The sequence below is a fragment of the Taurulus bubalis genome, assembly GCF_910589615.1.
Source record: "Taurulus bubalis genome assembly, chromosome: 10".
In the NCBI taxonomy this organism is placed as follows: domain Eukaryota; kingdom Metazoa; phylum Chordata; class Actinopteri; order Perciformes; family Cottidae; genus Taurulus; species Taurulus bubalis.
In genome coordinates, this window is record NC_136598.1 from 2537310 (window position 1) to 2681488 (window position 144179).

The 144179-nt window shown below is 42.8% G+C and overlaps 5 protein-coding genes across 5 annotated transcripts in view; all 5 read right to left on the reverse strand.

Moving 5' to 3' along the window:
* Window positions 1–21108: 21108 nt before the first annotated feature.
* On the reverse strand, window positions 21109–30226 carry LOC306742439 (aldehyde dehydrogenase, dimeric NADP-preferring-like). Its single transcript, XM_079224825.1, has 10 exons — window positions 30101–30226; window positions 27259–27439; window positions 26944–27175; window positions 25716–25801; window positions 25243–25451; window positions 24630–24747; window positions 24397–24538; window positions 24153–24319; window positions 23958–24057; window positions 21109–21946 (listed from the first exon to the last, which is right to left on the reverse strand). Exons 2-10 carry the CDS (start codon window positions 27412–27414, stop codon window positions 21633–21635), a joined length of 1524 nt encoding a protein of 507 aa, XP_079080951.1. The 5' UTR covers window positions 27415–27439; window positions 30101–30226; the 3' UTR covers window positions 21109–21632.
* A 5052-nt stretch (window positions 30227–35278) lies between these two features.
* LOC306742438 (aldehyde dehydrogenase family 3 member A2-like) lies at window positions 35279–43214 on the reverse strand. Its single transcript, XM_079224824.1, has 10 exons — window positions 43169–43214; window positions 42466–42632; window positions 41498–41729; window positions 40611–40696; window positions 40312–40520; window positions 40029–40146; window positions 37929–38070; window positions 36706–36872; window positions 36471–36570; window positions 35279–36358 (listed from the first exon to the last, which is right to left on the reverse strand). The coding sequence occupies exons 2-10, from the start codon at window positions 42625–42627 to the stop codon at window positions 36030–36032; spliced, it is 1545 nt and encodes a 514-aa protein (XP_079080950.1). The 5' UTR covers window positions 42628–42632; window positions 43169–43214; the 3' UTR covers window positions 35279–36029.
* A 1752-nt stretch (window positions 43215–44966) lies between these two features.
* On the reverse strand, window positions 44967–80276 carry ulk2 (unc-51 like autophagy activating kinase 2; the record flags this gene model as incomplete). The annotated part of the gene is made up of 27 exons (XM_079225484.1): window positions 44967–47587; window positions 49430–49565; window positions 49738–49895; window positions 50114–50232; window positions 50366–50544; window positions 50699–50940; window positions 51051–51179; window positions 51396–51505; window positions 52111–52289; window positions 52380–52645; window positions 53062–53142; window positions 53239–53384; window positions 56265–56414; window positions 60032–60089; window positions 60701–60869; window positions 61658–61746; window positions 61848–61898; window positions 61996–62078; window positions 62644–62702; window positions 62791–62892; window positions 63587–63660; window positions 63747–63920; window positions 67154–67190; window positions 68955–68987; window positions 75072–75113; window positions 75324–75416; window positions 80187–80276. 27 exons carry the CDS (start codon window positions 80274–80276, stop codon window positions 47523–47525), a joined length of 3114 nt encoding a protein of 1037 aa, XP_079081610.1. The 3' UTR covers window positions 44967–47522.
* Window positions 80277–82781: 2505 nt separating this feature from the next.
* tmem97 (transmembrane protein 97) lies at window positions 82782–84886 on the reverse strand. The gene is made up of 3 exons (XM_079224643.1): window positions 84725–84886; window positions 84464–84608; window positions 82782–83245 (listed from the first exon to the last, which is right to left on the reverse strand). The coding sequence occupies exons 1-3, from the start codon at window positions 84836–84838 to the stop codon at window positions 82974–82976; spliced, it is 531 nt and encodes a 176-aa protein (XP_079080769.1). The 5' UTR covers window positions 84839–84886; the 3' UTR covers window positions 82782–82973.
* A 20026-nt stretch (window positions 84887–104912) lies between these two features.
* Window positions 104913–144179, reverse strand: part of usp32 (ubiquitin specific peptidase 32) — a 46187-nt gene continuing 6920 nt past the window's right edge. The window contains exons 2-34 of the mRNA XM_079224748.1: window positions 135219–135346; window positions 130861–130966; window positions 128256–128374; window positions 127676–127835; window positions 123732–123863; window positions 123464–123571; window positions 123008–123123; window positions 121955–122017; window positions 121613–121696; window positions 121456–121517; window positions 121259–121361; window positions 119852–120038; window positions 119267–119445; window positions 117811–117951; window positions 117116–117281; window positions 115692–115846; window positions 115086–115167; window positions 114911–114985; window positions 114386–114524; window positions 114190–114295; window positions 113829–114002; window positions 112914–113088; window positions 112673–112824; window positions 112324–112435; window positions 112033–112232; window positions 111682–111866; window positions 111146–111232; window positions 110827–110947; window positions 107397–107588; window positions 107076–107301; window positions 106416–106861; window positions 106232–106324; window positions 104913–105530 (exon numbers count right to left, since the gene is read on the reverse strand). Of these exons, the coding sequence (XP_079080874.1) occupies window positions 105357–105530; window positions 106232–106324; window positions 106416–106861; window positions 107076–107301; window positions 107397–107588; window positions 110827–110947; window positions 111146–111232; window positions 111682–111866; window positions 112033–112232; window positions 112324–112435; window positions 112673–112824; window positions 112914–113088; window positions 113829–114002; window positions 114190–114295; window positions 114386–114524; window positions 114911–114985; window positions 115086–115167; window positions 115692–115846; window positions 117116–117281; window positions 117811–117951; window positions 119267–119445; window positions 119852–120038; window positions 121259–121361; window positions 121456–121517; window positions 121613–121696; window positions 121955–122017; window positions 123008–123123; window positions 123464–123571; window positions 123732–123863; window positions 127676–127835; window positions 128256–128374; window positions 130861–130966; window positions 135219–135346 (4748 nt within the window). The 3' untranslated portion in view covers window positions 104913–105356. The remainder of the gene's footprint in view (window positions 105531–106231; window positions 106325–106415; window positions 106862–107075; window positions 107302–107396; window positions 107589–110826; window positions 110948–111145; window positions 111233–111681; window positions 111867–112032; window positions 112233–112323; window positions 112436–112672; window positions 112825–112913; window positions 113089–113828; window positions 114003–114189; window positions 114296–114385; window positions 114525–114910; window positions 114986–115085; window positions 115168–115691; window positions 115847–117115; window positions 117282–117810; window positions 117952–119266; window positions 119446–119851; window positions 120039–121258; window positions 121362–121455; window positions 121518–121612; window positions 121697–121954; window positions 122018–123007; window positions 123124–123463; window positions 123572–123731; window positions 123864–127675; window positions 127836–128255; window positions 128375–130860; window positions 130967–135218; window positions 135347–144179) is intronic.

Below are 144179 nucleotides of genomic sequence, written 5' to 3' on the forward strand. Positions count from 1 at the left end.
AAAGACTTAGTAGTCTTTCGTTGGAGTCAAGACTCCGAGGATAAAGACTTGGAGTCTTTCGTTGGAGTCAAGACTCCGAGGATAAAGACTTAGGAGTCTTTTGTTGGAGTCAAGACTCCGAGGATAAAGACTTAGGAGTCTTTCGTTGGAGTCTTCGGGGCGGCTGAGTATAAATACTGCCCTGTAAAAATGTGTTTTCCATCCATACCTGTGTTCATATCTACTAGTAGATACTATAGGCCTCGGACTCGTTCGCACATGCATCAAAATCCCTCCTCTTTTATTTACAGAGGTGTCAAAAGTATTCACATTCATTACTCAAGTAGAAGTATAGATACTAGGGTTTAAAAATACTTCTGTAAAAGTTGAAGTATCAACTCAAGCTTTTTACTTAAGTAAAAGTGTAAAAGTACTGGTTTAAAAACTACTTAAAAGTATAAAAGTAAAAGTAATGTAAGGGGATTTTTTTTCTTCCATTAAGGACAAACTCTTAAGCCACGTCTCAGGGGCCTTTAGTGCACTACCCTACCTCCCCAAAACAATCATTTTTATAAAGGCCATAATGACTATAATGTTTTAAAATGTTATGTTGAAAAATGTGGGATGCACTAGGCTACCCGTTTCAGCTGCATATATGCCCATTTAAAATGATCACATTTTATTACAATGCAAATACATTAAAGTACCATATATGTACTGAGCATTAACATGCGTTTCATGGAGCGGAAGACATGATAACTAGTTGCCTATAAGTATTGTAATAGTGCAAAATAGGCGGCGGCGGCAACTCTGACACAAACACTTAAAGCTGTGGTTCTCAAACTTTTTCTGTAAATAACATAATTGTGTGACTCTTCTGTGCTTTTATCAATAACAGAATAAAGAAAATTGCAATCACTTACAAGTAAATCAGATTGCCCCATCAGACAATATTTTATGTAAGTTGTATCTGTGCAAAAAATAACTCATATTTAGTTACTGCTAAATAGCTCATTGTGGAAAACAAAAAGCTTTTAATTTTTTTTGCCAAACAAAACAGATCATCAGGTTGTATCAGTATTAGTGGCTGCAGTGAGCTGCTTTCCTCGACACATATGTTATAAACGAGGTTGTAGATTTGATACGGCCTCTCTCAATTCATGCTCAATATTGAGCTTAGATCTGTTATATTGTATTTTGAGAAACGCAACAGCAGGAAAAGACGAGCTCACGGAGCTCACAGAGTCGCGTCAAATCGCGCATGCGCAAGCGTAACCTGTGAACGGCGTACCGTAACCATTTACCCGAAAGTACAGGCATTTGTCCATGTATTTATTAATGACTTAGTTTTATATCCGTGTACTTTATACTTGTGTAATATGTGAAGCCAGCAGCTCATTGTTGGTAGAAGACATGAGCACTTTGGCTGGTTTCACCTGGAGCAGGAGAGCTGCTCCAGGTTCAGAGAGCTGCTCCGGGTTCAGAGAGCTGCTCCGGGTTCAGAGAGCTGCTGCGGTGCGAGGAGAACTCCGGTGCTCATCACAGGAGAGCTGCTGTTGCATCTTCACCATGGAAGCGTTTAAAACGCAGATATAGCGGTCTACTTTTCACGCGACATATTTTGCCACGCTCTCTGTCCGCTGGTGTGTGTGCTCAGTGCTCACCTGTGTGCGCGCGCACGTATCTGTGCACAACGGGGCGGAGAGGTTTTTTGTGTGTTTTTGAACGATGACAAGCCGGAGTGAAAACAAACCAAAATGAAATAGTAACGAGGCTATTTTTAAAATGTAGGGAGTAGAAAGTACAGATATTTGCGTGAAAATGTAAGGAGTAGAAGTAAAAAGTTGTCTGAAAAATAAATACTCCAGTAAAGTATAGATACCCAAAATGTCTACTTAAGTAAAGTAACAAAGTATTTGTACTTCGTTACTTGACACCTCTGCGTTTGAGCTAACCCAATAAACTGACTGGAAGCGTATTTGAAAATGTGTAATACTTGATTTATACTTTCTTTTGTAAACTAGAGAATTTTTGCTTCAAAATTGCTTGATCCCTGTTTTTGTTTTAAATATTTAGAAATGTAAAAGATTGATAATTTAAGCGTAGAGTATATTTATATAAAATAAAAATATTAGATGTGGGTTTCATTTTTCTGAAACACAAATTCATTTGATTTTTTCTGTTTAAGATGTCATCAAGAATGTCCAGTACGTGATGTGGAAATGTAAGTTTTGTGCATTCTCCTCTAATGGTCCTGAAGAATAATCCAGCGTTATAAACAGCATCATGGACATCATCGGTGGTGTTTAGGCTTTGTCTGTGCTCAAGTTAGCATCATACCTTTGGTATTGCATTCATCTCTCTTGTCTGTTGTTGTAGGATACAAACCAGAACCGAAGAACAGCTGCCCTGCTTGGTCTCCATGCTACTATCTTTCAGAGACATAATCGGGATGTGTGATCATGTAAGACACTGTATTTACACATTTATCTCTACTGAATGGCGTGAGCTTAGCTTTTTCCCTCGCTTTCTTACCAAAGGACCCCTGAGCTGACCCAAGTGCCGGCCTGAACTTTAATCCTCGTAACCAACATTAACCTCTCAAATCATTCAAACCTCCCTTACAGATAAACAAACAGATGCCAGGCGAACAAACAAAACAATTAACAATCAATCAAAATAATAAACAAATGAGAACATGGGGGGGGGTCAATGTACAGTTCTTGTTATCAGAGCAATGTTAATGTGGGCCCCACACGACAATGTGATACGTTTTGTGTTCAATAGCTTTATTACCCAACCCACACATTTTCATAGAGATTTTGTATAATTGCAAAATACCTTTTCAATGGAGTCTGTAGAGGCTCAAACCTTAAACTATTTAAATATTGGAGCCACTAGGGGGGTGAACGGCAGAACAAGCTCTGACGCGTGTTCTGCCACAAACAATTCCATTGTCCATTCCAGCACTGTCTCTTTTCCATACATTTAATCCGTGACACCATGGCATAAAGTCATCATCATCATACATTAGTCACACCACAAGCTTCCACAAGACAGGATACAACACTTGATCTTGGCTGAAAGGCACGAGAAGCTGTCTCGACCATGGTCGAAAACTATTTCGCTTCCCATCCACACACACCTGTTCCCATCACCTGGCACTCACCTATGTGCTCTTTTTACTAAATGTGCCATCCTGTGTCCAAATAAAGGAACTACATGTCCCCACTACCACCCAGTGATTCCCTCAAACAATAACCTTTTTTTGTTTTGGGGATTTTGAACGAGGACTCTCTAAACATTAAACTAGTACTATTTTGGAGATGTCAGTTAAGATGTGAATGTCTTTCTATGTCTTCAGGTTCATGGAAAAACCCTGGATGAATGCAGGCTTCATGTTGATGGCACACTCTACTGCCTTGACCTGGAGTAACCCGTAGTATAAACGACACCTTTGAGTTCCTTCATGAACATTAAACCGGACCGGTGCTCAGCAAGAATCCATGGGCTCAGATAAATGGTAAATGTACTGTACTTGTGTTTCCCTCTTCTAGTCTTCCGACCACTCAGCTGGGGATCGAACCGCCGATCCTCTGATTGAAGGACGTTCCTGTTACCGCTGATCCACAGTCACCCAAGATTATAATAATATAATAATAGATATAGCCAGTAAATCTCAAACACATCTCAAAGTCAAGCTTGGTTGAGAAATGTAAAAGGGAAAACCGTAGACAAACTCTTCTAACGTGTAGATTGGTTGTTTTAACACGTAAACCTTTTGTGAGGCTGTTAGAATTATGTTTAAGAAATGTTATAAAAATTAAAGCTTTATTATATGGTTTTATGAAGTTCTCAGTATCCCACATTTTGCCTCTGCACAGCCACACGACCTCATCTCATCTGTCTCTAATTCTATTATTCACCTTTTTTTTAAGTATCCAATTCAGTCATGCGTCTCCATTTTTTGGAGCGTTTACAATGTTCTTGTTCATATTGAAAATGTATGAACCTTTGTATCCATCTCTAATTTGTCAGAGTACAACCACACCTCCTGTCTGTCAGATTGCCTCCACTTGTATGTGTGAACAATGTTTAGGGAAACTGTGCACAGATTTCAGTTTAAATCATTTGAGTCTCTTGTCCTTCATGTGAAAAGGTCATGTTTTTTTAATATATATTTTATATTTGGGTGTGTTGAGATGTACTTGTAGCGAATGTTTCAGTCTGTGTATATTTTCTTCAAATAAATCTTATATCTTTTGAACAGAAGTAAGAATTATTGGTAATTTATTTTTTATAAAACAAGCACACTTTCAATTATCAGTCAAAAAAACGTTTATATGCAAGTTGAAACAAATTTGGAATGCAAGTCCTCTTAACTTGAAATGGCAAGTTGTATACACATGGTAAAGTTATTTTAACTTGTAACTGTGTTACATAAAAGCTCAAATGTGCGTTTGTTTGACTAGCTAAGGAAAGTTTTCTTAAACTGATAATTTAAAAATGTATCTTCGCATCTTGGCCCTTTGACCACTTCTGTACCATTCAATGCAGGATTTAAGTGTGACAAATCAATCAGCGAGGTAGGTCAATTATATGGGTGTTTAATAAGAATAAACCAACTGCCCCTCCCCCACTGATCCCACAGACAAGGGCGCCACTTTTTTTTCTCCGATTACCGTAATATACTGCAAACCACTGAAAAGCTCCACTTCTTAGCGGTCAGAATCCTTTTTAATTATGTCGTAAAGCGTTAACTTTAGAAGAATTACGGTTATATGAATCACTTTCTGTCGCCGGAGACAGGGTTTGTACTACAACAGTTTTAGAGTTGTAAAATGAACTGACAGCGAGTATTTTTCCTCATTTTCCCTTTGGCTCCAATAATCTGTTTTACCAGATACTCATACTCTCATGTGGTCTGCATTTGTGTACTAAACATTGTCCTCCCGTGACAGGTTCACACAAACACTCTCCATCCATCTGATTCTGGCCCGGCCCGTCTGTCAAATTTTTTAATTCAATGTGGCCCCTGAGCCAAAAAGTTGGCCCACCCCTGTGATACACCCTCTGCTGTATTGCATTTGAATGCAGTGTTTCCCCTACCGTTATAATAGGGGGGCGGGCCGATATCAGAAGTCATTTAAGGGCCTCTTTCCTATAGAACAGGTCTACACCTTGTTCTGTTATTAAACAAACTAAACGGCCGTATGTTATTGATCGTATTTACAGGACAGCTTGTCGTTTATGTCTCTCCATGGTCGTGTCTACTTCTCTGCTTTGCGTCACGCACGGCCGAGTTCCGCCCCGATGCGCTGCACACAGCAGAGAGAGAGAGGCGACAAATGTGTCGCATGCTTTTCACAATGGGATTTGCTGCTTTAAGCTATCACTAGTTTAAGCTATCAGCGCGATCACACCAGACTCGACTTTTAAAAGTGCAGTCGCTTCAAAAACGCCTGTGGAGCGGGCCTGCGTGCGCAACCGCAATGACAGAAGGCTCGTTCGTTAGAGCTGCGCCTCGCCTGGGATCCAGACGAGAGCAGGCGGCGATCAAGTCGGATCAAGTCGGAAAGTTTTAGGCTGCCTTCAAAGTATACACAGGAAGTCACAGAAAAAATGACTTCCTGTTAGTTCCAATCTTTTGTCTACTTGTAGTTTACAGAGTTCAGCTAATTGTTTTCCACAATAAGATATTTACTAGTAACTCAATACTAGTTATTTTTGTATTCACTTTATCTTCATTTTTCGAACACGGTGATAGCACTTTTCTTTTCTTTTTGTCTGAGCGATCTGGTTTACTTGAAAGGGATTGCAATGCTCTTTATTCTATTGTTTATAAAAGCACAGATGGAGTCACTAGTACTGAGGTATTACTTTGTTGTACTGTGAGGTACCACTATGTAGTATGTCCGTCTGTCTGTCCATGTAAATTAATGTTTTCGGCCTTCATCATATTTCGATGTTCCGATGTATTTCAACATTTATCTGCATGTGTGACAAGAGCAGGCTGTCTGGTTGTCTATATCATATGAAATGTCATCCTGTTCGACCCTAACCTACTTTAACATTTTCATAAATAATTTTGCCCATTGATCCTGCTTTTCCTGTACTTGCTTATTGACTTTACAGGCTGAATAGATTGAGACAACCTTGCCAAGTGAGAATTAGAGAGGGAAAATATTTTTAAAAGGACTGACATAGACAGAAAAATATATTTTCTCTCTGAGTGTGTGTGTTGTGTGTGTGTGTGTGTGTGTGTGTGTGTGTGTGTGTGTGTGTGTGTGTGTGTGTGTGTGTGTGTGTGTGTGTGTGTGTCTCTTTGCCGACACATCTTGTTGCGTGCTTCTTTATCTCTCGCCAATTATTCAACTCTCCAACATAGCTATGGCTGTAGAAGGCCACAAGTTGATTGTGCAAGACGGGCAACTCAAACTCTTAATTTCAATCTCTTAATTTCTTTGGATATGTGAGGACATGAGAATACAGATGAATCCGGTGAGAAATTGCAGGGCGTACATTAAGCTTATATTTAACTTAGAGTCCACTTTATACTTTTCCTTGGGGCATGCAAAATGACTTTGATGGATCCAGTTTTTTATTCCACCCACTCTTCCCTGCTCTCTGACTTGTGAGGTCCTGAAGTGTCACTTCCATCCTAATGTTAATTTGAAGACTGATTCTTTAACCCTAGAACACTAACGACGAGTGATTTTCACCTGAGCGATTGTGGTTTTGTCATTTTCATTGTGTTGCTTTTGTCTGAGTCTGAGTCTCTGTGTAGCTTCATGCCGCTCACTGACGTTATTGAAGGTGGGCGTGTCTCCCTCGTTTTTTCAACAGGCACGTGTTCGGGTGATTTTCACCCGACGTTAGTCATTCGGGTGTTAGGGTGAAAACATTCCGGATTTGTTTTAACATTGAAGGGAGACTTTTCCTTCACAGGACAGAGCTCACATGTCCCAGGAACGACCTGACCGAAGAACAAGTTCATAGCTCCTCTATTTATATTTTTAATCATGTTTTATTGAGCCTTTTTTTAGGGTCCCCATGATACCTGTTTTTCATTTTATGAGAATAAAAAATAAAAAGAGTACTTCAACTTGCCTTGTATTTTTGTATTTTAATATATTTTGATGAGAAGTATATTTTATCAGGTACATTATATCGGGTGAAATATACCCGACGTTAGTGATGGTGTTGCTATTTGTAACGTTATTGTTCTAAGGTTAAGATTGGCATGGGTGCTGATATGCTTTGAAAGTCTATTTGCATTAGATCATGAGGGTATGTGAAACTGTGAGCCCTCTCCTCGTCAAAAGCTGTTAGTCCCCTTTTTAGGTGGTATAAATATATATTATTTAGAAACGTATTTAGAAAAGCGCTATATAAAATTGAAGTATTATAACTTACAGATGTTTTTGCATTCACTTTGAATATTGTACATTGTTAGTTAATAGATACAGTGGTGTATAAAGTACCCAAAAGCCATACTTGAATAAAAGTAAAGCCTTACTTACTTACCTTACTTGAAAATGACTCCAGTAAAAGCGAGTCACCTATTATAATACTACTTGAGTAAAAGTCTTAAAGTATCTAATATTTACTGTACTTAAGTATCAAAAGTAATGTTCTGATATTAAAGTATTGAAAGTAAAAGTAGAAGTAAATCTGTTTATAAAAAAGCAAAGGGTCAGAATTTTGAGAATTATGAAGTTTATTCCTTTAAGTGCTGTGGCCACCATTACCAAGGACACAGAGTTGTGTTGAACACAACTGGGTTGGCTGTGATCCATCCAGGAGCAACAATGTTCAACATAATATATTGTATATTGTCATCATAATTCTCAAAAAAGTAATATTACATGAAGGAGTTGTAACAGTGTGTTTATAAGTACTCAGATAGCAAACTGACTCCGTTCCGGATCCGCCCAGGAGGTATCATAGGCTCCAGAACGGATCCGCAAAACGGGTCCGGATCGGAGGCTAGATGCACAGCGGGACGGATCCGGAACGGATGCACGTCGAAGATCCGGACCAGATCAGGAACGGCTACGGGTCAAAGATCCAGACCAGATCCGGCACAGATCCGGCCCGTACCGGAACGGCTACGGATCGAAGATCCGGACAAGATCCGGCACAGATCCGGCCATATTCAATTTGGACCCGTTCATAAAGCTGCTCATTTGGCCCGGATCCTCCATTACTCAAAATAACTACAGAAAAATCTTGTGTACAGTTATCAACTAATAATGATTGAGACAACTAGTACTTGAAAGGTTTCATGATTTATGTACAGATATTACCCTTATAGAACAATTTGTACCTTTTAATATAACTATCCTAATAGAACTTAATAGAACCCAGTGGACATGGTTACATGGTTAACAGCAATCGCTATTGGAGAACCAACAATTCTCTGTGTAACTGGTTGAAGATTATTATTCCATTCACAACAGAGAAAAAAAACAAGATTGGCGTCTGCAACTCGAAGACCAGCAAGAATTAGCGGAAAATAATATGGGGTTTAGTTTATACTTCACACGATTAATTTTCAGCCCAAAATGTGCATATCTTTCATTCTGAAAATATTCAACCTGACTGCACATACACAATAGGTTTGTTCAGTGGGGGGGATATTTCTGACTCGTACTTTTACTTTCAATAGTTACATTTTAAGAAAAATACTTTTCATACTTAAGCACAATAAATATCAGATACGTTAAGACTTTTACTCAAGTAGTATTATAATAGGTGACTTTCACTTTTACTGGAGTCATTTTCCAGTAAGGTATTTAACTGCCATAAATATTATTTATGTCATTATTTAATAGGCTTGTTTACTTATTATTTGTACACCTTGTTTCTTGTATATTGATTTAGTTTTCTATTTACATGTGATAGGAACCATTTTTACGTCCTATGTTTGTGCTGGGACCATTTAGTTGTGACAAGCTCCTGAAGAAAGACACGTGCAGCGGTAGAGGTTTTCCTCCGCTAAAAGTTAAAAGTTAAAGTGACAAAGTGTTCATTTCAAGTATTATTGTTTTCCAAGTGGGCCCATTTCCCGCTCGGTTGTGTGCAGTCAGCGAGGTATGTTCGTTATGTTAATGTTCGACGCGCATATTTACGTGCAAACTGTTTATCGTATAATGTGAACGCCAACTTGTTTTGTATGTTAAAATGTCTTTAAACAGTTCGACGGTGGATTGATGGCGGTGATGTTGACAGAGGCGAGTTGAAGAATAAATAATCCATCAGTACCATAAGAACCACAAGGCGTTGTGTATTTCTTGGGGGGAGTGATAAGGTATCTTTACTTTTACTCAAGTATGGCTTTTGGGTACTTATACACCACTGCTGGTTAGCCAAATTAGGCCATTCAGGTGCAAGTGTGTGTCTTGTAGCCTTACGAGCATAGAGCAGAGTGAATCAGTGTGCTGTTTCCTCCAGCGCTGTCGCTGCAGGCTGAAATAGGCAGTGGCTCCTCCCTCTGACTCGTTAGCTGGATCGCTTTGCACACGTGTAGATCTCAAAGCTGCACAGGCCTTACTAATTAGGAGACGCCAAAGTATATGTAACTATTATTATAGTTACTCTTATTGAGAAATATAATGGAGTAGAAGTACAAAGTACCACAAAATGAAAAAACATCTCAATATGTTCACAGCAGTTAACATATTGACAGGCCTTACTCCTAATTAGTAAGGCTTGTGCAGCTTTGAGATCTACACGTGTGCAAAGCGATCCAGCTAACGAGTCAGAGGGAGGAGCCACTGCCTATTTCAGCCTGCAGTGACCGCGCTGGATGAAACAGCGTCGACCGTTCTGTGTTTGCAACAATGAGGTCCAGCCAGCTTCTCGTGTTGGGGTTTGTGCTTGCGTGTGTCAGCTTCAGTGCTGCTAGATTCCTCAGAATGAGAGCACCAAACTACATGGGAGTTGATGTCGAGCCAGCAGCAGCGCCTGAGAGAGCGCCCTCCAGGAAGTCTACTCAACAAGCTGCCATGTTCCGGGCTAGGCAGCTCCAGCCGGTGGTGGACTCTCTGTCCTGGAGGTTTCCAGAAGATCCAGTGGATTCGGTGACGGTGAGCCCTGTTGACTTTGAACTGCGGCGACCAGAGACTGACAACCGCGTTGCTGTGAGGTGTGGGGAAAGCAGGATCCAGGTGGAAGTGAGCCAGGACTTGCTGGGCCTTGGCAAGCTGATAAACCCAGAGGACATCACACTTGGTGGCTGTTCCCCCACTGAGATCGACGACTGGGCTCATGTGCTGGTCTTTGAATATGAGCTGCACAACTGTGGCAGCAAACGAGTGGTGAGGTTTAGTTCATTTAATGCTTTGGTGTTGTACTTTCAGTCAAATGTTAATTGGTAATTCTCTCTCTCCCTTAGATGACCGAGGATAACTTAATTTATGCCTTTGCGCTGATCTACGACCCCAAAGTGTCCGGCAGGAGTCACATCACGAGGAGCCAGAGTGCCGTCATTGGAGTGGAGTGTCACTACGTGAGATGATGGACGGCTGCATCAGCCTGCACGACCCGCTTGAGTTTACTGTGTAGACATTAACTTTGTGTCAATGCAAACCACAATAAACGTGTTAATGTCTCAGCACACTGGTTTACTCTGCTCTATGCTCGTAAGTCTACAAGACACAAACTCATCTGAATGGCCTAACTTGGTCACGGACTCTGATGCTCTGAACCACAAAGAGACACAACATGACTATGAAGAGACACAAAGCGGCTACGAAGCCACTCAAAATGACTACAAATTAATGCAAGTTATGCGGCTGTAGCGTGTGGGCAGCGGTCGTCCTGAAACCACAAGGTAGCCGGTTCGATCTCTGGTCCCCCCCCCCCCAGTTGCTTCACGAGGCTGCCCACTGCTCCTTAATTACTGAGGATGGGTTAAAGAAGAGAATAAATGTCCCCACCTTGGGCCTAATTATGATTTTAAGTAGTGTATGCTTGTACACATAGTACTTTATGCTTTGTATGAGTGTACTAAGTGGATAACCATCTTTACTGTCCATACGCAATTTACTCTACACTAATTTGCATATTCCGGAACACTGACATCACAATGGTACTCCATCAAAACCACAGCTTTAAACACTTGGGGGCAGTTCACTCAGACTCCAGCCTTTGAGGAAAAGACACAGAAGTTGTTAGGTCTTCAGTTATCATGGGTAATATATATATTTGGAAAGCTCTCAATCTGTGGAGGACGTTGTCTCTGAAGCAGAAAAGGGAAAAGCAGCAGATGATTAAAACCCACAGGAGAAACGTAAGCGACTGGACTCCATCCCCTGTGACTGAGTTGCCGTCCATTTCAGGGGACCCTGGTAAGCTTTATTCCAGGGGTATTCAACTAATGTTCAAGGTCCAGTTTGAGAAAATGTCCTCATGCAAAGGTCCGGAACATCACAATGTCTAACTTTCACTATGATTTAGTCCCATATGTATTTAAGTAGCCTAGCAGTTCTTTCAATGTCTGTATGAAGTCAATAACTAACTGTCAAATCAAATAAAGAAATATCTCAATAGTTATTAGCAGTTTTCAAATTTAACTGGATGAATTATAAATACTCTAAATAAAAAATAAACATTCTTCTCTCACTTCAATCACAATAAGGACTGGATTTAAAAATGAAAAGAAAAAAAACATTACTGAAAGGTTTTGAAAAATGTTTATCTTAAAATAAAGTACTAATTTTACAATAATAAATGTAACTTAATTGTCTTTGCCCTGTAGCTTTAAAGTCAGTTAATTCAGGCGTCTAGTGATGTCGACCAAAAAAGCCAGGACACTATATTGTTCTCTTATAAAATGTGTGTGAGGGACTATATCTGTTATTCAAACCATTTGTTTCAGCTCTATTCTCCCTGTTGACATTATTATGGGACAGTGAATGAATGTTAGGATTCTGATCATATTGGCTCTTCGATTCTGTTCCTTCATTTGGGATGTGAGTCGATATGTTTGCTCAAAAGAGTTGTGCTTTGTCTCGTAGCAAAGCTTCACATTGCGGTTTTAATAATCGTCTGAACAATTAAGTACATGTATTTAACTGCTGTTAACATATTGAGATGTTTTTTATTTGGTGTTACTTTGTACTTCTACTCCATTACATTTCTCAATAAGAGTAACTATAATAATAGTTACATATACGTTGGTGTCTCCTAATTAGTAAGGTGATTAGTTGTCAAACGATAAAGTTGTATTATTATTTGTTATGTCACGTCTCTTCCCTTGTGACCATACATTGGCGTCTCCTTATTAGTAAGGCCTGTGCAGCTTTGAGATCTACACGTGTGCAAAGCGATCCAGCTAACGAGTCAGAGGGAGGAGCCACTGCCTATTTCAGCCTGCAGTGACCGTGCTGGAGGAAACAGCGTCGACCGTTCTGTGTTTGCAACAATGCGGTCCAGCCAGCTTCTCGTGTTGGGGTTTGTGCTTGCGTGTGTCAGCTTCAGTGCTGCTAGATTCCTCAGAATGAGAGCACCAAACTACATGGGAGTTGATGTCGAGCCAGCAGCAGCGCCTGAGAGAGCGCCCTCCAGGAAGTCTACTCAACAAGCTGCCATGTTCCGGGCTAGGCAGCTCCAGCCGGTGGTGGACTCTCTGTCCTGGAGGTTTCCAGAAGATCCAGTGGATTCGGTGACGGTGAGCCCTGTTGACTTTGAACTGCGGCGACCAGAGACTGACAACCGCGTTGCTGTGAGGTGTGGGGAAAGCAGGATCCAGGTGGAAGTGAGCCAGGACTTGCTGGGCCTTGGCAAGCTGATAAACCCAGAGGACATCACACTTGGTGGCTGTTCCCCCACTGAGATCGACGACTGGGCTCATGTGCTGGTCTTTGAATATGAGCTGCACAACTGTGGCAGCAAACGAGTGGTGAGGTTTAGTTCATTTAATGCTTTGGTGTTGTACTTTCAGTCAAATGTTAATTGGTAATTCTCTCTCTCCCTTAGATGACCGAGGATAACTTAATTTATGCCTTTGCGCTGATCTACGACCCCAAAGTGTCCGGCAGGAGTCACATCACGAGGAGCCAGAGTGCCGTCATTGGAGTGGAGTGCCACTACGTGAGATGATGGACGGCTGCATCAGCCTGCACGACCCGCTTGAGTTTACTGTGTAGACATTAACTTTGTGTCAATGCAAACCACAATAAACGTGTTAATGTCTCAGCACACTGGTTTACTCTTTTCTATGCCCGAAATCCAACGAGACACAAACCCACGACTGAATGTCTTAATTGGTCACAGACTCTGAAGCTCCACCGAAGATGGGCTCTGAAGGGAAAATATTTAAAAAGAAACCTTCAATCTGGTGTACTGATGGCAAAAGGGAGAGGCTGTGCTCTTGTAAACTGTCAAACACACAAAGCACGGTTAATTTAGAACATCTAATGAAGTCACTCGGTTCATCCCAAATCTCTTGTCGTCTCCTCAAACAGGAAGTTCTTAGCCGCCATATTGACGGCCGTCTCAAAGCTCTTCTTTCTGCTCTCGGATCTGAGGAGCCATGAGCTTTGACTCACGAGAGCATGCTTCCAGGAAGTGTCTTAATGCTAGACACGCCCCCTTATTGTTGGACAGTGGTCTGCTTGACTGGTCACCTGTTAGCGTTTGATCATCAAACCCTTACTGATTCATGAGATGACTGTGGTAACAGGCAGGACAAATCTTTACTGATCGGAGCTTTTAAGTCTCCACTAAAAGAGCTGCAAATATGAAAAGTCTAACAATACATTGATTTCCGGTCGACGTCATGAACTGGTGTCTCTAAATAATTTAATGTCCAGACTCGGTCAACAATCTGACTCCACTGCAGTTATGTCATTTATTTAGGCCTCTAGGAGCTACAGCTGTACGATGGAAGAGCCCTTTAGAGCTGAATCAGGGTGCTGAGATGGCAGCTGCTTCCTTTTGCTGGTTGTAAGTGAAGTTGACAGTTTAGAGCATCTTTAAGGAACAGGGAGCGCCGTAAGGGTAATAATGGATCACTAGCCTAAAGGACTTAAAAGGCCTTGAGTGCATTTTGCCCAGTAATCTGGGAAAAATGGGACCAGCACATATTTGCCATGTGTTAAAACTGTCATTTGGGATGCTGTGGTTTATATAGACTGTATAAAACACAAAATGCTCCATCTTCACCTCTTATGGTCAGTGTAGTTCAGTACTTAGAGGATATTTCTTTAGATTTTTCTTTTAACTTGATAGAAAAGTCACTCATTTCAACATGTGGAACGTAAAGTCACCATATTTTTCTCCTTTAGTTCTCTGCTGCTATCTAGTAACCACACACTGTATGCTTCTCTGAACCTGTGTTGTATTAGTCTCGTCATCCTCGCTCTGCTTCCTTGTGTTTCTTCCACCAATCAGCTGTCATCCCGCCTCCTGTGTCTTGTTGTCTGATTAGTTTCCTGTGTGTTTGTAGTCCTGTCCTCTGTCTGTTGTCTTCCTGTTTTCCTTGTGCACATGGCTGACTTACCTGGTTCTGTTTTGGCGCTTAGATTTTGTGTTACTACAATTGTACTCACCTGTCAAGTTAGTTTTGTTTTGGAAATTTCATTATTGAAATCACTGTTTATCATTTTTCATTTCATTTTTCTTTTTTTTTTTTTATTTGAACAGGGACCGTACACATCAATCAACCCAGGGGTAAATGTGTCAGTCTTTGCTGAGGCTACATTTCAACCGTAGTCCCTGTGGCCAGATATGACAAGCCATCACTAAAGGAAAGAAATGGTTATAACAAAAACATCATAAAAAGCAATAAACATACAGGTTACAATCAAACATATAAATAGGCCTCATCATAAAATCATGAAAATATCATAAAGATCAATAAACATACACACATTTTGTACACACAATCATTGAGGAGGGAGTCACGATTCATGTTCACACACCTGATTGCTAATAAGCCTAATCATCCTTTTGCTCCCCGTGTCAATCTACATTTGTGGTCTAAGTATAATGTGTGTGTACTTCTGTCTGTCCACAGCTGATCTCTCATTGTTTGTGATTGGTCATTTGCTGCAAACCCCACCCCTTTATTCTCCCCAAGTAATCCAATCATAGGGTGTAGTGCGCTGAACGCAGCTCTAAGGCTGGCCCCCAACCAATCCCCTAACAGGCATCTGTTGGCATGGCCTTGGTCCTTCATGGTCTCTGTGGTGTCTTTGTGTGTTACAGGTTTGCATTTAATGTGATCAGTTAGCAGGTCAACATTCATGAAATGCAGCCCCCTTTAATAACTCTGAACTTTTAGAAGCCATCTTTGTCGTGCTGTCTGAGTGACAGCATATGTTAGTACCGGTTTTCTCTGTGCTCTCTCTCTCTCTCTCGTCCCCCAGTCTCCATTCAGGTGCCCCCTTGTTCCTGCCGACCAGCTGCAGCTTGCGAGTGATTAGTGCCACGGTGGACACCAGTGTGTGAGGGCCAGACAGACGGTCCCCGTGGGCCAGATAGCAGTGTGTTGTGTTCTCTACTCAAGCAGTGTGTGCTCGTGTTGTCGGTTGCCTGACCCTTTAGTGTTGACTATTGTGTTGAGTTGAACTATCAGTTAGTGTCACTTTCTTTTGTCAAGAGGTTTTCAGTTGTTGCTTTTGTCAGCATTTAGTTTATCATTGATTCTTATCTTTTTGGTATTGGTTAGTTTTTGAGGCAGAGTGCTATTGTTCGGGTGAGATCCCTACACCTCCTGCATGCATGTAACACTGGGATAAGAGTGCAGGCTGCACCATTGCTGTGTTGAACCTGAGGTGAGGACCTGGTAGCACTGTGTAGTCTGCCTCCCACCATTTAGTTTATGTTGGACAGAACATTTTAGAGTAGTTTTTAGTAAAGCCTTTTTAGCTTAACATGTAATGAATGGTAAAATGGACCTGTACTTGTAAAACACTCAACGGGCTTTAAGTTAACACTACATTTAATTTTATAATTATTATTTTAAATCCCTTATTTGTTCCAGTATTTTCCATTTGTCCATTGATGTGTTCCTCCACCGCAGCTCTCACCCCTCAAATGTATAAATTAGTTGATTCCATAAATCAAATCTAACAATCACGATCAGTGAGGCTTCATTAACCCTCTGGGGGCGGGGCCCGCGGCGATGCGGGCAGGCAGGCGTTTAAGTTTTTAATAAAATTATATCATCACAATAATACGTCACAGAGGTTTCAAATCTGGCGGATATGGTTTCCACTTCCGCGTCTGAGCATCTAAACATGGACGTGTCTTACGACGTGTGCAAAGCTTCAGTGTGAGTCAGAAGATGCCAAGCAAAGAGTCCTGAGCAAAGCTATATTGGAGGGGACTGGCGGCGCAGCTCCAGTGCCTGAAGGATTCGCGAACAAGGAGCTAGCCGGAGCTAACGGGCCAGATAGCTGGCTACAGCGTTTCTGTGAGACTGAACGGTGAGTAATCAACTGTTGTCTCTATCACCGTTAACTTTATTTCAGTGAACTCATACTGACTTGTATTAATGTATTTTACAGAGTGGATTCAGAGCTGCGAGGGTCCAGAGGACAACATGCAGCAGCCTCCAGTCCGTCTGCCTGCCAACACATAGCACCATAGCAGGCCTCAAAGTCAGCCACAGCTCATCATCCACACCATATAGTAATAAATCTGGTTTTTGACATTTATCTACATGTGTCTACCATTTTATTCATATCTTCCACTGCTTTTGTGAACCTAAGACCTTTGGTAAACCAATTTCCATCACCAAAACCGATATACCACATGAGTAAAGTTATGTTTTCACAACAAATATGAAACATTTCAAGATTCAATTTTTCAGCTTTAGTCATATTTTCTCTTTACACTTGTGCCTTGGGACAATGGTGCCTCATTATATAGATAGCTGAGATTCTTCTGTAATTTTTGTATGTATGTATCATGCAAGTGACTTTAAAAAGGGAAATTTAAAAATTATGTAAAATCAAGAAAATGACCCCAGACCCTGAGAGTGTGAACCTGTATGTTGTTGACATTTCTTTCCTACTATAACTTACTATAACTGTTCAGTTTTCTTTTTAGGGAGACGGCTGATTCATACATTTTCATGCCAAAGCTGTACTATTGTAATGTCCTGTATGTCTCTTTGTAAGCTAAAATCTTAGGCTAGTGAGAGTCTCAAATATTGTTCCTATCATGTTTTAGTGATTGATGGAAGAATGTATATATATGGGCTGTTCTATTTCATCCTTACTGACCGCCAGAGGCAGTGTTTCACACTGGATATGTTCAATATCGCGCTTGCGCAGTTCGAGTATTTCTAACAACAAAGTCACGTGTGACTTCGGGTGACTCCCAGCCGGGTATAGCTTCCGGCGTTATCCCGAGATCGTTTCTTTTTCATCTTCTCGCTGCGCAGGCTAACTAGTGTGTTAGCATCAGCTTTGGCTGAACTTGTGTAGAAGAAACCTCGTCGCTTGTAGCCTTGTGACCTCCGGTTGGAGCTGCGGGTCTCTCGTCCTCCAAAGGCTGCGACAGCTAGAACCTCCTAGGAGGAGACGGTGCGCTTCTACGTCCGGACCATCGAGCCGCTAACTAAGTGGAGCGCTGACGGAAGCGCGCCACTCGGTGTGGCTACATCGCCACTGTCGCGGCCAGCTTTCCGTGAGCAGCGTCCCGTTCAGGCTGACTGAGGGGATGCTGACGAGAGCGACGTCAGGTAAACATTTTGGCTGCTATAAGTAGCGTAGTGTTGCCACTCAGGCTAACTGAGACCACGCGTCCCACCAATTAGCCTGGTGGGACGCTACCGAGGTTACATCGATGACGGTATTGACCGCGTGTACATCAACGTCGGTAAACATCGCGGCTGTTAGAGTACGCTGATGATAGTACTAATAGCGATGACAGTACTGACAGTGTGTAGCTGCTGATACACCAATAATCACAGCTATTAGACTAGCCATAGCTACTAGACTAACCATAGCTACTAGACTAGCCATAGCTATGGTACTAGTGAGGAGAGTTTCCTAGAAGTGCTCCCCTCTCACTAGACAGACCGTGTCTGACCTGTTTCCACAGGACTGGTCTCCACAGCAGTACAGTGCTCTCACTGAAGCTACTGCTAGGGCAACAAGAATCACAGCTACTATACTAGCACAGCTACTATAGTCACAGCTATAGTAGGGAGGAGAGTTTCCTTGCTCCCCTCTCACTGGACAGACTGTGTCTGACCCGTTTCCAAAGGACTGGTCTCCACAGTAGCTCAGTGCTCCAGCTGTAGCTTACTGCTAGGACATTAGTGATCACAGTTACTGTACTGGTGGGGCGAGTGCCCTCGCTCCCCCCCACTAGACAGACTGTGCCCTTTCGCAACAGGACCGGCCTCCACAGTAGCACAGTGCTCCTGCTGTAGCTGACTGCTAGGACACCAGGAACCACAGTGACTGTACTGGTAAGGAGGGTGCCCTCGCTCCCTCCCACTAGACAGACTGTGCCTGGCCTGTTGCCACATGACCGGTTCCCCACTAGCTCAGTGCTCTCGCTGCAGCTTACTGGTTGAACACCAATAATCACAGCTGCTGGACTAGTGAAGAGAGTGCTCTCGCTCGTGTCTAGTGGGGAGACACTGTGCCTTTCCTGTTCCACAATAGCACAGTGCTCCCGCTGAAGCTTACAGGTAGGACACCAGGAATCACAGCTACCGCACTAGCGAAGAGAGCCGTACTAGCGAAGAGAGTGCTGTAGAAAAAGATAGAAGCGTTCCCTTCACACTAGACCGACTGTGTCTGACCTGCTTCCACAGGACTTGTTTCCACAGTAGCAGAGTGTTCTTGCTTGGCTTACTGCTAGGATATCAGTAATTACTGCTACTATACTAGGGAGGAGAGTGTCCTCACTCCCTCTCTCTTACTGTTCCCTCAGACTCGTGCTTAGGTTTAACCTTGCTGGCTGTGGGACCTGTGCGGCTCCTCTCCAACCTGAAGACGGCCATGACCCTTGGCCTCGAGCCCGAGGGAGGGTCTCTCGCCTTCCACCCTAGTGCGGAGAGGACTGAGGCATCGGACCCATCCGTGGCTGAGCCGGTCCCAGAGGAGGACATTAGGTTACTGGCAGTGTCCGCCAATTTATTTACAGTACAGTGGCGAGCAGCCCTCCCATGCTCCCGGGCCTGGTTCCCGTTCCTTGGGCTATACCCCTTCGGCGGGGGGCAGTCGACGACTCCAGGGGGTCTGTCATCCGCAGGGCACTGGCAATGCCTACTTCAGGCACATTCCCGCCCCTGTCACCTTTTCTGTCCCTCCCTCTGAGGGAGTTTCCTGTATGCGGGGGAGACACCAGAGGTGCTCTCTCCCGTCTTACGGCAGATGGCCGAACCCAGGCGTCCATAGGGGACGCGGCAAAATGGGGCCTTGAGGCCAACCATTGAGCCGACTATTGCGTCTCGCATAGTTGAGGCCGGCTGTCAGGTACCCTTGGGGTCACAGATGACCTGCTTTCCAGGCTTACAATACAGCAGAAGGGGCTCCATGTCGGCTCCCCAAGAGCTACCTCGCTGAGAGGCAGAGCCGCTCCCAAACGCAACTCTTCCAGCGCGTGCCCCCCAGACAACCTCCAAACCAGGGGACTTCCTTTCGGACTCTCCCTCTACCCACAAGTATTCACAGAGGGTGTCACTGCTGCTCAAGGTGAACACAGGGAAGAGCTCTCTGAGCCCTTCTCAGAGCATAACCTTAATTTGTGTAGCTCTGGATACAGCCACTGTGAGGGCCCGTCCGTTGTCTCAGTGTGTGGACGACACCTCCGCACCCTTCCCCTTTTCCAAGTGGACAGGCGGTTGCCCTACATCCTCTTTCTTTGCCTATTGGGCAAATCGACAAACGGCCTTAGCTGTCGTTCCTTTGGGCTTGCTGTCGCTGCGCCCCTTTGCAGAAGTGGCTGAACAGCCTCGGCCTGTGCCACAGGCATAGGTCAGTAGAGGCATCAAAACATTTGCCTTATCGCTCTATCCCTGTGGAGGGAGAGAGCATACCTGTCAAGGAGTATCCCCATTGGCGTGGTTCCATCTCGTTGGGAAGTGGTCACAACAGACGCCTGCCCTTTGGGGCAGTGTGGCAGAACAGGACAGCTCGTGGGAAGGGGTCCACTCAGGACCTCATTGAGCAGGTCAATGTCACCTAGCTCTCAAAAAATGTCCTGCCATACTTGAGAGGAAAACATGTACTTCGGTCGGACAACACCTCGACCGTGTTCCACTGGTTCACCTTAAGGGAGAGGACCAGTCCTCTGGGTCAAGATGCCCTGGCTCACATGTGGCCAGAGGGCCTTCTTTATGCTTTCCCCCCATTTCCTCTGATCTGCCAAAGCTCCTCAGTGTTATTCAACGAGCCAATCCTGGTAGAATAGCACCCTACCCCGGATGTCAGAGCACGGCCGTTCGCTCTGTATGCACAGGCCCCGGTCTCCACTATCCAGTGGGACAGGCGCTGTTTAGAAAGGGCACAGCCCTTCTTAGGTCCATCCTAAGACAACAAAACTGGCCCGACTGCCGTATGCATGTGGTGGCCTTGACCTAGGTTCCGAGGACCTGCATCGGTCACTCGGAATCTCGTGATTTCGCGAGAAGATTCCGCAGAACCGATCTCGGGATGACGCCGGAAGCTATACCCGGTTGGGAGTCACCCGAGGTCACACGTGACTTTGTTGTTATAAATACTCGAACTGCGCAAGCGTGATATTGAAACACTGCCTCTGGCGGTCATCCAGGATTCATAGAACCGTAGTTACCTTCGTAACTTTCGTTTTCTCCATTGGCTCTAGGAGTGCCTCGTATCAGAATCTGATGATTTGATTGGTGGACAGTTGTGTCCGTCTGCATGCTGGAAGGCTGAAACGTGCTGAAAGGACATCCTGCCTGAGGAGCAAGAACCAGCAGTCTGCAGTCTGTGCTGAAGACTTGTTCCAGCTATAAAGAGACTCAAGTTGAAAATGAAAATAAATGTTCAGACTGGCAAAGATGATAGAAAGACCTCTACAGCTACAAAGGGCAGATTATTCGGTGTCGACCATGTTCGACGATATCGGAGACGAAATATGATCCAAACGTTAAACAAACAACACATTTTATTAATGAACAATAATCAACACCAGACACTGTTTCTACCGGTCACATGTAAGCCTCTTAATTCATACGTTGGTCACCGTTATTCATGTATTCATTTATTTGCTGTTTAGTATTTTGGTGTGAAACCGATGGATCAAATACTTCCTTTACAAATAACTTGATCATTTGATTTATGTGTGTATGAAATAAGTCACTGTACACCATGCCAATAACTCTGTAGCAACCCTGAGATTGAGACATAGGTAATAAATATAAAATTCTGAAATGTTCAGTTTTTCCAAAATTGGGTGGCGTCCTAAATTTCATCTGTTAAATTCAGTTGCTAATACTAAATCAGCAATCACACCCTTTCGCCTTTTCTCACAAATTCATGGGTTTATGATTCATAATTGAGTTATCATTATACGGTTGAGTTAATAATTACATCTGCTACCAGCACTAACATTACAAATATCTGAATACAAAAGAGGATCCAAAGTGGGTCCAGAGCTGTTTACGTGGACCTTGTATTGTTCTTCTTTGGGTAGATCTTACAAAGTTTCAGTTTCTAGTTATAAAAGCCTCTCCAGTACCAGCAGGTACAGTTGAGGCCGGACGCTATGAGCAGGATGACGAGCAGCGTGATGAACAGGCCCAAGCCGATGATGGTGGCAGTGACCGCCCAGATGAACGTCCTTTTGGACATGTCGATCATGGGGGACCTCAGGGCCATCTGCACCCTGCGCGCGCGCCGGCGGTCCTGAGGAGGGTAGCGGGCCAAGTTGACGTTCTCCATCCGCAGAGAGCGGACCAGGCATGCCCTGTGGTGGCTCAGCTGGTCAAAGGTGTGTTTACCATGGTAGCGGCCCATACCACTCTCACCTGAGGCGGGTCACAGACAAGTCTGCAGTCATGACTTTTGAATTTACAACTAAACTATACATTCTACTATATGGAGTCTGCTATTCAGCATTCATAAGTCCTGTAATGTGGTGTTGGTACACTCATATCCACCGGCCCAACCAGTGGGAAGACAGCAAGGGGAGAAGAAAGGCTAATGACTTCAAAGACTCACTCTGGACACAGTTCTTTACTTTCAAGTGTGGATTTGTGACCCAACACCAGAGTTTCATTTGGAGTCTAAAGCAGGCCAAGTTTCCTCGTGCAGCAGATCTCATCAATGCTTTGGTATAAGGACAGGTGTTTTTTCCTTCATAACACATGGTGTTGCCAGATGTACTGTGAGACCTGAAACCTGGCCCTGCACTACTTGTGCATCAGATTCAAAAAATAGCCTTAAAGCTGCTTATTTTCATTTGGCCAATGGGTCAAATGACTGTGGACCCTGAAAGGTGACCCACAGATAATGATCACCAACACTGTAGTTCCCCTGAACCTAACTGACCTCTGTCTGTTTTTTATTATGTCTGTCTGTGGTGTAGATTTGCATATGTATATGGTTTCTGCACATGTCCCGACAAATATTTTGGGAGAACAGAATTGCCCGCTACCCATATTTGAGCAAACTTCTCATATAAAGTTTGCATTATCTTCTATCGCACACGATAGAACGGCAGAACCACTGCTTCAGACCTCAGTTATTATTTCCTAAAAAAACCAGCTATCTATGTCTATAAGACAGCTATCTGTGGGAGTGAGGCACCACGACATCTATGGTCTCTGCAGCGATGTTACACACAAACATGATGTGAAAAGTAAAATCATACTTTGTGATATTTGCACAGTATTATGAGATATTATCTAACTATTGCACATTAGCACAAATAAATAACATTGCTGGTTTTAATGTTCATGATCTATGGCCTGTACGTTGGTAAAGACACACAGTCGTGAGATTTCTGCCTTATCAAGGGTTTTCTGTTTGCAACAGTTTTACAGGGCAGGTCGATTTTTTTCTCAAAATATGTAAATTTCATCATTGAGGTCAATAGGTGCCACGTGCACAAGAGAAAGAAATGTTAAAGTGTTGACTCAGCAGATATAAGTTGACCTACAGGAGAATAAATATTTGAAAGCAACACAGAATGCTTGAGAGCCATGTTCCATTGTATTTTAAATTGTCAGCTGGTACCTGACTGTTTTCCTTTACATAAAAACAAACATCTCCTGAAAATTCACCAGAATGCTGGAAATGATGTGTTTGACGCTGACAACTAAATGTGTGAGTCCTGCGGTGTGTCCGGCCAACAGAACTACTCGCTTACAGACTTAAACACCTAGCAGAAATGTTAAACAGTGTTCCATTAATGCCACGTTGTTGAGAACTGGAGCTTAGCGGTAGTTCAGGAAGGAAGACCCTACACTACGGGTCGTTCATATATCGCAGTCTATTTCAATACGGTAGCAGCTGATCAGGGGGGGGGGGGCGTCCTCTTGTAAGCAACCAACCGAAGGCATCACGGTGTCTCTTAGCCAATCAGATCGTTGCTGTCAAACTTTAAAGGTGTGCTCTACTCTGTGCTGTCAGTTGTCATTTCAGCGTGGAAATGAAGGCGACCCTCCTCCACCCCAGTCACCTCCAGGCAGCAGGCAGTCAACTCCTCACTCATCACTGAAAGACAGCAACTCCCTTCTTCACCACCACCACCAGTGTCCGGACTACAGGGGGGATTCGGCCGGGTCTGAACTCAGCGTCCCTGCCCCTTGTTTATCCTGGTTCAGGATAAAGGAGTCCGATCGCCAAAGACTTTGCACTATTCATTGTTGCACTATTCATTGTGATTCCAACGAAATAAAATTATTGTGAATTCGGAACAAGTCTCTCCTGATTGAACTGGTCTCATCAGCATACGAGTCCTGGTGTAAAGGTGGATGACATACATGTCCACCTCACTAAGCACACAGACAACAATGCGCTCCAAGGCAGTCTTACCGACTCCACCAAATGGGAGAGAGCTGAGTGTGTAGTGCATCATGACATCATTGACCGTCACTCCTCCACTTGAGGTCTCCTCAATCATCCTTTTCGTGGCCTTCCAGAGACAGCAGGAGAAGAAAGAAGAGACATAAGTGACACTAAACGTTACAACCTGCTTTAAATCTCCTCCCTCCTGCGGTTTGCTCTCACCTTCTTATCGGAGCAGAAGATGTAGAGGGCCAGAGGTTTCTCTCTCTCGTTGACGAAGCGGATGGCGTCGTCCATGTCGCTCACGGTCACTATCGGCAGCAAGGGCCCGAAGATTTCCTCCTGCATCATCCTGGAGTGAGGGGGCACGTCCTTCAGCACTGTCGGGGCTGCATGCACATAAACAGTGCTCATTAAACAGAAATGTTGACTCTGAAATATTCCTCTCCTCGCTCCATCTTCGTACCGATGTAGCGCTGTGAGGCATCGCTCTGTCCTCCCACCACGGGGGTGTAGCCCTCCATCAGACCCATGACTCTGATGAAATGGCGCTGGTTGATGATGCGGCCGTAGTCGGGTGAGCATTTGGGATCGGCGCCATAAAATTCCTGCGACGAAATTTAAAAAGGCTTTTATTGAAAAACTGTGCCGTTTCATGTCGATTTCAATGCTCGCGCATACGGTTTAAAAGGACGGTACCAGGAGAGTTAGCCGGATGCATTCCACCACTCGGCCCTGGATGCAGGGTTCACACAGGATGAAGTCCGGAGCGATGCACGTCTGACCGCAGTTGACAAACTTTCCCCAAGTTATACGACTGCACACAAATGGGGATGGAATAACACATTGGCAATGCTATCAAGCACTCTTTGTTACAGCGCATAGGTCTGTCAGCGTTGCTGCTCGCTGCTTTCATGAGGAAACAATTGGGTTTTCCAGTTGGTTCTTTTTTTTTTATTGTGGCCTACTTTTCGTTCAAGATTCTCAAGATGAGTTTTGAGGACAATTGACAACCAAAATCAATATATTTCCAATCAATCATTCACCTCAGTATTTCATACACACACACTTTACCATTATCACTTCAGTTTAGTGCTAATGGGCTCCATGTTCAGACCCCAGATGCACTGTGTTCAGTGCTAGTGAACATAGACTTCAGCAGGACTGCAGACATACGGCTGTAGCAGTAAAGCAGCCGCCTCTGAGGTCAAAGTCATCAGGTCATCAAGTACACATCGCAGTATTCTCAGCATAACACGTGAGGCAGAATTACCCCGAAGATACCCCTTAGAGCTAACGTGTCGTTTGTTACCGGCAGGCGATTCTAATGTCGCAGTCCTTGTCGATGTAGCAGGGGCTCTTCCCTCCCAGCTCCAGGGTCACCGGGGTGAGGTGGCGAGCCGCAGCCGCCATCACCAGTTTACCCACGGTGCTGCTTCCTGTGTAGAAGACGTGGTCAAACCTGAGCCGGAGCAGCTCCTGTGTCTCCAACGCTCCACCCGTTATGACCGGGTACAGATCCTGGGAATGAACAGAAAAGTTAGATTTTTCACCTTTTTTTTTAAATCATGAAATATGCAAACATGTAAAAGTGGTAACTAAGGAAAATATAAAGCCTTTTTGGAAACAGTCAACTTTATGTTAGCTTTTGTAGAATGATGGAGGGAGTCCTCTCATACAGAGGCCACTTGGCCAAAGTCAAACATATATGTGATGCAATGTACTGTGTTGGTACAAGGCTTTTGACGACATGATTCCATCAACAATAGCAGCCGGTGTTCAGACCTTGTCCAGATAGCGAGGCAGCAGAGCCCGGAGGAGGAGGGACGAGTGCTCGCTGAGCTCTGACGGCTTCACTACAGCGGCGTTGCCTGGAGAGAGAACACGGGCTGCTGTGAGTGGAATGAGGTCACTGAGTGACGAGACAGCAGGAGACTGAGAGCCGGCAGACTGACGTTCAATTCTTCTCAAACGAGTACTGCAAAATACAAGTTTGACCAACAAGAACTTAAAGACATTAACTTGTGTTTAATTTTATTTAATTGTATGTATTATCTATCTATTATCTGCCCCTTCACTCCCCTCTTCTTTCCCTGTGGGTTTCGAGAGTTACGGTGGCTTTCGGGTAATGGAAGAACGCAAAAGTCTCTCTGGAGCGCTTGGTTTGTCCCTTCTGGGCTACTGTAGCAGCACAGCGGTGCAACGTGACTTTGTGAGGAGCGCCCACTCCATATGTAGATATGAAGGGCACATTCTAAGATCACAAAAAACAAAACCATTCTTAGATTGAGGTGATTGTACAACAATGAAAACATCATTATGAATATTATATTCTATGTATGCCATCAAATAACCCTAAATCTTACAAACTGCATACACACTACTACTACACTACACATACTTTACATTTTTGCACTTTCTCTATTGTTTAATTTTTTATACTCTGCGCTGTACATATCTTTCATCCCTGTTATTTCATTTTTGTGTCTGTAAGCAGCTACTTCGACAACAAATTTCCCCTTGGGGATGAATAAAGTATATATCCATCCATCCATTTTTTAAACACGGGTATATGTAAAACATTATTTTCCCCAAAAAGAATGAAAATGGCTAAAATGCCAAACTATTTTTATCTATGCACATACCTGTTAATACACATTAAGAATGACTTAAATTGCTCAATATAATGCGAAACATGTATAATATTTTTCCAATAAAATAGAAATGGAATTAGAACGTTCTTATACTATAGAAAACATAACAAAAGACTGAACTTGAATTGTAATAGAGGCCAAATGTATAATAAATGTTTCCCTTTATACTTAAAGGCGGTTACTGTTCTTACTTGTTGTTATGATGCAGAAGGAAGTGATGAAGCAGATGAGTTTCCTTTTATCTTTCTTAAAGGAATCATCATTTGTATTTACTTATTTTTCATCAAAAAAAGATTTTCAGGAGACTACGTTTGGCTTCTAAAGAAGCATGCGGGGCCGGAGACAGACCGGTTCCTTACCAGCAGCGATAGCTCCAACCAGCGGCTGGAGGGTGATAGCCCACGGGTAGTTCCAGGCCCCGATGATGAGCACCACCCCCAGTGGCTCCGGCTGCACATAGACCTCATCAGATATGGTGAGGAGGTTCCTCTCGACCGGCCGAGGAGCCGCCCACACTGCCAGCTTCTCCAAAGCCAGCTTGATCTCATTCTCAATGCCAATCAGCTCCAGGAGCGGCGTGTCGTACTGGCTCTGCAGGAGATCCAGCAGGCTCATCACATTATTACTGGGGCATTAAGTGATCACATGCAGCGGTGTGCCGGGTCTCCACTCACCCTGTTGATGTCCTGTTTGAGAGCGCTGGAGATCTCGGCCTCCTTCTCAGTGATCATCCTCTGCAGGGCGTGAAGCTGCTGCAGCCGGAACTCCAGAGGCCGAGTCCTGCCGCTCAGGAAGGCCTCCTTGGCCCGCTGAACCGCCTGCCTCTCCATCGATAGCTTGAGGACAATGAACCCTCTGAAAGGGCAGACACAGGCGTGTCCGTTTGGAATATACTCTTCATGAGCTGTCAAAACGTCCTCATATGACATCTAGTTTCTGCACAATCCAGCAGGGCCCTTTTGGGGCCCTGAGCAAACACTTGACTGCCTCCCTCCTCACCATACATGTATATCTAAACTACAGAAACCTAAAACTCAGGAATTAGTTTGTGTTTTTGCACATCTCAAAGTCAATGCTTGGTTATAAATGGGTTTTTGGTCGATGCCTAAAATATGGTCTGTGGGTAAGACAAGCTCAAGAGGCTTTGCCGCTTTGTTCTGACTGATTGATTATCTTACTGGACAAAATGTGCAAGTATCATGAATGTTTGTATGCCACAGAGATTATGTTCTGTAATAGTCCACACATATTTTTGTTGAGGGAGCCACAGCAATGTGAACCTCCCACAAAAATAATTAATCTCACCTACAAAGGAACACTAATGAGCACTTAACAGTCGTATTGAATCTCGTCATGAGTGAAGCCGAAAGGTAACACAAGTTTCACAGTACACAACAAACCAGCCTTTACTCAGTTAAACCAGGTAAACTCTAAACTCTCGGTCTCCACACGTTTGCCTTAAAGCAAGTTGTAAATGCAGTCAAGTTTTTTTGGGATATCTGTACTCTACTTTACTATTTATATTTCTGTTTACTTTTACTTTACTACATTTTGCAAAGAAAACTGGTACTTTTACTCCGATACATTTCCCCTGAAACCTTCGTTACTCGCTACAAAATCAAATCTATCTTTAGAAGAAAGAAAAAAACACATCCGGGACTGTGGTGGAACACAGACTCTACCAAGCAGGTTTGAGAATCACAATATTCTGCATTTTCCCTCTACATCCTCTAGCCCAGCGCTCACAAACCTTTATGCGTCACGGACCGGTTACGTGAAGACAATATGTTCACGGACCGGGTCCGACCTCGGAGAGACGGGAGACAACGACACCTGACGTGTGTTTGTTATGTCCAGTCTACTGACTCTACTCCTAACTAAACCTTTAGTCCAGTCTGCTGACTCTACTCCTAACTAAACCTTTAGTCCAGTCGACTGACTCTACTCCTAACTAAACCTTTAGTCCAGTCGACTGACTCTACTCCTAACTAAACCTTTAGTCCAGTCTACTGACTCTACTCCTAACTAAACCTTTAGTCCAGTCTACTGACTCTACTCCTAACTAAACCTTTAGTCCAGTCTACTGACTCTACTCCTAACTAAACCTTTAGTCCAGTCTACTGACTCTACTCCTAACTAAACCGTTATGTCCAGTCTACTGACTCTACTCCTAAGTAAACCTTTAGTTCAGTCTACTGACTCTACTCCTAACTAAACCTTTAGTCCAGTCTACTGACTCTACTCCAAACTAAACATTTAGTCCAGTCTACTGACTCTACTCCTAACTAAACCTTTAATCCAGTCTACTGACTCTACTCCTAACTAAACCTTTAGTCCAGTCGACTGACTCTACTCCTAACTAAACCTTTAATCCAGTCTACTGACTCTACTCCTAACTAAACCTTTAGTCCAGTCTACTGACTCTACTCCTAACTAAACCTTTAGTTCAGTCTACTGACTCTACTCCTAACTAAACATTTAGTTCACTCTACTCCTAACTAAACCGTTATGTCCAGTCTACTCCTTCATTTATAACCCGCTGCACAAAGACAGTATGTTGAAATGGATGCAGGTTTTCGTGCCTTTTTGGTGATCTCAGGATACTCTGCCTTGGTTTTAATCCAGAACACCGGCAGAGTTGAAACAGACTTTTAAGTTTCATTTTCAGGGTAACGTCACGTAACATCTCAAGAGGTTCCGTCTGAGGTTACCACAGACGGATGTATCCGGTCATTTTTCACAATAAAACATCTTTCCAGCCTTGATTTTTTTGATTTTATTTTAATTTTTCATTCATTCTTTCTGTGCGGCCCGGTACCAAGGAACCCACGGGCCGGTACCGGGCGGAATGAGCATACTTATAACCACACTGTTACAACTCCTTCATAGTGTCCTATTGCTTTTTGGAGAATTATGATGATAAGTTCATAGTAGATGCAAGAGTATACTTAGGTACAATATATTACAGTTGAACATAATATATGTGGATGGATCACAGCCAACCCAGTTATGTTCAACCCAACTCCTGGTCCTTGGTCATGGTGGCCACAGCACTTAAAAGAATAAACTTCATAATTCTCAAAATTCTGACTCTTTGCTTTTTTATTAACAGCATGTACTTGTACTTTTACTTTCAATACTTAAGTACATTTTATATCAGAGAAATACTTTTGATACATAAAATATCAGATACTTTAAGACTTTTACTCAAGTAGTATTTTAATAGGTGACTTTTACTTTTACTGGAGTCATTTTCCAGTAAGGTATCTTTACTTTTACTCAAGTACGGCTGTGCATTAGAAGGCAGAACATTACAAACCTCCTGCAGGTCCGTGTTGATGGGCAACTATTTACAGGAAGCATGTTTGACATCATCGCGCATAAATGCAACAGAGCTTTTATGAATGAATGTTATTATTGAAGCACATGAAGTTATATCTGCGATGTAAACGCGGTTATATGGAACATCAACATGGAGATCGGGATCAGGTGAGAGAGAAGGAAGCGCAGACTCACCAGCAGCTCAGGTCAAACACACACGCGGCGGATCCTCAGCAGAACATGGGTTCGATGCTCCGTCTCTGACTGGCGTCGACCAGTCCGGCTGCTCTGGGATCAGTTTACCGGGAAGCTCGCTCACTGGAACCAGCAGCTTCACTCAGAGCAGCTCGAGCACTGAGCGAGACCTCAGATAACACTCTCTCTCTCTCTCTCTCTCTCTCTCTCACACACACACACACACACACACACACACACACACACACACACACACACACCTTTACAGCCTCTGGTGAGGCTAATTTTTTACCCGGAGAGCCACCGCGGAGGTCAATGTATCTTAATAACAGCATATAAGCCACGTCATAAATTACAATAACCTTGGGAGTGTGCTAATAATACGCCGCTGTTAAGATGTATCAAGCTTATAAATCAGTGTAGTGTGAAGTGAAGAGACTACAGCAGGACAATGATTTATAAATGTGTGTATGCTTCATAGCAGAAACTTAAAAAACAGAAGTGGCATCATTCAAAGCAGACATGTTACACAGTTTTATTACAAGTGATGGGACTTTTCATAACTTCAGAACCTAAAAGAAAATATCTCCAATCACCAAATTCAATACCAATATTGCAGATTACACTACTATAAACATGCTGTAAAACCATATTGAACTCTGGCAGCAGCTGAAGACGTAACACACTTGAAATGCAATAACACCATACATTTAAAAGACAGACATCAGTCTACAGAATGCATGAATGGGAAATGATCTGGACCAGTCAGTCACGGGCGGGCTGTGTGTGTTCTGTGGGCCAGGAGTCGGGGGTCTGTCCCAGGATCACAGCGGCCACCACGCTCTGCTCCTCAGCCTCATTGTAGGAATCTCTGCAGAAACACGACGCACATACAAGCGTTAAGACACACATCCAATACAGAGATAACAGACGGCTCAACTGCTCTCAGACGCACAACCAGTGTGGATGTGGACGAGGTGGTGGGGTGGACCACAACAAAAGGGGCCATTTAACAGAGGACAGTGGAGCATGCTGGGTAATTAAAGGGAGGGTAGATGGGGGGCATTATGTGGTTAGATTTCTTGGACAACACCACACATTGTGTGCCAGGGACAAAGCCATTGTTGTGAGACGGTCCAGTCCTGGAGGATTGTGGGTCTGTGGGGGAGGTACTCATATCTGGTTTTCTTATTTTAAAAGGTCATCACACAAATACACCACTGTTAAATAAATAAATGAACACACATCTCTCTTCAAAATATGTTTGTGTTTCAATTGTTCCACAAACTGTAACTGTTGCATAAAATACCACGATGTCCTGCTGTTAAGGTGAATATGATGTCATTAATACTGAATAGTCTCATGTTTGGAACAATGGGACAATAAAGTAGATGAATGATTAACTAAGAATTAGCACTTGCAGGATAACTACATCTTGTTCTGTAAATCATTTGTGACACGTTCAATGGTACACGGACATGTCATCATTCACCCGTTCACCACGCAATGTGCCACCTGCACATCCGGACTAGACCCATCCACACCCACGGCATCACATTGTAATCATGGTGGGTTAAGAGCCTTGCCCAAGGACACGTCGACATGCACCGCCGATCCTCCGATTGGAAGAGCTCTGAGCCGCCGCACATCTCGTGGTTGTTGGGCAACACGATGCTCAAGAGGCATGGAAGGAGAACGCCGCCCAAACGAAGACCAGTCCAGTCCATCAGAACCCAAGAGATGACAGTGTCATGCTTTATATTGGTCCCAATACCCTCTTTCATTATATATTAAAGTATACTTTCATGGTAACTCTGGGTATTATGTTTTTATTGGAGGGTCTATGTACACCTTCATTTTTTTTGGGTTAATCTTTCCAATTAAAAACTTTTTCTGATGATATTCTGATGTCATATACCATGTATTTGGGGTACTATTATACCCACACTGCTCCACATGTCTACGGTGTGCCACATTTAACTCAACTGAACTTTAAACTAGGTATACATTATTTAAATATACAACTGTAAACACAACTATGTCATTAACAATACACAATAGATTAGTTGTTGATTACCACTTACTGTAATAGTTTCAAGACATTGTGACCCCTCCCCCCAGAGCTCCACTCCCACCACGTCAGCTTTGGGTACAAAATCATCACCGCTTGGCCTTCACAACTCTAATGGACAGTCCATAACTCCTGGTTCTGGCTGTTCATAGTCAGAGGAAAGAAGTGCTGCAACAGGCCACTTCATGCAACATGTTGCAGATAACGCTGACCATCATATGGAAATGATTCATGTGGATTGTTCCATAGCACGGGAAATATGATCAAAATCAAACAAGCTTCACGAATCAAAGGACTCAGTAAGGCATTAACATTGTTTAACATGTCCAGAAGTCCGGGCCTTAAGGTTTCAACCTGAGGGATGATGTGCATCACGGTCATCATGGTTCTCTGGAGAACATGTTACGCCCCAAGGTCAAAAACTGATCGACTTGACTAGAACCCCAATGTGCAATATCCATAGCCTTCGAGTTAAACAATATGTGTGAAGATGAGTTACTCTCTCAATACCAGAAAAACCAGAGAAGAGATTCTCAAACTTGTGATGTCATCAAGTATAAAGTCTGGAGCTGTTCCATAGACAATGATTGGGAGACTTTGTTAGTTTTCTTTAAATACCGAAGCATGTATTCTATTGTCGTGTTCTCAGCACTTTGGAAGCGTTGGACATGTTTCCAGATGTTTTTGGACTGACTTAGACCCGAGCAATAACTGAAATAATAGGTCTACGGTCTAGGAATCATTTTGTACACAGGGCAACATCAGAAATGTGTTCTGGCATAAGGGCCAAAACGGACATGTTCATTTTACGTGTGCGGTATCAGAAAACATACATGAAGCATTTATTTCTGCATATAACATGTCAGACATGACTCAAAGTTTCAAACTTAAAGAAAAAGTTTCTGAATTCAGTCATGCTTTATTTAAAGCTCCTTGTAATAAGTGTTTGTATTAAGGTTATAAGGTCCTTAAAAGATGTGTATTAGCATTATGTAAAAATACTACACAAATGTTAGTGATTGCTTCAAAACACATTTATTGTTATAAGACGTTTATAAACACTTATAAGGAACTTGTTGACTGTTTAGACTGCTTAAGAACATTCATAAAACCTGTGTAATTGCATCCCAAACATATTTATTGAGTTTACCTATTAGGTCCTTTTTAAAACTTTGCTACTTATTTTGTTAAGATGAATACATACTTAATCATCCATTTATTAACAGTTAACTATGCACGTATTAAGAGTCAATTATACTATGGCAAATGGATCTTGGTAATTCCTTTATTATGACATTTTTTAACATTTAACTTTGCAGCTACCGGATCTAAAGTGAGAACAATCTCTAGTTAAGGTTAATAACTCCTTTATTATGCACTAATTACCAACCTTTCAAATACCTCCGTGCTTGCAGAGGAAATAAATAAGTGGAAGGACTCATTTACATGTTGGTATTGTCCGGCATCAGCCGTCATTATGAGCCACCATTCTGAATTTCCAAAGAAGAAAAAAAAGATACTAAGACACTGGTTTTGGGGGTTTTGGGGGTTCCTCCCTCCCCCCAACAAGGTTTTTAATTTAAACCTATGGAATTTCACATTATTTTGGACCATTAGAATAACTACAGGCCAAGACAACGTTTAACAAACTAAACTTGCTATGCTTAAATACAATTATTTATTTACCCGAAACCCTTTGCCCTTCCGGGGTCAAACACCTGACAAACATCGGGGATCTAGTTTCCTATACGCCTGAACCCAGGACATCAGCACAGCGCCCCCCAGTGTACACACAGCATAGCACATGTATTCCCACCACCACATTGGCTCTTAAACAGTTTATGAGGCCCTGCGCAACAACTTATAATTATGAATCACCCAGACAATCTGATAGATAGAGAGATAGAGAGAGGACCGGCTGCTAGTGCACAAGAAGAAGTCAATTACATCTTCAGGCTTTCAGATAGTATTTCCTGAGGTGTACTAGTCAACAAATGGGCTTTCTGAGACACAAGTTAAGTGCAGACGTTCAGTCAGGAGGACTCTTCACGCTCTCATCCGTTCACATTCTCGCTCCGTCTCACTTTCCTGCTTCTACAATCAGCTGGCCATGAGCGGTTACTCTTTAAAGTTTAACCCATCAGAATGTGCAACAATCTCTCTGGGCCAATCCTGTTGTTGCTGTAAAACCTTACAGCTGCTGCTTTCTGTGTCGGTGTCATTTCAGTGCAAAATCAAAGCGCCTCTCCGCAGTGAGCAGGCAGGGTGAGCAAACCCCCCCGTGGTGACCCAAATCGAGGGTCAGAGAACCACCTGGGGCCGGTCAGGAAGACTCACTCTCAATCAAATCAGGGGTCATTTCTGGTGGAGCTATGCAGATCTATAAGAGGGGATCTGCATCTCCTTTTGTTGAGTTTTGTCATCTTCATAAAACACATCTGCTTCAGGGGAGAAATATTCAAAAGTGGATACCTCCTGAAATATCCTGCATTTAGCATCAATCTTTCTATATTTGCCATCTGAGCTACGTGTTGGGACAGCACACTGACATTTCATAAAACAATTTTTCAAAATAAAAGCACGTTATTTATGTTGTTCCTAGTTGATCTCTATAGTAAATAGAGTATAAAAGTATAAAATCAGCAGACTCACAAGTACGACTTAATGTAATGGGTGCATGCATTCATATAGCAGCAAAAATATTTGCTGTGTGGGGTGAATATGTAATGGAATAATGTCTTCCTGAGCATGAAGTCACTCTGTGTGTTGTATTACAAGCATTACAATATTATACAGAATTTATTCTAACATAACTCTACACACTAGTCCTTTCTTTAAATGACTCAGTAACTGTGGAAATACACAACAATGCAGATCATGCCTCTAGCATGAGAACAGTTTAAAGGATATGGTTTAAGGATTCTGTATTTTTCTGTGTGCCATCAAATGAAAACACTAAAAACCCAACAATGAAGTGGTGTTACTAATAGTGTGTGTATCCAAAGCCTGATCTTATTCCTCTGCACCATAGAGCTCCACTGACTAAAATTGATTAAAAATAGGAGGAGAAAGCTTTAAAAAGGACTGACAAACACACTTCTGGTTGCGTCTTTATTTTTTAATAGGCACTTGGATGGCGTTGCCCTTGAAGGTGACGGTAGTCGTACCAGCAGAAACATTAGCAGCCATTGGATATTTTGATGAAAAGTTGTAAACAAAGCTTATGTCGGTGTCAGTGGTCTCTCTTTGGTTCATTACTAACCCAGAGTGAGAGAGACTTTGTTTCTTTGGGCTTTTTGTGCAAAAAACATTACATGAGACTTTAGGAAAGGATTTTAAAGTCAAGCAATCTGACACTTAATATTAGTGGGAATGATACTTAATCTCATTTGTTTTCATACTCATACAACATCTTCTAAATTGTGTTATAGCATTTTATGTATTCGTCATAAAAATATATCATGGTGATGCTTTATTCTACAGACCACAGTTTCCTAGAAAGAAACAGAGTTGGAGGTGTACATTCATAGGAAGGTTCCTGCAATTTAGTAATAATTATAGGAAAAATGGAGACTGTGTTCAACGTATCATTCAATTAATTAATTAACTCTAGATTACGCTCTCAATTGATATGAGACTCGTTTAGCCATTTTGCAGCAAGAAAAGGAAATGAGTCTCCAGGCAAGCATTGTGTGGAATAATGAAAGAATAATGACTCAGTGTTTACGTGGGTAAAATGCACTGGTCGTTCTGATGGAAAACAGATTATAAACGGAACGAAACTCACTTAAATGTCTCAGAACTTCAATCCCCCTGTAATTACTACCAAATTGTTCTTTACAGGAAACTTCCTAGAAACTACAGGCGTGTACAGTAAAAAACTGCCGATATCAAAGCAAAACATTTTACTGCTCTCGTGACCGAATTGGGGTATTTTACCTCCTTTACCTGCACCGCAAAGGCGGCCACGCCGGCCAACGCGGCCAGCAGTGCCATGCGCCGCAGCCTGCACACGTTGACCTGCTTGAGCAACAAGAAGCGCGCCCAGCCCAGCTTCTTGGCCGTGTGCGGGGGGTAGCGCATGCTGTTGACTCCCTCCATCTTCAGCTGCTTGATCAGACAGCTGCGCAGGTGGCTGAGCTGGTCAAAGCTGTGCCGACCGTGGTAACAACCCATGCCGCTGTTCCCTGGATGAAAAAAAAATGGAAGAAGTCAGATAGAAATGTGCGTCAGCTTTGTTCTTCCATAGAAAACCGGAGGCGAAACAGCTGCAAGTTGGTTTAACGGTTAGACACTCACCAACTCCTCCAAAGGGCAGCGCGCTAACGGTGTAGTGCACCAGACAGTCATTGGCCAGCAGCGCTCCACTGGACGTCTCTGCTACCACCCTCTTGATCAGCTGTTTATCGGATACAAACAGACCATCAAACAGAGCACTGTGGGTACTACCGTATCCATACCATAGCGTTTTAAATTCACAGACAGGAAATACGATCAAATGTTCACTTGAATAAAGGGAACGTGATGCATTTACCTTGTTGTCATGGGAGAAGATGTAGATAACCAGAGGTTTTTCTCTCTCATTAATAAACTGGATGGCCTCGTCTACACCGCTAACGGTGATGATGGGCAGCAGTGGCCCGAAGATCTCCTCCTTCATCACTTTGGATTCCCCCGTCACGTCCTTCAACACAGTGGGAGCTGCAAGAGTGAGGATACGGCTTCATAGGCAGTGGTTCAACAAATAAAAAGGATAATGCATCCCAACCACGTTTCAACTACCAAAACAGACGAGACAAAAACCAGAACCCAAAACAGACGAGATCAAATGTCTCTACCTCACATGCAATCATCCAGTTGTAAAACAAAGAATAACTCTGAAATATCTTCTGATATTGTGCAGAAATAGGCTTGTTGTTTGGACAAGTGCCTCATAGTTTAATCACACAGGTTTTATATCATACATTCCTTCTCCAGAGAGCATACACAGTATGCTGTGATACTCCAAAGACATGTCTGGGTGTAAATCATTCACCGAGTAGAGAGACAGACAAAGACAACGCAGATTAGACTGACCAACAGGCCGTTTTGCCTTTTGACTGGGTAACAATAGGAATGCTTTTCACTGTACTAAATCCAAGATGACGACACCTGCCTTCATTCATGAAGAAACAAGCTACCCACTTTTCAGACACACCTTTCAAGTCACAGCTGGACTATCCAACTGGAAAACCGGACACTTTCCCAGTAAACCGACGAGCCTTTCGGGACGACACAACTGCCTTTTTTGGGTATGAATGGCCAATAAAAAACAGAAGGACCTTCACCCAGGAGACCGCCATCTGTGTCTCGTGTGAAACCAAGTCAATGTCATGTTTCCTTAGTTTTGTACTTCACTAATGCCAGTTACATAACAAACAGACCAAATACCTTTCTTTTAAAAAAGATACTTTGCATTTAACAGGAGGAAACTGACATTCTGTCCCCGACACGTCCAAAAACGACACTAGAGGTCCCTAGAGTCATCGTTGAAAGCGCAGGGCCACTGACCAAGCGCCGGTATTTGACGAGCTGGGAGTGAGATGAGAGTGAGTGAGTATATATATATATATATATATATATATATGAATAACGGCATTTAACGACCAAAGCTCCCACTAGCTGACATTTTCCCCACTGGCTGGCTACCCTTGTGGAAAGCCCTCGTCATCACTTCCACTATTTTACTCTTAGATCGTGACCTTTCCACACACGTACCTATGTAGCACTGGGATTCATCACTGTTTCCACCAACGGCCACTGTGCTCCCCTCCATAAGAGCCATGAGCCTCTTAAAGTGCTGCTGGTTTATAATGCGTCCGTAGTCCTCAAACGTTTCTGGATTATCTGTGTAAAACTCCTGCATTGTGTAAAATAGAAGATCAACTATGTTCAGATTACTTACAACAACAACAACAACAAAAACACACACACGAGAATTTTCTTAACCATACTTCTGTGTAAACATGGAAATAAAATAAGAATAAAAAGCATGTGAAAATTTAGCACAGTATACTTTAACTAAAATGAATTATGAGGATTATGACCTGAAAAAGATGGCTTGTGTCATAACATAACCTGGAGGCAGGGCTGGACACATTTGCCCACAACCATTGGCTGGTGATTTTTTTTTTTAAGATGAAAACAAGACATGTAAAGAGTAGCTTCTTCCTGCATGAGCGGTGGAGTGGAGAAGACTCACTGAAAAGATAAAAAAAAAAGGAGGAGGAGAAACGGACTTGGTGGCTGATTTACTTTATGCCTTTTCTCATGGAGGGTTAGGCATGTTTGACAGTGAAGATCCTCATTGGCGTCCATGAAGCGCACCGATAAACTAAACAACCACGTCATTGAACTGTTTGTTAACGAAGAGAGGCGGATGGGCTTTGTGTTTATTGAGGGAACAGCATCTGGTGACTGAACTGCTTTTTCTGCTTTTTGTGTTTGTTTTTTTTCACCCTGCTTGGCTCTCCGCCGGCACCCACTTCTCCTGGCTGCTGCTGCTGAGAGAATATGCTGAGAGGAATATTTTTCCAGTGAATTGTGTACCGTATGTCTCTGCAACTGCTGCTAAATTTAGAATCTGAAAAATCCACAAATCAGTTCCCTGGTCAAAGTTGGAAAATAAATAAATAGCTGCTTATAACCAGAGTTTTACAGTAGTTAATATAATTTGTTCTGATCGGCTAGTGCTCTTGTGTGTGCGGTGTTTTAGTGCCGTAGTTGAGTTGGATTGTTTTGTCATGTTTTGTCATAACTGTAAGATAATATATTGAGTACTTGAACAGCTCTCTGGGAAGCAGTGTTCGGATGTACGTTTCTGGGGCTTTTATTGTGAAGGGAAAAACGTAAGGAGAGGAGAAATGTTCTAGTGAAGTGTGGAATGAGAATAAAAGTAGTTGCCGTCTTGTGCAAACTATGTTGCATCGTGTTGTTGTTTTATTAATAAAGTGAAGTATAGGCGCAAGATAAACCCTTGGCTACATACCTAAATGTGACTGGTTCTTGTTTATGTGAACTACAAGCATTGTCCGTTAATGAGGCAGCATCCTGTCATGCGTGTATTTATGTAAACAATATCAGACGGCACTTAAGGCCTAGGTCGAAACTGCACGGCACGCCACTGCAATACTCAGCCCAGCACTGCATGATGGGAAATGTGGGCTGTAGATACACACATGCTGGCCATGAGTGAGACTCCGCCTGTGTGCATGAATCATCCACCCACCCGAATGACCGGTTATACACGGTTCCTCTTGCAAAAGTGGGACAGCAACTCTCAGCTGTCTGCAGTGGAGCAGAAGCGGACAGCAGCTCTGCTTTGTTTACATTCCTTATGAATGATGTATTATTCACCCACCGTTCATCAGAATGTTAAGTTACATGACCCGACCGCCTCAGGCGTCCTTGCAGAGTGCTGCAGAGCTCAGTCCTGACAATGAAGTTGGTGGTTTGACGCGCAGACAGTGGGCTGCACAGATTCAAATGAGAGCAACTCTGAGTAAAAAACATTTGTGACAGCCTCCGGTTTACACACGCACTGGCCGGACTGGAAGGATTGTAGTAATGTAGGAGGGCCAGTGGCCCCGTGGCCCCCATACTTCCAGCGCCCATGCTAGCACTACAGGAACAGCGCCAAAAGAGAAGCGCAGTCAATGAGCTACTGTCTGCCCGCTGCGGGATGTACACACCACGGGGTGCCAGCATTACACCCACCTAGGAGATCACATGAGCTCTTGAGAAATGTCTTGCTTTGTCGTTAGATGATTTATAAGCTTCCCATTCGATAATATCTTACAATCCTGATAGTAGACCAACCTTGATGCACTTCTTGATCTCTTCTACTACTTGGCTCTGGATGGAGGCTTCACACAGGATGAAGTCTGGAGCAATGCATGTCTGGCCACAGTTGACAAACTTTCCCCAAGTGATGCGTCTGTATTGAAAGAAGAAAAAACACAATGAAAGAGCCTCAAACCTTGAAGGTGGACTTTTACGTTGCCGTAGCTCCCCCAACTGCTGTGAATTGTACTGTTTTTGTATTTTCTAGAGTTCAGGTAACGGCAACATTTTTGTGATACATTTTACAGTCAGGACTGACCGGCATGCGACACGAATGTCACAGTTCTTGTCGATGTAGCAGGGGCTCTTCCCTCCCAGCTCCAGGGTCACCGGGGTGAGGTGGCGAGCCGCAGCCGCCATCACCAGTTTACCCACTGCGCTGCTTCCTGTGTAGAAAATATGATCAAATCTTTGCTCCAGCAGCTCCTGGGTCTCCGGCACTCCGCCCGTCACCACTGGGTACAGATCCTAGGTGGAAAATACACAGTCATGAAAACTCCATGTACATTCACAGATGTGTAAAGAGATAAATCCTTTCGATCCAATCAGGAGGCTCACTTTGTCTAAATACTGAGGGAGAAGTTCCTCCATGACCTTGGCGGAGTGGGAGCTGACCTCGGATGGCTTTATTACTGCTGCGTTACCTAAGAGATGAAAGAGAGAAGAAATGTGAGCGGTGACAATTGTTATGCTGTGTCCACGCCGAACGCAAAGACCATTTCTGCCTGCCTTTAGTTTGTGTCACTTTTCATCAGCCATGGCTGATGCAAATTCACGTCCTTGCATCGACTATGTATTGAATCCTGCGCGCGAAATGTTCCCTTCACGGTTGCTTTGATCACACCATTCAGCACTTATGTAGTAAAGAAGAAACACGCCTGTTGCCAATGAAAGGAAAAACTAATGACGCTAATAATTTTTTTTGATAACGTTTCTAGTTTATTCGAGAGCATATTCTGCTGCCGATTTTATGATACCTGATGCACAGGCACTGAACGACAAGGAGTCAAGCTGCTCGCATGTATGTAATGTGTTTTGCTGGTCTACGGTTACCGAACAGTTTTAACCCACACTAAGGTGATACACCTATTAAAGATGCCAAACAAGACACATATTCAATCCCTCTTTGTGTATTTAGTGGAAACAAATCTAAAACGTCAATAAAATAAATAACATTTCTGATACTATCCGTGTTCTTCATTCTTATAGACTCATTCATTTATTCCTCCTCTTCTGTCCATCGTCCATCTTCTGTCAGCGCAGAAATTAATATGTATGCTCCTCCGGTGATGTGCTTGCTCCAGTACGATTGTTGAACGATTGTATACGTTGCAATGCATCAAGGGTACACCTGTAGCCCCTCTAGCTACAGGTGTACCCTGTGTGCTATGCACACGTAATAAGACCAGCACCCCTATCTGCACATACGTATGGGTGTGTATTACCAGCAGCAATAGCTCCGACCAGCGGCTGGAGGGTGATAGCCCACGGGTAGTTCCAGGTCCCGATGATGAGCACCACCCCCAGAGGCTCCGGCTGCACATAAACCTCATCAGATATGGTGAGGAGGCTCTTCTCTACCGGCCGAGGAGACGCCCACTCTGCCAGTTTCCTGATAGCCAGATTGATCTCTCCTTCCAGTCCCAGTGTCTCAAACAGCTGGGTCCCATGTTCACTCTGAAAGCGTAAGGAGGGACAAAATACAGTGCTCATTCACAGTTTGTATGTTAGTTCATTCAAATTCACGTTTATTAATCTGTCGCCCACAAATACATTGATCAGTGACTCTATATGCACCACAATTTGCCTCAAAAGGTTTCTTTTCAAAACAACTTTTGTCATGGGATTTTGCTCGCATTGGGATCCCATCAGACAGACCATATGCCGAGGTGGCTTGGCTCGCATAGAGTTGGGATCACGGTGAGGTGTGGTGGCATCTGGGCACAATCCGCACAGTTCTTTTCAAATGCAGGTCTCCATCAACTTCCCCACGCGGGTGGAAACGGGAGGCTGAGGTCTACTGTCTGAGTCCTGTTAAGTTACTGCTGATGAAAAGCCCAACATTTCATGATTTGTTTTGCTTCAAAATAAAAGATATAAAATAAATATAAAATAAGGGGTACTTTTATTGTGAAGAATTTATAGGGAAATGCGTTTATCACTCAATTAGTGGTGCTTTGTTAGTGGCCATTCTTACATTAATCAAGTCTAATACAGCAGGGAGTAATCAGCACATAATTAACAGGGGACTTTGCAGATGATAATGAGACTTGAGTTAATATTGTCTTTTTAATGCAGAGTACAGAGCAAACTAGTTGTAAAATGATGCATACTTTTCTGGATATTTTATCTGCACAAATTAAATTAAACCGTGACTGCACACTTCTGCAAAAATTGAGTGCAAGTGTCCCACCTTGCCGAGGTCCCGCTTGGCAGCATCTGCTATGTCCCTCTGTCTCTCTGAGATGAAGCGCAGAAGGCTCTTCAGCTGGTGGATTCTGAACTCCAGAGGCTTGGTCTTCCCCGTCTGGAAGGACTTCCTGGCCCGCTGTATAGCCAGCTGTTCTCGGGACATCTTGACTAAAAAAATGCTAAACAGTCAACATTACCCGTTGAATTCCCTTGATGCAAACAACACCTTTCAGGTTGATTTAACATAATTCTCTTAAAATGGCTAACGAGAGCTACAGCCAGGGCTAACACACTCTACAGCCGGGGCTAACACACTCTACAGCCGGGGCTAACACACTCTACAGCCGGGGCTAACACACTCTACAGCCGGGGCTAACACACCATACCGCCAGGGCTACAGCTAACTTTCTGTCAGCGTTATGAACACCGAAGAGCCAGCAGCTGATTCGCCAATGACACTCCACACATATCTAGATAGCGTTAGATGTCCTTTACTGTTAAGCAATGTATAAATACAGTAACCTTAAAGTTATCTATCGGTACAAACATTAGTTAGCACTATCCGAACTGTACGTTACTATCGTCACCTGTGAAGTTATTGAGCGTATGACCACATGAATTCTAGTTGACAAACGCTAACCAGCCTACTTTAAAATAAACAGTGATAACACCTGAATAACAGCGGTTGTAAGTTCCAGTTTTACCTCAGATCGCTCGCTCCTACCAGCTTTAGACAAACTAGTGTTACTGTTGACGCGAGTAGCTCCTCCTCCTCCTCCTTCTTCTTCGTTTAGTTAAATAGAGGGCGGCAACTATCGTTAAAGGTGCATTGCCGCCACCTACTGTCCTGGAGAGTGAGGCAAAGTCCATATTCCCTTAGAATAGGGACTAAAAAATAAATAAAAATAAATAAATAAAAAATAAATACATAATAATAATAATAAATATATAGATTTTGTTTTAAGAAATTACATTTAGCATTTTCCTTCCTCAATGCTACATCATTTCTACAAATTCATTACTCCCACCTACAATTCTTTAATTAATCCTTTAGCTTTCCTCTGTGTTTCACACTTCTGGCAGTGACAGATAGCATATTCAACTGTTTCCTCTTCTACGCCACATTCACACAGACCTGATGGGTTTCCCCATGTTGATTGCTGTGTTTTATTTGATCTCAGTTCAGTTCAGATTAGTTGCTCTTTGATGTTTTCTTTTAATTGTTTTTAATCCTCCCACATTTTACTTAATTTCTTATTTTTAAAGGGCTTTAATGTTTCAATTCTACATCCAGATGTCCTGATATTCTCTGAATGACACTTGATGTTCTGCTATTAATCTGATATGAAATTAGTTTGTGACAATACGTCATTTTCTTTTAATTCTGATCTGAAGTTAGAGGGAAGATTTTAAAGGGCTCTAATACTGAAGTATACATCAGAATATCCTGATATTCTTTGGTTTACACTCTGAGGTGGTCTGCTATCAATCTGCAGTGAAATGAGTCTGTGACAATGGAATCCTTTTAATTAAAATCTAAATTCAGAGGGAAGATAGAAGATCCTGACACTGTATGACTGACACTCAAAGGTCATCTGCTCTGCTATTAATCTAAATTAAGGTTATTCTGTGACAGTGGGCTGTTTCCTTTTATTTGTGATATGAACAATCGATAGAGAGAGATGTATACTTTATTCATCCCCAAGGGAAAATGTGTTTGTCACAGTAGCACACAAAGTTACATACATAGAAGACACAAACATATCAGGGATGAAAAATAGTCAATATATACAACAAAACAGCAGAGCGTATTAATTTAGGAAATTAAACAATAAAGTGCAAAAATGCAGTGGATATCAGATTGCAGTGGCAATAGGGAAGATAGCTAGTTTATGAAAGTTTAAAGGGCTTTAATAAAAAAAAATCTACATTAGGATGTACTGATATTGATATACTAAATTGTGTTGGACTTTAACGTACTGTAGTACCTGGTGTACTGTCATTTTTAAGTCAGATTAGTCTTTGGAAATGTATTCTTTATTAATAAGTTTGAGTAAGAGATTTCTCTGAAATATAGTTTACAGGGGGTAATTATTATTGCTTTGCATTATCATTCAATTTGTATCATAATTGTATATATTATTTCCTATTCATTCATTCTTTGTCATTTATTTTTTGTTTACTTATCAATTTATTAATTATAATAAGGAATAACATTATTATTATGTGTTGAAAATGCTCTATTTTCAATCTCAGCTAAGGTTTGCGTGATTGACAGTTAGCATTAGGGGAAGTGGTTTTCTTGTTGACTGTTAGTAGCACTGAGGTCATGAACCAGATCCAACGGCTCGTGTTGCTACAAGTGTCAGCTGCCTGTGACTGTAACGTGGTGGTGTAGCCATGAACAGAAAGGGGAGAGGGTAGAAATATGAAATGGTCCTTCTATTCCAAACTTCGTAAAAATAGAATAAACCACAGAAAGACCATTTATTGTTTTCTCTTTTTAATAACAAAGACTGTATTTGTGTTCCATAAAAGAACAAAGACAGACACCCCTTGGTGAGGGACACGGGTATTACATTGACATTTCTCTTTTAAAAACCGATGCTTGGAAAGAGTTGCATTATCATGGTTGTGACTTCAAAATGCATTCAGATCAAGCCGGAGAAGCGTAGAACAACAGGGTACGTACATTCAAGACTCTAGAGGTTCTACAGGGTAAGACGCCGACTCGGCACCCACGCTTCATCCAAAGCAGTCCATGGACAAAAAGAATGGTGCAGAGCAAAGATTCAGGCGGGTTTCCATCAGCTTTATTCGTCCCTCTTCACTCCGTGTGCAGTAAAAGGCTTTGTGTGGTTCAGAGGGCTCATGACGAGGACGAGGGGGAAACGGTCACCCAGATACGTCTCAGAAAAACAACAGTACATCAGAAGAACAGGCCCAGGGACCACCGGGTGCCTGTGAATGCATTTATAAACATCTGTACACGGAAAAGAATGTATTCACACCTGTACAAAAGGAGTAGGCCTCCGTCTACTTTCACAAGAAGAAGGCACCTCCTTTTCCGTCAATGACTGTATACTACTGGCCTTAATGCACACCTGGCAAGTGCACGTGTGTCTATATACACACTCATACATACAGATGGTACACACACTGTTGGGAGCTCGGCAGACGACCTTGAGGGGAGACAGAGTGGATGCAAGGCAGTGCAGATTGTGACAAATCGGGGATCAGGAAATTTTGTGGAGATTGAGTTTGACACCTGAAGAGAGATCGCGCTCATTCCAGAAAACCTCACGAGAGCCACAAAGCAAGTATCTTGATCGCAACGATGAACAGTCCCGGCAGAAAGGGTTCTTGGTGAAGTTCTGGAGCTGCCACAAGTTGTATTTGTTATGCTTTGGCACAGACCCCCGGTTGTGCCAGAATCGATTCCGTATCAAACCCTTGGCAGACATAACTAAAATGTATCAAATTCATCTATGTACATGTAAAGATTTGTGCTCTTGACTGACAGGCAGGCCATCTGATGGTATCATCGACACCCCCAAAACTCAAACTGTGACCCCACACACACACACACGCACACGCACACGCACACTTCCCTCCAAAAAGAGGGGCATGGAATCATGACATACAAATATATACAAGTTTGCAAACATCAAGTTTTGTAAAAAAAGAAGAAAAAAAAAGATTAGTTACAGATACTGACAGAACATAAAAAGCTGTAGTATTTTTTTAGTAAAATTCAACTCATTGTTAAGGTAACTTGTCAAGTAATATGACCTTTCAGTTTTACAATTATCTCCATCAGGTTTAAGGTGGACGCCGATTGGTTGTCTTCTGAATCTTGTGACAAATGTGAGCAGAGTGAGACAGTCACTTCAAATCTACCTTGCAAATCATGTTAATAAAAGCCAATCAAAGCTCCCCTGCTCTGTCAAATGTTTTTTTTTTAACATATATAAATTATGTTAGTGTGATGTTTGAGAGCAACTGCATCTAACATGTCAATGTTAAATAAAAGGGACGCCTTAAAATTCCTGCAATCAAATTAATCAAGTACTACGGCTCAAATTAAAGGGATATTCCACCAATTTAAACTCCATTAAGTTGGAGAACTGTTTTTTAATTAGATAAAAGAAAGGTCAAATTTGAAGTAGCGCAAGCGGATGAATATCCTTACTTTAAAATCAGTGGAATGCCCCTTTAAATATATGAAATTCAATCAGCTAAAAAGAGAAACAGGGTTCTATCAAATACCAAGTTGATCGGCAGCCTTGGTCGCTCTGCCTTCTGGGAAACGTATGCATCCTGTAGGCTGCGTCACCATGCATGCAGAGCAGGAGTGATTAGAAAAACCTTCCCCTGTTAAGAACGCCTACAGAAACACTTCTCTTCCTCTCAATCCACAATAAAGTGCTTGAGCTAACACAAGAAAAAAATAAACAACAAGTTCCTTTGCTCACATGGCGTCTAGTTTCTGTAACAAGAGTTTGTTTCTGATTGGCAGTAAGCCCTTTGCTAGTTTCTTCCAATTCCTTCAACTCCAATACTTGAGGTTTTCAAGACAGGCAGCAGACTCAAACACCCAAGTTCTTCTGAACCAATAAATAAAGAACAATGACAAACTAAACACAGTAAATAACCACGGATATCACATAGTAAGCAGGATCTTCATGTCATAGTCCTGTCCATCTTCTGGTAAAAAAAACATATGATATCTTGAAAAATGGATATTAGTTTTTCGTTTATACATGTTGATCAGATGGTTTTCCACCAATATAGCGTCTGAAGAAAAATGCACGTGAAAGTGCACATCGGGCTTCAGCCTTTGTTGTTTTTTCTCTCTCGATCCGTTGTCATCTTTGGTTGTACATTTGAGCATCAGTCGCTTGTCACAGTTCAGTCCGTGATGCAGCCAGTATGACGATAAATACAGATTCAAATGAAAAGTGCTTCAACTGCTACAGGAAGGACCGGAGGCTTCGAGAGGATGGTTGTCAATATTCTGAGGACTTGGTCCCTGTGTGCGTATATATGTGTGTGTGGCTACTCGTAGAGCGTGACAGTGCAGTAGCAGAGGGCTGAGATCCTGCGGTCCACGCTGGCTTTGTCTGCAGGGAAAACACACAAGCCAACAGCATGTCAAAAAGAGGTTGTGAAAACAAAGTCAAAGCAAGTCAAACACAAGGATCAGGATCCAGGTCTGCTGGTCCTGCAAACTCTCTTGGCGGCTCATGGTTCTTGTAAATGGCTCGTTTCAGTTGTGTTCAAAATAATAGCAGTCCCACATCACTAGCAAGATAAATCACTGTTTTAGTTAGAATTTCGACTTCTACACTGCAAGTAAGTTTCTAGAAGGTTTAGTAAAGGTATAGAAAACCAACGGACCCAGAAACTGAGTAATTTACTGAAAGGGGCATGTTAAAAAAAATAGCAGTGCCGAGTTCAATTAGTGAGGTCATTGATTATGTGAACAAAATAGGTGTTAAACAGGTGGCCCTTATTTAAGGATCAAGGCAACTGACGCTGCATATGCTGGCTGTGCATTTGTCCTTGAAAAACAGAGTAAAATGGGTCGTTCAAGACACTGTTCAGAAGAAGAACGCTCTTTGATTAAGAAATTAATAAAAGAGGGGAAAACCTATAAAGAAGTGCAGAAAAGAATAGGCTGTTCCACTAAAATCAAACGCTTTGAAATGGCAGCCAAAACCAGAAAGGCGATGAAGAAAAAGAAAAACCACTATTCGAATGGATCGGAGAATAACCAAAATGGCAAAGGCTCAGCCAATGATCAGCTCCAGGAGGATCAAAGAAGATCTGAGATTGCCTGTGAGTACTGTAACAATCAGACGACGTCTATGTGAAGCCAAGCTACCAGCAAGTAGCCCCCACAAAGTTCCATTGTTAAAAAAAGACGTGCTGAAGCGGTTACAATATGCCGAAGAACACATTGACTGGCCTAAAAAGAAATGGCGTAATATTTTTGTGGACTGATGAGAGTAAGATTGTTCTTTTTGGGTCTAAGGGCCACAGACAGTTTGTCAGACGTCCTGCAAACACTGAATTCAAGCCACGGCACACAGTGAAGACGGTGAAGCATGGTGGTGCAAGCATCATGCTATGGGGATGTTTCTCGTACTACGGTGTTGGTCCTATTCATCGCATACCAGGGATCATGGATCAGTTTGAGCACATCAGAATACTGGAAGAAGTCATGTTGCCGTATGCTGAAGAGGAAATGTCCTTGAAATGGGTGTTTCAACAAGACAATGACCCCAACCACACCAGCAAGCATGTCAACACTGCTATTTTTTTGAACATTATATTTCTTGACTTTCTTTAAAATATGATCAAATTCAATTACTTTTTCCAATGTTCTTGCTTTGAAATAGAATGTGCAGTGTCCCCAATGCATTTGTGTTCATTAAAATACAATTTATTTGAAGAATTTTGAGGTTTACTCACCTTTTTAAACACACTGCTATTATTATGAACATAACTTTATATTGTGTCTACATGTCCCGCTTCAGCAAGGCTCTCTGACCAGCAGGCGGACTTTGGGAGAAGGTGAGCTGCGAGGCCCAAGTCAAGGGGCGGCACGCTGGGACAACATGTCCTCATGCGACCTGAGAACCCACCAGGCCTCACCTCGACACACACACATTTCCAGTGGGAAAACATCGCTAGATGCCACCAAATCTGTCCCTTAAAGCAGCGCTCCCCAACCACCGGGCCGTGGCCCAGTACCACACGTGTCAAGAGGTTTATTAAGTCACACCGTGAAGGCCGGTCCGTGAAAATATTGTCTTAAACGAAACCGGTTTGTGGCGTAAAAAAGGTTTAGGACCGCTGCCTTAAAGAACCAATCTGATCATGCGAGTGGTTCCTGCAATGATGCCTATTGTGTAGAACTGTGCGTGAGTATGTGTGTGTGTGTCAGAGTGTGCACTCACACTTGACCACGTTCTCAACGTCAGTAGGGTCATGTAGGATCTTGGACAGGCCGTCCAGCAGCATGGCGGCCTTGCTGTAGCGGTAGGCTATGTCTTCTGTCTGCTTGAACATCTCATCCAGAGCTGCTGACTGAACCTGACACACACACACACACACACACACACACGATTAGAGCTGCACTTTACTGAACCCGCCGCTTTAAAAACCTGGTGGAAATGACAAGACTCATTATCAGACCAAAATCCTTGTTGTGTCTCTGTAACCCCTGAAGACTTTGTTATTTCTGCACTTTGGGTGTGACACTCACAATCTCCACAGCGTGGTTGTAGATGAGCTTCTCCGCGGTGACGCTGTTGATTTCGTCTACAAAGCGCTGCTTATCGGAGAAGAAGTGGTTGAGTTTGTCGGTCAGCCGCCGGCAGAGGGATATGCAGCTTTTGTAACGCTCATTCAAACTCTTCACCACTGAGAGAAGACACAGAGAGGGAATGAGTATAGCTTTTACATAAACTTAGATTTGAAAGTTACAGAGTTTAAATGGGCAGTAAATAAGAAGCAAACAGACACAGGGACGTTGTCCATAACTACAGTGTCTTAACAACAGATTTCATGTCTCTTCCCTCACCCACAGGTTCCAGTTTAACACACTGGTCACCGGTTAAGGGGAAATGAAATGTCCTTACCCTGTTTGACAGCAGTGGAGGGATTGAGTTTGGCCGATTTAATCTGAGCCTTGGCCATGTGGAGAGAGGACGCCAGGAGCTGAGCTGCCTTCATGTACAGCACCAGCTGCTCCACCTGCCTGTAGGGGGCAGCACAACCAGAGTAGATGAAACACTGCAGTAATTGAACAAAGAGCCTCCTCAGACTGCATCATATAACATGATATTAGAGAGATTATCGGAGGGTCAAGCTAGACTGAAGCCATTCCTTACCCCCACTCTTTACTGAGCTGGCTGATCTGGTCCACGACCACGCTGTCCTGGGGGGGGTAGAGGGAGGCGGCCGACACGCCGAGCTCCGTCCCTCCAGCTCGCACTGCCGCCATCTCCAGGACGCAGTCAGTGAAGGAGAGCATCATCCGTAGGTGCATCAGGGTATCTGTATGCTCACGCTGGAACCGGAGAAAAGGGTAAACGTAAAAAAACAAACACAAAAAGGAGATTAAAAGAGGATACCAGTGGGACAGGAAGTCGTCCGATTGATCCGTTTTCCTGGGAAACAATGAGAATTAGACAACAAACATTTGACCCCTCACACTCCCTCACCTCCATGAGGGTCTCCTCAGGCAGCTCCGGCGCTTCGAATGTGATGAATCCCTCCAAGCTGGGAGGGGAGGTCCCATAGGGAACATAGCGCAGGCTGCTGGGTGCCCCATCATTCCCAGGGACAACCTGCCCCCCCCCAAAACCTCCTGGGGGAGAGGAGCCCAGAGCCATGCCTGGAGGAGATCCCACATAGGCCCGACCGCTGGTGGAGCACAGGGAGCCGGCCGAACTGTTGGAGCCCACTAAGACAAGGATGGGTCGAGAAGGCGGAGGATCGTGAGATCAGTACTATTAACAAACACCTCCACTCAGAACTGCTTCTAACTGTTCATCTCAGGGGACGGGCCCTCACCTGAGGTGGTGCGTGGTCGTGTGCCCAGGTGGCTGCAGGTAGGAGGAGTGCTGCTGTTGGGCGGTGAACCCACGGTGAAAAGGACAGTGCGAGGACTCGCTGACCCACAGTGAATCAGCCCGCTGGGACCTGCAGGGGCTTTGGGAAGAGGAAACGTGATCGTTTTCATTCTCTCATATATACTTGCGTAGTTTAAATGAGGCCTCATAGTTATTTAAAAAAAGTACACTGTCTCAAATATCTGACATTGAAGAATACAGACAACATTAGGGATGTCTCATGTTGACTAAGTGACAGAGGGCAAACTGGTAAACTGTCCATTGTGTGTGCAGCAGTGTACCCTACCTGTGTCCATGGGTCGCTCGGTGTTCAAGCTGTCATTGCTGCCCTGATAGGCCTGTCCACCCAGGGAGATTCTGATTGGCGGCTCAGACAGACGACCCGTGCTCACAGACCTTTCAGGGAAAAGCACGGATAACGTCAGTGCAATGTCAAACAGCGGACAGAGTGACGTCGTATGGTGGAGGACAGACGGAGGGGGGTCAAATAACACAAAGCGGTGCACCAAGCTCATGCTCTCTTGCTCTACATGCATGCGAATATACACAGCCTGAGTGATACATGATGGGTCTGAAGCATGTCAAAACCTGGAAAATAACACAAACGTCCTAATTTCTACAAATGCCTTCATTCTTTATGCCAAGAGAGTTGGATCCAGAAATGTGTTTTTATGTGCGCAGAAATGCATCTTAGGCTAAGTGAGTGTGAAACTGGCTCCCGCCATTGAACACAGAAAAATACACGAAGAAGCAAGAAAGTAAATTAAATGACATCTCCGGGACTCTTGTAGCCACTACATTGCACAATAAATACTTTATGTTAAAACTGAATAGCATCATCTCCATTATATTGCAGATGAACCATAGTGACTGAACCAGACCAATGGACATTAGTTTATCAGTAGAACATTGATTAAGGTGGCAGCTGTTGGGTGCAAAGGAAAAGTCAGGAACAAGTGAAGCGAACAGACAGAAGAGACATTTCTTCCAGTGAGGCTCACCTGCCAAAGGTCCTAGTGGCCTCAGGGGCCGCTGGGCGTCCAGCGAGGTACGGGCTGCAGTGGTGGGCACAGATATCCCGGGCATCTGCCAGCGTCTTGCTGGGCACAGGACTGGCCGCCAGTGCCATCAAGTTACAGGACGCCTGCGTTTTGGGGATCTTGAATGGTGCTGAAATGGTCTGAATGGAAGAAATATGAAAACTGTAAAAACTGACATGCAAGTACACTTGGTATTGATCATCTGCACACTTACGAACATCTGCGCTCACCTTAGTCGGGGAGCCAATGATCGTAGGCAGCGGCGACTTCTGCAGCCAGTCGGATGTGCGGGGGGAGGAGCCCAGGAGCTTGGTGGGGGAGGAGCCCAGGTTGGCCGGTCGGCTGAACTGAGGGGAGTGACTGCAGGAGGAGGCGGACGGCTGCACAGGGTCTGACAACTGCTTGTGGAGTTCATGCCTGGTCTGGTAAAACTCGGTCAGGGTGGGGGCGCTGTGGAGCCGAGCCCCAAGGAGCTGAGAAGACGGGACGGGGGAACCTGGAGAAGGTAGGGGGCCCGGATTAGAGTTCATGTCACGTCTTCAGCTCTCGCTTTATTCTGCGTGGGATAAAAATATGCAGCAGGAAGTAGGCTGTACCAAATAGTTTGAAGCCTCATTCATAAGGTTGACATTCAAATGCTGCGCTGCTTTTTTCAGAGCAATAAAAAAAATGTCAAAATGTGTCGATTTTTTTGTCCTACAATCCAAATTTGTGAGCAACACTTTCTGCACACAAACGGTTCCCTAAAACTTGCTCATTTGCATCCATATGGTACAATTTCCAATTGATGCTTCACTTTTCAGCATTAACCAATTCAACAACCCATGCTTCCTACGGGAGCAGAACAAGTTGGCACAGTGGGAGTTACCCAGGCTTCCCAGAGGACAGCTGAGGTTTTGCTTGTGAACTGACCTCCTGAGGAGCTGCGGCTGCGAGGCTCGTGGTTCTGCAGATGACAGCAGCAGTGACCCAGCTGCTCAGGGATGGTGCCCACTGCAGACAAAAACACCGTTATTTGTGAGTCGAACTCCTGTCTGGTGGGTGATATTAAAAAGCGGATGTGCTTTGGGGGCGTGGACATGTCCTTACCAAGAGGTGAGGGGGAGTAGGGCCGAGGGCTGCCGGTGGAGAGACGCCTGCCTACTGTCTGAGGGACGTCTGCGGAGCTGGGGGACCCCGAGCCCACCTTGGGAAACCCCATAGGACTAGTGTTGGAACGCCTCACAGTCCCAGACCTAGAAAACACAAAGAAACACAAGTAAAAGCCAACACTGGACTTCTCCAAAGAGTTACATAAAATACATTGATTAAATTCTCGGCTTCATCTAGGATTCAGGTATTCAAACGGCGTCTCTCGGGTAACCTCTTTCTTCTCTCTTTGGCTCATGTCAAGTCAATTTGTTCAGCCCTCACAGATTTAAGGTCAGACCGAAGCAAAGCATGTGGGTTTGGGGAGACCTCATGTAGTTACTGAGATACACAATACACAATACATAATCTGAGGTTTGAGAATCGCAAATCAAATGTGGATACAACTACATGGGACAGTTTTCCTGAAATCAAACAAGTTATGATTACATTCAGTGTTTGTCACCAGAACCCCTTGTGTGCATCCCTTAAACTGCAGATAAAAAGTGGATGCAGTTAACGTGACGTCACCCATTGTTGATACTGTTTTTGAAGATTCAGCGGTCTGGTCGTCGCCATCTTGGCTTTTGTTTCTATTGAAAATACATTGAAAACCCTCCTCTCTGAAGTCTATTATGGTATCAATTTGTGCATTACCCAAGGAAAATCTGAAACAATGTACAATTAAAATGGTCACCTAAATGTGTCCGGTAAACTGTGCTGAATTTGCAGGTGCACAAAAGCCAACTGCTCTCAGTAACCTTACTTTAGGTGCTAGCTCATATTAACATATCATATTAAGAGCCCAACACAAATCACCCCACTTCATTCTGTCTTTGAATCTGGCTGCAGGGTGTTATCTGCAACATGAAGCAACATGGAGATCCATGCAGTCTATCAGGGAATTCTACTTGCCTAATAATTGCTCCCTTAACTGAGAAAAAAATAAAATAATAATACTAACAAATTAAGAAGCGCCTCTAATAGGTCAAAAGAACAGCGTGTCAGAGCTCTAATCCTCCCTGAACAGATTGACAGAGCAGGACAGCTGAACAAAGATGCATAGCTAGGAGTGAGTGGTGAGCGGATCCTCCGGGATCGAACCACCGTGGTTGCACAGAGGGGTCAACTGAACAAGCTGCTTCTCCAACAACATTATGCAAATCCTTATTTTTAGAGCTATAAATCATCATTTAGCTACTTCTTAGCAACTGCTTTTTTTTAAGATGCATGAAAGCTTCAAAATGTAGAGGGTATTAACAGACAAAACAGCAAAACCTTAAAATATCTTAAGCTTGTGTTAACCACATACTCGTATAGGAGCAACAGAAGTAATCTCCCTGTGGAACACGGTGCCACCCTTCTTTCCTCCGCTGCCCTCCCATCCGCTTTGTCTTCACATAAAGACCAGCAACAAACCCTCCCAGCAACAGGCCGAGAAGCCACAAACACAAGCAGGCGCTTGTTGCGTCTGATGTAACTTCAGTGAAACATTATTATGGCTGATGTAATAACAGCCTGCGTTTTCATTGTCGAGCCATAAAGTTCCCTCCCAATGCCAAGTAAAACATTAGTCACAAGTTGATGTCAACAAACGGGTGTCCAAAGTGTTCCAATGCTAATCACAGGGTTCTCAAGGTCATGAGAAATACTAGCTATTTCCAGGCCTGGAGGAATTTGCGTCACAAACACAACACAAGAGTAAATAGAATTCAGTCAAAATCTACTGAGAAACATCTGAGTTAGACTATAGTTTAAGAAGCAGATATTTATATATAGATATATATCTATATCTATATATATATAGATATATATATATATATATATATCTATATATAGATATAGATATATATATATCTATATATATATATATATATCTATATCTATATATATATATATATATATATATATATATATATATATATATATATATATATATATACACATATATACACAGTATAATATCGGTAAAATGTTTGGCCTGTCACAGTGTAAACATTAAACAAGGGTACATGTTTGAGGAAATGCTGCAATCCTAATGACAGGCTCTCCCCATATAAGGAAATAAAACAGTATCTTGGAGGACATGGCACACATGTTGCTGATCTATTTGGGGAGGGAGTGTTCTTCTTCTATCAAGGTCTAAAAGATTGATATAACTATGGATAATGGGGACTTTTGGAAATACCACTGACCAGAGTACAGTCAATGTGTCAAAGTTAATAACAGTTCATGTATCAATCAATCACCCTCTGTATCCCATAGAATGACAGCAAACGCTCTTCATGGCAAGAGGGAGAGGATCCGGCTAAGGGACCTGGATACTGATCCTAAACAGAGGTCTGGAGAATATTGTGCACAGCAGGGGCCACTAACGGATAGTAAGAGCAAATATATACATTCTAAAATAATTCAGAGATATTATTGGACTCCAGTCGGACTTAAAAAGCTTAGTCTTACTCAAAGCAGTGAGTAGCACTGGATCAAACTCATGACAGTTACAGCCTCATATGAGCTAGTGTTCGGTCTTCTGAATAACTGAGACCAAGGTGTGCAGTTACATCCTCCAGTTATTAGAGGAGGGGGTCTTTACAGTGTGTTATGTATAAGAAAGCCTGACTGTCATGTGAGGTGCTGTGTGTCTATGACTTGGTCCTGTTGTGTTTGCTTCATGTTTCTGCTTTTGTGTTCTGTTGCTGTAATATTGCAGCATGTTTGTGAAGAATAAAAAAATTAAATTAAATAAAAGGTTGGGCAGATCAGTCACGTCACTATTGGGTAGCTTCAGACTTTGATCTTCTATTCATTCATTCATCTATACACAAACGATTCAGAGAATAAATAATCATGAAGATGTGCCTCTAAGGCACGGAAAAGTCTTGTAACTGTATCGGTACAAATGTGAATAAACCCAGTACAAACTAGCAAGGACAATCCAGGCCTAAGGCACTCGCTTCCCGCTCAGACCCAGCAGAGGCGGCCCTTACCTGGGGGAGCTGTACAGCATGGTTGTCGGGCTGCTGGAGAGGTTCTGCTTGATGCGCTGGTAGTTGCGGATCTGGGTGGGAACAGGGATGGGGGTGGTCTCAGCCCGTGGGGACACCATGGGGGTCTGTCCTGAGGCGGGCTGCGGCTGCCTGGTGCGAGAGAACAGAAGAGAAGAGGGCGGTTAGCCGGTCTGCTCCAGGCTGCTGCTGCTGCTGCTGCTGCTTATCTGCAGGACATCTTCAGGGGTGTCAAAACCCATAATAATGTAAATCTCCTCTAGGCTCCTGCTTGTTTAGGAAGTAGAACTTAAAGCAAGACAACTCTCAAACGTAGCAACTTCGTTTCTACAGCCTTATGTCCTTTGTTTACTTCGGTGTGGAGGCAGCTTAAGGAACTCAAGTTTAGCCTGGCTGATCATGATTCGGTTAAAAAAAAAAAGGGGGTGAGGCTCCCATGTAAACACAAAAGCAGCACCAATCAGCTTACAGCTCGCTCTGCTGGGGGCGGGGCTAGAGGCGGGCCCGCAAAAGGCACATGCGAGCCAGAGGAGGGGAAGTGCAAAGAGGCACAGCTCATTTGAATTCTTTTGTTATTCCAGAGGAGACAAAATGTTCTCAAACATAAGCGTCATGACCGAGTCACCCACAAAGGGCCTGGCTTACGTATAGAACGCAAAACAAGTGGAGGAAGTAGCTGCTCGAGAGCGTCAACAGTTGGAAAGCAGTATTATGAAATAATGTGAAGCCTGGGAGGGCCGACAGGGAGAGAGGACACGTGAGGCAACGACTAGACCAGACAAAGACCCAGAGACAAGTTGCTTAGTGAGACAGCATTCTGGATATTAACCTGACCACGTACTGTCCTTCTCCACACACTTAACAGCGATCAACAAGACATTCAATACAGTAAGCCGGGATGGAGGCTTTCCATTTTTTACCGGGTCGCTAAAAGCTTTATTGATCCCAGCCAAGGCTTTAATATGAGAAGAACGTTGTGCACTGGTGTTTCCTTGTTAAAAAGAGAGAAAGAGAATTTGTAGGTCAGTGAACAGCTGATTTGGAGAGAGACTGGATCTGAATTTCAGTGGCCATTTTTTGGGATGAAACAATTCCGGCCCCTTTATAATATTCTTGCCACTTCTGTCCTTTCCTTCTTCTAAGCTCTTGCTTTATTTACAAGGATCATCTCTCTCCAGACACTCTGCCCTTCTCTCAATCTTCCCAAGTTTCCGAGCCCACACACATGGTCGTCTCCCTCTTCTGTGGCTCAGAGATAAAGCGTGCTGTCTGCCAATCGGAAGACCGTCGGTTCAATCCGGTCTGGCCCTCCAGTCTTTAGCCAAAAGGTTGTGCCATCTGTGTGTGAACGTGAATCAGTTTGAGGTCCTGATGGGCAGGCGGCACTTTGCATGGTAGCTTCTGCCACCAGTGACTGAATGGGTGTGAATAATGACATGTAGAGCACGATGCATCGACTGGGAGACTAGAAAGGCGCTGTACACATGAAAGTCCATTTAGCATCAACTCCAATCAATCTAGGACACACAGGGCTCCGAGGATAAACACGGCTGTGATTCAAGAGCTCCTTGAGAAATGTGGCTGCTGTAACTGATTATCAAGGAACAACTCCTGTAGTGAAGAAAAAAAAAGAATGGATTCTTCCTCTAGCGATGGTTAACTAACTGATGTATGCAGTAAAGAGTTATTGCTATGGAGGAAGACGTTGAAGCACAGCGGTGGGAGGGAGTACAGCTGGCAACACGAATGGCTAGAGGAGGATTAGACAGAACAACAGTGCCGTTAAAAAAGGGAACAGAGAGGGCAGAAAACAGTTCTGCTCGAGGCTCTTTACAAAAGAACAAAGAAGTGATAGCAGGAGTTTCAGGGAGAAAATATACATGTAATTAACACTTTAATTTCCCCCTCAAAAGACCTGGCGGCATGACAAAAAAAAAAACTTTGAAATGCAAAATACTCGCCTGCAAAATTTACATGCCTAGGGCTTTTACTGTGAAATGTCAGAATGGAGTGAGTGGATCTGGGAAGCGCTGCCTTTGTCAAAGTAGAAGGAAGAAGTTTGTATTCCGGGTTCAGACTACGGAGCCATTTTATAATCTTCCACAACTCAACCTGTTCCTCAAAGTCATTGGTTGACGACTTTATTCGCAATGCGAAAGCTTAGAAAAGAATAACTGTTTGACATGAGGTCCACGTGAATAGTGAGTATAATGACTATTGTGTTTAAAAATAACAAGACTTCAAGCTTCAAGTCTTTCAAGGCGGTTCTTTTTTTCAATAACTCCCATGAAAAGACCAAAACCAAAAATGAATGGATCTCCTCACACTTTTGACTCAAGCCCAAATAAATAGTCTCCAACAAATGCACTAAAAGGAAACAAGGCATTTGTCTCGTTTCAGTGTGTGACTGTGTGACTGTGGAGAGCAGCTGGTCGGAAGACTTGAAAGCCCATTCACCCTTCCTTAGCTTCAGCAGATCCCTTAAATTTGCTGCTGACACCGGGCAAAAGATTTCTTTCCTTTACGGATCTCTGAAAGCAGGACTTACATAGGACATATGGGGCGTTCATTATGCCAGTTTATAATTATAATAAACGTGTCATGTTAGGAGCTTTTGCAGAAGCTCACGTGGCATACTCGTGTAAAAAAGTAAAAAAAAAGTCCTCGCATGAGGTCCATTGTTCGTTGTTGTCTTTTCAGAACGATATGGAATATCAACAGCCTTATCAATTCCAGAATAACAGCAGGGTGCCTCCAAGTTTTGGAGAGCTAAATATATGTACTTCATTATTCACCTGGAACTGGATTGAAGACAAACTAATAAGAAAGCTAAGCGACAGAGAGGTCAGTAAATGCTGTCATATCGAAAGCAGAACACGTGAGCATCATGTTGATATTTCGGTACACCGCTGAGGGACACTTACACTACAACGCTTGGTTATTGCGGATAAAAAGTGGGGAGTGTGCGAGTCTATTCTCATCACAAAGCCCCGCGCGGTCGGGTGCTTATATTTAGCGCAGCACCACCTTGTTGTTTGGCTCAACGTCTGGTTCAGAGCTTCCTCGTCGGGCAGAAGAACTCTCTTGGGACCAACAGGACACAGAGTGTGTGTAATATCTGTAGGCGCGTAAAGAGGAGGGGGGTTGCTGGCCAGAGAGAGAGAGCATTAGTAGAATTAAGGGAACAGAGGAGGCCTCGTTGGCATAACAACGCCAGAAGAATAGATGATACACGCACGGCTGTGTGTGAAATGGAATCGAACTCACAGCAGCATGTCACACTTCCATTAGATCGCCTCTTGTCAACATCTACTTCATACTCCATGAACTGTGTCTGATAAGTTAGTGACCCGGCATTACCTTTAAACAATAATACACTATCTGCAGCATTCTCAGAGGCTTTACAGACCCCTTTATTGACATTTGCAATTGTATATATATCACCAATTTATGACCAGAATAAACAATGAAAGCGAGCAACAAGGTGTTTTTTGTTAAATCACACACAGCAAGATGACGATAGGACACATAATCTCATAAAACCTCAGCGTTCCTAGACTTGGTTTTGTGCGTGTTGGTTTTAGAGGTGTTCCCTTTGGACTGAGCCAGACTGGCAGTTCCCCCTGAAGGTTCCTGTATAGTTTGACTTTCTTTGTCTACAGCTGTCAGCGCGGGTTCAATACAAGCCGTGCCGTTTGTCAAGTTCCTGAACAATGCCCAAGCTTTCTGCCCCATAGCGTCGCACTCACCCTCCACACATGAGGAAGTCACTGGACGGCCGATGACCTGCTCCCATTGGCTGGTCATCTGAGGAGGGAGAGAGGGGGCAAGAAGAGGATAATGAAGGGGCAGCAGGCTTTACTCATGTATAAAACACGATAGACATTTTACAGTCAAGTGTGCGTATCAACTGTTTCAGGACTGATGTCAGCAGCCGTCTACATTTACTGGCTGAGGATTTGGTGACGTGCTCTGTGAGTTTGCTGTATGCTGAACTTGGCAATCGTGACTATTTTTAACCAATCACATGGAAGTATTTTAAGAAGGACATCCCACTTGGCAAGATAGGCACAAAGATCACTAGCAGCTGCTAAAGGGTGTGCATGCGGCAGCGTGGGATCCCCGAAAGCGGAGCGCGCACTTTAAAGTGTCAATATGACAGTCGATCATGTTCAATTAATTGTGGGAAAACAAAGGTCCTGATCACGATTAACATTAGAATAATTGTGAAGCTCTAATGCATCGACATCAAAAGATATCCTGATTCAATGTATTGCCATATTGCCCTAAAGGTGGTATTTCTGCATTCTCTAGAAAAGAAACCAAAGAAAGCCCAAGAGTTGATCTCCCTCTCAAACGATCAGGCGAGTTACCCTGAGTGAACTCAGGGGGAATGCAGTATGCGTGTTGGTACTTACAGCTGTCAGTAGAGAGGTGAGGCACCAGGACAAAGTCATCAGTGTCACTGGACGAGTTCTTACTGCTGTTGCTTCCGGCAGACTCTTTGGACAGCTGCAGGAAGTTGGGCGGACCGAGCGGAGGAGACGACAGACCATCTTCTGCTAGTGTCTGCATGTCCGGGAGAGACTGTGAGGTCATAGACAGACAGACGGACTTCATCAATTTCTACACCTAACCCATCCACGAGGCCGTTTAAACAAGTTTCATCTTTAGTTACCGTAGTACCTCTCTCCTAGATATTATCTCCTTATTATTATTATGTGTCTACTAACAGGTCATGTACCACAGTCCTTCAAAGTAGCTGTAATTAAACCTTAAAAAGGCCACTCTCGATCTCTAACCTTCCCTACCTCTCTAAGATCCTTGAGAAAGTAGTCACTAATCAGTTGTGTGACTTATTAACATACCAACAGTTTATTTGAGGATTTTCATTCAGGATTCAGAGTTAATCATAGCACAGAGACAGCACTGGTGAAAATGACTAATGACCTTGTATCAGAAAAATGACTTGTGTCTGTTCTTGTCTTGTATGATTGACCATTACATCCTGTTACAGAGACTGGAAGCTTTAATTGTCATAAAATGAACCACACTAAGCTGGTTTAAGTCCTATTCATCAGATCGATTCTAGTTTGTTTATGTAAACGATGAATCCTCTATGAACACCAATGTTTGTCACAGAGTTCCACAAGGTTCTGTGCTTGGACCAATTCTATTCCCCTTATAAGGCTACATTATCAGAAAACACTCCATAAACTTTATTGTTATGCAGATGATATGCAGCTATATTCATGAATCAAGCCAGGCGAAACCAACCAGTTAGCTAAAATCAAAGCATCACACAACCTTATTATTTTCACAATGTAAGCATAATCCATTTTGAATGAGGATTTATAAAGTAAGGTGCAACTCACAGGAGGGGAGTTGTAGCGGATGCATGGGGAGCTGCCACAGGAACTGTCCGTTGCTGTATTGGAAGCGCTGGGGACCGGCATCGGACACGCTGAGGGCAAGAAACAGATGATTATCAGGTTTTCAAGTTGTATGACGTGAAAGTGTGGAACAGTCAGTTATCCTGCTTGGGAATGTGAGCTTTGCGCCTACATTTCTTAATGGTGGATGACGGCTCCAGGAAAGGATGGCTGAAAAACCCATCTGCAGAACCGATCAGAGAGCACAGACATATTTCAGTTCATGTAAAAAAACAAACATGAATAACACATTGATCATTTTCTCATACTTCATTACTCACCAAAGTCCATCCTGTCTTTCTGATTCCTCTGCAGCAGCCCGAGAAGAAGGTGGCCAAGTTGTTGGGAAGTCTCCCTCGGGATGCTGGTTGATCAGAGCATGGGGACATTAGTTCATTGCTTCTCTTGTGGGGAGCAAAAACAACAATCTCAAAAGTTCATTGCATGTCACACTGCATGAGATGGATCCAATAAATTGACCTGATGAATGTACTCAGTGAAAAGTCAGAGTCAATAAAGGGATTACAGTTCATTCTGAGCGGAACATGACTGTGTGCCAAATTAAATCCCACACTTGTTGCAATATTTCACTAAATAATAAAAATGTCCACCTGCTGGTGGGGCTAGTGCAAAGGTCAGGGGGTCACCAACGTCAGTAGGATTCATCTTCTGGGAGCCATGAATGCTTGTAAAATATTTCATGGCTATCCATCCTACGGTTGTTGAGCTACAGTATTTCAGTCAGGACGTGGTGGATCGAATGGTATAGAGCTAATACCAAGGATTAAATAACATCAGACATGTCATCCCTCTGCTCTGGTCTCAAAGACTACCACAAATTATTCCCCAAACCGGCACCTTTCATCTGGGACAAATCACACGCTGTAAAAGCAGCCGTAAAGCGAAAAAGAAGAGGTTTTGTGGCTTACATGGGCTGTAGATTCTTGTTCTTCTCATAGAACATCCTCAGGTCTTGTGGACTATTGGCCTGAACATATACAAATGGAAATTAGATGCACAAACACACACAGGTCTACACACACATGCGTTACTGGTTGGTTGTGCACAGTATTAACCTGGAACGGTGGCTTGCCGACCAGACACTGATAAATGACTGTCCCTATGCTCCACAGGTCGGCCTTGGCATCGTAATTCTGGGACATGATGACCTCTGGGGCCTGCGGGAGGAAAGGCCACGTTAAGATGCGGAGTTATGCAACACACTGCTAACGAAGCTGCCAGGTCATGCAACTCTAAAGCAAGGAATGCATGTCTGCCTGTCTGCTCTCTGCATATCTCCAGAACCGCTCGTCGGATCTACTTCGCACTTAGCAGGTGTGTTGCTACGGTGCTTTTTAGGAATTTGGTGCGTCGAATTTTGTTCAATGTTAACAACATTTTAACAAACAAACGCACGGCACTATGTGCAGAAGAGGGGGCAGAGTTCAGGACTAGCATATTGGGATCTAAACGATTACTTTTTTTTGCATTAAAACATATTGAAACTTTCAGTAAAAAAGAGACATTTTAAAAGCTTTTATTAACAGTACTCAAAACTCTATTTCTGAGGTAAAACTATTTTTACGACACATCAAAAGTCCTGCACTCACAAAGTTTTAATTGAAGTGAAGAGTGGCATCATCAGCACAATGTACCTAAATGTTTAACGTCGATTCAAGTGAGAGCTTTCAATTCATAACTCTGAATAGTTGAATGAATAATAACTCATCAAATTGTAATTATGATATATTTTCTGACCTTCAATGTAACCATTTTTAAAAAACAGCTGCAATTCTTGACACACACACACACACACACACACACACACACACACACACACACACACACACACACACAGTAACACGCACTGACCATGTACATGGGTGACCCACATAGTGTGGCGGCCATCATGTTGCTCTGGAGGTACCGTGCAAAGCCAAAATCAGCTGCAGAACAGAAGCACGAAGTCAGTCAGTACACATGTGCTATTGTTACATTACACACTACTGTGGGACACTGGAGGAACTCTCACCTATTTTGATGCGGATGCCACTGATGTTGGACTTCTTGCGCCCCACATACGACAGCAGGATGTTCTGCGGTTTCAGGTCACGGTGGATGATTCCTTTGCTGTTGAGGATGCGCATGGCGGCAGCAATCTGCAGGAGGAAGACCCTCAGTGTGTCTTCTCTCAGTGTCCCCTTTGCTAAAGAAGAATAGATGAAGACATTATAACTGAATTTAAACTCCACAGGGCCTTCACTGTCTTAACCATTCAGGTGCTTCCAGCAGCCTCATGAAGCACATGCATGACTAGTTTCCTTGATTTGCACTCACATGATGTCGGGTTTTATATAGTTCAATTAGATTAATTAATTAATTAATTAATTATTACCTCCGCCAACCAGCCGAGGTGCCGTTTACATCCATGTTTGGCCAAAGTGTCATCATTTTTGTCCTTTGAAATATTTGTGCAAAATTGTCGTAATTAGTGTATGAATTCTTGACTTCAAACGCGTGATTTGTGAGGTAAATGTGACCTTGACCTTTGACCACCAAATTCTAAATCGGTTCATCCTCGAGTTCAAGTGGTGCCAAACTTGGAAGAAATTCCCTCCAGGCGTTCCTGTAAGGCCGCGTTCACCGGAATGGGACGGACGGACTAACACAATGCCTCTGGCCACGTCTGTTGCTGGCACTCATAACAAAAAACCTGCATGATCCAAAACTCCCCAATCCCACAAAAACTGTTTATCAGCCTTACTTGATTTGGCTACTAATCAGCATATTATAGTAATAATCCGGAGGTAAATGGGGTAAATTGAGGCAGTGAAGGTCCTGTTCCCTGGTGGTCGTGAAATAAGTCTAATCCAATGTGAGACTAAGAGGGTTCCTCTCTCTCCCTCTCACTCGTTCAAGTCATTGTGATTACAGTGTAGGCATGGATCAAACCAGTAAGCTTACCAACATTAATCTAGGATTTGGGGGTTTGCGGCTCTCTGTCCACCACAGTGGACCAACTAATAGTGACATCCTCTTAGTTAATGGAAGCTGGCTGGTACCTTCACATGGTTCACAGACCTGGTGAAACATGTTAGGTGAACACAGAAGCCCTGATGAGGCCACAATGACTAACAACTAACACCGGTGGTTATGAAACGACAGCTGTGGGGTCATAGGGTTCAGTGTTACTCAACGCTGCTGGGCCACCCCGTCACCAACAGACTCCGACCGTGACCCAGCCTGGATCCAACCTGCAAGTTATGTGGGGCAGGTACGTTATGCAAAAGTGGCATGATAAGGGAGCTGTTCAAACAACACAATCACTTTTTATGGAACAGAGGCTTAAACACATGACGTTATCTAACAGAAGTATCGGCAAACTGCCATTCCTTTGGAGGGATACGAGAATCCAGAAGCCGACCTGATTATAACTCTACGAAACTAATCCGCAACAACTATTGCAACACATTACGAGTGTGTGGCGAGCTCTCACCCTGAAGCTCAAACGCTGGGACCGGAGAGAACTGTTCAGTTTAGTGCCCTAATCAAGGATTGTATGCCATGTAGCTATTGTACACAAGTAGAAGTCCACTGACTGGATTTCCTCCGAGACTTCACCAGCAGGAAAGGGCTGCAGCTAAAAACTCTGGAAGAAATCTAGTAACTTAAACTTGAATTAAGATTTTTCAGTCAATCTTCATTTGCATGGTGAAGAATAAACCCTACGATAATTAAAGCGCAACAGGTATTTGTCGATAACAGTGAGCGATGTGTTGCCTAGACGGCATCGTATCAGCGCCTTTAAGTTGTTATGGTAGAGATCTTTAATCAATGTTTCCTTTAATGTCTGTTTAAAAAGGATTGCTTACAAGTGTTGGTGGAAGAGACAGTATTTTTATTTAATTCGAGGATGTTGACCAAATCAGGAATGTCTTTCACTCTAAGGATTACAAGAGAGTTGGATTTAATAGAGCCTTTTGCAATGATGACGCAGTTTGGCAACCGAAGTACGTGCAACTGCTTGTCAAGCTGATGCAACCTAAAATAATTAGCATTCTCCAGCTGAGTGCTATTGGTGAGTGGATAAAATACATTAACCTAGCGTGTAACGCAACACCCGCCAGAAATGAACAGCATACAAGTCACTACAAGCTTTCAGTCATGTTATCTGTGTCATATGTACAGAATGTTGAATACCAGGAAAGAGACTCAGAGTTTTGAGTTTATTGAGTTTAAAAATGGGCGCTGCAAACATCATAGCAGCCATAGACACCGCCTGTTTTTTTATTTAACATGTGATGTGTTAACTGGTGACACAGACAAACGCATTCGTGGCTGCACGTACCGACGGCAGCTGTTGAAAACAAAAACACACCATACCTGGTAAAAGCTTCCTATCAATTTCAAATACATATTCATCTGCGTTTCTTATCCGTTTAGAACCATTTAGAAAAGTTGTGACGAGCAACCACAGACTGCTGAAAGTCACCAGTTAACAAGGTCACTGAACCGAAACACCTGTTGCTCTGAAACAGTTTTGTTCCTGACTGAATTCTGTTAAACGTGAGTCCGCTGTTGGAATATCGAGTCCGACAACCGAACATGCAACAACCAGACATTTTTGACGCTGGGAACAGTTTCAATGTTCAAAGCTTGCTAGCTCGTCTGGATGGCGGTGGCCACGCGCATTTCTGATGACGTCAGCTGTTAAAGGGTCAATTACTGCCATCGACCCTGCATACGAAGACCCAAGCTGTCAGAGTGAGACACCCTACACGCATGAAGTCACTGACACCATAAGGATGGCTGGACTCCAGTGGTAATGCAAAACTAGTGGTGGAAACTGTAAAGTAATGGGGGCCATCACTCAGAGCGAGTGTGTCTTTTATTTGCGCATCACTGGTGCTAACATGCTACATCTCAGACTTTGGCCTGTGTGAAACAGAACATCCAAACGTCCACTGTCCATTTTCTATAATTTCAGTTTAAGCCGACTTGTTGTTCCAAGACTAGAAAATGCTGACCTTTGTAAGAGGCTATCACAGAGGCATAAACACTGTGTTGTCTGGCTCTGAAAACAGAGAAGGAACTCTTTGTACAAAGCTGTAGTGGTTCCCACACTTACCTCCCCCACATAGAAAACATACAAACATCCACACACACACACAGTTACATTATCCTACAAACTATCCATCACACATAGATAACAAATGTACACATTCCCACAAAGTATCTCATAATAGCTGCAATCACATGGCTTTTCCTCCTCTGCAGAATTAGCGACTTAAAAAAAAAGAGAAGAAAAACAACTGTGTGTGTGTGTGTGTGTGTGTGTGTGTGTGTGTGTGTGTGTGTGTGTGTGTGTGTGTGTGTGTGTGTGTGTGTGTGTGTGTGTGTGTGTGTGTGTGTGCGTCAGACAGATTAGGGGATGCTTACCTTGCAGATAGTCGGCAAGATCCCCTCCATTACAGTACTGTGCGGGGAGACAAACAATTACTATCAGTGAGAACTTCAGGTTCAACAATGTCAAGCTGTGCATGTGTTCGTTCTAATCCTATCCCAGATAATGGCACGCTCATCAATTAATCTTCTCCATCTGTGCTAGAGTGCAGTCCGTTCTCAAGAGCACAAACAGATGAACGACGTTGGAGTGGAAGGTTAAAAGAAAGTGAGCGGATAAGCAAAGATAAGAACGGCTGAATTCAGTTATAGTCCACTCCATAGGGCTCCTCAGTGTAACCCTGTTTACTTCCCCCTGGTACACGACTCTGAGGTGAACTTTGTGTACAAATGGACGACATATGGAAGGAAACGCACCATCAAAAGCTAAAGAAAGTGAGCTTCAGTGCTCCTTTGCATAGATTGTCAGAACTCTACTGGAGGGATGAACATCCCAGATATATGACCTCATTTAGTATTTTGCTGATGGTGGTGGAGAGAGTGCCGTCTAATCAAGTTTATTCTTTGCCTGAACGAGGGCGCTTCCACATTGGGTCTTTTTTTTTTTTCTTCATTTAAGAGCGGAAGTGTGATTCCTCTGATTAGCGCCTCGTTTACTTTGACACTTGTGTATTTTTCAGGCAAGTCAGTAACCTTTGCGATTTGAAATCATCCAAAAAATGCCCATTTTGGAAATTCAAGCCAACGTTTTTGGAACTGCAAGGAGGACGCTGGTCTGCCCTGCACGTTTAATCACAGGGTTTTAAACAATCATAAAAAATGAAATCAAAAGTTAGCTACTAGCTAGCAGGCAGATAGGAAGGTAGGATGGTTTGTGGTCTGTGCAGACCTCAGTGAGAGTAATCACAAAAACACTGTCGACGTGTGTCTTTGAGTTCAACCGACAGGTGGACTGAAGCGCTTCTGTGGTTCCTTACAGCAGAGACATCTATACCGAGAGACACTACAACGTCTTTAAATAAAAAGGTCCACATGTGGGACCTCAGGCCTCCCAGTCAGAGATGGCTGATGGACGTGGTACTGTAAAATCATCTGAATCATCATTTACGGGAGCAGAAGGCGTACTCTGACTCCACAAAGAGGTTTTCAGAGTAACACCGCTTATGTTCCCCCTCACATTTTTACCAATGAAGATCGTACCTTGTCCATAACATTCCAATAACTTTCTGAACAGGAACTTGATTAGTTCATCTGAAACAGCCAGCAGTGTGTCTCATCTTTCACCAGCGTCCGCTTTGAAAACATAACGATAAAAACTGCGTGATGCAAACTATGTCTAGTCCCATGACAGCGGATCCAGACACACAGGATTCCAAATAATTATTGATGGGGGTACAGAGTAAAACCATCTAAACACAGATCAAAACAAGAGTTCAAGCCAAGGCTTTCAGGGAATCGGATTCCTAGAAAGCAGCGGGGGGGCACTTTCAGTGAGTAATTTAAGGTGCAGCCGTAGCTTGTTTTCACCCTGCAGCCACAGGGTGTTGCGAAATGAGCAGAAAGAGTTGGGGAGGATGCAGATGTGAGGTTGTCAACAAACTGAGAGACGATTGACACGCCTTTTACTGTGAAAGAAAAGAGGTGAGGGAAAGGCCGACAGGGAGGGACAAAGGCGGGAGGACATGTGCTGACAGCCCGAGTTGGGGGTAAACCATTACATCATTTACTGCATCTCTTATTAGAATAAGTAACAAAATAACAAGTCACAAGGAAAAAATAATTTTCCCCACTCAACACACGTGACACGACACCGGGAGGCTGTGAGCTCTATACATACCTCCATGACCAGGAAAACAGAGTTGGGCGTTTCCTGGAAGAGAAGAGACACAGAATCAGGACATTTATCCTGAAGCAGCGGTCAGCTCAGCCCCACAGCCACATGGAAACCCACAGCAAAAACAACCCACAGTAAGAACACCAGCACTGGCTGGTTTTGACACCCCTGCTACCTCTGAACATGTACTTTTGTCTCATGAAAACATGATTCAATGCTGATGGCAGAGCTAATAGTTAAGTTATATGATCCCCAAATCAACATACAAGGTCGTACAGACACAGCAGACTTCAACATGTTAACCAACTCCGTTAAACTAGCGTTTAAGGAAATACGATTGAGTATGTGGCGATATACCCAAATCGAATGAGTGCTTTAATGATGTTGTTTCTGCAGCACAACGTTAGCAATAGTACAGATGATTAGAGAAAGTTGAAGCAGGACATAAAAGGTATATCAAACTAAAATAAGGAAAGAATATGGGAGGCAAAATGCACAAAGGAAATGTTCATATTTTGTTTGCCGACTAATCTGCTCGTCCGTGGAACAAACAGGAGCAAATAAGAGCCAGAAGAAACGGATATCCACTTCAGCAACCATTTGCGTTATGTTTAATATATAAACCACAACGAGGTGGCCGTGGTCCAGCCACGAGCTACAGCCCTGAGCCGAGTGAGCCCCGGGTAATGGACTGGTTGGTAAGTAGCTCAGTCTTTTCCAATCCCATACATTGTTTTCTCCACTTCAGGGCAGCTGGTTATGGGGGATGGGATGGGGGGGATTACATAATGATACAAATGTATTCTGGAGCACAATCTGGAGAAGGGGAGGGTGGGCACAAAACACACAGACGTTGTCTCTGGCTGCTGCTGCTGCAGTTGCCCGACGTCGGTTTGTTGCATAATTGCTAAGAAGTGAGATGCATTTCAAGTCATCAGAACCTTGTCACACGCAACGATCCAATGTGCAAGCCCGGACGGAAGGATGAAATGATTGCATCATCCAGAGTCTCCAAAAAAACTGCCGGCACCACGCACGCAAACACTTCGGACTGCCAAGAGCCCATGCAGGACCAATCGGCACCGGGTCCGGTCAGTCGTTGCGCTATTGCGTCACACTCAAGCTCCAGGATTTCGTTATGCAACAACATGGGGGATGGGATGTGGCCAAACTGGACAGTGTGTAGCCGAGAGTGTGAGAGAGTGTGAGAGTGAGTGTGTGTGTGTGTGTGTGTGTGTGTGTGTGTGTGTGTGTGTGTGTGTGTGTGTGTGTGTGTGTGTGTGTGTGTGTGTGTAAATCCTGGGGAGGTTAAGCACCTGTGGTGAGCCAGTGTGCTTTTGTTATGCAAAGCGACAAGTATAATCTGAGTATTCTGTGTAAACTGGTGTCACACAACACGGGACGAAAGTGTGAGCAGCAGGAACCCAGGAACCAGGTGGCGAGCGACAAAAAGGTCAAGTTGATTTTCAGCACGGCTCAATCTCAGGTTAAGAGGCGGGAGGAGGTTTATTATTCTGCAGGTGTACAGTTTGTTATTTCACAGATGTGCTGATGTGGCCACTGCTGCAGAGAAAAGAACATAACGTTCCGTAAAGGCGCACTTGCCTGAAAGCGTGACGAGCCGCAGCAATAATGCGCAGACACACGAAGCGCACAAGCGATAGACATTTTTATGGAACAATTTCTTCTGTATTCAAACCTTTTCTTAAAAAAGGCCCAGAGTGGCATTATGGTCGTCATAAAAAACTCTTTACGCAAGAAAGACACAGGTACTGAAGATCAGTGGAGTGTATTTGCTCCTGTGCAGATCAAACACGTTGCACCAACAAGCATTCAGTTTGAAACCAGATTAAATCCTGGTTTAACTTTAAAACTATCTTACAATTGAGAAAGACTTCATTTAAACCTCTCGTTTAACGTGTTTATTTTACTCTAAACCTAGATTCTATTCAATTATGTTGCACCAAAACTCAAAAAAATAAATAAATCAGATCCAGTATTAATGGTAAACTTAAAGTTTTAACTTGGCCGCCTTTTTGAGACAGATTTGAGCAAATTGATCCAGTACATCGAAGAAAGACAGACTCGACCCAATTGAGTTCTATGTTGCTGCTGAATCTGTTTCAAGATACCGGTTCTAAGGCCACCGTCATGGAGCTGAACAGGAGAACTGGACTCTCATGTGGCCATACCGCTATTGCTCCATTCATTTGGTAAAGTGTTTTGCAATGGGGAGAAATTAGAGCGTCTTTGCCAAGCCAGTATGACTAACTAACTAACTAGTTAGTTATTTGGAGCGTGGGTGTGTGCCTGAGCCTTGCTGAGCAGTGACAGTGTTTTTCTTCTGAGCCTCGGTCCCGGCCCGCTAAATGTCTGGAAAGCAAAGCTCTGTAGAGGAATGTGGACAGAGGCCCGGGGGTGGAAACGCTCTGCAGGTTTTCTAGGAAAACTCACTGAGCTCCAAAACTATCCAAGAGCATCTAATTCCCCTTTTCTTTTCCTCTCCTTATGTCAATGCTGCCTCAATACCTTGTGTAATTAGGACACGCACAACAACCCCCGCCCCTCTCCGGGCCAGAACACAATGTTCATTGGGCGCTTTTGTCAAGATCGGCTCACAGTGAACAACACTTCATAAACAAAAACCTCAAACCCCCTCCTCCAGTAGGGTACGCTCATGCACAAACATGCACTAAAAGCGCACGCTGCCACACACACTTTATAGAGCAGATAGTCGTTTGCTGCTATATTAAGGATCTGAATGTTAAATACAGCTTCAATATAAGTACTTATTAGGGCTGTACACAAATCTCTTTTTTCTGATCAAAACAAAGATCGACTACTCCTTCCTTATTTTGATATAGACTATCTAAAAACCCATCAATCTTCAGATCTATACAACCAATGTGTTTATGATTAAACTAGAGCACAAGTTCTTAAAAGGAATAATAAAAACGACAACTTGTTGGAGGTATTTCAAGTCGACTGAGGGGTCACCGGAGGACGATGAAAGGCAAAGTTTGCCGTATCTGGCAGTTGGCGGATTTCAAAGTCTGGCCACGTTAAATGAACGCTTTTGTTTTGTTTTTACATTGAAAAAACATTAACAAGCACACCTCCTGTTATCTCTTCACAAAAACCCAAACTGCAAAGCTGTGCAGCACAAGTGAGAGAGAGAGGAAGGAGAGCCGACAATAGAGCCCAGACACAATACACCTCATAATACCTCTAACGAGCCCGTCTACCACACACTGCTGCAGCTTGCCCAACGCCAACATCTTCACAAAGGAGTCGCTCAGCGGTGTGTTTAAGACCATCATTAAAAGCAGCAGAAGAGCAGCGCTCCTCCAAACTACAGACAGAATTAGGACCTACAATCTCTCCCACATCCAGCCCTGCAGTCCATGCACAGCTATTCTGTGAGTCGGGCAGGTAGCAGGTACCTCTATACCCACTAAAGCAGCTGGTGATCCACCTAAGAGCAGCCTGAGGTTTGCACCGTTCATAAAAGCTTTAAAAAGTTTTACATTTTTTAAAACTTTTTCAATGCTTTAATAGTTAATGGTTATTTCCTCTTGTGAAACAACCCATTCGATGCCATTTGCCTCATCAGTTTGCCTCTTATATTACAGTATGTCTCAAAGCCTTTAACCCATTGGGGAGGTGAAGAATAAACAACACGAAAATGCTAAATATTCACATATTTTGCATTAAAACTAGGCAAACCAGCAGAACTTCTTCACAAAAAGGTTAGAATAATTCAAGCAGGCAGAGGACCAACATTACCGCTTGTAGATGCGACGGTAGCTCTGCACGCTTCGCTATATTTATGACAAAAATACACTCCTCAACATCGGTAAAAGAAAGTCTGAGGGTTGGTGACCCTCGGACCAAGTCCTACAGCACAGAGTACCGACAAACAACAGCTGGTGAGGCTGGGAAGAAGACAGACGAAGAAGTATCGATGAATAATAACATGTGGAAACAAGAAACTGGAAAGAGTGAGACAACTATACAAAATGATCTAGGAATGGAAACGATAAACGAGTGTGCCAGGGGCAGCTGCCGGTTGGTACTAGCTTCCAAAGGCTGAAACACACCAGACTAGTGGCAGTCAGCAAGAGAGGAAATGCACATTGTTACACAACACAGCAGACAGACCATCACTGCAGGGGATGGAACAATAGAGGCAGCTGGTAAGAAGAGTACACAGGAAAACAATGTACCTAAAGTGGTCGCGGGAGCTGCCAAGTGAATGTTACAGGCAACAGAAGGGGAGTTGACAAAGCAGGCAAACACAATTAAGATAAGACAAAGAAACATACTCGATCCAAACTATTGACAACCCAGGCTCCAATAATTTACCGTTGGTTGCAGATATTCAAAGACACCTACCATCAGTCAGAACAATAATATCACTAATGCACTACAACAGTGTGCAAGAAAAATGCTAGGAACAGCCATCTTTGACAAGTATACAATTTAATATTCTGCCCCCATCGATGTTTTTTTGTTTGTTTGTTAATTAACCGGGATCTGAAAGTGCATGAGTCAGGAATATGTGATTCCTGATGCTCGATGCCAGAGGACAAAAGTCATGTGAGCTGCACTTGTGCTCATATAACTTGCCTCAAATCCAACGAGTGGACCGACTGTGTGGCCCTTTCAGACGCAGCACTCATACTTCACATTTCTCCTCAGGCTTCAATGTTTGGCCATAAGCATTCAAAACAACTTTGCTCGGGTGACGTACTCGTCTTGTAAAAATCTATTCTGAGAAATGCATAGAATTGCAGATTTCACACACAGCTTTTTTCAATCCCAAAGTGCATTAGAGCCACGGACGGGACTTTTGAAAAGTCTTGCCGAGTGCTGACCAATTATTGCAAAGCATTGTGGGTCATTAGTCACATGAGCACACATGAGCACAGGGTTATGCACAGTACAACTAAAGATGTGAAAAAATAAATAAATAAATAATATATATATATATATATATATATATATATATATATATATATATATATATATATATATATATATATATATATATATATATATATTAGTAGCTGCTGGTGGAACGATGTTTGGACTTAATATTTTTCATGTGGGAAAAGGCTGACTCACATAAATAAACTCTGACAGAAACTTGTCAGGTTCCTCAAACAATGGCGCTGCAGCTTTGAGAACAGATGTTGCATTTTCCGTTTTGAAAGCATTAATTGAGCTGATCATATCAACCACGGTCAAGCTCATTCAACAGATCGGTTAAAAATGCCAAGTCTCTTAGATAGTCACTTAGTTGGTTGTATTCTGCATGTTTAACTACATGAGAAACTCCTTTAGCTCTGGACAGAGCTCTATAAGCCGTCTCACATCAGTGTGTAGAACAGCCGTCTTTGAAGAGCTCTCGCTCGAATAGACGATCTTCGTTGCCACATCTGTGATCTCTTTCCTGTTTAGCATTGTAGCGCAGAATGCTTGTTGGTGTATTATTCAGTGGTAATAAAGGAAGTCGGGGAAAACATCGTTCTCCCTGCACTTAACAATAAATCCATTCAAGCGACCGACCATTGCGGAGCTCGGTTTTGTCGATAAATTTTTATTTTTTTTTAAATGGCACGCGATCTACCCGCACTACCTCTGCCGACATATTGGGCACCCCTGATGTAGTGCATTGCAATGCAGAATGAAAATTACCGAATGCTCTGAATCTTTTCATTACAAACGATGATCGTTGCAGCCCTACTGCTCAGCAATGAGATACTGAATGAAGTAATGATCTTCTAGCGTTACCTGCTCAGTACTCGCCTGCTGTTAAGCTGCAATGTACCTAAAGCTGATTGTTTATTGGCAGACTAATCGTTGGTGTTTTTTAACCCAAATATATATATAAATAATATATATAAAATATACATATATCATATTTTGCTGGTGGTAATCTGTGTTTACCCAATTTTAAAGACAACAGTTTCATACGGTGGTTTGTCAAACTCACGCAACTAAACTCATAAATCTTAGAATATCCTTGTCTGCCGGCGCAAACAACACCCAATGGAGTTAATTACTGAAATACCACATTTTCCATCAAGCCAATATTAATTTGATGCAAAAACATACCTGGACATCATAAAGTGCCACAATGTTTTCATGCTGCAGCTCCTGAGCAAAAACAGAACAGAAACACAAGACACATTAAAGCAAACATGAACTGAGCGACAGCAGCTAATGGAATCACTTTCAAAGGTATTTCCATCAAGGAACTTGAGGCTCCTTTGTGTCAAATGTGCGGACTCGCAGAAGGTCAACGTTGGATCGTTCTCTAAATACATCGAGGAGATGAGTGAGAGCCAATTAAGCGTTCATGCTCACCTTCAGGATTTTGATTTCCTTGCCAAGAAGGATCTGGGACTTGGACAGGTTCTTCTTATTAATGCTCTTTATGGCCACCTCCCAATCCGTCTTCTGCGGAACCAAAGCAGGATGGAGAGGAAGAAAAGAAGATTATAATTTAAACCAAAAAAACTTCATCCCAATTTCCCTTAACTCGTTTCAAGTATAAATGACCCTGATGATGAAACACATATTCGCTTTGTAGATGACCTATTTATTTAAAGATGCTCAATTTGGCATTCAATTTGCTGCGATTCACAACGCCTTATGAATCAAATCCATACGGCATTATTAACCTAATACAGTCTGACTGTGGCCTTTGGTTCAGCCACCCATCTAGTTATTCTTAAAGTGGAACATATCACACTAATCTTACGGTTCATATGCGTATTTTGGCTTTCTACTCAAACATGTTTAGAATGCCACCTGTATGAACACACCTGTATGAACTGTATGAACACACCTGTATGAACTGTATGAACACACCTGTATGAACTGTATGAACACACCTGTATGAACTGTATGAACACACCTGTATGAACTGTATGAACACACCTGTATGAACTGTATGAACACACCTGTATGAACACACCTGTATGAACTGTATGAACACACCTGTATGAACTGTATGAACACACCTGTATGAACTGTATTAACACACGTATGAACTGTATGAACTGTATGAACACACCTGTATGAACTGTATGAACACACCTGTATGAACTGTATGAACACACCTGTATGAACACACCTGTATGAACTGTATGAACACACCTGTATGAACTGTATGAATTCACCTGCCTCTTTAACTGAAACTAAATGTATAAGCACTGAAAAAGTGACATTTAATTAACCTTTGTCACCTTTTGTTTTTTTATTTTTAGTTCTCAGTTCATGGGGTTGCTGATGGAGTCTGATTGGCCAACAAAAGGAGTTCCAGCTGTAGACCTACTTAAGAGTGCTGACTGTAAATTGGACTGCACCATGTTCCTCCTACATCATGGGCAGAGCAGTGTTTTCTAGTTTGATCCTTTATCTTTTATTACTTTGGCTAAATGTTTTTTTTATAGGGTTGTTTTCTGTTGGGTTGTGCTGTACGGACATGTTTGAGGTTACTGTGGATTGTGTTGCTGGTAATGTCTTTGTCTGTCCCCCCATGTGTCTAGATGGCCTGATCAGACACTCATTAGGGAGGACTGTTCGTGCTTCTCAGTGCTCCTCTGTCAGGGCTTCAGTTTAGTGATTCACAATCATGGCCGGAATTATCTTTTGTCTTTCTAAAAATAAATAAATAAACACTTGCGTCTCTCTGGTTTACTCGCTGGGTCCCTGACAAACTGGATTCAGCCACTGGATGAAGTGCATGAACCAGTTGCTGTCAGTTAAAGGAGAGCACACAGGCTTGTGAAGGCCTCAGGACATCGTTCAGTCGAGGTGGTAAGCCCTGTGGATCCTGAAGGTCTCATCTTGTGATCCATGGATTTCGTAAAAGACGGCATAATAGTTGCACTTATTTAAAAAATGCCATTTTCTGTGTGAAAATCCTTTATGTTTAATTCAAAACATACTGTTTCTTTAAACAGTGCATGTGTGCATGCTAAAAGAAAAACCTGCTGGCCTAAATTGCATCGTCAGCATCACTATGCAAGCGTTAAAAAGAGAAGGACGGAGGAAATTCTAGCCGCCCCAATAACACCATGTCACTTAGGTTTCCGACAGCTCGACCGGCCTATTGTGCTGAATGACATTCTGAATGACACGCTGAATGACGAGGCACTTGGATGACAGCCAGACCGAGAGCCGGGCTACCTACTTACTCTGAAAGCTAAGTGAGACTGGACTGAATGAATGCTTCCAGGTGAGCTCCTGGAGCAGGTATTTAAAGACTCTTGGATCTCACGTGAGCTCAAAAGGCTCTCAGGACTTGTGCACTGCACACGCAAACACCCAACATGGGACACAGTGATAACCCCGGGGGCGGGGGGGTTGTTTCTTTACCCTTGAGAAAAACGCATAGATAGTATGGGCAAATTAAATCAACATGGTCAGTTGGAGAGGAAGCTAGGGAAGACAGTCTATGAAGGACATGCCATCTAAATTAATCTAAAAAAGGAGATGTTCTTGTCCTGGGGTTGCACTCTGCCTTGAGCAAGTGACAGGTCTCTCTGTCTGTGTGTCTGTGTCTGTGTGTGTGTGTGTGTGTGTGTGCGCGAGAGAAACACTGCCAACTGAGCTGCATCCATACCCAGCTCTCTGACAGCCTGTCCACCCAAGTGTGACTGAGCTATGAACACTAACCCCCATAGAAAACAATAAAGTGACCCCGCTGTCCCATCATGTAACACTGGAGGGGTGGGGGAGAGATAGTGCACCGCAGAATAGAGCGTTGAGCTGTTCATAGTAAGCAGTTGTTCTCTGCTCATGAGTCACGCTGCAAAGACAGAGGTGCAATGTCATTTTTCCAGAAATAATGCATGATGTCATTTATGAATCACAGCCGATTGGAAAGGTGTGAGCAACAAACGGATTAGGGTCAGCAACACTGCAACCAGAAGTTGTCCGAACAGGGTTGTGCTAGAGCAGAGGACTATGTATAAAAAGGAGATTAAACATACTTAATATCTCGTTTGAGAAATTAAAGAGATGGTCAACATGATCCTCAACAAATTTTCAATAAGAGTGCATGTAGCTTCAGCTGACCGACATTTATAACAAATGATTTATCTGAAAAAAGCCTAGAGTTTAACTTGAGTAATGTAATGCATCTGGTGTGGCACAAACAGAACAGGTATGAATGCATCCCAAAGTATTCATCCAGAAATCAGTTGATATATTTACATCCGACTCATCTTCCTGCAATCTCATTTAGGGTTGCAAAGGGCCGGAAAGTTTCCACGGGAATTTAAAAAAAAAAAAAAATTGCCAACGTTTTTTTGCAAAAGCATATAACAGGGAACTTAAATGTAGTTGAGAACAAGACTATGCACTCCTAGCTCAGCTGGACCCCGAATGCAGCTGGTTGGGAACATTGTCTGCCAGAAACAAACGTAAACATAAAACGTTCTGTTGTTTGTGAATGTCTTTGTCATCAGTGTTGCGTCTGAACGTTTCAGCTCTATGTCTGGCAAGTGTGAGACCACGGAGTTGCGTAGAGGCCAAGAGCGGTAATGCAGACAGATAGACATTTCAATTATAGTTTGGGTTGGGGGCGGTGATCATAGGGAATACACCTTTTTTATTCAACGTTCATGTTTTTGTTGTTCGATGAAAGAATAAAGTTTTACTCACAAAATGTTAAGTCATTTTTAAAAGTTGTATTATAAATGTTTGCATGCATGTCTGCTAATGACAGATAAATACAGTTAAATTACCCCAAAATGTCCAGTTTATTCCTGTTAATTCCCATGGAAAGTTTCCAATTTTGAATATTCCTGGAATTTTGCAACCCTAATCCCATTATATTCTTGAGCCTGACATTATATCCAACAGGACAGTATATCCGTTGTATTCTATTCCATTGTGTATATTTAAATATATATATATCTTTATTTTAATTTGTATATATCTTTCATCCCTGTTGCTTCTTTATATATTTGATCTTTAATCTTGTGTGTTTGTATCTTCAATTGTAAGGCGCTACTGATGACGACAAAAAAATGTCCCCTTGGGGATTAATAAAGTATATATTCATATCCGTTGCAGCCCGACTGTTCATCCTTCCACTTCCTTGATTATTAAAATACTATATACATTTTACCCAAATGCATGAGGAAAATGAGACGGACCGTGTTCTGGCTGCTGTACTATTGTTGCAACTTGTCTTGCTAAAAACGTAGTCCCGTAACAGCTTCTGCTATCAGCTGGTTGTCCTGCCGCATCGCTGGTGATCCTTTGAATAGTCGCTTGACGTAACAGTGTAACAGGAGATCATAGGTAACATCCAACACTGCCTGAGCAATGAAGCAAACCATCACGTTTGTTAAAGTCTGCTGGCTCTAACCCTTCACGTTCCTCAGGGGAAAGGATCCTAAAATAGACTGCACGACAGATGATAGGACTTTTAACAGTAAATACATTGATCACAAGCCAGGACCTTTTTAAACGAGACAGGAAGGCGTGCGAGCAGTGGACGGGTCTGCAGCTGGACTCACAGCCATCCACTGATGACTGGGTGGTAGTTTGCCGGTCGACGCTCGGCCTCCCAGACTGACGCTATCGACTGCTGCTCAGCCCAGGCTGTACGCTCCAATGTGGCTTTCATTGAGGAATTCGGGACCATCTGTTTGACGCAACGTCATCTCCTTCATTTCTGACACATGTGAACAAACTCACTCAACGATCCTGCATTGAGTGCAGCGAGTTAACTCTATTTCCCAGCATTATGTTCGTAATGTGATGGGTTCCAGTGATTCGGTAGGAATGAACCTTGTGCAGCTCTTACATAAGGGAGGCTTGTATCTTTAAAAAAAAAAAAAAAAAGGAAAAACACTGCACCCCATCCTCCCTCCTCCCTCCTCCCTCTTGCCTTAGTACGTCAGCAAGTCATTCACTGCTGCCTGATTCATCCCTTTCATGAATGAACCAAGCAGCAAAGATGCACTTATACAACTCCCATCAGAGTGATGAGGCGACAGGAGAACACCTGCCACAGCCTGACTGTTCGGGACCACCTGGATCAGAAAGGCTGCATTATTACCGTTTGAAAAACAAAGTGACAGCCCACAGCTGCGGTGCAGAACTGCATTCTGCACCGCAGCTGACTGACCCAGATTCTCTAATGAAGCTGCTTGCCCCCTTCTAATGCTGCAAGAGAAGCGGGGATAGAAAACACTGTTTATTTACCTTCCTGTGTCTTCCTTTGAACACCACAGCAAAGGCTCCATGTCCGACCAGGTCTTTTCTGCTGTACTCAAAGTCCCCCACCGCCTCCATCGTGGCGGCCCGGTTGTCCAGCCCGATCCCGGGCGCTGGCGGATCGCCTTCAAATGTTGGGCTCTTCAGAAAATAATCCCGGGGCAAATGATGCTCTCAATCCTGGTGGCGGTGACGCTGCGGGTTTACTTCATGACTGGCTGCTCTCGGTGCGCCTTATTGCATAAATACGAGATGCGGTCTGGGCAGACCCACCCCGGAAACAGGTCGGGCTGTTTGTAAGCAGCGACCCCGAGCTAAACCGTATCAGCGCCAGCCGTCAGGCTCTGAACCCAGTTGGGTGGCTGCGATCCAGCTGAGTGTCGCTCTCCAAGGAGGCTCGCGAACACACTCGCGCGTCCCCGGTCACCGAGCCCGCTCAGAGGGACAGTCTACATGATGCCAACCCCCGCTGGACATGACCATGCAAAACCATTTTTTTAAAATGGGGTTGCTAACCGAGCTATCGGTTAGCCAGACGGTGACATAAGGACGGCGGCACCTCGAGTCACAGCTGCTGCGGCCGCGCGCCAACAACAACAATACGTGAATCACGTCACCTCGTCCGGGGACGCTGGCTCCCTCAATCTGCTCCTGCGGGCTGGAGCAACCTGGACCGCGAGCTAACACCCGCGAGCTAGAGGTGTCAACGCGGGACTGCGGTTTGTTTGTGTTTGTCTGACGGCGTTAAGCCCTCACGAGCCGTCCTCTTCCACCAGACGTCCACGAGACACAGTCCTCTCCTCTTTGAACGCACCGACGTGCCCGCTGGCCCCCCTCCCGCTGCTAATACGCAGCCCGTGTGACATGAGAAGAACCCTTCGTTGTTTCCTCCGTCGTCAAGTCGGACAGCACAGACAACGTTACCGTCAGCGCCTTCTCGATAAACATGTACTTCCACGCTGAGCTACTGGACGTTAGCCTGTCTCTAATCACTGTACAGGTCCGTCACGCGACAACAGAGGGGCTCGCGCGTCCTGACGGTGACTTAAACAACACTGGAAGCTAGTGCCATGTTCTGCTTTTATAGCCTATATCCTTGCGCGAAGGCCAGCCGTAGACGTTTTCTTCCGCTGCAAGGGTTAGTCCGTTTCAGGAGGGTTTGTCAGGCTCTAAAGGACGCCTTAAAAAAGACTATTTATATTTAAAAAACAACACTATTTTACATGTATATGCATTTTTTTAAATTAATTAATTTGTACAAAATGTACATGGATTAAGCACACTCTGATGACCACATAGCATGTCGGGTGAACTTGGGAAATCTTTACTTTTCTTGAAAATAGAGAACATATCATCATGAATCATCATTTATCATGAACATACGTGTTGTATGGTGGACACAGGGGAACACTAAACAAGTTACTAATCTTGTTCTTACAGTGGCCTACAATGTGTATATATTTGACACCCTCTTGTGGCTGAACACATACCTACAATAGTACAGAAGTAGAAGTCTGTCTTCAAGCCCTGGCATTAGGAACACAAGCTGAGCACACAACAGGCCTGTGGGCTGGGGACGCTGCAGTCATTTAGGGCTAGGGTCACACAGGTGAGAACGAGAGAGTAGATAAACTGACGCACTGCGGCAGTTAAAGACACTAAGTGGAACATTGAACTGTTATGAAACAGCCTCAATTTAAGATGTCCTTTTATGACCAACATAAGTAAACAAGTTCATCAGCAAGGAGATTGGTTATTTCTATCTAGTTATTCTTCGTGCATGTCAGCGGTGCCGCCGGGTCAGAGTCTGTCAGTCAGATAATACCATGAAGGTTCACCAGCAACTCTTTCAGCTCAGACTATTAACTGCAACTATAGCCCACCGCGGGTAGACTCAGCTCCGGCTTCGCTGCTGCCTTCTGGTCGGAAGCTCCAGCCTGAGCATGAGAGCTCTGTGTATACTTTTTTTGTCATTGAATTTACTGCTGACTACTGAATGTAACTGCAATGGCTCCTCATTCTCTGCCCCAGCTCTATTCTATTTAAGTATAAAAAGCAACACAAATATATTAAAACATGATCTGCACAAGTCTATCACTATCTTCAGAGTGAATGAAGAAAGCTGGGTAATCTATAGATCCAATGAAGTTATTAAAGACCCCTAACACTTTAATAACAGACTTATTTTAAGTTGATTTATCATATTCTGTTGTACATTTTCATACGTGTGTTAATTGCCCTGCACCAATCACCAAGTAAAAACATTTTTGGTGTAGAAATTACCTTCAACTGATATATATTTTTTTCATCAAAGTAATTATTTGATTAACCATTAAATAGACAGGGGGTCAAATATGACCGTTTTCAGATATACATAACTATGAACAGGCTGCCAATGTAGCTGCTGACAGCCGACACCTCTTGCTTTTGTTCCAGCGTCACTCTGACTAACCACCATCTTGCATAATCTTTATGGATATGCATGAATACATATTAGGAGAACAACTTGTACATCCTGACTTCCTGCAGTCCTTTATAACTGTATTCATTTCCCTTTGGTTCTGATAAAAGACACAGAAAATGTTCAACAAACAATTTGTTTTACTTTTAAAGAAGAACATTACAAGTGCTCATTCTAGTGTGATGCAGTCTGACTCACACAGCCTCTCAGATATCATGAATCACATTATGTAAATCACATACAAATGGTACATAGAGAAATGTAGAAAGATGTCTCCTAAAATCAGAGTGGATTGGATCGCTTTAGTCTGGTGGCTACTTCCTCTTGGATTTGGCGGACTTGTGTCCAGACGTGGAGGTGGGGTTGTACGTGGAGGACAGCAGCATGGTGAGGAGCAGCAGCACGGGCACCAGCAGATATGGTAGGTAGATGGAGACCAGCAGCCAGCGCTCCTGTGGGGTCTGGGGACCAGGGTGGGGTTTCATAGGGAACTGGTAGAACAGGATGTGAGCTAGGATGGGGACCAGTGTGGTGGCCACATGTGTGGAATACACGATGGCAGGAGTCCTGATCCACGTACAGCCACCTGGAACACAATGAACACACCAAGTGACCACAAGAAGATCCGGGGTTTCTTGTATTAACCTTTTCAAAACCTATTTTAGGCCCTTTCCTCGAAAATTGCATACCCAAACTAAAAAGTGTATATCTCTGCAACCACTAGGGCTATTTGAATAATTGTGGTGTTATAATAAAAAGGTACACATGTGAGATGTTGTTCAGATATGTAAATATCAGTATATATTTTACTGGTTAAGAGTAAATGAAGATGACACAGTTTCAGGTCCGCCTAGAAAAAAATCACTTTCAGGATGATTATCTCTTTGAAATGATGCAGCTGTAAGGTCCAACTCTAACCCAAATCATAGCTCAAAATGTGAACATTCTCTAACCCAAATCATAGCTCAATATGTGAACATTCTCTAACCCAAATCATAGCACAATATGTGAACATTCTCTAACCCAAATCATAGCACAATATGTGAACATTCTATCTGCAAAGGTTGACTTTGATAAAGTGAAGCAGGACAAAGTTAGAGAGGGTTTAGAACAGAGAACATTCAGGCGAGGACTCCAAAATTTACATTGGGGCACATTTGCGCGAATCTGTGACATTTAAATTGTTTCATGTACCAAACCATATATTTCACTTGTATATCACTTATGCTGTTCAATACATCCAAATACAGCAGTTTGGGCCTTTTTTCTTCTTTCATAAAACAAGCTATGATTTACAGTTTTATATAACAATCGCTCAGTCTGCCCTCACCCCAGCTATTTTATTTTGCACAGATAGAACTTTATTTGCATTGTTCTAACAAAGTGATTGCACATTTTATTGTTTTTTGTCTGATGGACAATCTGGTTTACTTGAAAGTGATTGCAATTTTCTTTATTATATTATTTGAAAAAGCACGGATGGAGGAGTCACACAAAGTTATTTCAATAAAAATTCAGCATGGACAATTTTGTTTCAATTTTGTAGGGGAGGTGGGGCGCGAACATTTGTCTTCCACCGAAGTGGGGCGTGACAGAAAAAGTACCACCGACTTAAAGTGTCACACTTAAGAGGACTTAGAGCTGGGACCAATTCTGAAATAATATTGCACGCGGCCATTCATGTGCTCATGTGTGTTTATGTGGCAACAAATAAAGCATAAATAGACACGTTCAGGGACAATATCAAATATAAACAGCAGCAGACTCAACATCTTCTCCACAGACTCGTCCCGGGTGGACTGACCTTTCAGGAAAGCGTACGCTGCGACGGGGAAAAACGGCATTTGGAGCAGAGCCTCGCACAAAATGAAAGACTTGAACCAGCCCGGCGGGTCCAGCACCATAGGGTCTCTGAGGCCCTCTGCATACCACTGCAGGAGGTCCTTCAGCTGGGAGGGAAGCAGCCACAGGGTGAGTGGTCTCGTAGCCGCTAAACACTTGATAGTCACTTATAACTTTATCTCTGGGCTGCCATGCCATCTACGCTCCTGGCTGCGACACTTACCGGCTGAGGGTACACGTGTCCGGGCAGCAGGGCTTGGAGGTCAATAAATAACGTGATGGGAATGTGAGAGGCAAAATAGAAGAAAAATACGATTTCCAACACGCGGATAGACATGTTCTCTGACTTATTCTGTGATAATGATAAGAAAGATAATAAAGTGGGACCAAGTTCGCAGCAGTGGTGTGTCACATAAGGGAGAAACGCGTGTTCACCACAACGAATCCCATTGGCTCTCACGCAGAGAGGGGGCGTGAACCACGACGCTGCTTCAAGTGCTCCTCGTAAATGTTGGTCTTCCTTATAATATGGAAACTCAAATGTAAGCGTTTTACAACCGCTATTAATGTGTATGTAATTATTCAGTTAAATTCATACTTTATTAAGGACACAACTTATCTATCTACCGATCTATCTTTATAGATACATAGACATACATAATATATAGTTGGTATGCATATTGGGTGAAATGTAATTTCTGTTCTATAATACACAGTAATACATTGCTAAAATAATGTGTTCTATATGTTCTTGGTTTTGGAGGGAAATTATTAAACAATGAACAACGTCATAATGTAATCAATTATTAAACAAAATGATAATGTTGCTAAAAATGTACTATTAATAATAAATAGGAAAATAAGAAAAGACAATTTTTTATTTCAGAAAGTAAAAAAACTGCCATGACCAAAGAATTTGAGCCAAAAAACGGCACAGCTATCAATAGGCTGGATACAAAAAAAAATCTAAGATAAAATAAAGATCTACAAAGCAAAACATAGAACATGACAAAAAAAATGACTGAATAAAAACATAAAGGTACCTAATATTACCATGCTCTCTGCTCTCATCCTACAGTTATATTATATTTAGTATATTTCAGACTAGAAAGGCTGTCCTCGAGCAGAAAAATGTGCACACACACACACACACACACGCACACACACACACACACACACACACACACACACACACACACACACACACACACACACGCACACACACACACACACACACACACACACACACACACACACACACACACACACACACACACACACACACACACACACAGTGTTATTTTAAATACACATAACTGTTCAGAATTGAGCCTCTTCTGATGACCTGGTATTTGTATCTTCCAAAAGGATGCTGGCTGCCTGGAGACATTTAGTTTCCTGGTATTCATCTTCATCTTTCACCAAAAGCTGAGGAGTCTCAACATCCACATAATCCTGCAAAAAAAAAAAAACGTAATTAAGAAAACAACACTACTGTTTTTCCAGCTGCAGGAACAAAACTTGGACGTAACATATAAGCAGCTCAGAATAAAAGATTTACATTTTCTGCTCCAAATGCTGTGTGGGGTAGCCATAACCAAACAATGAATATTTAAAGAAGCATATTCTATCTTTGTGTTTGATTGACAAGTTATCTCATTAGAAACATCACAATAGTGAGTGTTTAAGATAAACAGGTGTAGTTTAAAAATAATTAACTTTATCCTTTCACTCCTTATTTGTGAGGTCTATTGTATATTAAGTCTTGTTTTGTAATTTCTACAAATAAATCATATATAAAAAAATAATAATAATTAACTCGATTGATATTCTAGGAAATTTCCCTAAAATTATAATTCTGTCCTGGCGTCTTTGAAAATATGTGTAACATAATACAATTTAAATCATGCTAGATTAAAGACATGTGACTTAAACCCTGCAGTCTAATATACATATTAATAAGGTTGAAACTATTTTTAGCACCATGAAGGTCAACAGAGGTTTGTTTTCCTCACTTCCTTTCCTTCACAAATTACAACAAGAAAAGGATTGAAAAGACGAAGAATAAATGAGACAACCTTTGAAAGATGAATAATCAATAAAGATGGCGTTGCTTACCGCATCGCTCTCCATGATGTTCTCCAGCATGCAGACAACGTCCGTGAACGAGGGCCTCAGGGTGTACAGGTCCAGCCAGCAGTCTCGCATGATATGAAGTCTGTGGGGTTTCGACATTCAAGGGATTCACGTGCTCGCACTCCTGAGAACCAACTGCCATCCTTAATACTAAAGATGTTATAATGACAATGTATGGTGCTAATGTAAAGTTACTGTCAAAACATATTCAGATAGTTTGGGTCGATACTGTCTTAGTCTGGTATTGAGGTTGCGTGATATCCAACTCTGATAACAAATTGTTGTTGTTTTTTTGTCAAATTGATATTTGGTAATAACAACATATATATCAAATTTATCAAAAAATATAATATTTATCTCCATTTCTTGTTTTTTTTTTTAGGAAACCAAACACCACATTTTCCCAAAAGTCTTTAAAGTTATGAGGTGTTACTGGATTTCTTTCCCAAAGAAAAAATACTGAATTGATCGTATTGACATATGGTTATCTATTTCATAATTTGATCTCCCTCTTTCCTCTCAGACGTAGGGGCACCTCCAGTTAGCATCCAGTTTAGGGGTTAATGATTAAACCCACAGCCGTGCATCTCTGTGTCAGATCTCAGCTCCGGTGTTGTAGTCTACTCCTCGTTGATGAGTTTAAATCCTGGCTGTGCAATAACATATGTGACTTTGAGTTCTCCTTAATCTTCAGCTACCCATCACTCACACTTTCCTTCAGGAAACTTTCAAGCCACAGCATGTTTTTTGGAGTTCTTGGTTACGTAAAAGATGCATTACAATATTAATGCAAATAATAATGGGGCTAACGGATCCAACCCATTAAACAATATTGAATGCATTTGAAGATTAGGTTTATGGTGTATATAGACTATAGAACAGTTACCAAAAGCTGCTTGTCAAATGCTTTTCACTTACATCTCTGGCCTGCAGCCTTCAGGGTTTGTGTTCTTATGACCGATACAAATGTGGTACACCACTGCCTCTGATGTCTCAAGGTTTGGGTACGGCAGTGTTCCTGAAAACATAGTATTTTCAAGACAGCTGTTACACACAAGATGTATTACAAAGTTTAAAGATAAAAAACAACATACATGGTGTTTTATATCGATCACACAAGTTATGTTTGTCTACTTGCTGTTTTTTAAAATGTACCATACTATTTGTTTTGTTTTGTTAATAACTGTCCAAATCATTAGGATATGTGATCCTAATGATTTGGACAGTTATTTACAAAACAAGAGAAGTATCAGAGTTTAACAAAGAGACCAATATTCCTAATTTGGCCAGACTCGTGACGGCAAAAGACACCAAAAGAGTTGCGAATTCTTCATGCGAGTAGATTACATGCAAAGTCAATGCACAGAATGGTTGCGAAAAAGCAAATTATCCGCCGGGCGGCGCGAATGAGGCACAAAAGCGTTGCAAAAAATACGCTTTTTCGTATAAAGCAGAACTACTGGTTATTTCAATGGTGGATTGCGGAAATGGTAACTGTTTTCACGGAGTAAAACCATGGAAAAGTGAATGTCGAACATAAAGTCGAGCGAGTAAATTTAGCATAGGGGTGGGAGGGAATGTGATACTGCCTTAAAATACATTTATAACACATATGCTTATTTATAACTAAAACAAGCACTCGAACAGGGAAGGAATATCTCCACTTTGGACTCATATCATATCATATCTGTTATTACGTTTAGCCAACTCACCAAATGTCTGCATCTCCCACAGCACGATGCCAAATGCCCACACGTCTCCCTTGAAGCAGTAGTAGCTGTTCTTGAAGTACTCAGGTGGGTACCAGCGCAGCGGCACACGCTGCTGCACCAGGACATGGAAAGGGTCATCAGTGTACAGGCTCAGTGATAACTGACCCTGTATATAGCCCATATATATATATATATATATATATATATATATATATATATATATATATATATACATATATATATATATATATATATATATATACATATATATATATATATACACATATATATATATATCAGTGGTGGGCCGTCAGGAACGGCTAAGCCTTCACTGCTGGCCTAAACAGAATCACAAAGTTATAGCTATTTTATAATGTTATTGTTTTTCACAAATACTATTATAATATAATATTATAATTATTTGTCCCTATCAGCTTATTTTCTCATTGCACAGCTCCTTGTCTTCCTCTGTTGCTCTGCTTCCAGCCTTCAGCCTGCAGCTTGTTTTAAGGAGAAGCTTTCATCCAATCACATTTTCTCTACAAATTTTCAACAAATACAGATTCACTTTGAGCAGCAGAAGAGCTGATCACAGCCCTGGTGACAGTTAATATGGTTTCGAGCAGGTTCACAAGATAAAGTAAGCTAGTTAAAGACATTCTTAATCAGCTGCATGAGGACTTGGGCGGCCTGTCTGCAGCACACAATGCTGACATTACCTTGATAGAAAGGCACTTACCTTACTGAAGAACCACAAGTTCACACACACATGTTTACCACACAGTTAAGCATGTGTGGCAAGTTCAAATGGTAATGGTGTCCAAAATGGTACAAATGTGTCCACGATGGTACAAATGTGTTCATGATATGAATAAAAATGTAAACGTTTGTTGTACATGCTGCATTGTTGTTGTTGTTTTTTGCCAAAAATATGCAACATGTGACACTTGGCATCCTATTGTATTTCCACTTTAGTCACGTTTTCCAAATGACAGAAAGGAGTTCAGCAGATTAGTTGAATGATGGCTGGCAGAAAATGACAACCGTGTCAGTTTCAATACATACTGACATTTCAATATTTCTAAATATATATATATATATATATATATATATATATATATATATATATATATACACACACACACAATCTGGTACTTGGTCAAATCTTCTGATGGATTCATGCTCAGTTATTAGGGTTGTACAGTAGGACAATTTGAACTTGACAACAGGAGAGTTTACTGTGTGTGTGTGTGTGTGTGTGTGTGTGTGTGTGTGTGTGTGTGTGTGTGTGTGTGTGTGTGTGTGTGTGTGTGTGTGTGTGTGGATACCGTCTTACCCGTGGGTTTCTCCAGCGGCTGCTCCGGCGCCTCGTCATGCGTGTTAAGTCTCGAGCCAGGCCGAACTCCGCTACTTTCACTTCCCAGGGAAACTTGTTGATCATGATGTTCCTCAGAGCCAAGTCACAGTGCACAATCTGCAGGGGAGACCACACCGACACCGCTTAGCATGGGTCTGTGATGGGTCTGTGATGGGCCGTGAGGACGAAGAGCAGCACATTAAGTCCTTATTCAGCAACCTTCTGAGTACTTCAGAAAGGAGCCTGCCATGCTGTTACCATTTTGGAGCGCAGGTGCTGCATGGCCAGAGCGATGTGGTAGGAGGCAATGGTGAGCAGGCTGTGCAGCTCAGGGTCTGCACTCAGGCGGACTCTGTTGGTCTGCAGGAAGGTCTTTAGGGTGCCGCAGCTCACGTGCTCCATGATCAGAATGTAAGGCTCTGCACAAATCAAAACAGAGAGAGGATGGAGGACGAACGAGGAGGAAACACATCCAAGGACTCATCTTCATTTGCAATCTTTTGATTTCAGTCTTGTAGAGGAATAACAGTCTGTGGATCAGTGGTGGCACATCAGGGCCAGCTAAGCTTTCTCTGCTGGCGTAAACAGAATCACAAAGTTATAGCTATTTTATAATTATTATTTTTTCTCACAAATACACTACATGTAGTATAATTATTTTTCCTTATTAGCTTATTTTCTCATTGCACAGCTCCTGTCTTCCTCTGTTGCTCTGCTTCCAGCCTGTAGCGCTGCTTCCAGTGAAGCTTGTTTTAAGGAGAGCTTTCATCCAATCAGATTTCACCTCCGTCTCTATGGAAGAAGAGATGCCCGAGGCCTTCTAGCTTGCCTTCTACATTAAAGTACATGGGGACGTTATCGTTGATTGTCATAGTTATCAACCAATCAGATCTTTAGTTTGACATACTGGACGTATTCTTTAACGTGCCAGAGCTACCGAAGTGGCCTGGAAGTACGTCAGCATTAACATACGCTCTGATTGGTCAATGGACCAGCGTGACTTTTGTCAACAGAAAGCTAGTTAGCAGAACTCAGTAGTAGTAAGAAGTTATGACATTATTAGTGTTTTGCTTGGTGTAGTTTTTTTAACACTCAACGGCTGAAGGAGGAGGAGAAACGGACTTGGCGGCGGATTTACTTACAACGCCTTTCTCACATAGGGTTATGGGCATGTTTGGCGGTGACGATCCCAATATCGATTGCCACTGTCGAGCGGACATTGTCAGCCCTAAAATGCATGGAAACGCATTCCAGAAACGCAACTGGGAGGCTCGACTGTCATCACTGGTGTCCATGGCCATCAAGAAGGAGCTGTTACTGGAACTGAAGTGCACCGATGAACTGTACAACCGCGTCGTTGAAATGTTTGTTAACAAATAGAGGAGGATGGACTTTATCTTTAAGTGAACAGCATCTGGTGAGTGAACTGCTTTTTGTGTTTTTACATCTGCAGTAGCGTTGTGTTAATGTGTTGTTTTTATTATATAGTTAATATCGTTCTTTCTGATCGTGGCTCGTGCTCTTGAGTGTGCGGTGGTTTAGGGCTGCAGTTTTGTTGGATTGTTTTGTCATGTTTTGTTATAACTAAATGTGACTGGTTCTTGTGAATTTGTTCTTGTTGATGTGGACAGCATGCATTGTCCGTTAATGACGCAGCATCCCGTCATGCTCGTATTTATGTAAACGATATCAGACGGCACAGAAGGCCCAGGTAGAAAATGCACACCCCGCCACTGCTCTGGATACATGTCTCTCACCCTCAGTGGTGTTCCAGTCCAGTAACTGCAGGATGTTCTTGTGGTGCACCAGTTTCCTCATGATGGAAGCCTCTGTGTCCACATGCTTTGGACAGACACCTCAAGGAAAGAAGAGAGAAAAATAAACTGAATCGAGGAGGACTCAAAAGTGGAACAACTCCAATTTGTCTCCATTGAAATCTGAAGGTGCCTCCAACATTGAGATGTGTGAACAATAATTTGTCACAATATGAACTGAAAACCGGAACAAGGCTAAAAAAGCAAACTCAACAAGTTGAGCTGAAATGACAATCTTCATTTCATTGGATTCATTGGATTTCTCAAACGTGTCTGTAACCTGAATAATGAGCCTTTTTGCAAAGAAAGGCCATAGTCCCAAAAAAATGTTTTAACTTGGATTGCTATCATGTCTCTCACGTGTGTGCTGATGTTTCTGGACAAACGGTGCAGATTGGATTGGGTTGAGTTTGTTTGTGTGTTTTATTCAGTCAATCATTACAATACAATACAATATTATATATAACATACCAAACAGAAAGACTGAAAAGGTATAGGTAGAAGCAAAACATGCTTATACTGTATATTCCTATCCTAAGTTTCAATGTAGATTTTTTTTTAACTGCGACCAGCAGCTCTTTAGTTCACTCTGTCGGTCACTCCACAAAACGTTCTCCACCCTTTGGTGGCCACAAAACATTTGGCACGGGGGTCAAGTCTGTGGGGTGTTACGGTGTGTGTTTGTGTTCATGCCAATTGCCCTTTCAATAAGCCCCACCCCCCTGCTGCTACTCCGACATGCTGTCGGAGATACCATGAAGCACACACGGTCACTAATTGCACCCCCTGAATAAATATTATCAATTTTTTGGGAAAATGAAAGAACGATTTCAGAGAATTTCAACAGCGAAAACTGTTCAAAGTAACAAAGATAGAAGCTAAAGTCTATGGACCCCAGTGGAAAGATATAGTGGGGTAATGTCTCCCAGAGTACAACATGAGGTCACTCTCCATCTGTGTGTGTTGCTATCCGAGCTTTCCTGGAAGCGCAGCACCCACCCAATGCCAAACACTGTTTGCTTTGTCAGCACCTTCACCTCCATCAGTATTTAAGGTGCTACGGTTGAGTGACAAAATAAGTCGATATATAATTTGGATGAACTGACCTTTTAAAACTGAAATGGCAAGCACCTCTTTGGTTTCAAAGTACATTTTGTTCCACGGACACAACTGAAAATACTGTTTAGGTGTATAAAAGCCACAGCACTCGCTCAGTGTGGGAGAGAAAGGAGGTGGGCCTTGTGTTTTTATCTTCATATAATCACACTTTCTTACCACGGCATCAGCATCCTAAACAGTGGTAGTTAAACTCTCTTAATCACGCTGCTGCAAACAGAACAGCTATAAACCAAAGTTAAAAACATTTAGCGTGTTACTGTAGTTCATATTCTGCTACCCAACAGTATGTAGCCTGCTGACCCCGGCTGCTTTCAGTGGAGCCACCGTCACTCCTGCTTATCAGCTCAAACAAGGCAAACCAGCAGCAGCAACAGTTGTTGTGTGAGGTCTTGGGGTGAGCGTTTCATCTGGTCCCCACCACTGGCTTCATACAATCTCATTAGTTATATAAAACAATGCTAACTACTAACTAAAAGCAGGGCAAGAATGAACTTATATAACTGAAGGGTCGATTCTGCGACTTTGGATTTAATCCAATAATCATACCCTCGAATTTACTCAGGTCCTGTTCTATAAATGTGATTGCTAAGCCCTGGGGGCAGCGCTACTTTATCAGCCTCTCATGAGGACAGACATAGACAGAGGTCAACGCTGTAACCTCTCCGTATTCTGTTGATAATGTTCAACTTTTGAATGTTTTTAAACTAAAATTCTATCCAGATCTCACACATTGCAGCTTTTAAATCTGCAACCCTGTCCGACTCCGGGCAGCAACACTGATATATTATCATATTGAGTCACATCGTCCATTTTACATAGACTTGTGCAAGATTTCGATATGACTCATCATCATCATTCCTCAGTGTGAAATTATCCACATGTTAAAAGATATGTAGCCAAAACCAGGTCAGCAAAACAAGACATGGAGGAAATAGGTCGTATGTAACGTGTTTGTTATTGCTGTACACCTCGCCATTTACGTGGGCTGGCTTGTGGTTTTTGTGCCCCTGCGCCTTGACTTTCACCTCAATACGTGATTGCTTATGTCTGCCTCCACGGCAGCTCTGCCTCACAGAGATGGTTGTCGCTCTGAACCGCCAGAGAAGAATGTACCTTCCTTGCTGATCTTGCAGGTGAACATGCTGTGGCCTTTACACGTCCCTCTGGTCATCCTGGCCTGGTAGAAGACCCCCTCTTTCCCCGATTTGATCAGCTGCAGCAGGTCCAGGTCTGACTTGGTGACATGAGGACCCTTGAAGAAATGCCATAAGAGGGGACTTTGCAACATCAAATCTGAGCAGAAAAGCAATAGATTGGGACAGGTGGCTGAGAGGACATGCAAACACCATCATGGTCAAACTCTTTTTTTGTCTGATTTTGGCTCTGTCGTGAACAACAGTGATGCTATCTTTCGCACAAAAGCTAAATGGAAAGTACCTGTTGCAGGCCTTTCCACAGCCTCCTCCAAGAGGTCCTAACTGTGCTTCTCTGCTGCATTGGAATTAGGGAAGGAACCTCCTCCTCCACCGCTGCTGGCATCGGCCTCACAGGCATGATGGGAGCTTCCAGCCGAGGAACAGCATCCAGCAACAATTTGCTACCTTGGAGCTCTCGAATGGTCTGAACCAAAGAACGATATCTGCAAAAGAAAAGTAGTGTGTAGTGTATAATACCTTACACCGTACAAGCAGGCAGCAAATCGGATATGGCCCGCTGTAAAGCACCAAAGCATGGTGGAACCAGCATGGTAGAAACAGCATGGTGGAACTAGCATGAACTAGCATGGTGGAACCAGCATGGTAGAAACAGCATGGTGGAACCAGCATGAACTAGCATGGTGGAACTAGCATGGCGGAACCAGCATGAATCAGCATGGTGGAACCAGCATGGTGGAATCAGCATGAACAGCATGGTGGAACAAGCATGGCGGAATCAGCATGGTGGAACCAGCATGGTAGAATCAGCATGAACAGCATGGTGGAACCAGCATGGTTGAAACAGCATGGTGGAACCAGCATGAACAAGCATGGTGGAACCAGCATGAACTATCATGGTGGAACCAGCATGGCAGAACCAGCAAGCCAACCAGTGGTAATGTAAATATTAGCATGCTAATATGCTCAGATTAACAATGCTAATTTTCTGATTATTATAGCCTCATACAGTGCTAATGCTATGCTAATTAGCAGTAAACTCAAAGTACAGCTGAGGCAGATGGGAATGTCATGCTGTCTTTTTTCATTCACGTTTGGTCATAAATCGCAGAACCGGACAAATTACAATTTTGAACGGATGGTGACTCAACAAAGTTATTGCAATAAATCCTAAAGGGAAACACAAAATGTCTGCACTAAATTATATGGCAAGCCATCCAATAATTGTGGAGACCATTCTCTCGAATCCGAAACTTTCAACCTGCTGGTGGCTCTCAAGAAAGAGTCAGGGCCGGAGGAAGGATTTCTGTGAGGACATAGTTCCAGGTCTAGCTCCTGGTAGCTTGCTACCAGAATGTTCTTTCAACTCTCAATATTGTTGTACAATGACCACCTCAACAACCGTGTAAAGGACAATATATGACTTGAGATGGCCCAGCCGCTGGGATACGATGAAGATGGCACTGTAGCGGATATGCACTTACTAACGCTATGTGTTGGACACGGAACAGATCGAGTGTTCAGATGAAGTTCTCGGTCTGATTGGTTTTTATTGTGTGTTTTATTGTGTGGTTAGACCCTTTTAGATTTTCCGTAGTCTCACACTGCTTTAATAATGACTGCATTCCATTTGCAGGTATCAGATCTCAGCTTACCAGGATGTTTGAATGGAAAGGAGACATTCATGTCGTTAGCTACAACTGTGCTTGATACAGTCTGGGAAATGTCATACTTTGTGTTTTCAGCTTATCAAACATAACATGTTTTATAAAAAGCGTGCCAAGTGCAACTTTAAATCGGGCAATTCAAATCACACCGAGGACAAATCCTTTCAGCCTCCCTTACTTTCTAAAACACACGATCCCCAGCAGTGTGAACACCAGGACGATGAAGGACAGGGCCCCTATGAGGATGTAGATCAGCCGGTCCAGGGGCCCACCTGAAAGAGCCAGCAGGACAGAAACAGTCAGCTCCAACAGGCGCTCACAGTGAGCCACTGAACACGAGTGATGTAAAACCAGAGCGCCCACCTGAACACGCATTTCCACTGGTGGAACCAGCAGACATGGCTGTCTCCTGCTCAACAACGTCACCTCAGTCTGGAAAGTGATATTGTAGCATTTAGAATAAAAAAGACAATAATAATGATGTAGAATCACAAATCAAACCATTTGGATTTTCATTTAGATCACCAATTACACACAGAGGAAAAGTACTGACGTTTTACAAGTTTGGTAGAAGCACATCCTGTCAAACCTGAAGCCAAAAGAATAATCATGCAAAATAAGAGACTTATTAAGATCATACAATAACATGTAATGCTCTATCAAGTTACTAAACAGCCTTACCTGTGTGTTGTGATGACCACCAGTTTGATAATCGTTACATTGAAGCAGTCGGTCTGTTTCCGTTCTTTGTTCAGAGCTACAGTACATGTGTTGTGTATCGTCGCGTGTCAACCACAACAGAAACAGAGGAAATGAAGAGAAGCAGCAGCTGCTTTGAGCTGCATGGAGCTCACTTGCTGCTTAAGGGTCTAAACCTGGGTCTAAACTGAGGCTCAACATGTCAGCATGAGGTCAGAGTGGAGGTGAGAGGAAAAGCCCCTTCATGAGAGAAGTGTCTGTTTCAGCATGATATCCATCTCCTAGAGCGTGGCCAATTGTAAAAGTTAGGTCCTGCTTTTTAATAGAGGGTATTTTTTTATTTTGTGATTAAACTTTGTAAATAAACTAAATGAATAGCCATACAAGTCAACCATAGTCTTATCATTGTGACTCGAGCAATACAATCCTAATCAATATATGGATGCTATTTGTTAATTTGCTACCAGATGTAACCGAATATTAAGTACACACATATATATATATATATATATATATATATATATATATATATATATATATATATATATATATATATAAAGGTATCATTAATAAGGTCAGCAGGACTGCAGGACAAAACTCATAACGATAACATTAGATGAGACAAAAGTTAAGTGAAAAAGGTCAGAAGATCGCAGATTTTGTTGTTGTTGAAATCAAAATAAATTGCTTCAAATGGAATAAAAAAATATGAAAATATAGGAGTAAATTAAATAAGAAAAATGAGAAATTCTGCCAAAATGTAAATATTAACTGAGCTTTGAGACAAAATCATAATATATAAAATGAGGTTAGATGAGGTAATGAGACAGGAAATTACAGGCAATGAAGTGAAATAACAGACGGTAGAGAATAAAGATTAGAGAAGGGGAGAGGAGTGATGATAGTAGGAGATAAGATTTGATGAGAGAAGATTGGAGGCAATAAGGAGCGAGATGAGATACAATTAGATATGAGGAGATAATGAGGGAATATTAAATGAGGGGATGAAATAGGAATAGAGAAGACGATAAAAGATTAAGTTGGATGACATAAGGTAAAGAAACTTACTTTAACTGAGAATACTCACTTACTGAATCTATGACAAACACTTTACTATGGAACAAGTCACTGTCTTGAGGAGCAGCTTTTCCACTCATTCAAAAAATTCATCAGTAAATACTGAAAGAAATTGTGCTTTACAGAAAATTAAGCAGCACTCGCCTGTGCCCAACCTGGCACACGCTGCTGACAACATGAAGGGACAAATGCAAAACAAGTTGAAACCAGAGCCGGCAAAATAGTGACACTCCTGCATAAAAAAGTCCCTTCAAAATAAAACCACAAGATGAAAAAATATATATATATTTTCTTTTTTTTGCCCAGGCAAAGGCCCAAGACCCACCAGTTGAGAATCACTGATCTAAAGGATGTGATTTAAATGTGTGACACAGTAAGCACAACAGGTGTCAACAGCCATGATCGCTTTTAACTTTTCTCTTGAGAGCTGTAATTCGATTCTTGATGTAAAATTTCAGGGCCGACCAATTTCTGTTTTTGAGAGCAGCTTTTTCAAGTTCAAGGCACTTATCACAGTCCCTTTCCCCTGGAACACTGCATGAAGTGATGAAGGACATCATGTGCTTCTCGACAGCAAGGATCTCCTCTTTCTCCCACATGCTTCTCTGGATGGTGGGCGAGCTGTAGAACAAGGAACACAATTCAATGTTTCTTTTTCCATTCTAGTGCTATGGAAATGTTCTTTGAGGAACCAAAGTCAATAAACGCATGTAAAGTCTGCAAAATATTAGCCAACGGGTAAAAGTAAAGTGCATTTTGAGTCGAGGCCAGAGCGACTGCGTGCAGGTGCTTAGGCGCAGCGGTTTTTAACTGGGCCGAAGCCGTATGAACGTATGGGGCTGCAATTTCTCAATACAATATTAACATTCTGCTGGACAACCCGTTAATTGGCATCATTGAATACATATATGCAGTCAAGTTTAGTCTCATAAAAAAAAAAGTGAGGATAATGACTGTTAGTGAATAATGTCCAGGGCAAGCATATGAGATATACAAATTGTTTACTTGAGATAAGCTATATTTTATGCAGAAATATTATAGGGTATGTCATATATAATGTTTTTTTTAAGTTAATGGTTAAACATGTACACTTTAGATTTCTTAACACTATGAATAAACATTTAAACATAACTTTCAATACAAATCCTTATCGCTCATTTGGCTTTTGAGTGAGCGGGTAAATATGACCCTGAACAGCAGAGGTGTCTCCTCTCTATTTATCTACATCTCCATATGAAAAAAATAAAGTTTCAAAATGCAAATCAAATTTAGTAAAAAAATACATGTTATGGTAGACGAATACTATTTATCTCTAGGTTTTTTCCAATGTACCTAAAATATAGTTTCAACATGTATTTTTCATTAAAACTAGTGAGTTATCCAAATTTAACTATGATCTATGGAGGGGTGAATAACTCCATTCAACTTAAAATCTGATTGAATTGTTAGTATTCAGTCTGGTGTTGGTGATGAGGTACAAACTATATTTATTAGGATATTTGGGTTTCTGACAATTTTTCGCACCGGGTCACATTGACCAGGGAACATCATTGCTGTACCTGAGAAACAAACATAACAGAAGGGTTAATTAAAAATGTAACACTTTATTTCACAGCTGTAGTTTTAACGGCTAATACTATTAGCATGCTAGCTGACTCAGCAAAACTCACCAAGACGCCTGGCGAAAAGGTCTCTGAATCTCTCGCATAATAATGTGAGTTAAGTAAGTTATTAAGTTAGTAAGTTATTAAATAAGTGCAGTCCCACAACGCACACAATGTGTCTCTAACAGTTTTACCTGTTATTACTTGTGTCGGCTGAACTAATTTGTAAAACAATTAGCGCTTGCTCGCTCGCATATTTTCTCACTTGGTAACATCAATTCTTCTTCCTGGTAGGAGGGTGCGACTTATTTTCCTTTCCCCAATCGGGAGTCTGTATTTCTCAAAATAATCAATGAGAAGCAAGGTAAAACTGCTGCGATTGAACCTCGAGGCTTGTGTCGATGACGTATGCGGTGACGTTCGAAGCCTCGCGAGCCGGTCGTACCACGTGACTAATTCAGAAAATGGTTCGTGGGTTTGCCGTGCGATTTAAAATATAAGGGGCAGCGAAACTCAATGGATTTCCCCCTTCCTGTCTGTACCCAGCTTCATCTGTGTCTGTGAAAGGGTATTTTATAAAGCAGGTGAAATAGTCTCAAAAAGCCTAGCACTGTGGAAAAGTTCTTATTTTTACTTTAACAAAGTTGGACACATCAACATGGACTAGCGCAGCCGAGGCTTCAAACACCGATCCTCTGACTGAAAGTCGGATAGTTCTAACCACTGACCCACAGTCACATCACAACCCTCTCCCAATTGGTTTCGAGTTTTGATTTTGACCCCGCCATTATATCATGAAGATAGACACAATATTAATAACTTAATAATTGATGTATTGGCATCATAAACATAATTTATTCAATTTAAAGCTTCACACACCAAAGCTGTTTCTCAATACCCAAGTACACAAGTACGGACTTCTGAACTTTTGGAGTCTGGACTTGGAGTCTGGACTTGGGAGTCCAGACTCTCAAGGACAGGAGGACGCAGGACGGTCTTTCTGCAATTGGAACAGCAGCTGACTTGATGACGTCACCACCTCAGCTGTTGTTGTCATGGTTACTCTGATTCTTCACTGTAAAGTATTTTTACAGTCAAAAAAAATATGACAACCCTGCTTTTTTTGTACTGGTTTCACAGACATACACAAATCATTGTATGTATATTGTGTGTGTATATATATATACATTATTGTGTTTCTATATATATATATATATATATATATATATATATATATATACACACACACACACACACACACACACACAGATACACATCTCATTGTATATATACTGTGTCTATAAATATGTATTTTATATAAATACTTATTTATATATATAGATACACATATAATTGTAGATATGATATGTTTATAAATGTGTTTTATATATATATATATACTTATATATTTATATAGATACACATATAATTGTATATATTATATGTGTATAAATATGTATTATGTATTATGTATTATATATATATATATATATATATATATATATATATATATATATATACACACACATATAATTGCAATTCGATCAAAAGTAATGAGACACTGCTGTAGTTCAAAGTAAAAGTTAAATTAAAATCTTAAGTTATAAACCTTAACCTCAGTCAAACTGATTTAATGTGACTGTGAATAAATAATAATGATTGCTTGTTAAATCCTCGAAACAGAATTATGTCTCATGTTTAATCGATACGGAGACATCGGAGCCAGCGGATCATTTCAAAAAGTCCAGCCGAGATCAGGTTGCTCTCGGCGGGCAGCAGAGCGCTGACGGCCCGGTGCTGCGGGGCTCACGGTCCCGCGAGCAGGACCTCAAACCGTCGGCGTATCTTTTTAAGTCGGCCGATTCTTGAGAAAGCGACCACAGATTTGATGCTTAAACAACTAACTTCTCGCCTGAAAACATCCTAAAATTACATTTTGTGACTCAACAACGGTAGTATTCAGAGAATGTCAACTTTCAGTAATGAGTTTTTTGGATTTATTATATGTGTTTATAAATATATATTTATGTAAAGATTAGTGTTTAGCTGCATCCTTTGGTCTTTTGATGTCTGCCTGTGAAATACATTACTAGTAGGTTTGATGTGTGTTGTATAAATACGATTTTGTATTATCAACAACACAATAAATGTTTTTAGATCAAACATGAGACTAATAGTCAATAATCCAGCGTTAAGTATTACAACTACACATAAAATAAGAATTTTCTACAACACGTGGTGTTTACTGTCAGATCTAAGAGCCAATCAGCTCTCTGATGTGGCGACAGCCAGGCGTTTCCCATCATGTACTGGGCCACGCAGTCGTTGGAAAGCAACTGCAGCGGCTGACTCTGAAATCGACGGCGACTTAGTCTCGTGAGAGTATCGTTGACCACGTGTGCATGACGTCAGAGCAAGTCGGGAGCAAGTCGGACACAAATCTAACCGGCATGCATTGCGCGCCGATCGCCGCCGATCGATTCTGCGCAGAACTGGCTCATCTCGAACGAGTCTATTGTTCCCCGTTTGCTGGTCTGAAATGCATTCTGGGATATTGGCTCTCTCAAGAACGCTCAAGTCTGTTCTGATGCATCCCCGGTAAAATGGGCGGATCAAGTCACATCCGGGCATTTTCACCGTTCTTGGCGAGAAGCGGACTTTTGAATTGGAACAGTACTTGGGCCGCGACTGATGACGTTTCACGAGTCCACAAGTACAGAGAAGAACGCTGATTGAGAAACGGCCGTTATGATCACTCTGCCTGTTTTACATGTATTGTCCACTTGGTGGCGCAGTAGAGGAAATGAAGCTCCATGAAGCTTCGGCACATGAGCGAACCAATTGGATGGAAAGCTTCAGGAAGCTTCATCTCGCCATCACTAAGCATTAGCTCTCACTCCACACACTGGGCTCAGGGCCTCGTTTGGGGGGGGGTTCAGCAGCACTTTCGTCTTCATTCTTTCGTTTTAAATACTTCTCTATAACTTTCGCTCCAGGCTAGACGCTGGCTGAGTTTCTTCTTCTGCATATTTGAAGCTTGTTAAATAACTGACTGACGCATTATCGCCACCAAGTGGTGGGAAGCTGTATTGTAGCTGAGCGTCTCATGGACAACAGTACTATCTCTGGTGTCTTCAATTCATTACCTATGCGGTCCCGCGGCCCACAGGTGAAAAACTGAACGTTTTTGGCGGCCCTCTACTTAAGAATCACTGATCTAGCAGGTGCCAGCTGTAGCTAGTACAGCGCCATGCAAAGTCAGGCCCAGGCCTGCTCTTTGCTCCTGGGGTGGATTTCATACACTGAGCAGACACTAGAACTACGGTAAAACCGCGTTATGGAGACATGCGGCTGGACGTGTGCGACTTGTGAGGACATGCCTGTTGTCCTAACAAGTCTGGTATGTCCTCATAGAGAAAGCGTGTATACAGGTCAAAAGCCCTCATAATAACGCGCATGCACAAACACACACTTTCCTCTGCAGAATTTAATTTGTTGCTTGGATATTTTGTTACAGATTAACAGTATCACTCCATATACAACTACAAGTACAGTATTTTGTACAGATCATATTGAAATACAGTTTTCATTGGCTTATTTACAAAACATTTTTTTGTATGTACATGTTTTTATGTCAGTGCAACGTCACTCTCATTCAACAAACATCTTACAAAAAAGTTCTTTAAATTAACACGTCTGGTTCAGATCCGACAGAAATGACCTTAAATAAAATGGAGGCTACAGACACTGACAGACTGCTCAGTAGTAAATTGCACTGCCTGCCGACACTCCGACCTACTCTTCTGGGGGGGGCTTAATATATCATTTTACGTGGGTCACAAGATCAGTGTTTGCCCAATTTTAGCGCCAAAGTTGAGTTCTTTTCGTTCTTTTCGTTGTTCCTGGATTACCAATTTTTAACTGATATAAACTGCATCTTTGAGTTGTTGCTCATTTAGTCTCAGCGATGGGTGTGGGAAGCTTAGCGTCACACAAGTAGGCAACATTCACAGCCACAAGAGAAGTTGACAACTATTGCACCTGTAGATGAAGCGGACGTTACAAACTGGGTTCTCGAGAGCCGAATCCTTCGGGCCACGTCATGAACGCAGCGGACATCGTCTGCAGCTCGGTGCAAAGGCAGGAGGGCAGAGGGACAAAACGAGCCGAGCGAGCAAACATAAATATCACTCATCTGTACATTTCCATTTGTTCAACAAACGTACTTCTGCAAAGCAAAAAAAGAAAGTTTCATTCAGTGACAGATAGCTCTCTAACATACATCCACGAAGGCGTCTCCACCTCATAATTACAGCAGCTAACAACGGGATGGAGAGGACCAAGTGGGGAAACATCTGTTCACAGTGATTAGACTGAGCCCCTCCGAGGAGGACCTCCACACAGCTGCTACATCACAACGCTCCACCACTGGACTCCACACAGCCAAACGTTTCCAACCCGCCTCAGTCACGTCAAACGGCCAAACCTTCAGTCGAGCGGAGGAACAGACGGTGGGATTCACTTGGAACCAATATTTAGACTCGGCACGCGGAGAACAGACGGTAATCTAAACGGGACGGGTTTAGCTTTTACAGATCCGACTACAGCCCAGACACAAATACTGGAGCGCTCACAGACAGACAGACTGGGGTTATTTGTGAGGAATAAGCAAACGGCAAAGTGAAACCATCTTCTATCAGAGTTTTTCCGCATTTCTTGATATCCAGAGCAATCTCCTTAAAACAACCCAAATAGAAATTAAATACAAATTCATGCATTGTTCATCTAATATCAGAAACTTTACTCTCCATACATTTTGAAATGTATGCCCCTGTTGCCAAACACGGCCAGCACTTAACTGGAATTTATTTATGCAAAGTGTCTCCGTCTCCATTTCCTCTCTAATTGGCACCAAATGATTTTGCAGTTTGATATAACTTTCTTTGGAGGACATTTTTGGCTCCATGGGACTCATTAGGGCCAAAGTAACCTGCTAAGGGCCTTCAGGGATACCCATTAGGTACAGCGCTACATTGTATTTTATTAGCTTAGGTTATGGTAGATAAATGAAGCACAGTCACTGAGGAACATGCACTGCATAAGTATAATATTAAGTAAAATACTAAAAGCACTAAAACTAGATTTTGACACAGGTCCCATGAGAGTCTGGGACCCTGAAGTTTCTGCCCTCTTCGCCTGGTAGGTACTCCCATAAAATCAAGTCCACAGATGTTTAGAAAATCAAATCAGGTGAGCGCTCCATGTGTGGCAACGAGAAGAGCACAGGAAACGGGATTGAAACTTTCCACCAGAGGAGGCAGTAAAACTCTACTTTTCAACTTTGTGTTGAGACCCACCAACTTCACTCAACAAAGTTTGTTTTGCAGGTGCAGCAAATACTGTGTGATGGACAAGAAAGATGACTTTGTGGACTAGAAAAGATGATATCTCCCGTTCTGCCACATCAACTTTGATCTGGTTTTAACTGGCCTCCGGTTAGAGGAGTGTGTTGCTAAATCAGTGGAGGACTCTTTAGACAGTAGAATGTTAAAATGACAGGTAAAACCACTCTGCAACTACAATAAAGTTATCCCCAATGTCCCGTATGAACATTAGTATCACAGACGAGTTTGGATCTTAAGAGTTAACAGTTAAGAGCTGCAGCAGTGGAAACGATCATGTTGCTACAGCGTGAAAACAAGCCTGATGCCTCTGGTGAAGCTGTAAAATTAATTTATATTCCTAACCTGAATTGAAAAACCCAACGATAAAATAAACCTTTTATAAAACACCACATCTGCAGAATACCCTCCTAAAAAGAAGTCTTAAACATATATTGTATATTATTCTTTAAGTGCGTCTCTTTTGAAATCATGGCACCCGTCCTAAACAAACCCAGACTGATACGCAAGAGTTTTGAGTTTCAAAGAAGCTATGGGTACACACGGGTCAACGTTGCACAAATCACCGCTGATATTTGGCAGCTGTGGAATGAAACACAGCTTTGGCAAAAACGCCTACATTTACGTCCATCAGGACCTGTGAGCATTTCCTAGCAGGAAGGGGAGGAGATCTTAAAACCAAAAAAAAGATTATTAATACCGCCACAGCCTTTTAGGGCCAACAGACTGCAGGAAGCGATGAGGTAGCGTGTGACTTATGTTTCCCTAGTATCCAATATACTAGATTTCTAATGTCAACGTCATGTTGATCTGTGGCATCAAATATGACATCAGTACTTGGCATTTCAAACCCAACCTTTAGCCAATCATTGGCTTTGCATTCACACCTGGACATTCAACGATATCCAGTCATGGAAAACCTTTGCACTAAAACATGTTGGCAATCAAGTGCAGAAAGTGATTCGCCGCATCACTAAGGGCAGGGACCACGGGCCGACTCGAGTCGTTGGCAGTTTAATCTGAATCCTTCAGAAGGGGCTGAACGTCTGCTGCTTCTGCTCAGAGCCGCGGACGGGAGCAGGTGTAGTGCTGGCTGATGGAAGACGAGGCCCGCTCACTGGAGGACGCAGTACTTCTTGTAGTCGGACTCAAAGTCTTCGTCCATGCTACTGGTGTCGGCCATCTTCTTGCCATCGATCTTTGGCAGGAACTGGGAGTAGTCCACTCCCTGCTGCTCGTAGAAGAGGATGTAGGCCGAGTCGGCATCGATCTCCTCAGAGTGCACTTCCTGTGGAAATAGTTTATTAAAACAGAGGCTTTGTGATTGATCTACTCGGTACAGGTCAATTAACCTGTTATGTGCAATAGCTGAGACAATTCTGTAAGACATTACAGGCAGGTTTAAGATGTGTAGTGAAATGCATCCACCACTAGGAGGCTCTAAAGTCAAGAATGTCCAACTACTACATATTACAATGGAATATATTCCAATCCGTTTGTATATATCCGTTTGAATTGTATTCTGTCCATTGATGTAAAAAATTAATCACTGTAATAACTGACCTTTTGCTGCCCGGTCCTATTTATTTGAAGGTTCACATATTCAGAACATTCATTTAGCATTAAGCAACTATTATAAGTACCGCAACGGACGATTAGAGATTAATGCAGCCTTAGTGCATGTGAGCGTGCACCACTGGATAGCTCTAAACACTGTTAGCGCTGTCAGCACTGTTAGCTGCGAGCTGCCAGCTCAGCCGTCGCCATGTTGAGAGCTGTGTGGAGGCTATCCCTCTATCATAGATATGATCTGAAGAACCTTTTCTGTCGCTATGTCTGTCAAGCTTTCCAATCGAGCACTCGATTTATGCAGTTGACAATAATAATGGAGGCACATTTACCACAGTGGGCCTTGACTACAGACAGCTGCCTGTTGGAAAGTATGCTATTCATTTTGGAAAAAGAATAAAAAGCGTCCTAATGTCGTACCTTACAGCTGCTGTCATTGTAGCAGTACCATTTCTGGTTGGGGTTTTTGGCATACGTCACATAGTGGCCTCCTCCCATGATTCCGGAATGGCACTGGCGACAGGAAGCAGAACAATATTTTAACCTCGTTTCAAAGCGGAAAGAAGCTCATTGTCTGACAGTGACGTTGCTGTGTGACACTTACTGATATTGCATAGAGGTTGTAGATGGCGTCCAGACACATGTTGTCTCCGTGCTGGAGCAGCGTGTTGTCAGGGTCCATGCTGTTCTCTGTGCTGCAGTCGGAGTTCAGCCCATCGCCGTCCCCGTTCACCAGGGCCACGTCACAGTGGCTGCTGGACGCCTCGCTGCCGCATGATGCCTCCGATGCGAGCACCCCTCCCGATCCAGGGGGGCCCGACGCCGCGCTCCCCTCCGTGTCTGGCGGTGGCGCATCGTCCCTGGGCTCGGGCTCAGGGTTAGCAGCCCCCTCCAGGTTCTCCTTGCTGTTAGAGAGGCGGTGTCTGCTGCCCAGTTGGGGCAGGCGTAGCCGGCCTGGCCTGCGGCCTCCGCTGCCGGTCTTGGGGCTTCCAGAGGGGCTGCTGGACCGGCTAAGAGAAGGCGCTGACTTCCTGCTAGAGGCAGGAGAGACTGTTGGGAAAGACATGTGTTAAAGACATTTCCTCTGCCATTGGGCCATTACTCGCTTTGCTCATTGACAATTATTTAGTTTCACAAGCTGTTGGCTCTTAATCAATAAACGCATAACAAAACAAATACAGAAGTCTCTTTAGAAATGTGAGTAGTCTCAGTGTATGAGTGGCTAGCAACAGCTAAACGCACGGCGTAAATCAACAAATGGTACCTTTGGGAAGGTTGCAGAAGCCAGCGGGGGCAGAGATGGAAGACAGGTTGTCTTCTCCGACCTTCAACAGATCCTCGCTCTCACTGCGGGAGTGGAGGCAGTGCTGCACCAAATCTCTGGGAGCCAGGAAGGCACTGGGGTCGAAATTCTCCCTCGGGAACTTAACAATCTTCTGGGATTTGATCCAACGGCCATTTACAAACTGGAAGCGCTTCAGGTGGACAATCTGAAGAGGAGAACATGCATCACACATGCTGTACATTTAGAACCATGTGAGGCCAGAGCCAAGGTCTGGCACAGACTGAGAAGTGTGCCACTGACCAGCATGGGCGGCAGCCTCCAGAGGTCCAGCTTTTTCGTGGCCAGCCGGTGCGTCTTGCACTTGGAGCAGTAGTAGAGCTCGTCCTCACCCAGCTCTTCCTCGCTGGTGAAGGCCTTCAAACAGCTGTCCAAGCTGATGGGCTCTGCCTGGGCCCGACGGGACTGCTCCACACTGCAGTGCTCCTCTACAATCTGCAGCGAGACCATGAAGGCGATACTGAGAGGGGTGGGGATGAACTCACTTCTCTAAACTGTCTTTTTCACAACCAGCAACTGCAACTTTGGAGGTAAAGACAATCCAGTTTTGAGCAGAAACAGACTAATAATTTGTGGCATTTTTTGGCACCAAACTATTTGTAGTTTTGGGAATCAGTAGGCTGAGCTTGTTATTAAACTGTATTTAACCAGTTCTGTTCGGCTCAAAATACAGCTGAATACCCACAGAGACATGCACCACAATACCAGTGGTGTATAGTAACGAAGTAGAAATACTTCGTTAATGTACTTACGTAGTTTTTTGGGATATCGGTACTCTACTTTATTTATATTTCTGTTTACTTTTACTTTACTACATTTTGCAAAGAAAACTGGTACTTTTACTCCGATACATTTCCCCTGAAACCTTCGTTACTCGCTACATCCTCTAGCCCAGCGCTCCCAAACCTTTATGCGTCACGGACCGGTTACGTGAAGACAATATGTTCACGGACCGGGTCCGACCTCGGAGAGACGGGAGACAACAACACCCGACGTGTGTTTGTTATGTCCAGTCTACTGACTCTACTCCTAAGTAAACCTTTAGTCCAGTCTACTGACTCTACTCCTAACTAAACCTTTAGTCCAGTCTACTGACTCTACTAACTAAACCTTTAGTCCAGTCTACTGACTCTACTCCTAACTAAACCTTTAGTCCAGTCTACTGACTCTACTCCTAAGTAAACCTTTAGTTCAGTCTACTGACTCTACTCCTAAGTAAACCTTTAGTCCAGTCGACTGACTCTACTCCTAAGTAAACCTTTAGTCCAGTCTACTGACTCTACTCCTAACTAAACCTTTAGTTCAGTCTACTGACTCTACTCCTAACTAAACCTTTAGTCCAGTCGACTGACTCTACTCCTAACTAAACCTTTAGTCCAGTCTACTGACTCTACTAACTAAACCTTTAGTCCAGTCTACTGACTCTACTCCTAACTAAACCTTTAGTCCAGTCTACTGACTCTACTCCTAACCAAACCTTTAGTCCAGTCTACTGACTCTACTCCTAACTAAACCTTTATGTCCAGTCTGCTGCTTAACTTATAACCCGCTGCACAAAGACAGGATGTTGAAATGGATGCATGTTTTCGTGCTTTTTTGGCGATCCCAGGATACTCTGCCTTGGTTTTAATCCAGAACACCAGCAGAGTTGAAACAGACTAAAATTTCATTTTTAGAGAAACGTAACATCTTGACATGTGTCACTAGGTTCCATCTGAGGTTACCACAGACGGATGTATCCGGTCCTTTTTCACAATAAAATGTTTTAATTTAATTTTAATCTTTCATTCATTCTTTCTGTGCGGTCCGGTACCAAGGAACCCACGGGCCGGTACCGGGCGGAATGAGCATACTTATAACCACACTGTTACAACTCCTTCATAGTGTCATATTGCTTTTTGGAGAATTGTGATGACAAGTATACTTAGGTACAATATATTATGTTGAACATAATATATGTGGATGGATCACAGCCAACCCAGTTATGTTCAACCCAACTCCTTGTTCTTGGTCCTGGTGGCCACAGCACTTAAAAGAATAAACTTCATAATTCTCAAAATTCAGACCCTTTGCTTTTTTTATTAAAATCATGTACTTGTACTTTCAATACTTAAGTACATTTTATATCAGAAAAAAACTTTTGATACTTAAGTACAGTAAATATCAGATACTTTAAGACTTTTACTCAAGTAGTATTTTAATAGGTGACTTTTACTTTTACTGGAGTAATTTTCCCGTAAGGTATCTTTACTTTTACTCAAGTAGGGCTTTTGGGTACTTTATACACCACTGCTCAATACTTATAATATGGATGTAAAAACCGCCAGAGTAGCATCACAACCTTAATGGTACAGCTTGTAAGATCCTGGATCCTGTGTAACTGAGTGAACTGAGCATGAAGCAGCTCACTGGTTCCTCTGTGCGGTCAAACCCAGTACCAAAGCACTTTCTGTTTAGCAGGTTTACTTATCTCACTTAACTCTTATCTCAAAATGTGCAGAATAATACTAGACTTTATCACTGAACCACAGCGATGGATTCTTTAACTACTGGAAAAGTCCTGAATGTGAGTGGGATGAAGGGCGATGGAACAGCAACAGTAGAACTGCCATCTGCAGGAGAAGGCTCACTCTCACTTCTTAAATGTTGACAAGATTATCTCTTTGTAAGGCTCAAAGATTTGGGTGAGAGAGAGCGAGAGCGTAAAGTGAGGGTGAGAGTAAGATCGTAAGATTATAAGAGTGAAAGTGTAAGAGTACGAATGAGGGTTAGAGAGAGCGAAAGACTAAGTTCACACCAAAAGTGTTGCAAATATTCGCGCTGCGTTTACCGCGTCAGTTTACTCGCTCGACAATAATGCTGCGTTCACACCAAACGCGTTGCGAATGTTACTTACGCCTGAAAGGGGGCGTGGCTTATCTCTGTGGCTTATCTCCGTAAAAACAGTTACCGTTTCCTTCATCCACCATGGAAATAAGCACTACTTCTGCTTTATACTTGTTGTGTAAATTCCACATACGTCGGAACATCAAACTCCATGGTGTCTGGGTTCATAATATTATCCGTAGTCCCACAACAGGGTCTGAATGAAGCCGCTACCAGCGCTACTTCTGGACCAGCAGCAGTTTGATTCAGCAAAGGCAAGACGGCGGTGATGACGGACGGAGCTTCTCAACGCTGATTGGCTGACGCAACTCAGCGTCAGAGCTGGACAATTTCAACTCGCGCCACGTCAAACGCAGCATTCGCGCCGCCTGGCGAAAACTTTGTTTTTTTGCAAACTATCGCGTCTGTGCATTGACTTTGCATGTAATCTACTTGCGCGTCAACGCGAACACAGCATTACATTACATTTAGCTGATCCAAAGCATTTTGCTTATCCAAAGCAACTTACAATAAGTGCAATTCAACCATGAGCACAGATTTAGAACAACAGGAATCACAAAAGTACAATTTCTTCAACAAAGTTAAACCACAAAGTGCTATCAGTAAGTGCCATTTAAGTGCCACTAAAGTGCTATTACGGCGCTACCTTCCTTATTCAAGGTGTAGTCAAGAGAGAGTGAGAGAGCTATATGTTCCCATGTATACTTTGCTTTGGCAATACTGTGTAATATTATGGTCGTGCCAGTAAAGCTTCACTGGATTGAATTTGAACTGAGTGGAGTTTTACCCTCTCCTGGGAGGTCTGGTAGCGGAGATGCAGGGCGGTGGGGTCCCAGTCCACAGCTATGTAAGCATTTCCTACAGAGGCCCTGTCCTCTGCACACTCTATGGTACAGCCTCGACAGAACCTGGAAACACAGACAGACAGGTTCAGCTGCAGTTATACACAGGTTCAGGAACCAAGATTTGTTTTTACATTTCTAGCACACTGGTACGAGCCTACGATATGAACAAAAAGTAACATTGAGCCCACTGTCATCAACACCAGACACATTACTCCCTACTTTGTGACCCGTTGTGTGTTCATGAACCACTCTCCGTCTTACCTGTACCAGGGACACCAGGCACAGGAGTTGCCGTCTTTACCCACAACCCGTAAAGTGAAGGGGTACTGGTAGCCCATACTGTCATCACTGCAGGTTAGAAGAAGAGAAGAAAGGTGTTCAAGCACACTGTCTGTGCGGATAACATCAATTGAAACAGTTTGTTGTTGAGCGTTTTTGACACTGGATACACAACAATGGCTCACAACACCATGTGTAGCAAAACAATTGCAGTCTTATTCTTCCAATGGGGCCCTGCTGGTTGAGGCTGGAGTAAATTACAGGAAACAAAAGGAGCAGAAATGGATCAGGCTTTAGATGGCCGATAGCGATAAGCTCTGATCCTGATTGTCCTGAGCAGATCCGCACACTCTTAATCATCTTCACTTCACAGCTACAAGTTCAGTGCAACGATAGAGAGTTTAGCTTCGCTTAGCACAAGTAGTGGAAGCAGGGAATCTAATCACCAACATGTTGCTCTGTCAAATGCAAACAAACAAGCAGGTGTGTTGAGCGAAAGGAGCAGACGGTCAGCCTACCAGTCCTGGGCGTGGTTGCTGGCTTCCTGTGGGGGCAGTGGGCTGGCCAGTCGGGACACCTGGATCCACACGGCATCGTACAGATCCTTCTTACTGGTGTGGACAGTGCAGGGAACTATGAGTGGCATGCCGAACAGACTGGGCCGGTTCTTCTGAGATGACAGGAAGTACAGCTCCGTACGCATCTGAAGGGGCGACACAAAGATGGAGAGGAATGACTTAGGATCATAAATAATTTGGAAATAATACAGTACATTTAACAGCGTTCAGCCATTCAACTGTAATATAACTGACAGTATTTGTTTTGCAATTTACAATACAGCCCGCTGCTTTTGAACATGGAGTTCTCACCATCTTTCTGTGCATGGCGATGATGTATCCAATGAAGGGGCTCTCCTGCATCGGTGTGATGTGTCCATTGGCGACCCCATTGGCGAGGGGCGACTCTGGGTTGAAGGGCACCATGGTGCTGGGCCCACCATTGGGGATGAGGATGGGCTGACTGCCCAGGTTCTCTTTAGCAGCAGAGCCATTGGCTATTGAGGGGATGTCTGATGATGGTGAGGAAAATAGAGAACCGTGGATTCAGACAGAGCCACGCAGATGAGAGGGCAAAGACTGAGTGTGAGCGAACAGCCTCACCTGTCAGAGTTGGGGAGCTCAGTGACATTGGCGAACCCGGCACGGGGATCTCAAACGCACACAGGAAGCCGTTAACAGACAGACGGACCTTGTGGTTGTCCTGAGGGAAGTTCTAAAACACAAAGGATGTGGACTTCAGACTGCAGCACTAGACAGTAGTACAGTAACAGATAGCAGTGCATGTGTAATGGAGCAGTTCGGTAGTCGCGTCTGTCAAATACAATGTATATAAATGGAATTTTGTTTGTGGTGCTGGAGGTAAGAAATAATGTGTTTTTTTTGCTGTAAATTTGAGTTTATTTGGTGTCCAACTTAGCCCGCAGCCTGATTGGTGGAACAGTCCCAGTACCTTGATGTTGGAGGTATGGACCTCAGCCAGGAGGATCTGCTCAGGCTTCAGACTACACAGTTCACTCAGCTGTTTCTTCAGGCCTGTGTACTTTTCATCCATATTCAACCGAAGGCCGTAGCGCACGGGCGTGGAGCCGTCCAGTTTAATGGCTATGAAGACAGAAACATTATATGTGATTCAGGTTGTTTAAAAACTTTAAAGGATCACATTATCAGCATCTTTCCTTCAGCCGCCTCACCAGTGATCTCCAGGTGCATGGAGCTGTCCATGGGCAAGGGCAGAGACAGGAAGTTGAAGGGGTCGAAGCGAGCGCTGATGTGTCCGCAGGTCTTACATTTCACCTGGGACTTGAGCTGACCGTGGAACAGATCCACCACGATGGAGCGGTTCCTCCGGAGGTGGTTCTCCCATGCCTGTAGAGGGAAGGAGCGTTGACACACAGGAGAGCTTGGATGATGGACGGACTGCTATTGACTTCTGAAGATGTGACGGCTCATTACAAGTCAGAACTGACCTATTCCCTCTCTTTGACTGTTACACTAATTATGTATTCATCTTGCAAATAAATTAATCTAAAATGTGAAACATTTCAGACATTGCTTGCTATTTCAGTCAAGTGAAAAAGACAAAGTCCATGAATATGCTTTCTTATGTTGACTCCATTGTGCGAGTCACTTTTTTCATTAGGATGGCTGTCTGCTGCAGCTGAAGACAACACCACGAGAATGGTGGCATTAATCCCAAAACAGGTAAATTGCAGCCTGGATGGCTAAACCCCGCCCCCTTCTGCTACTCTGTCAAGCTACCATGGAGCCCACTCTGTCACTAACTGCATCAGTATCATCTCATTTTAGCCAGTCTGTGTTTTATGGTGAGACTTGGCAAAAGGTCAGTTCTCTATGACCTATGGGTGGCCCCTTGCACATTGCCATTTGATATCTTGTCATAAAAATGTTTTCAAAAATGTAAACATTTTCATTCCTGTTTAGCTGTAAAAGTAGAGTTTGGTTTTGACTGTTTTTGGTGGTCGGGTCTCAAACGTTCTCACGTTACAGCTGTTGCTATTGCTCATTTCAAATATCAATATCGCTGGACACCCAGGGTTCATTGTATTTGTAGACGGTAGTATTTGATGAGCAGTGTGATCTCTGACCTCAGAGGCCACCTCCCAGTCAGGCCGGCCATCGCTGTCCTTCAGCTCCACGTAGGGCTTCTCATGCACCCTGTTGAGATCTTCATGGAGACCATCCAGCAGGAAGGCTAGCAGCTCCTGGGAGTCCTGCTGCTGGAATCCGTTGAAGCGTGGGGCATACTTTGCTATTGTCCACTGGAGAGGAAGTAATGACATCATAAACTGGATTTTTATAGAACCCTTCAAAGCATTTTGTAAAAGTGCTCCTGTAGTACCTTAACAAGTTTAGACAGCACAATGATTGTGAATCAAGACGAATCAAACATGACGATAGCTGACAAAAGTCTTTTTTCATGAGGAAGACAGTGACGAGGCTGCTTACCCTGAGTTTGAGTGGAGCAATGTTCTTCTGTGTCCCGCTCCACAGCTCCATCACCAGGTCACCATAACACTTAGCCATGTGACCTCGCATCCCGATGGGGTTTGTTCTGGAAATGCACCAATGAGGGCCGGTTATAAGGAGGAGTTCAGGCTGAGGGTGGCACGATTTAAACCAAAGTGATTGACTTAAATGGCACCTGTTGAGCTCATAGAGGTGTCTCCCTGAGATGAAGTAGTCCGTGAGAGGCTTGCTGTTGCTCACACACTGGATGCTGGAGTTCATGAAGCAGGTGTTGCCAAGGTTACTGAGGCCAGTGGCACCTTTCTCTGTGGGAACTGGGATTGAAAACGATGTGTAAAAACACTTCACTGAAGGACACAGACAAGTTTTTCTTTACTAACCAGCACCAAGGACAACTGTTACGTATTATGCACATTATGACAAACTTTTATGTAAAGGATTACATACGTATGTGTGCATCTCTAAGAAAATATTATTGTATACTTTGTATGTAGGCCTATAATACAAGTTATTATATTACAGTATATAACATTATGTATTTATTTATACAACACTATTTAGGAATCAAGATCCATTTACAAGAAGGTAAAGAGACTGATTGTCATGGAGCAGAGTTAATATCCACCAATAGGAGCTGACTAACTCCCATTCTGCCCGGTAACAAATACAAAGTGCGATGAGCGTCTCTCACCCAGCTTACCTTTGTGCCTGTCCATCTTACTGCTGTTGGCAATGAAAGACATTTCCTCAGGCCAGCTCATGTCTTTGTTCCGGACTGTGGAGGAAGAGAATAAATCAGTTCACTCGCACCGTCATGTGCCATTATTTAGAATGACCTGTAATATAACCGGTTTGGTTCATTCTGCTTATCAGACCTTCAATAACTAGCTGCTGCTCATCGTAGATCTTTAGGCTTTCCAGTGTGTGATCTTCATCGTCCAGGAGGGTGAGGTAATTCTGAAAGACAAAGAAATAACTTTAGACAATGAAATAATGACTGTTCTTTGTTCTGCACAAGTTAATTTTTAAATATACTATCAGACATGGTAGTATTAACCTTCTTTTAAGTGTACTGTTCCCATCCCCGCTTTGTGGGAGGTGTGTATACTTTTTCTGTGATGGAATTATACCTGGCTCCTGGTTCGCTGGGTGTGAATTCTATTTAACATTGATCAATGTAGGAATATGCGTCATGTCAGCACAAAACGGAAATTATGAAGGTCTTGGAATTAGATTGGACGTGGGGACAGCTTTAAAGCTAGAGCCTCACACACACACAGTTTCAATTACATTAGCACAAAATACATGTATTTTGTTTGGACCCCTGGAGTTCGCCCGTTTAAGATCATATATTTAATTATTGCCAAAAGGCTGGCCTTGAATTGTAAACTAAAGTGAAACAGACAATTTTAGGAGCCATGTTGCCATAAGCGGATTGACCTTTAAATGTAACCTTTTAGGTATTATGTTTCGTGACCCACCTCACTGTTGTAGAGCCAGAGTCTCATGTCCTCCTCCTTGATGCGGAGTCTCTGGGACAGGTAGAGGTGGATGTCCTTGATGGTGGCCATGCGGCTGAAGCAGCCTGTGTAGGCCAAGACCCTCTTCAGGGGAGCGTTGGGGGAGGGCACGCTACCTGCTAACAGGCAGGACAGGAACATTCACAAACTCAGCCAAACACCAAGCACAAATTTGGGGTTTGTTCATTTGACTTTTTCTGAGCCGGAAGGACTTCAGCTGTGATGTAAAAATCTTTGTGCGTTTTAAAATTCATATTGGCTACACACAAGTTCACAACAACAGCATTCTGGTGACTGAGGATTAGTTGTAAGGAAGCAGCAAGAAGGTTTTTTTTGTCAATCAGCACAGATTTGATTTGTCAATCAATTTAGTGGATTAAGGGGACTCCGATTGGATTCAATCACATACAGGCCAATCAATAGCAGTCCTGGTTATTACAATATAAACATACACATTTAAAAGCTTTATGTAATTGGCTTAAAAATGATTAATGAAACTATCTGATTTGTAAATGTTATTATTTCCCATCTACACAGTTTTGCTATTCAATTCAACCACTCAACACTTGTTTGGGTGCTCTACTCGGGCTGTCAGGAAGACATTATGTGGAATATGATGGACGAGTAGATCAATTTGAGATATTTAGCCACAAGGCTGAGTCTTAATGCCCAGCAATGACCAGCCGCTGCTTATGAGGCATGATGGTAGCTGAAGCTTCCCTGGGGTCTGAAACCTGATATGTTGGCTTGATTTGGACCAGCACTCTCACGCTGAGTGCTGAGGCCTGATTACCCTGATGGATGTCACTACATCATCACTTTATGCTTTGTCATCTGCTTCCTTTTTGCAGCGAGACATTTCCAGTTCGTCTTTATATCCATCATGCAAAGGAATAAACGCCGGAGTGAAATCTAGCTTAAACGACTATTAGGGAGTGAGCTGGTCTATATATAGTCTTCCAATTGTGAGAACATTGGATGTGAATTGACCGTTCTCTAAGTCCCGCCACCCCACTGCTACTCCTTCAAGTATGTTTAAAAAAATAAAAAGATTTACTTATAAAGCAAAAGCAGCATGTGTAAACCCCCATGATTTAGAATACTACTAATGCAGATGAGTGAGAGCACGAGAACAAGTGTCGTCAAAACATACAATACTTGAATGGCAAGGTCTGTGTAGATTGAAATGGTTTGAATTATGCAACTTTTAGAGGGATCAGCAGTCTTTCCCCTTCATGGGCCATTGGTTCATCCCACTGCCAGCGCCAGAAACCTGCCAGGACTGGATCAGTCCACTTTAGGAGGATTAAAGGGGGGGGATGCGGGGTAGCTCAGTGAAGCGTTTGTCGACGGCTTGCTCTGGTCTTGCTGCAGGCTTACGTTACCTCTTGGCGGGGGTAAATACGGTGGGAACATTCGCAGGCTGGTCATACCCATATTGACCCAGATGTTGGACTGGGGGGAGCGCGTGGCCGGCTGCTGGCGGAGGAAGAGGAGGTAGCGTGGGAAGAGCTCCAGCTCTGCTTGGCCCATCTTGCTCTCCAGGATAACCTGCAGGGGTGGAAGGGAAAGTGTTATACTTCTCATGCATTTAACTCAAAATCTGGAATCTCGTGACCAGGGTTTGTCTTTAAGGCCACTTCATTAGTTGATTAGTTGGATCTGGATCCCTGTCCTCTTGGTGATCCAGCCTTGCCTCTCTCACTTCCCTGGTGTGCTTGTTTCATCCTCCTATATGTATGAATGCTGTGTCTTCCTATGTGTTTGTGTAGTCTGTCCTATTTCCTGGGTGGTGTGGCTCAGGCTCGAGCAGCCTGGTGAAGCTTTCCCTCCCAGATCAGAGGGATCCATACAGAATGCCTTCCTTCTTCTCAAATCACAAACCGGCTTCTGGTTCCCCTACGACATAATGAAGTGATATCGTTTCGATAAAGTTGTTTCGATCATCTCAATAAGCTGCTGGCTTTTGGTGAACCATGTCTGATTGCCTGTCCACTCAGGTTTCTTGCCCGGACATCACAGTGGTAGTGAGGCTTGTCAGCTGTTGGGAGGATGTGTATTACAGACTGCTTTCACTCACCGGCCGTGGTAGGCTGAGGTTGGCACCGTACCAATGGTAGAGTGCCCTCCACACCGGCTCTGGCACCGTCTCAAAGTCTCTGCCAGGCACCAGCTGCAAGGAGCGCTTCAGCCTGCCACCCTCCATGGTTAATGTCGGGGCCTGCAGGGGAACAGCACAGACATCAGCATTTCCATATGTGCACTAAAGACCCTATTCTGCCTACTTGGATTACAGATCATAGACAAAGACAGCATCCTAATGCTATGCAAAGACTGGCAGCCTGCTATCAGTACAGCATGATGTAGAGATAAGACAAAAGAAAAAAGCACCATCTGGTCCCTGGGAGCCTTTGTCAGATGAGGAGGAGTGCCTACTAATTAGAAATCGCAGAGCGTTTTTTCTGTCAAACCAAAAGAAGAAGGTTGCAAAAAATATTCCTCTCAGTTCTGATGTAAACATCAGGTTTTCATCTACAAAGATTAACACAATAAGTGCTGCAAACACTACACAACGAGATTATTTTTTACAGAATGAAAATGTGTATTGGAAACTGAAGGTACAGCTTATAACACCCACTCTTGCCTAAAAGTTCTATTTCTGATTATACATTTGTATCTGTTCATCAAAATATATTTTGAACATGTCTTTATTCACAAAGCGTGCAACACATTATGAGCGCCCCTTACAAGTATTCCACAAACGTGTCCCTTCACTTTTATACATCAACACCGTGTTTCTTAAACACATTTCACTCAATTCAGATACGTTTCCTCAAATTTTCAAGGCACATTTTTTGGGAAAATACACGTATTTCCCTTCTTGGTGAGAGTAAGCAATCTAACGTATACTTAAACAGTTTGTTAATCGTCACATATATACATCGGTTAACTTGACCTCTCCATCCTAAGAATTAGGATTGGACTGACGTAAAACGCCCGGTGAGCCACTTCAGGGTTCAGAGTCTCGCTCGTGGAAAGGACGAGACGTGGATTGATTAACCGTGTGATTAAAGGACGACCCACTCTAAGCCCTGAGCCGTCTCTAAATAAAGCTGGAGACAGGACGTGGCAAGCTTAGCTTAGCATGAAGACTGGAAGCTGGGTGAACAGCTAGCGTGGCTCTGTCCAGAGTTAAAAGTACTCAAATGTCCATGAACAGATTCTGCATTCACATGCCTGACGACGATTTCACTTTTTATTGGTTTAAAATGAGCTTGTCACTGGCTGAACTCCAACTCATCTCAAGTTGCTAATGGTAGTGTTAACAACACGCCCCCAGAGGCCTGGTTGACTGGGCTCAAAATACAGTTCGGGAGCTGCATGTAACAATGGCAAAATGTAACTGGGCATTTAAATGTGTTTAAATGGAAACCCCTAGATACCGTCAATAAGCCAGGCAGTCAGTCACAAACACTGGCTTTGTACTGATCATCAACTAAATAAACTGAGCGGCAATTGCACACACACACACTTGCCTTCATGGGGTCGGTATTGACCAGAGGCTGGTTATCGATGGCTCCGGGTCTTTGTGCTGCCAGCTGGGAGGGGAGGTGGCCGTTGGCTCCAGAAAAACACTGATTGTTGTTGTCCGATACATTGTGCTGACGGGCAAAACAGCTCTCTGTAGCAGAGGGAGCTACCTGGGGGCTCAGGGCTGCTGGGACAGAAGAGATGAGCGGGGGCCACACACACTTAAAGTTCAATCTATTGTCAAGTTGGGATGCTTTATTATAAGTCATATATACTCTAAATAAAAAAATCTGAAACATGCAAGCCCTTAATGACACATTTCTCTCATGATTAACTGAATGACGGTTCAGTCAAGGATTCTATCCATGGAGCTTTTGTAAAGTCACGGCCAGTAACTTTCATTTTGTGTGGAGTTTGGCAGTCCCTGTGGACAAAAGTGGTAATGTTTCCCTGCACCAGATTACTTTTAGAAAATCTCCTATTTTACAGCAGCAGGGTTTTATCTGCACTCTACTGAGTTATTGTTATCATTAATATTATTATCACTATTATATGTGCTATCAACTGCTATGTGAAGCGTGTGGACTGACCGATCTCTGTGGCCTCTGAGGCGCTGGAAACAGCATCCGGTGACCTCTCCTCAGTGGGGCTGACCGAGCTGAAGGTTCCCAGTCCTCCCAGTCTGTCTGGTAGGGCGGGCTCTATAGTGGCTATAGTCATTGGAGTCCGCAGCGAGTTCAGGATGGACGGCTGCTCCACCACGATGCCCTTATACTCCTGGACAGGGAGACAATAGCAGGGACTTCCCTGTCATTGTTTAAATGGATATCTGTGATTAATGTGTCATTTGCTTGGGTGGTAGTCACTGCTACTGTCCCAGACAGTGGGATGTCATGGTGCAGGATGCAGTAAAAACCTGTCTCATAAATATATGGAAGTATTATCCAAAACTGCAGCATTGGCACTTTTGAAAGTCGGGGAATCGAAATGGAACACTTACAAAAATCTGTAAAGCGGGGCACAGCATGTTAAACGTAAACCTTCACTTGAGTAATGATTTGGAGTTAATGTACACAATAATGTAAACTGAATGTAGATAACGTCACATGTAATGTTCTGCCCGAGTTGGAAAAATTATTTCCTCTTGAATCCGTACAAAACCATGTGGGACCTTGTGGACGAAAGACTAAAGACAAATAAATCTAGACTTCTTTTAACCAAAAGGTGTCTGATATCATAGACCTGAGGTCAACAACATGAGACCTGTTTTCTCAGTGCTTGAGCAAGTTGGAACTTTAGAAGCGCCAATGCATTTTTCTATCTTCAGGGATCGTTGTAGTAAGATACTGAGCCTTCCTAAATCAACCTTTACAACGATACACTGCATCTAAGGCGACACCGGCTGTGACATTATTAAAAAGGGAAAATGCACCACCTTTTATGTGGATGTCCAATCAGTGTTGATAGTAAATGTAGCCGATTGACGCAACAAACTCCTCAGTATTGACCCAGAGAAGTTTGCAGATGCAAAATCTGTTGTTCTTCCTGTATCCAGAGCGGTAATTTGACATGACAATGACGCAGCTGGAGGCGAGGAAGAACCACAGTTTGTATTTCAGCATGAATGATAATCCTCAAATAATAATGGAGGATGTAATGGACGAGGATACATTTCCTTTCACAGTGTTTGGGCTGACTGGCATTAAGCTGTATGTATTTGGGCGAGAGGCGGCCAATGAAATGCTGAGGCTGCGCCCGCATTAGGCACACAGGAGGATATGGCCGACTCGTTTTCAGAAGCACGCAATGCATCCTGGTACGCGCCGTCACTCAATATAAACACGTAGTTAGACCACATTTACGATTACGACAACAATTGGACGTCCACATGAAAAGCTCACATTTTCCCTTTAAGTACAATACAGTTCACGAAGGTAAATAGTAGTGTAGTGTTCATATCTAGATCGACACGTTTCGCCTTCTTCAACTTGACTCACATATTTAACGTAGTCCTTCCACTGCTGCCACCACAGCATGGAGATGAGAAACCAGTTGTGGCTTTGCTGCAGCCCATGTCTGCTCTCCCTCTCCAACCAACCTCTACACACACAAGACAAAGCATCCATTAGACCCAACAGCATACACTTCAATGTTGTATCCAACGACATGACGGGTAAAGAGGACAGGTATGTACCTGATGATTTGCCCCTCCTCCTCAGGACTACCAGGCCTGAGCCCCAGGACTATGTGGCAGACCTGGACCAAGAGAAATACACAAAGATGGTCAAGAAACAACTACTGCATACCAATACGAGTTGAACAACTCCTGTACGGTATGTGGGTGTTCTGACCTGGAAAAGCAGGTTGAGGAACTCATTGGCCAAAGCACTCTTCACACTCCAGATCTGGTAGTCTTCCAGGGTCAGGTGACCCAGCTGGTGAGGAGCAAAAAAAAAAAAAAAAAAAAAAACACACGTCACTCATTTACTGGTCTCAATGTATACACTGCTTTGAGACCTTGAGCAGAGGGAGGAACATCAAATTATCTGTCGTGGTCATTGTTGAGGAAAATAGCTCAGAGGGAAGATGAGGGAGGTTGTTGTGGGTGTACTGGGCAGCTCCCAGTGACAGTATGTGGAACTATAGGAATGTGAAACTTCCTGACAGCTGAATCGATGATGATTCTGTCTCACCGTGGTTGTGTCGTGCATCTTTAGGATGCCTTCCACTATGTCCGTCACGCTGCTGTGCAGCTCCTGCGAGGGAAGAAAAGATATGAGCATGAAGTAGAAAACACCAGGCACCTTATCCTAAGCTACTGCTTTGAGAAAGATCCCGACAGTCCCGAGTGTGAAAATGTGAGATGAGTAATTCACAGGATTCTGGGATGATCCTGCCATGAATTAGAGATGCACCAATCGATCTGCCAACGGCCGATCAGCCTCAAATATCAGGATGTATTAGCACACATGATGATAGTTTGACGTTGCGCACACAGCGGCACATGCACAACAGAAATGTGTTTGTATGCGGCCAATTATAGTTCTTAGAAAGATGAAAAATGGAATCAGCCAAGAAAATTGCATTCGGTGCATTTCTACCATATCAATAGTTTCAGTTTAAATTCCTTTGGCGAGGTTGCCAGATTTGACACCCTTGTGTGCTCACCAACTGTCTTGATATCTTAGCTACAGTCACAGACTCTGCACAGATGGGCTGTCCACGTGGTTCAACAGATTCCTTGGGAAACCCTGACCTCGACCATCCATAAGGACGCTTTTAAAAGGACTAGAGTCCAAGCGGTGTTGTCAGACTGTCTTGCACGTTTCTGGTCATAAACACCACCCCCTCCACGTTAGCGGACGGAAAAGATAAACATGTCAAATACATTATTCCCAAAGATGGTTTGTGTCATTTTAGGTAGCTTTTTAATCACACTGATGTATGGTTATTTCTTCCGATGTTTGGTTTTAGTTACTTAAAAAAAATGTGTGCGACGTCATCATTGACAGCTGTGATTCTCTTTTGCTAACAAGCTGCATCTGTGTACGGTTCTGGCGGATTATGGGCGGGACCTCGATACCGCGGCTCCCCAATCACAACGGCACAGAGTCTGGCGCCAAGTGACGTCACCGGCGCAAGACGCCGACTCTCGTATCCTGAATGTATCGGCCTCACTCTCGCTCTGTGGGAGGAAGTGCGGCCGCGTCGTCCATCTGTGTAAATACTCAATGGTCTGAACTTACAGGGAGTGTGTCCGTGCGATTGTCCTTCCACACTTCCAGCAACGCCACCACCATTTCATGGAGTTCATCCCGAGACAGAACCCCATCACGGTCCACATCAAACACTTTGAAGCAAACTGTCGGTGAAAAAGAGCGATGCAGTGGTGAATAAACAATATGGTGATGGAGAACGATACTGCCTCGAAACTCAACACCGACTGTGTAGTCAACATAATATTTCAACCCCCAATGAAAGTTCTGATGACAACAATGAGCTGCAGCACAAATCAATACCCAGAATTTGTTTTGCTGCAAAGAAGCGTTTTGGATATATTTATTCATTTATTTTTTTCATTTATAAGATTCCTCCTGTAATCCCCAACACCTGCACAAATTGATTATTTTCTTTTGTTGTTGTGTTCCGCTGCTTTGTATTATTGTGCGTTCAAATTAAATCAAATCTTTGTTATTGCTTACATTTCTGCCTTTCAGCAACGGGCCCCCTGCAGCACGCAGAGAGTCCACACGAGATCTCTTTGAAGTCGATGTGATTGTCCCGATTCTCATCGAAGGCGTGAAACAAGCCTGGAAAACATCATCAATATCAGATCATTCTTATGGAAGAGGGATTGGATTTAAAAGCCCGAAGACCTGCACAGGTTCACTATGATCTCTGTAATAGATGTATCTGGATGCACTTGACATCCACATTAGGAATACAAACAAATGCAGGTTCAACTCTTACCTTCACTCAGTGAGGCATGGATGGGAGGCGAGACCAGTGGGACAAAGGTTTCCAAGTCAAAGCGGCCGGTTCTGGACTGGGCCTTCAGTAGCCAGTAGCGCTTCTCCAAGTCTATAATGTCCGACTCCTCCACTTCAGGGTTGGAAACAGAGGAAGCCTTGGTTAAAAATATAGCCAGTGCAACCCTGTTCAGAGGGATCAGCTCTCTGGGTTTTCTAATGTTGTTCAGAAATGCAAGAAAAGTGTGAAGGTAAACTATTGGAATCATTACGTATACATAAAGCTATGGCTCGCTTTTAGTTAATACTGCCTGTGAATGTGGCTGACTATAATAATAAGATTACAAATGTATGTCCATGCAAAATCTTGTTTAAAAATTAACATATACGGAGAGGCTCATGATGTAAAGGCAGAGGTGAGTTCAACTAGCAAGAGCAAATGCACTGTTAACATTATGGGTATTTATATTAAATACATGTCGCTAGGCTAAATAGCAGTATACTATAGGTACAATAATGTACAGTATATGTAGTCAATATCATATAAACGTTAAGGGGGGCGTGTTATGGTTTCAGTTTGAGTTTCAGTCTCAGTTAAACTCCTCATTCATTAATTGAATCATCAATAACCATTTGTGTTTAAAGTTGATGGTCTGCTCTGTTAGATAATGTGAAGAGCAGGCTAGCTTCTTAAACAGGGTAAGGGATCCAGAGAAACCTGGTTAACACGGCTAGATACCTCATGCTGGAGAATCCTGAAAAAAAACTGAAAAAGAAGTGCAACAAAGTTGGTTTCCACAGCAGACCGTCCAAAACGCACTGGGATTCATTGGAATAAATCTTTACAAACATGCTCGACAGAAACTGGTACCAAAAGGATGAGGCGGTTGATCATTCAGTTTGTTGACAGACAATAAATTAACCACAAGCTAAATGTTGCACGAGGTTACAAGTCAAGCAGCCCATTTCTGCTCTTGAGAATCAGAGCACTTGCACGTTGTGACATGGTATTAAACATGATAGTGGTCCTGATGCCACAGCACAACCGAGCTGGGCTTATGGGTGTTAGTGTATTTCATACAGACCAGACCAATATAGCATACGAGGCTCTGCCAGGGTCAATGCACCGGTGTCCCTCTTGCAACATGCTAATCCGCAGCTTAAGGAAATAGGATTTAGCAGCTAGTCAGCTAGCCTTTGGCACGAAGCCAAAACATATGACAGGTGTCAGTTCACAGAGACAGAAAACAAATGGCAGTCGATTCCTGGCAGAAATCGGACTGTGGCTTCTCAACTAGGCTATTTAACAATATCTGTTGGTCACAGTCAGATGGGATGTGGTTGGGGATAATGGACTGTCTGAGAGGGGTATCCTCTCTTGTCCAGGTTTGGACTTGCTGTTGTCCAGAGGTGAACATCAGGGCAATAGTTTCAACCTTAACAGATCAGAAGGGAGTACCGAGTACCAAATCAGCGATTTAGACTGCATGGACGGCCTGGAGGAAATAACATGGACTGATCAATTATTGAGGACTACATGAACAAAGGCATGGAGCGAGCGTTTCAGACTCATGACTACCCTTCCGTCTCAAAGCTGAATTGGAAACTGCTGCCAACTCAACAAAAACAGGAAAGAACATGTCTTATAATAATCATAAAACAAGTACACGCTCACCCACGCAGGATTAAAAAGGAAGCTCTGAATATCAGCTTTTGTAGTCCAGCAATGATTAGTCCTGGTCGACAAAGAGGGACGCAAGTACTTGTGTTAGTCATGCTGAGCATTCTTCATGACAGCTGTGCTACCGTCTGACTCCTAATCTATAAAACTCATTACCGAGACTATGGATCGCTTTGTGCACATCTCCGATCTATCTCAGGGTCGCTCCCTGCTTCTATTAATACCAGTGTAGCGCTGGAAGGCTACATCAGTGTCTTGTGCTGAATTTCAAATCTTTGTGATGGTGGTTGAATTACAGTTTGGCAGTTTACTCAGGAGAGTTAAGCATTTGCCAAACTATTAGTGGTAAATGAGCGTAAAGACTTGCCCTCCGGCCACCGCTGGTGTGCAGATCCCCACCGGACGTTTGACACAAGCTTTTGGTACTTGTCTGTTTTCAATCTTAGGTTCTACCAACACGTCTCAATTGTTACCATACAAGTTTTGAGGTTTGATATCCAGCCCTATTCACAAGCCCAACGATGACAAATATAAATGTCTATTCATTTATCTTTTTATACAAATGACACAACTTTGCCATCAGTGGGAATCAAAAGGGTCAACAACCAAGCATACTTCAAACAAAGCCTTGCAGTAATGTCCGCTCCAGAAGGGACCATAGACACCAGTCACAAGGCAGCTACACTGAAGAACATCCAGCTACTGCTGCCGTCTCTATGGCAGGTGCCTTGTCTGGCCTGATACCCACCTAGAGGTGCGACTCTCCCCGAGTGACAGCAGAGGTACCATACCATTATCCAGGGAACATCCTTAGAGAGGTGCTGCCACAGCCAGCATGTACCATAGCAAACTCCCCTGTGACAGCGGCTCACAGAAGCTACGTCATCCTGTCCACAAGGCCGTTATTCCCACACATTTCTACGGTCATAACCAAAGGATTCAAGCTCTGTGATGAGTCAAGCTTTGTCTTCTTGCTCTGGCAAGAGTCAAGAACCAGGATTGTGTCGGTCACTCTCCCACACACACACACACACACACACAGTTAAGAGGATAAACCGGGAGCAGGCAGATTAAAGGCAGCGTCCAGGTTCTCGGGACAAGGCAGGTTCTTTCCAGCGCTCTGTCCTTAATTGGCAAAATAAAGCCTTGCTAAATTTACTTGCCTGGCAACTTTTAAGAACTGCAATACTGTCTACGTTTACATGCACACTCATATTCCACTATTATTCAAAATATGACAATATACCGGATTTGATATGGCTCATGTAAACATTATATTCTGTTTGGATATTCAGATTTAGGCTTTATTCAACTGCACCTCGGTTCTACAGGTGCCACATTTAACTCATTATGTAGTTTCCCCATTAGAGACATTTTATGGTAATTTTCTTTAATTCACTTTTTCTGAGGTAATATCAATAAAGCAAAGAAACGACCATAAAAAAAAAAACATGGCTACCCAAATGCACCTGTTGGGGTTCAGTAATGATCCAGGGTCACGTATGCTTTTCTATACTGGAAAAGAAATTCAAAATCAAAGAGTATTTGGGGGGAAAGTAAAAGGTTCCTAGCGTATTTTCCCCTGACATGGAACTAAATCAAAGTTTCTTTTTGTGTACCAAAACTATTTCTGAATTGTGCTTTGTTTTGTCTCTGTTAAAATAGTCATTATGGAAGGAAAGAAAGAAAAACATCACAGGTAACCTTTGAGCAGCAGTGTATATTTACTTCTCCAGTTGACCCCTGAATAGCTTGAGCAGCTGAATACCCTCCAGTGCCTCTGGTCATTTCACATATCCATCATTACCATGAGGCAAGAATCACACTACTCATTCAAAACGTTACTTAGTCAACTCTGGCAGTTGAAGCGGTCTTCAGATAAAAGAAATATGGATGTCTTAGCCCTTAAGCGTATACGATCACATTGACTAGTGATGAAGCCAAAGGGAAGCATCTTCAAGTCCTAGCAAATAAACACAAATAAAAATAAAGTTGAGTATTCTCCGTGTTCTGGGCCTTTATTCACACAAGGCTTAAGTTCGAAACAGGTCTTTATACCGACCTTTTTTTTTTTTATCTGCTCCAATTTGAATTTGCGGTGACTGAAAACTCAACTTTGCTGAAATCATTCCTGATTACCGGCTAATAACAAGCTCACATGAGTAGCACAAGTTACTGTTCCCATCTAGACTTCATTCCAATGCTTTGTGGACATGCGATGTCTGCAAACACATTGATTGTGTTGAGTGTTTTCAGGGACTTACAGTGTGTGACGCCAGCCAGCGTCTGGTAGAAGGTGGGCGTGTCGCTGTCGTCTGTGAGCGTGACACACACTCCTCCAGACAGAAGCCATCTGGATAAAGTGAAGGCCTCCTTGTTCTGTAGCAGCCAGTTCCTGAAGCGCTCATAGTTCACCTTGTCGCCCTGCCACAGCAGACAAACACGCAACATTACCCTTCTAGTTAAAAAAAACAAAACAAGAAGGAGGAGACTCCCAAAAATCAAGATGGCAACAAACAGGGATATCCGGATTAGACCTGATCCGGATATCCCTCATATTAATGTAATCCAACAGTGTGGATATTGTTTTGTTTGACAGTGGGCACTTGATATGAACTCTAATAACCTGGAGAATAACTCACTGACAAACTGTGTATCATATCTGTGGAATGGGCTCCATGTGGCAAACATAACTTTTATGACCATGTGACTGCACTGATAAAAACAAACTCAATAATTAGAGCCGAGGAGATAATGAAGGAGGTATGCCAGTTATGACTAGGATGGTTATACATGTTCACATGCATATCCACATGGTGACGGCAGCCTGTGGCGTTTGCTGACCTCACTGAAGCACTTCTTGAGGGAGGTCGGGACTTCTCCATCCAGGACCTGCAGAACTGCCTCTATATCTTCCCTGGCTGCATGTCCACCGAGATCGCTGGCAAACAGGCTGAAGAGGTCTGTGAAAGACACACACACACCCACACAAACAAAGAGGGTCAGAAGACATTTCAGCTTTATCACAGGAGGGCAGAGCTCCTGCGTGTAGGAGCAGTAAGGACAACCGAAGCTATAATGTCCATAACGTTCTGGTGGATTCGCCTGCAACGCCTCCACCACAGCTGTGAGAATAAGAACAAACAGAGAGACAGACGCAGAAACACGAAGAGACTCAAAGAATAGCAGGAAAGAAACGTGGACATGAAAGGAAGCCAAAAGGAAAATAATTAATTTACATATGAAGCAAACATTTGACAGATCAATTCAGACACCAGTGAAGGTTTGTCGACTTAATAACATAGTGAGATCCATCTTCCACAACTAGGTCCAAGTCGGACAACAACTAAGCGGTACATTTCGGCTAAGAAACCCAATCGTAGTGCTTAAAATGCTGACGTGTACAAAACGTGATCATTGTGCTTTGTCGGTCACAATCTGGATGAATTCAGCAATGACAGTGCAGTGTTTTGTTCCCAACTGTAATATCGAAGTATTCTGAATTTGCTGCAGCTCTGATTTGCGCCACTGGCTGGCTTAGTTTCTGGATCTGATAATATACGTGGCAGGGTTCTCACAACCATTATTAATCTTATTCTATACCCAGGGTTCATACACATTCTGAACAATGGATTTCCAGGACTTTTCCATAACTTTAAACCAAGTTTCCATGACCAAACATTTTGTGAAATCTGGGTGTAAACATGAAAAAGTGATAAAATGTAGTAAACTAACAATGAGAATACAAAGCATACAGTAAACCTTAAATGACACTAATGAATGAGACAATAGTTTATTAAAAGAATAAACATTAATTTAGATGCTTGCTTATATTTTGAGCGTCTCTCTTTTAAAAGCATATTAATTATTTCAAACTCAGTGTAAATGAATGTCATGAACACATGACGTTCATTGAGACGAAAAGTCCAGGATGAAAAGTCCAGCAACATTCACAGATTTTAGGAAAGTAGCGTTGTTGTTCTTGATAACAGACATTGTATTGAATTCCACAATGAAAAAAAAACGCCAATTTGTGGAGGAAAACCTGTTTTTCTGTCTCCACCGAGACTTTTTAGAACATTTGCATCCAATCAGTTCTAATCAGGCTCGGATGCCTCGTACGGTTTCAAGGAGGAGAATGCCTGATTCATACTCCTGTGGTTGTGCCACCTCTCGCACATGACAGCCATACAGAGCACTGCGGGGGATTGCATGTGGCATATCATTTCCTTGATTTGGCCCCCGCACTTTTCAAATCCTTTGTCAGTCAGTCTTTGATTTATTTGATAGCCGTTATCCAATAATTCCATACAAGTTTAGCTGAACACAACTCCATAACTGAAAAGAACATAGTCTGATGAATAGAATCCTGATGGTTGTACCGGATGAGGGGAAATCCCACCACACTTGAAGCAACAAAATGTCGACTTGTATTATCTGATGGTCTGATGGTAATACCCATATCTTCCTTTGATCTCCTGCATCACTGGACCCGTAGAGCAAGCACACTAGCATTTCCTAACTTTCTTTCCACAGCAGTACAAGGCTTTGCTTTCATGCACCAAGTCCTGTCAGCTTCTCCAAACTACTGTAGGTCTATGAATAAGTACCACATGCAACCCCACTTCAATACCCAAACTATTCCTTTCATGAGCCCTAGATATACAGAAGGGTGGACGCAAACTGTAACCGAGTACCTTAGAACAGCGGTCCCCAATCACCGGGCCGCACAGAAAGAATGAATTAAAGAAAAAGTTTTAAACAAAATCAAGGTCGGAAATATGTTTTATTTTGAAAAATGACCGGATACATCCATTTGTAGGTAACCTCAGACTATTGCTGTATACCCCAAAAACAAAACTTAAAAGTATGTTCAACTCTGCCGGTGTTCTGGATTCAAATCAAGGAAGGATATCCTGAGATTGCCAAAAAGGCAGTGAAAAACCTGCCTCCATTTCCAACATCTTGTCTTTGTGAAGCGGGGTTTAAGAAAGCAGTAAACTGGACATAAACACACGCTGGGTGTCGTTGTCTCCCGTCACCCCGAGATAGGACCAAGCTGTGAAACAAGCTCAGGGCTCCCACTAATTCGGCGTAATGGTGAGTTGTATCTTTATGCACTTTATAATTGCCTTTATGCCGGTCGTATCACTTTATTACGTCATATCTATCGCCCACACCGTGAAGGCCGGTCCGTGAAAATATTGTCTTACACAAAACCAGTCTGTGGCTTAAAAAAGGTTGGGGACCGCTGCCTTAGAACACTGAGTGAGAACAACTACAGTTTTTGCTGTGAAACAGTTTTCTGATAAGGATATGATGTATGGTATTTGTAGTTTATGGGTGTGGTTGGTTGGAAACATAATACACTGACATTAAGGAGAAAAACAACAAAACAACTGTATATTATCAACACAGACTTCCTGTTTGCTCATCAGAAACTACTTACACTTGGCCTTTTCCTCATCGCGTCCTCTGGTCAGAAGCACCAGACCCACGATCAGATTGTTGAAGTGCAGCCCTTTAGACGAGCCTCCGAACGAGGTGTAGATCACCTGAGACACAGATTGACAACCGCATGATCAGTTCATGTTCTCACTGTGCTCACCATGATCAATAGGTGAGCAGGAGTCCATTAATTTGGCTGTACTACTGAAAACAGCTCAGAACTCATTTTCCAATCAGCTGTCACCATTTCCACATCAACGTAACTGGGCATTGAACCATCATAAACACCAGGAATAGCTCCTAAAATCGAATAAAGCAGCTGTGCAGTTAATAAATTTTAATAGTGTGACTCCTATCATGAAGTAATGTGCTGAGAATGTGTGTGAGGATATTTCCCAAACAGAATTCATAATTTGTGACACATTATAAGATGACTTTGTTTATGTGGGAACACGTTGGTTCTAAAGTTATGTTTCAGTTCCAGCGCGCGTGTATGTGTGTGTGTGTGTGTGTGTGTGTGTGTGTGTGTGTGTGTGTGTGTGTATATATATATATATATATATATATATATATATATATATATATATATATATATATATATATATATATATATATATATATATATATATATATATATATATATATATATATATATAAATATATAAAAAGAGAACTTGCATACTCAGTATTCTGAGTATGCAAGTTCTACACCAAACACATTCTTACCACCCAGCTGCAGTATGGATCTATCTATAGTCATATCTTCCATATTCAATGACTGAAAGTACTAATCATATGCGTATAATACTCTTCTCCAGCACACAACTCTTTCTGGTTCAACCGGTATATCGCTGAACCCTACCGCAAATATTGAGTAAAATATGCTCGTCGCCGATCTCTGACATCGTTACATTGTAAACAACCAATCCAGTTCCATTCCGTTACATTGTGATGCGTTCAGGCTCTGTTCAGTGAAAATGAGAATTGGGTTGAGGTTAGTTATAACGTTATCATGATGTGTTCACATGTAATCTCGTAAACTGTAGTGTTGGTGAGAAGACTAAATCCAGTTGTTTGAAAGAGGTGTTTGACTCAGTGGTGGGCCGTCAGGGCTGGCTAAGCCTTCTCTGCTGGCCTAAACAGAATCACAAAGTTTAAATTTAAATCTTTTTTTTTTTTTTAAATATAATTAAAAGTTATAGCTATTTTAGGTGCAGCAGCCGTAGCTACAAAATCCACGGCCCGCCACTGGTTTTACTACAACATAAATGTATATTAGAGGTGCATTATGACCTGTTTATAATAGCTTTAGGCAGTAAAACTACCAATTACTAGATTTGTTGTCATCAATGACCATCTTTTATTTCAAAATCATTTGAATTGTGTGTTTTTATGAAGAATTATTTACGGTTTACTGACTTCAGAGTGGTTGAAATTTTTTGGGGTACGGTGGCAAAAAATACATAGTCTGGATCCTTGTAGACCAGCTGCAATAATCAAACAAAGGGATCTCTATCTATCTGCCAGTATGGATCATCAATGATAGTCAATAATATCGGCGGCGAAAAAAACATGATCAGGGATCTCTAAAAGTTACACGTTGTTGTTGTGCTGATTCGATCAGTGACTTTTATGATCTGTTCACCACGAACAATAACCCGACCATCTTGAGGCTTTTTCACACGGACAGCAACGTAAAACTAAAATGCAGAATATTCGCAGACGATTTTCACGTTCGAGCCTTTTGTGCCATGTCCGATACCAATATTAGAATCCCGTGCATTTCACAGAATGAAATTTCGGTTGTTTTTACTAAAATAAACCTATTCTCGGTTCTACAAAACTATGCCGAAAAGTTACAATGTGGTCACATTTCCAAGGGGGGGCGCAAAAGGAGCACGTTATTAGAACAGGTGTTGATGGTGAGCTTCATTGCACTGGTTTTCATCATTCATGACCGGACTGAATCATATAGATAGTTGTTTATTATTATGCAAAAACATGACCTTTAATACTTTGGAATAATGCTCCATTTATAATGGTCAGCTTATTATAAAACCTTTGGAGCTTTGTGGATTCCTTAAGGAAAGAGTGACTTCATGTGCCTCCATTGCTGGTAATGGCGATGACAATGATGATATTTTGAAGCTTCATTAATAACGCTGACATCTGAATTCTTATCATTAGTAACTTTCAGAAATAATGCGAGCAATAGGCTCCTCCCATCTACTCACACACAGACAGAGACAGAGAGACAGAGAGAGAGAGAGAGAGAGAGCAAGCAACCGTCGGCATCGGTCTCTGGCGTTCCAGTCGTGTGCATTTCTTATTCCAAACTAGATTCCAGTTGTTAGCCAGGAGTTCAATGGTTAGTGTATGATTGGAAAGAGCTTCATGCACTCGTTACTCTGTCAACTTCACTCGCTACCTCAAATCTGTCTGGGGGAAGAGCTCAGTGCGTTGAGAGTGCGGTTGAACGAACGAGAGTTTTGTTTTGGGTTTTTTTAAACACTGGAAGAGTGAATATGATTAATATTTCTGACAAGAAAAAGAAAAAGATCACTTTGAACACAGCTAATGACATCACAGCCACAGATTCTATGTTTATCCAATGCATGATGACAGCGTCAACTGGGCTCTCTGTACGATGTTGAGGATAACCAAATCCGTTTCACATCTTCATGAACACAAACAAACAATCAAAAGAACAATGTGTTTGAAGGAAATACGGACTTGGTTTTTAGTGTCACAGATGTTGGAATATTAACAAGAACATGTCTGTGTCTCGACTGGCTGATTAGGCTCAGGCTTTCGTTGAACGGCCATGTTTCTGTTTGAGGATACCAGCAGTAACCTTAGATCTGGACCGCTGTCGCCGCAGTAACTGCTGCCATGGTGACAAAGGAAAGGAAGTTGCGGAGATGCTGAGAAAAGAGACCCATGCTCTAAAGTTCAGCGGTAGATTCCCATTTCTGAACTTGCTTACAGAGCAACGATCCGATACAAATATATGCTGATTATTAGTATCATTTTTTAATAGCTGTATACAACTAATGCAGCGTTGACACCGGACGCGGCACGAATTTGACGCGCGACCAGATTACATGCAAAGTCAATGCACAGACGCCCTGCGAAAAAGCGTTTTTTTCCACCGTGCGGCGTGAACAGAACGTTTGACGCGGGGCGAACAGAGCGAAGGACGTGACGCGTATTCGCGCGAGTTGAATTGTCCCAACTCCGGTGGAGAAATCGCGTGACGCAAAGTTGCGTCAGCCAATCAGCGTTGAGAATCAGCGTTGAGAATCAGCGTTGAGAATCAGCGTTGAGAAGTTCCGCCCGTCATCACCGCCGTCGCTGAATGAAACTGCTGCTGCTCCGCCTGAACCAGCGCTGGCAGCGGCTTCATTGAGACGCTGTTGTGGGACTACGGATAATATTATGAACCCAGACACCATGGAGTTTGATGTTCCCACATATGTGGAAAGTATAAAGCAGAACTAGTGGTTATTTCCATGGTGGATGAAGGAATCGGTATCCGTTTTACGGAGATAAGCAGACGCAGTTCCTGGAGGAGTCGGTGAAATTCACCGAGCTGTGTGCGGCTACGGATGATGTTATGAACCCAAACACGAGGGCGCTTGATGCTCTGACATGTTTAGGACTTCCACAACAAGTATAAAGCAGCACTAGTGATTATTTATTCCATGGTCGATAGCAGAAATTAAAGCTCTTTTCATGGCAACGGAGCAAAGCCACGCCCCCTTTGACGCGGGGCAAATATTCGCACCGCCTTTGGTGTGAACACCCTTTTATTGTCGAGTGAGTAAACTGCAGCGATAAACGCGGCACGTCCAATTCGCACCGTGTCCGGTGTGAACGCAGCATAACCCTGTATAGATGTGATAAGATTGCTATCGTTGGAAAACCATGAAGAAAAACTGTACAGTATGTAAGGCTTTTACCTGATCAACTCTCACCGGCGATGAAAAGGAGGGAAATGGCTCACTCGCTAGCTACTTAACGCTCAAGCAGCGTTCTCAGATACTTCTTTCCGTTCGTCTTAGCCTCTGCTAGGAAACCTGAGCTGGGATCCCACTCAGGCCAATATTGATCATGACAACAAAATCACCCAAGTCTTCTCCAACTTGTATAAAGTTAAGGATTCCTTCATAGCTTAAAAACTCATCAACTCTCATCTGTCACCTCTCTCCTATAGGAGAGACAGGAGAGCTACTTCAGGGCACACTGGATGCTCTAAGACGGCTGACTTAAACCATCATACTTTTGGTGGCTGCATTCAGCGTTTCACTGTAACTAGCATCATGGCTAATGGTACATGGTGACATTACTGCGGCTTACCTCTGCAACTTTATGGGGAACTCCATCTCCCAGCACTTCCCTGTAAAAGCACTGCTGGGTCATGTAATAGGTGAGGCCGCTTGTTCTCTTGAAGGCATCTTTCAGCCGCTTCAATTCAACATCAGTGACTGGAAAGAAAAAGACAGGAAAAGAAAAGTGAGCAGAAGCAAAGTTGGTCCCATTTGTTCTGACATTTTGTTACAGGACCAACAGTTAGTACACCATACACCAGAAACAGTAGATGCAAGATGTCACTTTCACTTTAGTAAGCACTGTTTTCTACTGTTTGTCCCGAGTAACCAGGACTTTGTTTTTGGAACGTCAAGTTGCTGATGAGTTCAAATGTTACGCTCTCTTATGCAATTTTCTAGGAATTCTCAAATCTCCCAACAAAAAAACATCATGACTATGTGCAACACTGCATATGACTCGGAAACGAAAAAGAAAGTCTTTGTTTTTTGGGGGAAACAACCCAAAAACACACACACACACACACCCCTGACTGAGTTGCAGCTTTGGTGTGTGCACACTGCAGCTACATGTTCAAAGAGTCACAAGAGTTGAATATCTGACCCACAGAGCTGACACATGAACCATCAAAAAGCAATAATGAATAAGATGGCCATTGGAGCTCAGCCCATAACTCTTGGCTGACGTGCCATCAACGGTCATATTTCAGTCAGTGATGGACCGTTTCTAGCCAACGGTAACAAAAACCAGGCAAAAAAGGCTCTGCTCAGACGGAGCTCTGAAAGCATCCGAGCAGCAACGAGACTTCTGTTCACATTCAGCTTTCATACAGATCTGAGCACGTCAGAATGAGATTGTGCTGCTGAATGTAGCTGCAGCAGCAAAACACTGCAGGATGACGGTGGAGTAGTAGTGGTGAAAAGTGTCCGGTTACAGGAGGCTTGTTTGAGATGAGCCAGGCCTTAGCAGAGTCAATGCAAAACAACGCAGCACCTTGACGTCACGCAAACATCAGCCGAGACATCATCATGAGATCAGGGTGGATGTCGTTTTGGAGCCAGACACCCAAGTTGCTATCCACTGCGCGGGTGCAGCCGAAGTGAAGAGCTTAAGTCCAAAAACGAAAAGACAAACATGTATCGATTCATGTCCCTTTTTCTGGTTGGCTAGCGCTGAAGGAAGAGAAGGGACAGGTTGATATCAAACGAGCAGTGTATGTAGTTATTACACTTACTCAATTTACATAATGGATTATTGTCTTGGTGGATATGAGCGAGTGTAATGTGTAGTGAACTTTAGCAACCTTGCTAATGGCTGAGAGTAATATGTAGCCAGCGGCTGAATGTAATACGTTGGCGTAGTATGTAGCTGTTAAATGGAACTTTAATAAAACAATTTCGGAACTTGAGTCCAACTACTGCATTTTTTGCTCCCTTTTACTCACGCAGACAAATAGGCAATACAATATAAATATTAAACGCGGATTTAACATGCCAGAATGAAATCCTCCTTTCAGAACCATGGATAGCGCCACTTGATCAGGCATGCCAAAACACTTATTCATAAACTTCAATATTTCATAGAAAATAATGTAAACTCGTCCACCCAATGGACCAGACAAGACTAGCCGACCCTGTTAACCGGCGACTTTCAGCCGAATGAATCAGTGGTTGTTGTAGTTAGGACAGCTTCTGAAAACAAGAGGAGGATACGTAGCCGTCCTGGAGAAGGCCTCATTCTTTAGTTGTCATTACTTTGTCAAAACATATCTCTTTTGGGCCTTGTTTGGAGGGGTAGCATGTGACGCATGTTGTTGTTCCTGTGTAGCGTAAATGAGCATTTTTTTTTGGGGATTTAGGGCAAGTGAAGTTGACCAAGAACAAATCATGTGCACAGTGCGTTAGAGTTGTGTCTGCGCCGCATAGCAATATAACTAACTTGTTCAACCACCTGAAAAATCACCACAAACCACAGTACGACGAATGCATTAAGGCTAAAGCTAACGTGACCTCACTGAATCTCCGCCCATGTCCAACGTCAACCCAGAAATCATAACACCGATCCTTCATGGCTTGATATCAGAGCGACCCACAGATTAGTGAACTCGCCGATACCCAATCAAGCATCCAGCATAATTAATTATAGTTTTTACTTAGGTTCTCCTCAACAATGTACTTCAACAAACATCTCCATCTTACAAAGTCCAAATAACAACACAACTGAATTAACACCTTTTAAAAAGTATATCTTGGTTTGCCTTGTGACCTTTTGTCTCTCCACAGTAACCATTAACCATTCATACAGCTGTATGAGCGTTACTCAAGCAGAGACTGAACACTGCCCTTAAAGAACGGCCTTGGCTCCATGAATGTTGTTTTTTTGTCATTCAAAACACTACAAATACATGACTTGTATTTTGCTTCGCTCTCTTCCAAACACTTTGTCCTAACATGATCTACTGCCTACTCTGCAAACAAACGGGATCTAAAGAAGCAAATGTGGCAAATAAATTAAAACAAAACTGCTTTCCACGGCAAAAACAGGATGCTGGTTTGACAGAACTGATGCAATAGAGGACTGGTGGTGGGAATTTAAGTGAATACTCTCTCAAAATGAGGGGTCAGCTGATGGTGAAAATATTATCTGGTTTTCTTTTTAACCTATTTCCACAATGGAGTTTTATATAAATCCTCCCAATTACCTCATTTATGTGATATCCTGTGGGAGGCGGTTTACATGACCAGTGAAGCAGCAAAAGAACTAGCAGACTGAATGTGTCCATCACTACTATTTAGGCTTTTCCCCTGTCAGTAAAGATTAGCAGGGACTGGAGTGAGGCTTTGGAAGATTTCCTGACTAATAAAGGCACTTAGACACTGCAGGGAACATGTGTACTGTAACAATTTTGGTAAATTATTTCCAGGAAGCAGAAGTGTAACAATGCAAAGTTGTGGTTTTATGGTGGTTGCGTGCAGGACTACTTCAGTGCCTTTCTTCTTGTTGCCTGGCAACCTCACAGTGACAACAAGACTGAAAGAAGTCCTTGCACTCAACCAGGAAGTAGTCCTGCGCGCCACTCCTCATAATCCTTTTGGTATTTTTAGTTTTACACTTCAGTTTTTGTAAAGATGTAACCAACGAGACATCACCTGTTAATTAGTGAGCTTCAGAGGTGATGGCAGGGCAGAGCCAGCTTCCCCTTTTTCCAGTCTCTACACCCAGCTTAGTGAAACATCTGCTTCTAATTTAGAAAGATCCTCTCATCATATATACACCTTCCTACCTAACTCTTAACTTCACAGATGATTTGGTTGTTAAATCTTCTCGGACAGGTTGGAGAGTACAGGTTCACGGAGTCACAATGACCAAGGAAACAAAGGCCTATTTCCTGGTGTGAAGAAACTGAAACGCATTAGTGTCTCGCTCTAGGCTTGTGATTTGTACCGTCTCCTTTGTTTTTAGGAGTGCATTAGAGGAGAGTATAAATATAGCTTTCTTTCCAGAGCTCATAACCGCTTCGGCCTCTGTGACGACAGATGAGAGCTTATTAAACACTTGCATAAATAGGAAAAGGGGTATTGCTCACATGGCTCCACAAGGGGGAATAGAAAGACAAAAGACAAATTTGAGCAAAATTAGAAAGGAGAGCCAATTAGAAAAGTCAATAGAACATTTTACGCCAAGCACAGCAGAAGCAGCATGACACAGCTTGGTATCGAGGATATGTTGTTGATAAATGGAGGCAGACTTGCAATGCAGTAGAATTAAGGAGGGGAGGGGGAACTCATTTGTTGATGAGTTTTTCTTTTTCTCTGAATAGAAAAACTCAATAACAAATAACAATGTATCATCTTGGGATATCCTGAGATAATCCACCAAACAGGGGTCAGGATGAAATAAGGTGAGTTTGTTTTGGTAGATATCGATTATCCAGCCCGTTATCCTGAAAACAAGTGCTCATTGTTCATAAATCCCATCGCTCTGAAAATGCACAGCCTCCCTGCAGCAAACTGAAACACATGGAAAATGATTATATATTCAATATAATCATTTTCCATGTGGCGAAATTCTTTATGACATCAGGTGTAGGAAAGGATTTCCTTGGTCAATATATGTCGTTCTGCAGGCAAAAATCAGCTGAAACTTGTTATTATATTCCGCAAGGAGATGCAAGCATCCATAAGAACCCACAAAATCTGTTTTTAATGCATTTACATGCTAGATTTTTGGACAAAATCCATGCTTTGGGTGGAATGGCTGGAAGCTGCATTTGAAATCCAGTATTTGCAGAGAGGTTGTCTACATTCTATTGGCACCAAAATGCTTTTCTCATACTTCTCTAAAGAGCAATTTGTAAACTTTGTTTTTAAAAAGGTGCTATATAAATAAAGTTATTATTATTATCTCAAAAACACTCGTAAGCAAACAAATTCAGACTCCATGTACTTTACAGATCTCGATGGAACTCGTGCCGTCTACTAAGAACTATGAGGTTGGCTGTTTGGTCTTCTGAAGGAACAGGATAAGTACCGGGTGTTAACAGGGCATCCCATTAACTATCTAGACTGTGGCGGCCCGCCATGGTGTATTTTTGTCCTGCCATAGTTTCATAATTAACCTAAAATATGTACACTTCTACAGGTAGGTGGCTTAGCGCTAACATTTCCTTTGCGGCGGTGCGCACAGAGCTCTGGGTCGACTCAAAGAGGCCACGGTAAAGGTGGCTAACCCCGCGCAGGTAACTCGCAGCTTCCCGGGCCCGTGGAATTCTTTCACTCTGAGAGAAGGACCCAGATATTTCACTTCAGTGTAAAAATACTGTAAAAATATATGTTTTAGGAATTAGCGTCAAAATATACTTCAAGTAGCAAAATATATTTTTTTTTTTTATGCAGAATGGTTATTTCAGATGACTGGAATATTATTGGAATATAATCACTGATCATCATTTGTCAAACAAATTATAGTATCTAAGGATACTTAATGATTCTATAATACTTAATAATACATTATAGTTTATTAGTTGACTTTTTTTTATAAAAACAGTAACTGGTTTTGTCAAATAAATGCACTGGTAAGTAAAAAAGTATAATATTACTCTCTGAGATATAGTGGAGTAGAAGCATAAAGTCACATAAAATGGAAATACACAAGCACAGTACAAGTACAAGCACCTCAAAATTGTAAATAAGTACAGTACTTGAGAAGCCACTGAGAGCACAACATTACTACGTTATTTATACATCTATTCTTTCTGAAAGTGCACAGGATTGACTCATTTAACTTTAAAATGCACAACATTTTCTTCCTGGAGAGCAAGCCCCCAGACTCATGTAGAGGGTCCCAGGTCCATCCGCCACAGTCTCACTAAATCCGGTCACTGTGCGAGTGAAGACGAGGGCTTTTTCCTGCAAAAGAGCGCATCAAACTGCCACAAGTGACACAATGGGCCGTGTGTCCACCTTCACACAGCAGGATGTTGCTGAGACCTTAGCAAATATGTTTTCTAAATTCATCTAATCAAAAGCCACCGAGCTGGAGTGCAGAACTGATTAGTGTTGAAGTGCTGCATCATGGGCTTAAGCAACCCTTCAGGCAGCCAGCAACACAGAATAGGCCTTGTGTGTCATGTAACGTAGGAGCTGACTGACACAAGACCAGAAGCATAACATCTTCTGTAGACACTGCAGAGCCAGAATCAGCAGCCCGTTTCTCCTTTGTCCTCCACATTGTGGACAGTAAAAACCTGATCTGTCACAGATTTCGCTCACATTAATTTTTGCTAAACCGTGGAGTACGCTTTTTAACTGCTGCAGTGTTTGTATTACAATGAGGGCTGGGTATCATTTGAAAGGTTTCAACGATGATGCCAACAGGATAACCATATTAGAGCTGAAACAACTGGGCAAATGATGAGCTGATCGGATTATAACATTTTTTTTAAAAAACATGACGACCAAAACGCCGAACTCTAGGGTTTAAAACAGCAGTCCACAAACCAATTGGAGACGTCACAGTGTTCACTATATGTATAGGAAAGTAATACAATTGATACCAAGCTATAATTCACATTCACTGACAACCATGGGTGAAGTTAAAAAGGAGGCACTGTGTCGAACTGTTTAAATCTCAGTGATGCTGGAATGCAATTTCCCATTAACAATTGTACATTTTAAAAGCTGTACAATGACTATGAAAAAAACAATAGAAGCATTTCGCTAAAAATAAAATCATATTTGGTTTCTGTCTGAAAATCTCAGAGCACAATAATCATGATCATGCATCTGAGCGTGTGTCAAGTACTGTATAGAACCAGGAGGCCAGTGGCGAAGTTGGGGGGCTCATTATCTAGCCTGTGCTCACTGCAACGCCACAGTGACAAGGTGGCTGATGGGAAGCCTGCTAGCTGTTCAGCCAGAGAATAGACCAGCCAGGCTGTCGGCCTATTACAGCTACTACTACTGGCCTCCCACATCTCCACTTCTGATCTGAGATCTGTACAAAGACACCAGGGCCAGCGCACAGTGTTTGGACTGCATGCAATTGAAATTAAAACTATTACTTTACATTATTTATTTTAGCATGGAGGAAAAAAATAAAACAATGATTGTTCCAACAGATGATTCCATTCTTCTTGGGATGCACCGATACCACTTTCAGACCAAGTACTACTACTTACATTTGAGTACTTGTCGATCCGAGTGCACTATACACTATAATACAATTACAGCTCCAACAAGGCCTTTGCAAACATGTTATTTTTTCATCACATGTGCCTCACCTTCTAAATGTAACAAATTGAATGTTCAACACAAAGCTGTTGCTTACATTTTAACATTCAACATTGTGTTTTCCTGACACAGCATAGTTTGCAAAAGGGATTAGTAATTACCCATTTAAACATGCTATCAGTTAAACAATTAAACTGCACAAAAACTCAGTGGCTTGTCATCTAAAAAGGTCAATTGCTAAATACGAGAGTTTGTGTGACGGCGGTTGAGCTCGAGCAGCGTTATTTTAGTACAAGAGCTGAACGCTCATTGCCTATAACAGGAGGATTTGGTTGAAGATAAGTATATATTATACTGTACATACGACCACCAAGGAATACAAGCAAACCCTGAACTCCCCTTTTATCAAAAAAGTGCTTTCAGAAATCGGACTACACCAGTCTATGATATAAAAAGCTGCAACTTGTTCAACACTACTGTGTGGCCCACCTTGGTACATAAACGTGACAAAAGCAAAACATAAATCCTTCTGCAGTGCATTATAAGTATGCAGTAATTAAGTGAAAAAGTTTTCACAATGCAGCTCGAACACAGAGCACTTCCTGAACGGCTACGGCATTTTACCCTTCATGACTAAGCCAAGTGGCTAGCAGACTTTTCCTTACTCGTGGCTCTTCTACTCTTACAGCACAACATTGCTGAACCAGAGCCAATATTGGTAACGAGAGCCACGATCAGACCGCATATCGTTTGGGTGATACAATGTAAATAAAAAGGTCGAACATGAGGCTTCAATACAATACATACCAAATGTCAGCCCTGTGTTCATAAAAACAACACAGAAAGAACATAAAAGGAAATGTGTTTTTCCAGAACCTTCTTGGAATATTACAGCCCTCCCCTGGATGGAATTATAATTTGTTTTACTTCTGCCCAGCATGACATTTTATGAAATAATTTGTTTTCCTTCCCATCATTGTTCACTGGATTCTCAACATTATCAGCATTTAAACAATCACGGCACTTGTGAGTTTAGCAGGTCTTAAATTGATGGAATTAAACCCAGCTGGCTTTCATTGCGTCTCATAGGAGGGCCTCGCCCTTGTTTCACTTCAGTCAAGTGAGACAGAAACATTCCATTAGGAAAATGTCTCGTCCTACCAGATAATAGCAAAGTTGTTACAATTGGATGGACAAACGGGGAAAGGAAAACAAAGCAGTCCACATGTTAGACAACACTGTGTATTGTTGATGCTGTGATGGGGGATTCTTGGACACTCGGCTGCATCAACTGCAATGGTTACCATTCAATGCAGGACAAACAATGGGTCTGATTTCTGCTACTGCACCGACACACTTTCCATCCACGCACACACAGCTTTCAGACAAAGCCTGGGAACATGGTATACAATAGTTATTGGCAGAGACACAGTAATGCATGCTTAGCCGTTCTATTGGTCTCCGTTGGTGTCTCTCGGCCTCACGGTCCGTCTGTCTCAGCGGGTTTTCAGTGTTGGACCACCTTACTTAATTATCGTGGCAGCGGAACAGCGGCCAACAAAGCCTCCTGCTGTGACTCAATGTTTGTTGTCCTATGAAATAAACCGGGTGTGCTGGCCCGCTGCTGCCAGCAAGACTGGAAACACCTCGACAGGGAGCACCGAGACATCTGGAGCAGCATGCAAATACGGAACTCACAAGAGCCTCAGCGACCTTTTAGTCAAGGTGAACTGTCAACAGAAAACTGCAGGCAGAAACATACAGGGAGTGCTGTTCTTAAAAAGCTCACTTCCCCAGCAGGCATGACACCAAACATTCAGCATGAGGCCACTGCTTAATGAGGTTGGAAAGAGAATAATTACAGCTTTTTCAGAGCCAATTACGAATGGATTTTGCAAATCCTCCTTATGATATCCACTTGGTTCAGCATAGCCTTTGCTTTTTATTGCAGTTAGGTGCTGGGAAGTCTTTTAAAGAACGTTCAAATTTAGAAATTCGCAGTTTCAAAATGCACCTAATTATTGCCATTCACTTATTGTGTCATTATTGTATAGGTCAGTGGCACTGTGTTGTTGCTAACCTGTGCGTTACCTAACTCTCTGAGTAACAGGCCTTTTCACAAAAGACACTTTGACGCGTAACAGCAGGAAAATCAGGGCTAAAACTGAAGTATGTAATCCCTAGTGTGAACTAGGGAATACATACTTCAGTTTCAGGGTCCCAATACGGTGCATGCTGGCTCACTGTCACAGCTTACTTG

Excerpts from the sequence above, each read along its gene's own strand:
- tmem97 (XM_079224643.1), bottom strand. The coding sequence starts at position 84,838 with ATGTCTATCCGCGTGTTGGAAATCGTATTTTTCTTCTATTTTGCCTCT. Across the intron at positions 84,609-84,724 it reads GACACGTGTACCCTCAGCCG|CTGAAGGACCTCCTGCAGTG; the intron begins GTAAGTGTCGCA and ends CTTCCCTCCCAG. Across the intron at positions 83,246-84,463 it reads AGCGTACGCTTTCCTGAAAG|GTGGCTGTACGTGGATCAGG; the intron begins GTCAGTCCACCC and ends ATTGTGTTCCAG.
- LOC306742438 (XM_079224824.1), bottom strand. The coding sequence starts at position 42,627 with ATGTCCCGAGAACAGCTGGCTATACAGCGGGCCAGGAAGTCCTTCCAG. Across the intron at positions 40,697-41,497 it reads GGTCGGAGCTATTGCTGCTG|GTAACGCAGCAGTAATAAAG; the intron begins GTAATACACACC and ends TTCATCTCTTAG. Across the intron at positions 38,071-40,028 it reads AGATCAAGAAGTGCATCAAG|GAGTTTTACACAGATAATCC; the intron begins GTTGGTCTACTA and ends TACACAATGCAG.
- LOC306742439 (XM_079224825.1), bottom strand. The coding sequence starts at position 27,414 with ATGGAGAGGCAGGCGGTTCAGCGGGCCAAGGAGGCCTTCCTGAGCGGC. Across the intron at positions 24,748-25,242 it reads GACATTAGAATCGCCTGCCG|TCGTATAACTTGGGGAAAGT; the intron begins GTAACAAACGAC and ends ATTTGTGTGCAG. Across the intron at positions 24,539-24,629 it reads GCATCCGGCTAACTCTCCTG|GAATTTTATGGCGCCGATCC; the intron begins GTACCGTCCTTT and ends ATTTCGTCGCAG.